The sequence below is a fragment of the Aulonocara stuartgranti genome (assembly GCF_965226115.1).
Source record: "Aulonocara stuartgranti genome assembly, chromosome: 4".
NCBI classification, from domain to species: Eukaryota; Metazoa; Chordata; class Actinopteri; order Cichliformes; family Cichlidae; genus Aulonocara; species Aulonocara stuartgranti.
In genome coordinates this window covers 2525196-2665617 of record NC_138942.1, presented here as the reverse complement: position 1 = coordinate 2665617, position 140422 = coordinate 2525196, and the positions used below count along the sequence as shown (strand labels likewise).

At 42.8% G+C, this 140422-nt stretch overlaps 10 protein-coding genes across 16 annotated transcripts in view; 6 read left to right on the top strand and 4 right to left on the bottom strand.

Moving 5' to 3' along the window:
* Positions 1-32474: 32474 nt before the first annotated feature.
* Positions 32475-40125, bottom strand: LOC309705111 (uncharacterized protein). Of its 2 annotated transcripts, none has more exons than XM_082530697.1 (4): positions 40001-40125; positions 35407-35538; positions 34963-35092; positions 32475-33834 (listed from the first exon to the last, which is right to left on the bottom strand). In XM_082530697.1, exons 2-4 carry the CDS (start codon positions 35522-35524, stop codon positions 33570-33572), a joined length of 513 nt encoding a protein of 170 aa, XP_082386823.1. In that variant the 5' UTR covers positions 35525-35538; positions 40001-40125; the 3' UTR covers positions 32475-33569. The 2 variants fall into 2 exon arrangements, with proteins under 2 accessions (XP_082386823.1, XP_082386822.1); XM_082530696.1 differs by having other exon boundaries at positions 39981-40108.
* A 1019-nt stretch (positions 40126-41144) lies between these two features.
* ift70 (intraflagellar transport 70) lies at positions 41145-59993 on the top strand. 2 transcript variants are annotated; one of them, XM_082530688.1, is made up of 20 exons: positions 41145-41338; positions 41702-41767; positions 42760-42969; positions 45561-45617; positions 45747-45882; positions 46440-46544; positions 46643-46771; positions 49354-49403; positions 50772-50924; positions 53114-53179; positions 53310-53363; positions 54409-54474; positions 54724-54800; positions 54912-55119; positions 55224-55271; positions 55956-56027; positions 56760-56863; positions 57091-57169; positions 58663-58792; positions 59447-59993. In XM_082530688.1, the coding sequence occupies exons 1-20, from the start codon at positions 41291-41293 to the stop codon at positions 59581-59583; spliced, it is 1995 nt and encodes a 664-aa protein (XP_082386814.1). In that variant the 5' UTR covers positions 41145-41290; the 3' UTR covers positions 59584-59993. The 2 variants fall into 2 exon arrangements, with proteins under 2 accessions (XP_082386814.1, XP_082386815.1); XM_082530689.1 differs by lacking the exon at positions 55224-55271.
* Positions 59994-60100: 107 nt separating this feature from the next.
* cUnh16orf89 (chromosome Un C16orf89 homolog) lies at positions 60101-69822 on the bottom strand. Its single transcript, XM_082530693.1, has 9 exons — positions 69681-69822; positions 69273-69526; positions 67289-67441; positions 66598-66748; positions 66190-66307; positions 65429-65588; positions 64723-64827; positions 62552-62641; positions 60101-61364 (listed from the first exon to the last, which is right to left on the bottom strand). Exons 1-9 carry the CDS (start codon positions 69716-69718, stop codon positions 61261-61263), a joined length of 1173 nt encoding a protein of 390 aa, XP_082386819.1. The 5' UTR covers positions 69719-69822; the 3' UTR covers positions 60101-61260.
* Positions 69802-77160, top strand: alg1 (ALG1 chitobiosyldiphosphodolichol beta-mannosyltransferase). Of its 3 annotated transcripts, none has more exons than XM_082530691.1 (13): positions 69802-69945; positions 72695-72772; positions 72858-72961; positions 73189-73337; positions 73482-73571; positions 74064-74177; positions 74363-74469; positions 75114-75152; positions 75236-75295; positions 75383-75493; positions 75600-75714; positions 75922-75997; positions 76584-77160. In XM_082530691.1, exons 1-13 carry the CDS (start codon positions 69891-69893, stop codon positions 76716-76718), a joined length of 1233 nt encoding a protein of 410 aa, XP_082386817.1. In that variant the 5' UTR covers positions 69802-69890; the 3' UTR covers positions 76719-77160. The 3 variants fall into 3 exon arrangements, with proteins under 3 accessions (XP_082386817.1, XP_082386816.1, XP_082386818.1); XM_082530690.1 differs by lacking the exon at positions 69802-69945 and adding an exon at positions 70938-71284; XM_082530692.1 differs by lacking the exon at positions 69802-69945 and adding an exon at positions 71363-71385.
* On the bottom strand, positions 77159-81044 carry eef2kmt (eukaryotic elongation factor 2 lysine methyltransferase). 2 transcript variants are annotated; one of them, XM_082530695.1, is made up of 8 exons: positions 80892-81044; positions 79101-79163; positions 78946-78999; positions 78721-78822; positions 78414-78547; positions 78092-78336; positions 77811-77960; positions 77159-77269 (listed from the first exon to the last, which is right to left on the bottom strand). In XM_082530695.1, exons 1-8 carry the CDS (start codon positions 80997-80999, stop codon positions 77169-77171), a joined length of 957 nt encoding a protein of 318 aa, XP_082386821.1. In that variant the 5' UTR covers positions 81000-81044; the 3' UTR covers positions 77159-77168. The 2 variants fall into 2 exon arrangements, with proteins under 2 accessions (XP_082386821.1, XP_082386820.1); XM_082530694.1 differs by having other exon boundaries at positions 78946-79026; positions 80892-81043.
* Positions 81045-83144: 2100 nt separating this feature from the next.
* Positions 83145-95273, top strand: pigq (phosphatidylinositol glycan anchor biosynthesis, class Q). The gene is made up of 14 exons (XM_082529989.1): positions 83145-83251; positions 84287-84477; positions 84668-84854; positions 85231-85400; positions 85536-85732; positions 86680-86811; positions 86918-87038; positions 87825-87951; positions 88075-88228; positions 91292-91403; positions 92349-92429; positions 92687-92801; positions 92896-92957; positions 93924-95273. Exons 2-14 carry the CDS (start codon positions 84325-84327, stop codon positions 94074-94076), a joined length of 1764 nt encoding a protein of 587 aa, XP_082386115.1. The 5' UTR covers positions 83145-83251; positions 84287-84324; the 3' UTR covers positions 94077-95273.
* Positions 95274-97684: 2411 nt separating this feature from the next.
* Positions 97685-119351, top strand: LOC309704626 (ras-related protein Rab-40C). The gene is made up of 7 exons (XM_082529912.1): positions 97685-98031; positions 98764-98945; positions 105304-105364; positions 109034-109094; positions 109168-109245; positions 112513-112735; positions 113240-119351. Exons 2-7 carry the CDS (start codon positions 98804-98806, stop codon positions 113512-113514), a joined length of 840 nt encoding a protein of 279 aa, XP_082386038.1. The 5' UTR covers positions 97685-98031; positions 98764-98803; the 3' UTR covers positions 113515-119351.
* Positions 119352-119983: 632 nt separating this feature from the next.
* On the top strand, positions 119984-124396 carry LOC309704366 (uncharacterized protein). Its single transcript, XM_082529470.1, has 3 exons — positions 119984-120132; positions 120558-120816; positions 122864-124396. Exons 2-3 carry the CDS (start codon positions 120621-120623, stop codon positions 124363-124365), a joined length of 1698 nt encoding a protein of 565 aa, XP_082385596.1. The 5' UTR covers positions 119984-120132; positions 120558-120620; the 3' UTR covers positions 124366-124396.
* Positions 124397-129556: 5160 nt separating this feature from the next.
* Positions 129557-134733, top strand: dnal1 (dynein, axonemal, light chain 1). 2 transcript variants are annotated; one of them, XM_082530880.1, is made up of 8 exons: positions 129557-129609; positions 130042-130080; positions 130695-130804; positions 130992-131047; positions 131135-131190; positions 131752-131878; positions 133307-133447; positions 133527-134733. In XM_082530880.1, exons 1-8 carry the CDS (start codon positions 129607-129609, stop codon positions 133574-133576), a joined length of 582 nt encoding a protein of 193 aa, XP_082387006.1. In that variant the 5' UTR covers positions 129557-129606; the 3' UTR covers positions 133577-134733. The 2 variants fall into 2 exon arrangements, with proteins under 2 accessions (XP_082387006.1, XP_082387007.1); XM_082530881.1 differs by lacking the exon at positions 129557-129609 and adding an exon at positions 129617-129876.
* Positions 134734-136006: 1273 nt separating this feature from the next.
* The window catches only part of LOC309705634 (uncharacterized protein), a 20700-nt gene continuing 16284 nt past the window's right edge, over positions 136007-140422 (bottom strand). The window contains exons 7-8 of the mRNA XM_082531545.1: positions 137755-137837; positions 136007-136649 (exon numbers count right to left, since the gene is read on the bottom strand). Coding sequence (XP_082387671.1) covers positions 136133-136649; positions 137755-137837 — 600 coding nt within the window. The 3' untranslated portion in view covers positions 136007-136132. The remainder of the gene's footprint in view (positions 136650-137754; positions 137838-140422) is intronic.

The following is a 140422-nucleotide window of genomic DNA, read 5'->3' as shown; positions in this document are numbered from 1 at the left end:
CCACGGTAATATCGGGCTGCCTATCGATTACACAGCCGGCCACAGAGAGATGGACTTCTTCAACAACAGGCAGACACAGAGGAGGCAGAGCGACACTGCGGTGTGAAGCTAATGAAGCACAGAAATGATCTGAACACAGTCCTGCCTCCGTCCTGCAGTGTCTTTTAAACATGCAGGATCACCTGGAAGCTTGTTTGCATGTCATCTCTGAGCTCCTGAGGCTTCATCAACCTCAGTGGGTGGGTGAACAAAGACAAATCAATGGAGGCTGTCATCATTTGACTTGCATCACATGACCCAGAAATTAGAACCAGAGACAAGTGATTGCTTTCAGGGTGGAAGCGCATTCACACTTCAGGCGTCCTCCACGTGCCACTTCACCTTGTTTCCATTTGATCCTGCAACACCACAAAGGCAAAATTAATTCAATTAAGCCTGAGATGTCCTGATGGATCAGCGACCTCCGCTTTGTCTTTGTGCACACATAAATATATATACACTCCTCACATTCATTACAAACATACACACCCTCTCTGGAAATTAAATCAAGCTCCACTCTGATCATTAGCCTAACCAGCTGAAACCGGAGTGAAGGGAATAGCAACAGGCTGTCTTTTACGAACTGTCGAACTCGCTAGCTGCTTGTTAGCCTTCAGCTGTATTTACTCTGAGCTGTGTGAGGTCTGCTGCTGCTGGCAGGAAAATGAGACGGGGGGGGGGGGAACAATCTTTCCATCACGCCGTGACTTTTGATCAAAAGTCGTGGAACATGAAAAAGGATGCTGCAATAACCGGCGTCCTACATCGAGAGGAGTGCGTGATGAATTTAAAGTTTAGGCCTCTAAACGGCTCAAGAAGCATAACAGAAAAGTTAAACATTTGTAAAAGCACATAAAAATAAAGATACAATAACAATTTGTGTCGATATTTTGGTGTTTCAGTCTAATGACGTCCTGCTTCACTTACATCGAAATCTATTTGGACCTTGGACTCAGAGCTCCAGGAAAGATGCAAATAAGCCTCAACTCCTCATCTTTAATGTGCTTAATCTGTCAGAGAATAATGAGGGAACAGGCCTCACCCGACCATTAGACAGTCTGCTGTCTGTGAACAGAACCACCGTGCATGAAAATGGCTGTACATCCTAAACAGACAGTCTAATGCTTTTGTTAAATCTCTTAAATTGAAGCTGAAAATCTGCACTTCAGTCACATCTTGAGTCTTTGATCTAAAGTCTCCTGTGGTGGTGTACAGAGACAAAGTTAGAAAAATATATATATCACCATCCAAACTCTGTAAATAACTCTGCAATAACTTCTGTGTTGATTTGGGTCCAATGCAATAAACGCAGCTCATTTCCTCGTCCTGCAGAAACATCATTAATTTGCAGGCTTGTTTGGTTCCACGTAAAGAATTAGTGTCATTTTCACCCTTTCTCTGTTTTTGAATTCTGCCCAAACTCCTGAGGGAAATATTCAGCTCTTTAGCTGTTAAATGATCTCCCATGTTCACCTGCTCATTTCTCTGTCTTCAGTTTGCTGCTAAGCAGGGAGTGAACAGCAGCCCTTTAGAAGCTTTTCTTTGAAAACAGCTGCCTGCTGCCAGAGTGAGACTTTTAAATTAACCCCATAAGGCCTTTTCTTTTCTTTTCTTTTGAGTTTCCACCTGAAAAACATCCTTAACTCTGGTCAGAAACACCTCCGTGGCTGTTGGGCTGAATTTGATAACCTTGGGCTCTATATGGATAAAAGACTTTTGGTGTAAAGTAACTGATGTAACAACAGAGGAACATTTAGTGTAAGTTAGCACGTTAAGGAATCATATCTAGTGATTTAAAGCTCACACATTATTCTAATGCTTCCTTACTTCCTGTCATGTTTCTCCTGTTTCTGCAGTGGATGGTCGTAATAAACATGACCATCGATTCAAATATTGAGGTCAGTGTAAAGCTCACACTTCAGACTGCTCTGAAGACTCAGTTTCACTAAGTTATTTCTACTATGGGTTGCTTATGATTAGAATAGAATTTCCCTATAATGGTTATTTTAGGCACAGAAGCCCCTCCCACCTTATGCTTAGTTGGCTAAAGTGGGAGGAGCTAAAAGGCAGACAGTATGAACTGAGGGGTTCTACCAATGCCCTGTACAAGACAAAGATGGATTATGTTGAGCTGTAAAGCATGTAAAGCTACTTTAATGGAGTCCAAGAATAAAATTATGGAGCTGGAAACGATCAGAATCAGAAACTTTCCTGGAAATCACGACTGAATTACGAGCAGGGCTGCTAACAGGAGAACCAAGCTGATTTCAGCAAGTCAACAAGTGATGAACAAAGACAGATTTGCACATAGAGGAACCAAGGAGAGGCCGACAGGATTCAGAGAGTAAAGAAGGAAAGTCATTCAAAAGGATCTGAGGTAGTGATTGTGTGTTTGTGCCTTTTCTTACATCCAAACATTTGTGCACCGTAAGCTGTTGAGCTGTAAGCTTTACAACCTCCAACACACATTACTGGAGTATCTGAAAAACAAAAGATTACAGCTGACAGCAGTGAAAGTGTCCCAGAGATGCTGCTTTTACACCAGTCACTACAATTAAATAAACACACAAAAGAGCATAAATGCTGACAGTTTAACACTTCTTAGCGCTTTAAAAGAAACAGAAGAAGACGGGCGAAGGCTGTAAATGTGAGACCATCATCACAGGTTCATCCTCTCAGGAGCAGGAAGGTGATCAGGAGATTCACCTGTCCCTTAAAAGCTGGTAGAAGAAGAAACGAGAGAATTAAACTGAATTTCTAACACATGCACACTATTTTACAAAGGAAATTAAAACAATCATGTCATTATATATCATTAAAGTCTGTAACTACATTAAATATCTACCAGACCGTTTATAACAGAAAATATTAAAATGGTAATGTGAGATCAGACAGTCCGACTGCCATCCAGTCAACCTCTCACTGAACATCTACAGCCCCGCCTCCTGTTAGTATCCCCACAGAAACCCTTATGATCTGGCCATCAGGTGCCCACTCCCAGGACTGTCCCCGGGTGGGGCCACATTAACCTGGGTATAGGTCTTTTGATTGGTCCTCACTAACATGCCTTTGGAGACCCTACCAAGGGAAGATTGACAAATGCCTACAGCAAAAAAAGATGAAGGTGATCAGTCTATGTTCCTGCCCTGCACTAAGGCCACAAGCTGTGGACAGAGACCAAAGGAATAAAACCATTAATGCAGGTTGTGGAAATGATCTTCCTCTGCAGGGTTTCCGGGCTCAGCATTATTTACGCTCACCTTTCTCTGCACTTCAGAGTTTTTCAGCTCATCATGCACTTTTCTGTTTTCATAACCTGACTCAGGGCTTTGCTGTCATTTCAATGATATATCATACAAAGATACAGACATACAAGAGTAGAAAACTTTGAACAAATAAAAAGAAAACTTTCTGTTTCTTTGCTTCCTGATTTGACTTTGTTATAACCTCAGGATAACGATGCTCAGAAACTAAGAGCCTTAATCAGGACGTTTAATGACTACTTCATGAGACGTCAACAGTTAACCACAACATGTACAGGAGCCTGTTTTCCACATAACACCCCCAAACACACATGAACACCAGCACTCTCTACAACAGACTTCACATTCCAAAACTGATGAAGTCATTTTTTCTAGTTAGCTATGACACCTGTTGTTTAGAGTCCTCAACCTCAGGTGTCAGTGTACAGTGGTGTGAAAAAGTGCTTCCCTCGTCCTTATTTTATGTAATTTTCTATGTTTGTCACACTTAAACATTTCAAATCATCAAACAAATTTAAATATTAGACAAAAAATAAGACAAGTAAATACCATTTCTAAATGAAGGTGTTTATTATTAAGAGGGAAAAATCCAAACCTACATGACCCTGTGTGAATTTAGAGCTTTAGAGATGGGGGGGGGGGACTCAGTCATCTGGGGGGATCTCAGAGGAAAGCAGCTGACCGTCCACATCAAACGGATTCAAATGAGCTGGTTCAGCATCTGACCAAAATGCCTCGTGGATGGCTCCTAGGTGAGGTGTCTCCCATTACTGTACGATCACTTTAGTCTAGTTTAATATAGATAATGTTCATGTTTTTTCAAATCCAGCTAAAAAATAAGCCCATCAACCCTCAAAAATGGTAAATGGCCTGTATTTATATAACGCTTTTCTAGTCCCTAAGGACCCCAAAGCGCTTTACACATCCAGTCATTCACACACTGGTGATGGCAGCTACATTGTAGCCACAGCCACCCTGGGGCGCACTGACAGAGGCGAGGCTGCCGGACACTGGCGCCACCGGGCCCTCTGACCACCACCAGTAGGCAACGGGTGAAGTGTCTTTGCCCAAGGACACAACGACCGAGACTGTCCAAGCCGGGGCTCGAACCAGCAACCTTCCGATTACAAGGCGAACTTCCAACTCTTGAACCACGATCGCCCCGAACGGCATTTGACTGTTATAATCTAACTCTCTACCAACATTTCCAGCTTATTTTTTGGTTAACTTCACAGATTGAAGATGAACAGTTACTCCTGTTTTATTTTTCTGGCACATCTAAGTGTTGATTTGATAAATGCATTATCCTGGAGCTTGTATGAGACGTACTAATATAAATTTGTGTATCATCGGCATATTTTAGGGAATCAGAAATGCTGAACATATGTTCATGTACATAAATGTACTTTCCTGACCTGATTCAGATTCACAGAACAGTAAAAGTGATCTGTGGGGAATGAAGCAGCAGGAGATGAGATTTCACTGGAGCAGAACAGGAGGGTGTCGTGACCCAGCGAGGGGTCACAGCAGGGAAAGGTCAACAACCTCCATCAAAGCCTTCATGACTGACACGAATCCCAGCATCTCTGACGTCCACGTGGGAACCCCTCACCACGGTGTGACTCAAACAGACACCGTAACCACCTGCTGGGTGTCTGATTTCCATAAGGTGACAGTCCACACGCTGCTCCTGTGACACCTGAGGAGATTAAAGAAGTGTGTGTAACCATGACAAATATTCTCATTTTTAAGAAGTTTATCTTACAGTGTGTAACAAGGATGTGAAATATGTGATGCTGCAGCAGTCACGTTTTACAGTTGACTTCTTTATGCACCATGACGAGGAGGAACGATCTTCGGTATCTGTGTTTTCATGCTGCAACCCTCATAATATCCGACTTTACAAGCTGCTGTCATTAATTAAGTAGCTAAAATAGTATCAACCTCTAACGAGAGATAATATATTGTTGTGACAGCTCAGACTCATGAGTGATTTAGACTTCTGTAGTGAATCCTTGAAGGCCTGCTTACGTGCCTCCATATGTGAATCCTTGAAAAAAGGATTTTGCTTTTGAAATGGACCTGTACAGAGTCAGGGACTCCAACTAGCTGAGGTGAAGCCGAGCAGACAGCTAGCAGCTTTAGCCGCCTGTGTCACCATCAGTGTTGGTCAAGTTACTTGAAAAAAGTAATCAGTAACTAATTACTGATTACTTCCCCAAAAAAGTAATCCCGTTACTTTACTGATTACTTATTTTCAAAAGTAATTAATTACTTAGTTACTTAGTTACTTTTTAAAAACACGATTTACAACCTGAAGAGGTGATAAAGCGATAGATCTTTCAGCCCAATTCTACTTTTTCTACATAAGCCATCATACAAAATGTAATCAAATGGAAAAGTCTCTTTTTAAAACTTGTTTTATTAGTTTTAATCTTTTAATTTTATGCATCAAGCAAAAATGTAATTATATGCAACATTCTCTGACTGGAAGAAATTATTTTAACATTTAAACCTATTTTCTGCACATTCCAGCACATAAAATAAAATATTTTTTGTGTTTACACTCAGTCTTTCAAATAGATGCAAGTAAAACACAGCAGAAAATAAATAAAGTCAAAGACTCAGCGGTCCTGTTGCTCTATTTTCACCTGTAAAGCAGGACTGGGGTAGGCGGAGGTTTACCCTGGTGCAGGTGTACAGCGGTCAGTGGAAGAATCCGCGAGTGTCTCTGTGAGTTTCCCATTACGTCGTAGCTACTCGGTGCTTGTTGGAAGTTTAGGGTTTTTTCGCTGTAAAAAGAAGTTTTCTTCCCACGCACAGCGGACACTAATGTTTTTGTCACTTTTTATGGAATCAAACTCAAAGTAAGGTCAGTACTTCCACGCTTTAAACGCTGCACGCTCATACTCTCTCTGCACTCGATATATGATCCATTGTTGATCTGCACACAGCTGTTGTCACGAACGGCGCACTCGCTTACGTCACTGTCATGAGACATTCTCGCAAAAAATCACAGTTTTAGTAACGCAGTAACGCAGCGTTCCTACGGGAAAGTAACGGTAATCCAATTACCGTTTTTGCAATAGTAATCCCTTACTTTACTCGTTACTTGAAAAAAGTAATCGGATTACAGTAACGCGTTACTGCCCATCTCTGGTCACCATCCACCTGTCAGTCAAAGAGGCCACGCCTACACAGATATATAATATCACATCAGATGATTGATGACAAATAACAAGACACAGCTGGAGCCTCAAGTGGATTTTAGAGGAACTGCAGGTTCATTCACCTTGGCTTCATTTTTTACCCATGGAGGTTTCTACTTGGCCTTCACTTCAAGAACCTGAGAGCTATAGCATGAAATCAACATTTTTTCATTGTTGTCCTCTGAATACATGTGATAGTGGAAGCTTTAAGCTGAATTCTTCACCGCAAAGTAAAGAGAAGGGCAGATTAAGCGGGTCTGCCTATAAAGATTCAAAGAACCTGTCTTTTGCATTGGAAGTGTTCTGTGTACAGTTTATGCTCTTGTTCTGCTTTTTAGAGGCAACCAGAAAATGTATTCTTCACATCCCAGCTGCACCACGTTCACCATGGCTCAGCTCCATGTTGTGCCACAGCAAGCCAGTGTGCACAGCCCAAAGACCCTGGAACAGCTCACCTAAAGAGTGCCGCATGGATGATTTGATTTGTGTGTGTGTGTGTGTGCGCGTGTGTGTGTGTGTGTGTGTGTGTGTGTGTGTGTGTGTGTGTGTGTGTGTGTGTGTGTGTGGCATCACCCTGTTTACCTCAACAAAAACCCAACTGGACAAATAAAAGTTTATTTGCTTTCTTCTGCTAGATCGTCTGCACAGTTCACCACAACTACACAACATCCATCCAACAAGTTATAAATAAAGTAGAAAAAACAATGGTTCAAAAAACAGAAGACGTTGGTTCATTTAAAGAAATCAGTGGGTGGCTCCGCATGTTGGATTTGGTGTTTGACATGAGTGACCTTTGACTGGAGGCACAGCTCCAACAGAGCAGACGGACACTTTGTCGTACCAAAGAAATAACAAAATAAATAAATAGAAATAAAAATCAACAACCACAGAATTATAATCAGATGGCATAAAAGTGGCTGCAGTAGCCCGTTTTATCAGAAATGCCCAGCATGTGATCTGCTTTCAGTGCTGATCTGGGATCCAGAGTCTTAACTTTTTTGCACTTCTCGTTTCTTATTACATGTTTTCTTTGATTTATGGTTTGTTTAGTTTCATTTTCATTTTCTTATTTTGTATCTTGACCTTTGGCTCTGTGTTTCCTGCATTTCCTACTTTAATTTGGTGGTCCTTATCTGCTGTGTTTGATTTTAGTTTTACTCCCATTATCCTGGATTATTTCACCTGTTATTTGTTACCCAGCTGTTTCCACTCCCCTCATCAGCCCTCAGTGTGTCCGTGTATAAACAGCCATGTTTTCATTGTTGTGTTATGTTGCTATGCAACGCCTTTTTGAAATTTTGGTACTTTTTTTGGGACCTACAGCAAAATAAACTGCTCAGTGAAGCTCGCCTGCATTTGTGTCCTACCTGTTACACTCCAGAACACGGCATCGATCTCCTACACAGGATAAACTGGTCCTTTGGTTTTACAGTCATGGCTCTTCATCTGACCTCTCACCCAGGACCTTGTTGACCTCTGCCACAAAGTGTTGGTGATTCCCCACCGTCACTCCTCACAGAATCATTCGTCTAACAACTTTTTTGGGGGGTGACTTTGAGATGAGAGAAAAGGCGTAAAACTAACTTCTGTTTTTAAGGACTTATTTGTGCTGCATGCTTTATTTTACCAGCAGGAGGATTGCTGTGATCTGCCATCACCGATAATGCAGCGCCGTTTTAAATGTTTTATGACACAACAGGGACTTCCTGAACACACCATTAATTTTACTTCTTGTTTGAATTTCTGCTGACCTGCACGTCCTTGAGCTGTTCGGTAAGAAATTCAGACACTGAAAGGAGACCGGCGACATTCTCGTTACAGTTGTCGGGTTTCTGTGGCTCGGCGCGGCGTTTCAGCTGATCCTCTGTAATGAAACACCTCCTACTGTCTGGAGATGACGGGCACACACATACTTCCAGACCTCACGGGGAGGGTAATAAAAGGAGATGATTTCTAGGTGAGTAGAGCTCAGGCTGTCCCACACACACACACACACACACACACACACACACACACATACACACACACACACACACACACACACACATACACACACACACACACACACACACACACACACACACACACGCACTTGCAGCAGGGAAGCATCTGGTCTCAGTGATGATACAGGTGGTGGAGTGTGTCACTGGCCACCTGTCTCTCTTTAAGTATCCTTTTACAGGTGAAATGAATGACATTATGTCTCCGTGTGTATGTGTTGGTGTGTTGGTGTGATTTCATCAAAGTCTCATCCTGTGGAGCTTCTTTATTAAAACACCTGTGTGGTTTTGTAAGGAGGATCACGCTTGTCCATCAGTGAAGACACTGATCAAAGCTGCCCGGCTGCAACTGTGGATTCCTCATGGATCTGGTGTGCGTGCGCGTGTGTACTAAAACTGCATTTATGTTACTTTTTATGAGCACTATGTATTGAGCGATAAGCAGTATATGTGCATTTAGTGATCACCACCTTATGGAACCCATCATTTCCTCAGTTTGTTCAGTAAATCTCTTTGTGGTTTGAAATTTATGCATAAAATGGACAAAAACAACAGAACACAATTGAAAAACATCAAAAGTTACTCTAGTTACTCTAGTTACTCTAGTTACACTATGATGTTGTTTTATTTAAAAACTGGAAATCGGCCCGGAGGCAGAGAGCATGTCCAGATTTTGCAAATTGGATCAGATGAAGACACTGAGGGACAGTGCATTATTCTAAACTTTGTGATTTAGCATTAGTCATCAGGAAGCCCTGGCCTGAAGCATACCCGATTTAAACTTTAATACATTCCCAAATAAACATCATGCTGTGTTCACTGAGGCATTTTTCACCCTGGTCATTGTGGGTCGCTGTTTTACACACGACCAAGAAAGGAAAAGGTCAAATAAATATGTGAGCTAGCAACATGACAGCAATATAGCAACAGGAACTGAAAATATACTGCATAGAGTATATGAACAATAAGAAGCTGATACATAATGAATGCTGGAGCGTCCTCTTTGGCTGTACCGGCCAAGAAAAAGACAAACAAAGCTGCTGCTGGTGTTTATTCCCAGTTAAACCAACATATTTTTTATTATTTCCATAAGCTAATGTTCAAATGAAAGTCAGTTAGCTAAGCCTTGGCTTTGCTGGCCTGTCCATTTTTAAAAGTATGACCAGCTGTGTGATGTTGTGTTGGTCCCACGTTGATGATAAAACAGCCCTGACCCGTCGCGGTGTGGACTCCACCCAAAGCTGCACTGTGGTATCTGCACCAAGATGCTGAACACCTCTCACAGATGCTCAGATTGGCTGCTTCACACAGATTTGAATAGCAGGATCAGCATGGCCGACCGTTTTAGCGATAACATTTATCTGTGACATCACACAGAGCTAAGAGTAGAAATCAGTGTGAGGAGAAGAGTCGAAGCTGAACAGGAGCTATTACTGCTAACACTTCCCTCTGTGAGTGTCTGCTGAAGCACTGATGGAGACAGTTGCAAACTGCTGGACTGCTGCCACGACTGTCACTCATGCATCGTGTGCATTTTTAAACCATATGTCTCGGCTCTGGTGGGGCTCTGTGTCAGCGTGCTGTGGCTCACGGGGCACCCAGGGGTGCTGCTCGTCAACAGGATAAATGGGTTGTTTTTTTGGAGAGCTGGAGGGTCCAGATGGAGCTCAGAAATGTGGAGAGAAGCCACAAAGTTTTGGTTGTGATGATGATGAGGGCTGTGGACCAAAGACGAACACCTGCACGAGTAAACAGCCCAACACAGCTAATCAGATTTAATGAACTCCCAGTTAAAAGGTAAATATTTATCAGTTTAGCAGGAAGTTGCACACATAGGAAGCAAAATGTGTTATGAGGTCGTTTTTTTTTTCATTGAACACAGGCTGGCCATACAAATGGTTACTTTTATTGATAAAATATGTTTCAATAGGAGTCAAGAGTCTTTAGTAAGGATGTGTCTCCATGGGAACGATGGAAAATTTGTCTTTTACCCAAACCACAAAACTTTTCTAAACTTGAGCATTTCTTAATGATAATTAATATAAAAATGTAACTAATGCTAACCCTCCAACATCCAAATGTTCATTTTGTGCACAAAGACACCAATCGGCACATGTGAGACCGGTCTGATGGAAAAAAGTGTTCAGGACCATGAAACAGAGGATCCTGAGCTGCTGTAAACCAGTACAGTCATTTAGGCTGAGGTGTGTGTGTGTGTGTGTGTGTGTGTGTGTGTTGTTTCACTGATTTCGGTTCATTGTGTGATGTTGGTGAAACACATTTACAAAATCTTACAGATCCAGACATGAAGACAGGCCTGTGGATGGGCTGCAGTCCCACCGTCTGTGGGTCCCACATGGCCTTCAGGCCAGGGCCAAACACAAAACTCAACAACACTGCCAACCTCCACCGTCTGCTACGTGTCCGTGACCAGCTTATGAATGTGTGTGTGTGTGTGTGTGTGTGTGTGTGTATGGTTGGCATCATTGACAGTGGAGGCTCCTCTGTGTCTCGTGGGGAGGGAAGAGTTCATCTCTGAAGTCTCAAATAAAACCAAACACATTGATGTCTGAGGAAAATCTAACTTTAACAAAATCTTTGGACACATTCGTTTGAAATGAATCGATTTAGTTTCTGATTTTCTGAAGCCGTTCCTGCACAGTGGTGAGGATGCTCAGCTACAAATACTTTGGTCAGCACTGAGGTGATAATTATTTAATGAACCCGGCTTTTTTCCTTATTAAACCTTTGTACCAGAAGAAACCTCTTTTTAACTGAGAGGAGTTACTTGAACAATTCAAATAGAACAAAAAGACAAATCAGCATGCACTGAACTAAACCTGACGCGAGTGGCCTTGAATCATTGTTTAAATTTTACAGTGTCGGGATATTACCAAGATAATTGGGGGGGGAGCCATCTTTATTAGCTGATAAAGTCCCAAATCAGGAGAAAACAACCAAGAGTAACTCAGGGCAGGACACAAGGGAACGTCCACAGGAGCATCGCAACGTGATAAAGAGGAAGGCCAGACTATCTAAGGACTGCAGGAAGCAAAGGAGGCACAGGTGGAAGAAATTACCAGAGGTGAGAGCAATCAGGTAATCATTTAGCTAGCACAGGCTATAGACGGAAACTGAACCTTCAAAGTAAAACAGGAAGTGCCTGAAAGACAAATAATAAAATAGAAGAGGGATACTATAGAAAGATGAGAGAGAAACACTGAGGGAACTTATCTATAGCTTTTTATAATAAAATAATAAAATCAAGAGTTGAAGAAAAATTGATAAAATAAAAACAGGAATTATGACCACAAATAAAATAAAATCTACTAGATTAGCAAAGAAATCAGACCAGCAGAAAATCCTATAAAGCAAAGAACCCGAAAACAACATGACACCTTAAGACGATGACAAAGAGACAAAACTGAGCCAACGGGACGAAGGGTGAAAATGGACAAATGGAACGTCACATGGGGTCACCAAAGATTAAGAAAATGCAAGAGTCGGTATTTAGAACAAAGACCGTGACGGGCGTAAGTCCTTACCGCGGTGTTAGCATGTTTCCATCACTCAGGTTAGCGTGAAATATTTTCAATTGGATCCATTTTTGCACAAAAATCACTTTTTACTGGAAATTAGTGCCTCCTCCTTCCAGCTCAAAGAAAACACAGTTTGTAAGAATCTTTTAAAATGAAACAGCCATCACCCACTGAGACTTTATTCAAATTTGTGTCCTTGATTTACTGAAAGGAGCTTTATGGACCTCAGACTGGGATTTCGACTGTTCCCAGTCCACCCAATTTGACGCTGGAAGGGCTCAGCGGCTTCCGTTTGGACTGATTGGACTGGGATAAACCAGAAAAGCTCCAAACAAAGCTAACAGGATCACAGGCAGACACATGTCCCTGGAGATGCCGCGCTCTTTAAACTCTCCCACACTCAGACTTCACTGGCAGAGTCAGACGGCTCTGAGTGGAGGGCTGCAGAATCAGTCACAATGGCACACGAGTCACAGTCAATCATCCTCATGGCGGCCTCTCTATATCAACTACAGCATTTTCTTATTAACAAATCATCCTGTAGCTGCTGGAGTTGTGGCGTCTGAGCCTGTGGACCCACACAGACACTGGAAACATGCTTTCAGGTATTTTTTATAAAGACTGGAAAGAAGCCGGAGAGTGACCGGACCCACAGCTGGGGGAGAATTCACGATGAGGTGAAGAGAAGCAGGTGAGTGCTTCCCAGAGGCGAGTTTTGGTGGTGAGAGGGGTGACAGTGAGTGTGCACGCTGGCGAGTCCTCCTCCTTCTTTCCAGAAATGATTTGCAAAGATTTTTGCATTTAAAGAAGATGCAGAGGAGCTGAAATGAAGGATGAGACGCCTGACTGGTCACTGCCACTCGGTCTGCATCAGTGTGATGACTGAGCTGGCACTTCAACACAGGTGATCCAGCAGGAAGTGGTAGGAGGACATGATGGCAGTAAATCTGCCACTCAGAGGGAAAAGAGCCTCTGGAGAGAGAATAAAGCTTGATGTAAGACCTGTGAGGGAAATCTACGTCCTGATTTACGATGTAACCGGAAATCCCTCTTAATCCCACACCACAACCTTCCACTGCGGGCTGCACCGACCCGACGTGTAGTTGTGTCTCTCAGGAGGTCCACGGAGGAGTTTCCGGTTACGTCATAAGATTTGATGTCGATTTTCTAAATTGCACATGACACACCAGCACATACCATATAACCATATTAACCTTTTATAGGGGACTCATCGAAATACATGATGTCGGAGGTATAAGCCCAGTCCGGTCCAGCTGCAGGTGACTGCTTCACGATTGATAATCTCCAGTGTGGCTACACATTTATACTTTTCTTTAAAGATTGAAGTTCATTAAGTTTGTTTTTACTGAGCTGGTACTTGATGGGCTGTGTGATGGACCAAGCAGTGAAGGAAACTCAGGCACAGGTTAAAGTCCAAAAGAAGGGTTTTTTATTTAACCCCAAAACAAATTTGGTTAAATTATACAAAAAAAATCTTGGGCCCATGAAAGACGTCAAAGTAAAAGAACTCTACTCAAAAGTTACCAGCAAGCAATACTGGTAACTCAACAAACTGACCTATCCAAACGAGACAAAGAGAGGAAACTTTACATGTCGCTCCTCCTACATCACCCCCACAAAGAGGGGGTGAAGCTAACATAATAAATTCCAAAAAGAAGATACAGAGGAGATGAAGGATGAGATCCAGAGTTATGGTGTGAGCCAATTTGCAGTTCTCCATCTAGGCTTGCTCCGCCCCTTTCCCCACCTCTTAGCCCATCAACCAGGGACCGGAGCAGCTGCAACTGCGGTAACTCAGGAAACAAAGAGATTAAATCATACCTAACAGTGACAACCAAAATGTGCACACTTGTTTTAAAATGCAGTATGTAAATTAATTCTAACCCAAAACCAGTTATTTATTATCCTGTAAATTAAATCCTATATTTAAAGAAAGAAAATTGTGAGTGTAGTGTTATGTGTAGGCCTCTAAACTAATATTAGGTGGATGTTACCACTGTGTGGCTGCAACTGCAGCCGTCACAGGCTGCATCCATACGAGAGACGTGCAGACAGCTGCAGAAGAAATGAGATCACACTTTTAGTCAATATTGAGCCCACTTTAAAGGAAACGGCAACAACAGTGTAAAAGTGTATTTGTACTCAAAATAAACATAGAAATGATAAATACATAGCAAGAAGTATATGTAACTATTGGTGGTACCTTTCTTAAATATGATTCAACCAAAATTAAATAAATGACAAATATTGGAATACTAAATCAATTTTATCAGTAATAAGAAAGATAAACTGGAATATATGCAGCGTAACCTTCTGAGGTCAAAGCCGTCATGTTGCTAAGCTAACACTAGCCTGAACACTCTCTACAATCCTACAAATCTAATATTTAAGATGTTTGCATCCATGTTACTGTGCTGTGTTTAAAATGATAAATGATGTGAGGTATTTTTGCAGATCTTTGTTTGCCTTTATTGGGGAATTTGGGTCCTCGTTGTTGTCGTCGATGTTTTATGTTTCCATCGTCGGGGGTTTCATCCCCGCAGCAGCAGCAGTGTTATTTACTTTCTCCTCTGTATCCCGGCGCAGGGATACGTGCTGCATATCAGGACTGTCTTAAATCAAAGACAGCGAATCCCTGGCAGGTCAATTACTGTCTGACCTTGTGAGTTCAAATTTAACACAGAGTGAATCACAACACAAAGTCTGCGCTCACAGCTGACACTATGGGCTCACTGCCACTGCTTTAATTTATTAAGCCTGACATTATGCTGTGGCCCCAGCAGCACCATTCAAATACATTTAGCCTGTGCAGTGTATTTTCCACTGTTTAAGCTCTCGATTCAAAGGTTCAGCTAAATGACATTTAAAAATGAGACTTTCATTAGACACAGAGTGTTTGTGGCTTGCTTCTGTCAGCCGCTGAGAAACTAAAGATTATTTTACTGCCTCCGTTCTGCTGTCTGTCAGTGGCCGAGAGATGCCAGGCTTCCCTTGTTTGTTCAGACTTCCGTTATCATTTCAATAAAAACTATTTGTTTAACGGTTTCTGTGCTGTTATCTCTTTCATGAAAAGTTGCAGAAGTACACTGACAAATTCATGATTAAAACTATAATGACAACACATGTAAAAACAGAGCCATGGGCATAATTGACTCCATTTGCTCGCTTGAACTTCAAAGCTTCTTAAACTTAATTTCGATTTGTCAGCATCAGATCTGGTTTGGGGCTGTTTTTAGGCTGCCAAAGAGCCTTCTGTCTCCTGATTTAATCTCAAACTGACTGCACAACGTTGGCATTCAGCTCAGTTCCATTTAGGATGTTTTCACACCTTAAATCCTTAAAAATCTTAAGTCGAACTCTGATTCATTTTTGCCCTTGGTGCAGTTCACTTCAGTTTTATTTATATAATGTGAAATCATATCAACAGTCGCCTCAAGGCACTTAGATGGGAGCACTAATCGTACTTGGTCCGGTTTCAAACACAGAGCCATTTGTTAATGTTGTGAACGAGAACCAAACCAACTATCAGGAGTATGTGAGTTTAAGCTAAGCGCCTTCCTGTAGCCGATACGCAGTGCAAGGCAGCAACTAGCCGTAAAATGAACGTAAAGTCTCCTTGGTACCCACAACACAGCTTCCTATATTTATTTTTGCATCTGACCAATAAACAGACTAAATGTTCTCACATGGTTTGTAGAGACGCGTTTTGGTTCACCTGAAGGCCCAAACAGCAGCACATATCCCTGTACTCGGATATCAAAAACCAATTTTGGACTTTTCCCTGTATTTTACAGATTTGCCTGCTGATAAAGACCTCCCACACACCATTCATACTACAAAGTAATTGATAGATAAATACTGGAATGACACGTTGCTGTTTTTACACCACTTACTGTGATTATTCCTGGATTCTTTTTGTTACAACAGGACTGCAGTTCACAAAAGGATTCTTTTACAAAGTAACAAAAACTTTGGGTTCTATGGTTACAGGACAGTCTGGACAACGAGCTACCAGAATTTTGTCATTTCTTATTGCTGATTATTTCTTAGCAGCTTTTCTGTATTGAATATAAAACCAACACACTTTCTCATTTAAGTTATGACTGCTCTTCTTAAGATATCTCTGGGATTAAAGCTTCTGTGCACTGACAGAGAGGAGAGTTTCACTCATTCAGCCAGCATGAGATTAAAATGGGCTGTATGACTTCCCTGCTCTGGAGCTTCCTCACATTTCAGTGCTCTCCTTGGACATATCATCTGTTCTTTATGTGTAGGATGGTTTTTAAGAGAAAGCACCCCAACAATCACACAATCCCCTATGAACAAGATCTGGTGACACTGGGAAGGAAGAACGCCCTTTTAACAGGAAAGAACCTCCAGCAGAACAGGATCAGGGAGGGGCAGTGGTCTCTCTGACCAGTTGGTGGGTAAGGAGAAAGAGAGCATGGAGAGGCAGGACTAAACACAGACAGAATGTACACTTATATTAAAATAACAATATGACAGCAGTTTGTCTTTACAGGCTCTTCGGGTACATTAAACACTAAACCTTTGACTGTGGCATTCCAGAGAGAATCCCAGCAAATGATGATCCCCGTGTGCAAGCATTTGGCAACTGTGGGACAGAAAAACTCCCTTTTTTCAGCAGGAAGATGGCTAGTGATGCACCAGCAGGGAAGCAATCTGCTGCTGGTGGTCTCATTAGCTTGAAAAGAAGGCGACTCCTTAGCCATAAAAGGCAGGCAGTGTGAATGACTCGAACAAGAGGATGTAGAGGTTTGAAAATGATACCATAGGTGTCTCCCATCAGCTGAAGGAAGCTTCCTGGATTCAGGTATTCAGAAAAACTTAAAGAAGTCGAGTCGCCTTCAAAGACTACGATGACCTGATTAACTGAGAACCTGCACAGACATCTGCTGCTGGTGGTTGGCTCATAAAGATGGCAGGGGGAGTGAACACAAACAGGACAAAACAGAGGCTGCACGGGCTGGTTTAATGTGATGCGTGACATTTTTGTAATGGAAAATTTGACATTTGCTTTGAGACTAAAGACTAACGTATTTGATAAATGTTGGAGAGGATGGGTCGAGTTTATCAAACTTTAAAGAGCAGATTTTTGGGTTAAAATGTTACGAGTTTCACTGCAACGACCCCGGTTCTCTGATACAGTCAGATATATTGTGTCTTTTTATGTTTTCTATTCCTAAACAATAAAACATATAAAAAATAAGCTTTGAAGATTTCTATCAGGTCATATTTTCTGGATTAAAAAGGGGTTTGAAGAGAGATTTCATGGAGTTTATCTCCAGCCTCACCACAGATGGTCTGTGGCAGGCAGGTAAAGGTGGATGAGGTTATTATGGTGCGGTCACGGCACAGTGCCTTCTATCAGGAGCACAGTTAAGGCATTATTAGAAGGAGATGACAAGCCTGCGTGTGTGTGTGAGGCTGCTTTAGATGAGAGAATCAAATTGACAAGGGAAATTTTCCGCTTCAGGTGTCTCCTACTTGTTTATCAAAGTGTCTGTAATCAAACTGCCTCCTCGAGAAAATGGAGCCGCCACCGTCTCTGGCTCCTAATCAACCTAACCAGCCTGTCTCTGTGGCCAATTTGGCTTCTGAAGGGTCTCCGCATCCTGCGCATTGTTGTCCTCCAGATTTCCTGCGACAGATATGACACCCTGCTGAAAGACAGCCTGCGACCTGCTGTCACCGAGGCCACTGTAAATGTCAGCACAGCCGTCAAGGGCCAAAGATCCCAGTGGGAAACACATGACATACGCCTTTTCTATCCCCCCTCCTCTCTCTTGTATTTTTTTGGCTAGCATTTTAAGGTGTCTGCCGTTGAAAAGAGCCTCCTCGGTGCTCTTGGCCTTTACCGCTCTCATCTGACATTTCTCCTGAGTGTCCTGTGAAAGGCGTCCTGTGTGTTTAGCATTTAGAGACCGGCCTGTCAATTCATAAAACGCTTTGAGGGGAAATTAAAACTGTGTGAAGTGTTGTTTCAACTCTGAAATCTATGTTTACAATCCCAGATTCATCCAGGGTAAATTTTTCTCAGAGCACTCAGAGAGCCCCAGAAGGCAAAGGCCATACTAACCTTAAAGCATTACATAGTGAAATGGTGTGTTATATCTTTGCCTGTGTGATTGGAGCACAACTGGCTGAAATCTTTGGCTTCTATAAGCTGCAAAACTTTACATTTTAAGATGTAGATGAATGGTGTTCATGAATGTTGTGTAATTTTGTGACGACGTATTGAAAAGATAACGTGTGCTGTACAGCTCCCTCCATGATAAGTTTGTTGATGTGGTTTCTTTTTTCTAGGTCAACTTTGACCTTGGGCGCTAAAAATGACAGTAAAGGTCAAACGCTTAGCCAACCTAGCACTCATGTCCCTGAAGGCCTGGCATGTTGTTGTGAGGTTTTAAGAAGAAAATCAATAAAATATTGCCGGTAATAGTGTGACCTTTAGTGTCACCGTGACCTGATTCCCACCAAAATTAAACCTGTTATCAACCTGTGGATGCTCAACTTTGCTTCTTTCAAACCTGTAGCTTCAATAATCTGACCTTTTAGTTTTTTCAGCTTCAATTTCCAATAAAAATTAATCTTTTAATGAGCATTTCTTTTTAAAAAGTCTTTATACGCTCCACCTTCTTAGGATCAGCTATCTATTGGTTGTAAAGACATAATGATTTAAGGACTGAAGAAGAATGTTCCATGGAGACCAAACTGGTTTTGCATCAGGATGTAAAATGTTTATTTCTGCTGTAAAGTTTGACATTTTAACTTGAGAGTCTATGAAGACTCCCAAGTTAAAGTGAAGCTCACTTTAGGAGCCAGCATCGAGTGGACGTGGAACAAAACTTTTGGTCATTTTTGGCACTGGCTTTGTTTGTCAGCAGCTTGAGGAACACAAACAATACGACTGTTTAGTTGGAGGACAACAGCAACAGTTTTCCAGCAAAGATACTTAAAACTGTAAGATAAACAAAAACATCTGAATATGGATAATAAGGCACAAGTAAACTCAATCAAGACAAAAACGAAGTGTCTGAAAAGGAAACTGGGATGAAAGTGAGGACCGAATGCTACATCAGGACCTAACCTGTTTGTTTTGATCCCTTTTAGTTTACTTCCTCTTTTATTTACGTTAGTTTTCTTATATATAGACTGAATGCACATGAGGAATAATAAGGTAGGTGAAGTCAGTCATGACACGGGAGAGCTGAAGGGTGATTAAAACAAAAAGACTGAGGGGGAACACAAAGTTGCAGTAAAGCAGTAATGTGGCCAACAGGACCCAGGTAAGGTAAAAAACACAGATTGCTACATGAAATAAACTATAAATATTGAACACAGACAGGAAAACATGACTGGCTCCTTCCATATTACCCAGTTGGAGTCATTTAATCAGGTGGAAAAGGTTGACTAAGGATGAACCGAGCCGACGTGTACAGCATCTCTCACACTCTGGTTTGTCTGCTTGTTTTCCACCACTACGATTTATTTGGCCTGGTGGTGAGCCAGCTCCTTTACCAGTTTAAAATTGAAAGTGAGCCATTAGGAAGTCTGATGTGCTGCAACACCTTCTGCTGTTTGTGACTCACATCAGAAAAGTCTGCAGAGTCTCCAAACAAATTAACAAGATGCTGCCTGATTCCAGCTGTTTCCTGCTTTGTTTCCAAACAAAATCCGTCTTTGTGTTTGTGTGAACTGAGTGCAGCGACCTAACGCACGCACGCACGCACGCACGCACGCACGCACGCACACACACACACACACACACACACACACACACACACACACTAGTTGGCTGAGGAGCCCGGGGCATCTGGGACTTGGATTAGAAGCCATGACAGGGAGATGGAGGAGGGATTACGCTGCCTGCCTCATTTCAGCTTTCCTGCCTCAGTTTGTTTGCGTTAGCGTGAAGAAGAAGAAGAAAAAAGATGTAATGAGTCTGAGAGTGCTGGTCTGAGTGGCTGCTCTGCTATTAGAAGAAGACAAGCAAAAAAAGGCAGAAGTGTATACGATCAGCCAGGGAAACAGCACAGTCTCTGAATCTCCTGACAGCTGTTGGAAAGTGTTCACAAACCAGAAAGTTTGGATATTGTGTTTTAATTATTCCCTTTATTAGGCACACCTTGGAAGTCCCAAGTCAGACCCTCTTTTGAGTCGCCTTAATTATCCGTGGCTCAGATTCAATAAGGTGCTGGAAATGTTCCTCAGAGATTTCGTCCATATTGACATCACAGCATCACTCAGATGGTACAGATTTGTCAGCTGCATGTTCACAAGTACGACCAATAAAATCACGATCATCACAACCTGACAGGATGGTATCCAATGTTTGGCAAAGCAAGATTATTAAGACCAGTAAACCTAATGATGACATTTATGCAAAGAGGCAGACACAAGACCAATTACCAATGGATGGATGGATGGATGGATGGATGGATGGATGAATGGATGGATGGACGAATGGACGGATGGATGGATGGATGAATGGATGGATGGACGGATGGATGGATGGATGGATGGATGGATGGATGAATGGATGGATGGATGGATGGATGGATGGATGGATGGATGGATGGATGGATGGATGAATGGATGGATGGACGAATGGACGGATGGATGGATGGATGAATGGATGGATGGATGGATGGATGGATGGATGGACATGATCTCATCCGTCCTTCAGTCAAATGAGCGGATAAAAAGAAGAGAAATTGAAAGTTACAGTTTTTTGGCCTTGTACTTGGAAATAAAAAGTGAGTTAAGGGATCGCCGTTTTGACACGCTGGTTGAGATTTTGTGATTTTACAAGTACAACAGGATACAACAGGTCCATAGACATCTTAAATTGGAGATAACTCAAATTTAAATAAAGTAAGATATTAGATTTGTTTTCTTCCTGTGGACCTGTTCTCTCAACTTTTTGATCAGACCTTGTATGATACTCTGTGCACATTCAGACAGTTCACTGTAATCCTGAGCTTAACCATCTTACTTCAGTGTGGCAGGAAACTGATTGGGTCTTAATAAGTGAGAAGACTGAAAACTGGCAGATTTCAGATTTCTGACTCCGATGAAACTAAAGTTGTTTTCACTGGACTTTTTCCAGACAGTCAGCTTGGGGTCTGGACACCTTGACTCTCTAGATTTTCTGCTGAGCTCAGGATCTTTGTCCTGTTGATGAATCGGTTTGGTTTAAGCTTAAGCTGTAGGACAGACGCCTGACTGTAGAGCAGTTTGGTATAAAGACAAGTTCAGTGACTGCAAGGTGCCCAAATCATTATCCCTCCACCACCGTGCCCACGGTCTGAGGTGTTTGTGCTGACATGCTGTATTCAGTTTTGTGCATTATGAACAAACATCTGCACTTTGGTCTCGTCTGTCCAAAGAACAATGTTCAACAAGTCTTGTGCTTTGTTCAGCTTTTTAAACCTGGGTCATGGGGCCATGTTCTTTTTAAATGGAAGAGACTTTCTCCTGCAACTCTTCCAAAAAAAAACAACCTGCATGAACTTTAACCTTTAACCTGCTAACTGAGGCCTGTAGAGTCTGGGACGGAGCGCTCGGCTTTTCTGCCGTTTTTGCACGCTCTGACCTTGGGCTGAATTTGCTGGGACTCCCGCTCCTGGGAAGACTGTGGGATTGAGTTAACACTTGAATACTCCAGACCATCAAACTGACAAAATGCCTGCTTTTATAGAGGTGCTCACACTTGTTAAAGGTCACTTGATCATCTGCACAGAGTCGTTCTGTTTTAATTTGACTGTAACAGTTTAGACAAACGCACCTTTGTTTCACCATATTCTCTCATTCCTGCAACTTTCCGACTTTACAAAGTCCTCGACCTGACTCATTCCCTGCATCATTTTTAACACTTCAGCTTAAAATTATTATTTTCAACTATCAGTGGTTCATTCAGAGTCTGATAATCGTTTCTGCTTTGTAGGTTATCTTATTGATCTATTCCATTACTCGGTACGGCATCATCAGGAGGTCAGAAAACATTATAATGTCTGCAGAATCTTTGCACACATTTTTTAAAAATCTCATCTTCAGAAATGCATTTTTCACTTTCAGTCTCCTTTCAGCAAATATTGAATGAATCTCATTTCACTCACTTTGTTAGGTTTAATAAAGCCGGCTGTTATTACTGTGTTTCACTGTTTAATCAAGCAGCAGAGATTTCTCTTTTTTTCTTTACGAAAACATGAAAGTTAATATTTGGAAATGTTTCATTATAACAGCTACAGTCCTTTAGGATACTTCAGTTCTGCAATTATGTGAATAATAAATAAAAAAAAGAGGGTGAGGCTGTTTGAATCAGGCTCCTGTTCATCATTTAATTACTTTCCAGTCTGGTGAATAAATATTTTGCCCGGTGCCTACGGGGCGTGAGCGGCTGGGGATGCGTTTCCTGATCAGAAAAGTAGTCACTGTCTTGGAGAACTTGGATTTAGGTTCTTTCTGCAGTTGCTAACATTTCACTTTTATAAATGTTGCTTCAAATATGCCACTTTATTTCACAGGCAGCACTTCGAGTCCCTCTGAGTTACCTTTCAGACCAAAATAAAATCAATCAGTTCTTTTATTTTTTATTACAAAAACTGAGGTTGTTCATCTTTCACTGTGGGTTTCATTGTTCAGATGTTATTGCTTCTTTTTGGTGAGAGCTTCCCAGCATAGTAATGTAAAGAAAGCCTATGAGGAATCACATCGGACGCTTGTATCTGTGAATTCAGACAGTAAAGATAACTGTAGATCTGCACCTGCTAATTAATGAAATCCGAGCAGGATTTCTGCGTCTGCAGATGAGACTGGGGAGGCTCTACGAGCAGCAGTAGTAATGGATATGCGCTGTCCTTTCATTTGAGACATCCCGTTCAAAATGTTTTACATGACAAGGAACACGAAACTAATGTGTGAACGAGTGAATATTTAAATGAATATCTGATAAAAGAGGGAAAAGAACACCAAAGTGACTTAAACTACAGTGTTTATTAAAAACAGTAATAACTCACCACATTTTTAGGGTTAAATTAAACTAGTGGACAGTAACGCGGTGCTGGCCGGACAGTCGGTAGAGTATTTCATTCGTTTATTGAGCAAAAGCTGTTTCGGTTAGATTCTCACCGAGTGCAGTGAATTTAAATGAACCCTCCTCTGCAGCCTTTGATGCTGTGCAGCGTCTGCTTCTAAAGTGAAAAGACAGCAGAGCGAGAAAGTTCAGGGAAAGAGAAAGACACTCCGGCTCTCAATAGAAGCAGCCTGATTAGAAAAGATCAGAGAAAGGAGTCACTGACATGTAAATGATCAGAGTGGGTGTGGTAGCTCACAAAGTTCAGCTGTTTCAGCAGCGAAGTTTAAAGATCAGCAGAGATGGTTAAGCAGCTATACCACATTCAGTTTCAACCTAGCATGATTAAAAGCAGGAGCGTGGGTAAAAGCTGGGTTTGAGTGTCTCCACTCAACCCCTCTGACATCTGCAGGGCGGCTCTAAAAAGTGCGTTTGCTATCAATGCGATGACAAAATTAAAGTGAGGGACACAGGGTCAGGGCTTTTTGAGGGAAAATCTGTGACGTGTTGGAAGATAAATAATGTTGAATTAAACAACAAAATTCAGTCTAAGCCTTTGTGCTAATTATTACAAGGATTTGATTGGATAGCCATAGTTTGTCTTTATGTGACATCAGAGCTACTGGGACACTCCCACCTGGAGGGCAAAATCAGTACTGTTGTCCTTTCCCCTCCAGTCATCCTTTGAACATCTTTTAACTTATTAAAAGGTAAAACCATCACTGCCTGAACATCCCCTGTTTAAACTAAATATGGTGTCCCTCAGGGGCCCGTTCTAGGTCCTCTTTTATTTTCATTGCACTGTGGCAGCATGGTGGCACTTTTGCCGCACAGCAAGAAGGTCCTGAGTTCAACTCCACCACCCCGTGTTCCCTCCCGTACTCTGGCTTCCTCCCACAGTCCAGACAGAAGTGGTTTGTGGCGATAGGTTAATTGCCCACGTTAGCTCCCCGACAGACTGGCGACCTGTCCAGGGTGTACCCTACCCAATGACAGCTGGGATTGTTACGGTTCAAGCGCAGGACTCCAGAATCAGCTGTACACAAGAATTTATTTACAGAATCCACCAGGTGTATGTACAGGAAGTGCAGGGCAGTGCTATATACAACAACATGCGTGACGGGGCTCCAGGGAAATCCAAAGGGGGTAATCACTCGTTCTTAGAACACTCACGACCGCAGTTCCACTCTCCACACTTGACACAATGATTCACACAGGGAAGGTATCCAACGTTCCCAATAGACTCTTGACTTAACTTGAGCTGTAGCTTTGACTCTCACTGACGCGTGGTAGACAACAATCCAGCGAAGACCAACAGACTCCTCCTAGTCTAAATGCCGATTGCCTTGATGGGCATCAGGTGTGTTCCCCTTCCGTGGGCGTGAACCCACAATGAGTTTCGCCCCGGCGACAGAGAGGAGGCGAGAGAGAGAGAAAGGGAGAAATGGCTGATCAACGTCCTGCTGATCCCCCAGGCCGTGAAAGCAAATGGATGTATTATATACTATATATTATAGTTTCCTTGGTCAGTCTGACTGCTTTTGATGTCTTGTGATGATGTGTTACTGCACATGATTCACATATTTGTGTTTATTTGCCCATACTCTGCTGCTCCCTCTGTGCAGACGACATTCAGCTATTCTAAGTCCCAACACGTGTCTAAATTATAGATATAATGGAAACACACCTGTCAAAGTGGCCACATCCCCAATTTTAAGCCTCAGCATAATCCAAATGTATGTCTTGTAAAGAAATTCAAACCCATACAGCTTTAATGCAGGACAAAAAGTAGCAATAGAGACCAAAAATGTTTTCGCGTCAGGTTGTAAAGGTGTTTATTTCTGATGTAAATCTGGCAATTTAACATGGGAGTCCATGGGAATGACTCACTGCTGGACATTAGAGGAACTGCAGTTTTCTTGCTTACCAGGGGAACAAAAATCTTAATAAAAAAGATGGTTGTGCGTTTTCTTAACTGTTGATTAGTGACTGACGTGAAGCCGGACTCTAGTTATGAACTTGAAGAGCATCTGATGAGCTGATAATTCAAAAGAAAGCAGAATCAGGGTTACCCAGTTTATTAACCTTCTTCCATTCAGATTTTGCATACACACACGAGGGAGTTTGTAAAGTAACTCATACAGATTAATATCTTAAAATTAAGGGGAGGAGGCAGCTCATCACATCCTTCACCCTCAGGGGCCTTGAGAGGTTTACCCTCTAATTAGAATTTTGTCTAAAGCTGCAGACTCTCAGTCTGATACTGCCTCTCGCTGTGGAGGGCGAAGCATCAGAACGGTCACTGCAGAAATAAAGCAAAGTGGCAGCCGCCCTTTTTCCTGACTTTAATTTATTCATGCAACGCTTTGCTTGAATTGAACCTTTCAGAAACTCAGCGCACTTTAGGAAAAATGACATCTGTGTCTAATATTACATCCTGCTGCATGGCGTAGACGGCCCTCGCTGCTGACTAATCGACCTCCAGTGCAATGTTCCCCCACCAGAGTTTATGAGCGTTCATTCTCATCTTTCACTTGCTTTTTTCAGTTAAGTCACACCACAAGCTGTTGAGAAAATTCACCATTGAGCTATATGTAATAAAAGTCTGTTTACTTTATTGGCTAAGGGATCTCTTCTTAAATCCAGAAAATGATGTAAACGGCCCCAGCAGGTCACGTCACCGGGGAAAAATGATGCAATCATCTCCTGCAGGACAGGTAAGACTGAAAGCATGCTGGTGTTTTACAGACAGCCGTTCAAATGCTGCATATATCATCAGTGCACCTCTGAAAAAGCATGTACGACTACACAAACAGGTAGGTTTTTGAAGTGCAGATTTTTAGTTTTAATTTTTTATGAAAGAAGAAATTTTGAGTGCGTCATTGCAACCGATGCAGTTTGAGATACGAGAGACCAACAAGAGCTAACAGGGTATGAAGAGCCAGCACAAGCCAAAAGTAGCTGCGTGGATATGGTGAAAGTTTTATTTGTAGAATTATGAAAATGCTGTTCATATGATCAAAAACAGCTTTGTTGTTATGCTGTAAGGCTACTGGGTTAATGGTAAAGATATGAGAGGACACAGAAAGTCTAACATCACCGTAGTGCACCTCGATGCTGTGAAAGCTACGAGTCCTTTGGAAAACATTTTACTGAGAGAAGCAGCAACATTTACTTGAAAAAACCATCACGCTGAGATTTTTAGGTGGGATTCGTCTTAAAATGCATCTCTATGGATGTTATGATGTTGCAGTGCTCATCACTCTGGGGCAGGTTGTCTCAAAATCCACCTGTCCTGTTACAACGGTAAGATCAGGTAAATCAGGTAATATATATAAATGCCCCTCTCGCCCCTGCAGTCTTTATCCTTCAAGCTCGGGTCCTCTACCAGAGGCCTGGGAGCTTGAGGGTCCTGCGCAGTATCTTAGCTGTTCCCAGGACTGCGCTCTTCTGGACAGAGATCTCCGATGTTGTTCCCGGTATCTGCTGGAGCCACTCGCCTAGCTTGGGAGTCACTGCACCTAGTGCTCCGATTACCACTGGGACACTGTTACCTTCACCCTCCACATCTTCTCCAGCTCTTCTTTGAGCCCTTGGTATTTCTCTTCTCATGTTCCTTCTTCCTGATGTTGCTGTCATTCAGTATGGCTACATCTATAAGCCGGCTTCCTCTGCTTGTCAACCATCAGTATTTTGTCCGTCTGTATCTGGAAGTCCCACAGGATCTTAGCTCAGTCATTCTCCATCACCCTTGGGGGCATCTCCCATTTTGACCTCGGGGCTTCCAGGCCATATTTGGCACAGATGTTTCTGTACACTATGCTGGACACTTCTTATGGCGTTCCATGTATGCTAACATCGTGCACCCTGCTGTTACATGCTGGATTGTCTCAGGGGCATCTTTACCCAACCACTGGTAGGATTTCTGGATGTCAGCCACCTCTGCCCGTGGTACATACCATGCAAGGGACTGTCTTCTCATGATGGTTCCTCCTCATTCTTGGGTTTCTGCTGCCTGAAGTATTCACCGAGCACATGGTCAGTAGTGGCCATCTTCCTGATGCACTCATGTATGTTTGTTGTCTCAACCTGGACCATGGTTGTGACACTGACTACTCCTCTGCCTCCCTCCTGCCTAGTATACACTCTCAGGGTGCTCTGCTGTACTAAATCCTTTAATTTTCTCCTTTTTTAAAAGCTATGGTTTTTACACTGATACAACCTGCTGGTGTGCAATTGCAGCTTAAAAGCACAAAAAAAATCAGAGGGGAGATTTCCCCCGAGCAAAATCCTTCATGTTCCTGAGTCTTGATTGTTGTTTTCTGCCAGTGTTTTGGATTTCTTTGTTGTTGAACATTGTTACTGGTTTTTGTAGTCTCTCCCTTTTCTGAGGATTGTTTTTAATGTTATGTTTCACCGAGTAATTAAAGTACCTTTTTATCCCTTTACCGCCCTGCCAGTCCTTCTGTGTTTTATCTGCACCTGGGTCCACTTTATTTGTTTCATTGCACACGTGACAAAAACACTAGCATGCCAAGTAAAACGACTGTAATATAATGAAAATGACTACAAAGAGAAACAAAAATACCACAAATGGATGCAAAAGACATATTTTGTCAGAATGCAGAGATGACACGCTCTGCTGCTCACGTTCAGCAGCCGACTCCAGGTGATGACTGAAGGCTCGCGGCTGATTTAAGAGGATGCACTCTTCTCAGATGGAGGTGATGCCTCACTCTGACCTCAACATTAAGTCAAGGCTGGCCTGAGAGATGAGCTGTAAAATCAATAGTCACATCTGATTCAGAGAGATTTGTGACGCACAGTAAAATGTGACTGCCTTTCAAATGAGGTGTCAAAGGTCAAAGTGCATTTGCAGCAGCAGAGAGGAAAAGGATAAAGAGGATTTCCTGCTCTGAGCTGGATGAAAATAAGAAGAAGAAAAACAAAAATCACGTTGCAGATGTCTCAGGAGAAAGTTTCAGTGAGAGCGGTGATTTTCCTTCAGCCATACTGACACCAGTGCAGTGTGTCGCTGACACCATAAGGCATGAAATGTGGTATTGATCTGGAGCTTCTTTGACACTGAATTATATGTAGGACAGCTGAAGAGCTGCAGCCAGTCAATCCACTCATGAACTGATCAAGTGAAGCAAAGCAATAACTCTGTGTGACCACGAATTACAGCATGAAAGTGAGTGCCGGGCTGGAGTTTTTCTTTCCAGCACCTGCTCTCATGTTGTATTCATCAGGTGATTCAGCCAGCTGTCAGCGAAGCGAGTGAATCTGGAGTTCATGGCTTTTCTTCGGAGCCGCCTCAAAACAGGAAATCCCAGCGTGTCTGTCTGTTTATATCGAAACAAACATAAAATCATTTCGATTAATGCACAATTACGGTGAGCTTGATTATTTCTACATGTTATTCCTGTGAGATGATTTGCAAATTCTGAACACATTTTAATGACCACCATATAAATCACTGATTTTTGCTTTCCACAATAAGCAGTAAACGCTGCTTTTCATCGATTTTGAATTTGGGGTTTTTAGAGACCTGGAATCTAAATGTGCGTCTCTTAAAAACACTTTGGGTCAGCTTATGTTTCAAATGTGTTAAATGATAAAAGAGAATAATATTCACTGGTGGTTCCAAGTTTACTGTGTGCAGGGTCGTCTGTCTCTCTGTGTTGGCCTCTCGCCCTGTGGCAGCTGTACACCAGTCATGACCAGTGTTGGTTAAGTTACTTAAAAATAGTAATTAGTTACTAATTACTGATTACCTCTGCAAGAAAGTAATCCAGTTACTTTACTGATAACATTTAAACCTAATTCCAGCATATCAAATAAAATAATGTTTTTCAAATAGAGTCAAACACAGCAAAAAATAAATAAAATCAAAGATTCAGCAGCACCGAGTCCTGTCAGTCTTAAGTCTATTGTCACCTGTTTAGCAGGAGGAGGTTTGCCCGGTGCCGCAGCGGTCGTGTCAGTGGGGGGATCCGGGGGTTTCTCTGTGAATGTCAAATGTCACGGGAAAGTAATGGTAATCTAATTACCTTTTTGCAATCTTAATCCCTTACTTTACTCGTTACTTGAAAAAAGTAATTGGATTACATTAACCCATCTGTGGTCATGACTGAAACATTATTGTCATCGGTATATGAACTACCTGGTTATTCTTCACCTCTATGAAAGGACTGTGACCTCCGACCTCTGTGCTGAGTCTGGGGGTTTCCTTCCTCCTGTCTTTGTTTCTTTTGCTGCTCGTTTTTTCTGTTTGGTTTCCTGTCGTTATATAAGTTGGTGATGTTGCCACAGCAGAGCATCTCCTTCCAAAACTCATCACTGCTTGTAGTGTTTTCAACTGCAGATTTGAGCACCTCGATGCTGCCACGTCATGAGCTCATCAGTGCCTTGGCCGGACGAGATAACAAGTACTCGGTTAAATTTAAGCATTTTAATGTTTTCTCACTCTGGGACATCAAACCCTGTGTGTCATAACTGCACACAAAGCTCTGAGCTAAGACTTCAGTGTTTACAGATACACAGTAAACAGAAATACAGAAACTTTAAACGACATTTGGCTTTTTAGCCCGAGTGTCAAAAGGCTTTCTGCAGGTTCTTATTTATCTTCTGCTAGAATGGAGCATTTCAGCTATTTTCATAAGCAGCAAAGAGGACACGGAGTCAAAGGAAGTATTATAAGAGCGCTAAAATAGTCATTTGTAAGTGCTGCAGTTTATATTTTGTGTTTTAAGTGGCTGACAGCCACCACAGTTGTGTCACCCTTTAATGTTCCTTTCACACAGTTTCATCTCCTCTGTTGCCTCCCTGTGTGATCCTTCCCACGTCGTCTCCTGCAGTGAATCAGAATTGAGAGCAACCACAGATTACACACAGTATGTTATAGTACGGGATTACTGAAGCCTCTCTCCGTGGCTCTGATGTAATGCATATGTGGGTCACGGCTCAGAGACCCACTTACAGCCGAGTTTTAGTGTTTTGTTGCAAACACTTTTGAACTGAAGCCTCTGATGGATTACATTTCAAGGTCCCAAATGTTTAAATTTTAAGTTAGGTGCAAGTTTGGAAAGACTAAAACAGCAATGAGAACACAGAAGACTGTCCTGCACTGTTATGCTGCACTGTTGCATGTACTGTGTCATATATGTTACACAGCAGTTTACACACTGTTTACATGAATAGTATAAAATATAAGTATAATGAAGCTGATGCATGGTGTGTAGCTCAGTAACAGCTGGCAGGTTCACTTCTTCTTGCTTTATGTTGTGCTAGAAGACGGTTGTTGGGTGACGTTCGTAATGAGAGGATTTTCTATTTTTAATTCTATTTTTAAGCTAAGCTTGTGTTGCTCAATAAAAGAGACATTTCTCAGGAACTCTGTCAAAGGTAAAATCATAAAAACATGTAAATCAAAAGTAAATTATATTATAAGCCGGACAAATCAAAACTTTTCAAAAGCAAAATTAAGATTGCATTCAATTAAAATTGTTACAAAAATTCTGAAGAAACAAACATATTAATAAAATAAAATAGAAGTCTATCAAATTAAAATACCGGACACAATATAAAGCAGATATATAACTACGAAGACTGACCCTGATCAAGACTTCAGTACACATCAGTCTGTTCTGCTTGTTTAATTGCTCCTAAGATTAAATATTTTATGGTTTTACCTTTAACAGGGTGCCTGGTGGAAAAGCCTCAGAGCCTCCACTTTTATCTTTATGGAACCAGCTTCCAGTTTGGATTCAGGAGACAGACACTATCTCTACTTTCAAGATTAGGCTTCAAACTTTCCTTTTTGCTAAAGCATATAGTTAGGGCTGGACCAGGTGACCCTGAATCCTCCCTTAGTTATGCTGCAATAGACGTAGGCTGCCGAGGGATTCCCATGATGCACTGGGTGTTTCTTCTTCACTCACTATGTATTAACAGACCTCTCTGCATTGAATCATATCTGTTATTAACCTCTGTCTCTCTTCCACAGCATGTCTTTATCCTGTCTTCCTTCTCTCACCCCAACCAATCACAGCAGATGGCCCCGCCCCTCCCTGAGCCTGGTTCTGCCGGAGGTTTCTTCCTGTTAAAAGGGAGTTTTTCCTTCCCACTGTCGCCAAAGTGCTGCTCATAGGGGTCATATGAGTGTTGTTTTTTTCTCTGTATGTATTATTGTAGGGTCGACCTCACAATATAAAGCGCCTTGAGGCGACTGTTGTTGTGATTTCACGCTGTATAAATAAAATTGAATTGAATTGAATCTTTTATTTGTTTGCTCATGTTGGATGCTGGGAGTGAGCGCGGTCAAGACATCTTTTAGATTTTAGCAGAAAATGCTCTTTTAGAAATCAGTCTAAAGGCTGTTAGAGGCAACTGAGATTTAAAAAACACTTAAATTCTTTTAAAGTTGTGATAAAGTCCTTTTAAACATCAGACTTGAAAGGTTTGAGATCCACACTCGACACGAAGGTTGGAGTTCTCTGCACCACATGAAGCTGCCATGATGCTGTTCACTCAGAAGCAAGGCAGAGATAGACGCCAACAGGTAATAAGGGAGAAAACACACTGAAAACAGCCGGTCGCAAAACAACCCAAAAGATCACACTGTCACGTTCTGAAAGCTGCTCTTTGAAAACAAAAGCATGAAGATTTTCTTTGGCTGCTGTGTGGCGACAGCTAAGATAACAGCCTTATCTGAGGTAACGTGTAAAAATATTTTAAATTACCAGCAAGAACCCATCTTACTGGCAGTTCTTTGTTTCGCATGTTTGTGCTGTTATAGGGTAAACATGCACATATTAACATACGTATGCTACGATCAGTATTATAAGATAAATTAGCAGTGCCTGCATATTTCCTGAAATGTTGCTGAAGTTCATGGTTTTCTGTCTTCCAGCTGCTGTCTTCGGCTCTGTGACCTCAGCTCCTTGTTGCTCCTCCCACTGCAGAAAACTCAAAGAACTTTCTCCGTCCTCGTCATTTGTACCATTGTGTCATTTTACAACAAAACAGCTTTCTAATGTCTACATGGAACGTTTAAACCCCCAAAAGACTGTCTCTGTACAGTCCATGCATACATCTCAGGCTTGCGTGCAGAACCGTCCCATAATGCATTGCGTTAGTGACGTCACAATTAGCGGTTCTATTCAAACTTCACTGATTCTTTGCTTTAAGACTATTACAGGAAATCTACTGTCACGCAGTTAAGACCAAAGCTTTATTCTGAGCTTTGCTCCTCAGATCAAACGAACCTCGTTTCTGAAGAAGTCCACAGCAGAACTCTCAGCTGAATGCAATAAGTGAGTTTATTTGCAGGTTATACAATGCAGCAATAGGTACAAACCAGTAAACATGTTTGTACAATAAGCAAGCAGAGTGCAGACACAGGAAGGCTTGAATAAGGCAGCATTATCTTGATGATTTTGGTGGGTTAGACTTTTGTGTCCAATTGTTGATGATATTTTAGTAAAATGCCAGAATCCCTGAGTATTCAGTTTATTCACCAAACTGTGTCTTCAAACCTGATCTTAACCTGTGCAGAACAGGTTAGGCACAGACGTGGGCTGATACTTGGAGTTGCTCCGGATCTGGAACCAGGAAGTTTCGGAGGATTCTTTGATTCTTTATCATTGCAAGAAAGGACAGTCGTCATCAATACAAAGTAAAAAGTGGAAGGTGTTGTTGTGATGTTCTCAAAGACAAAAACTGATCTAGATCCAGGTATCCTTCTGGATCTCCAGATTCTGCTTTCAGGTGAGCTTTGCTTTTTCTTTCATTTTAAAAATAATCTACACAAAGAAAACCTCAACCAGGTCAGGGGTCAGGGTCATCAGGTCAGGCCATTGTGTTCTTTTATAATGTGTTTAAAAACAGCCCATTTTTGTTCTTTAGGCACCAGAATAACACGTGAAGAAGCAGCTAGCTGGTCATTTATTAGAGTTTTGTTTTAATTTGACATGTGAGCTCTGCTTGGCTTTGAGGAAATTAGAAAACTGACAGGTATAATGGAGGTGAGCAGAAAGCTCCAGGCCGAGGGCTGCGGGGACTCTAAAGAGGTTAATACACCCATGCAGGTGAGATCTCACCTGATGATAAAGATGATGAAGAGGTTCTGAATAAAATAAAATGTAAAACTCAGTGCATAGAGCACATTTGTTTAGTTTCTCTGTCGACTAATTGCATATATTTGCGAATAATGGCTGATTTGGCATTTTTCTGAATTTTCAAATGAGAGTGAGAGATGTTAGATCTCCCTATAAAAAGCTGAGCTATGCAGAAGCTCATAATATAGTAAAGCCTGCTAAAAAGAATAGATTAGCTTCAGACACAAACAGCCTGAGAAGCAAACGTCAGAGAGGAAAAGCCTCGTCGTAGCCGTCCGGTTAGGACGAGGCAGGGGCCTTTTTCCTCATCACCCGCCTCTGCCTGACGACTGGAGCCACAGCAGTGCCAGTGTTGGGGTTGGTGCTGGCGCTGGTGTTGGGGTTCGGGTTGGTGTTGGCGTTGGAGCTGGTTGCGCGGCTGGTTTTGACCTCATCGATAAAAGTTTCTATGGCGGTGAACTTATCGGTCAGATCGCCCAGACGAGTCTTGAGGGCGTTGAACTCTTTGAAAAGGTCGTCTAAGGCCTCAGACAGCGGCTGGATCCTGAACACGGGGCGAGTGAAGACAATATAAATCAAACACACACGCAACGCTTTAGTTTCCTCTTCATCCTGTGCTAGTAGAGATTGCTGCCTGCTCGCCACACACATAACTTTCACTAAAAGTCTCTTTGGTAGCACACGTGTGATCCTCGCTGCAGTTAGTGCTCCCTGTTCTAGTTTAAAAGTCTTTTTCTTGCAGGTTTTACATGACATCTGTAATTTATGTTCATGTCTAGTTACCCAGAAATATAGGCTACAAAGTCTTCTTTCTTTATACTCCTGTTGCAAACTGCACACTCTCTTCTCTCATTGTGAGTGGGTGTGTTCCTTAATGTAGACATTTATAAAGCAAACCATGTATGAAAGCGACCAACAGTCCAGGATCAATCACAACATCAAACTGTGGGTTAAAGTAAGATGACAAACACAGACTGATCAGTGGATCAGCAGAAAAACTGAACTAAAAGACTTTATGTAAGAAAATTAAATTTGAGGGAGAAACATGTCTGCAGCTGTGCTTATGTAACTTCTGGACCACAGCGATGTCTCGTCTGCTGACCTGCGGTGAGCGGCAGGAAGCTGCAGAGTCCCCCTCTGGAAAACTGGAGCTCCTTTCGGTCAGTTTCTATTTTGACGTTTAAATTGCCGTTTCAGCTGCAGCTTCCTCTGACGGCATCGGCCGCAGAGCGTACCCAGTAAACCCCCGACTTCATTTTCAGCCCCACGGCTAAACCGCATTCCTGTGGTGCCTCTCAGAGACTGTTTCGCTTCACTCACGGGGAACAGTTTGCTCGTTCGTTTACACTCTTCTGTTACTGTCATGGATTTATGTAGTGAGAAAAGACCCAAATATATGCTTTCTATTTCAGCCTCTGTTTGTCTTGATGACAGCTTTGCACACAGTTGTCAGTGTACCGGCCAGCTTCATGAGCTCGTGCTGGATTTCTGGACTTCTTTGTGCACCTATCAGCTGTGCAAATGGCAAAATTCAGCTACTGCATTAGTCGCATTATGGCAGGAACACTCAGCTAAAAGGAACAGTAGATCTGAACTGTAAGGCACATCAGAGGTTTGTGTGCCGTGGGATTTTGTGGCGTCATAAACGAATAAATGAGACCCTCTCTCGTACCTGGCGTAGTTCGGCAGGAGAGACTGGTGGTCATTCTGCAGGAGCCCTTTCATCTGGTTGATGATGTCGAACCGCCAGTTGTCCAGAACCTCGGTCAGGTTGGCCACATTGCGCATGTTCACCCTGTCAGCTGGGACAGAAAGTCACAGCACTGTTAATTTTCAGCCATCTTCACTTTGTAACGATTAGTGAGAACACACCATAATAAGCCCCAGAGGTCCTGTTTACTTCAAAATAAATTCAGATTCAAGGAAGCTCCTGTGTGAGCCTCTTAAAGGAGTATTTCATATTTTAAGACACCAGCTTGGAACCTGCATGTACAGGTTTAACAGGCAGGCTTTCTCTGAGCAGTGTGATCTTTCACCTCTACCTTTGACCTCATCATGATGGACCCTGAACTTGACCCTTGACCCAGAGTAAACAGAGAGTAATCTGGGTGCTCACAGCCTTCCTTGAAGTTCCATTCGTCGGTGGCTTTGGACGCCGGGCGTCGCCTCTGGGCCAGCACCGTCAAGGTGGAGCCAGTCAGTACCAGCAGCAGCACGCTCAGCTTGGAGGCCATGATCGCACTCGCACCTGCAGGCAGAAGCAGCAGATGATCTGATGATGAGGAAGAGTGATTTCAATCCATCTGAGCCCCACTTTGAGCCCTCAGTTTTAACATTACCACCCTGTTAAATCGATGAATAACTGTTGTCCAGCCCAGCACAGAGGTTGAAACATATTTAACCCAAAACATGATGGTTACATAAATCCAACCAAGTTAAAATGGAAATACTGAACAGATCTCAACCCTCTGTAGTCTCATCAGTGTTGGCATCTTTAGAAGCATCCTGTGTCAGAGACCAGCACACTGATCTGTTACTGCGAGTGTGGTCTCTTTACAATCACGCCATGAAAAGCCTTCAGTTTTACGGTATTAGCTTCTCTCTCAATAAGTGAATTTAAAGTCCTTCTCCAACACAGCGTCTCGAATAATCAGGCCCCGTGTGGTCTTAAACACCTCGTTGTCTTATCCTAACAGAGCACTTGGAGCTGAACTGCAGCCAGAGCCTCCAGCTGGGTGAAATTTCTGATCAGACAGTTCTGATAAACACGCTGGTTGTCTTGTGCGAACTTGTTTTTATCATCTGTTGAACACCTCAGTTATTCATGAGTCCTCTGCCTGAGCACATCCTCTCTTATAAACAGTGTAGGAAGCGACTGCGAGGCTTCTCACAGGTCCTCTCAGAGCTCCCGCCGTGACACTGTCCTCTTTACACCGGCTCTACAAAAGGTTTAGGGTTCAATTTAAAAATCTGGTGATCACACACAGAGTTATTGATGACCAGAACTTCAGCCATAAATAAGTACTGGATCTCTGAGGTGAGCTGATCAGTGCTGGTTAAGGACAAAAGGAGACGTGCGTTTGAGGTTGTGGAACTTTTATTACACTTCCAGAAAAACACTTTTAGTTTTTTAACCTTTTTTTATCTCATAAAACATTTTGTGACTTTTGCTCTTGTAAAACAGTTTATTTACATATAAACTTTAAACGTTTGGGTCCAGCAGACAGACACACGCTCTACTTTTAAGATTGGACTTTTTTGATAAAGCATACAGTTAGAGCTGGATCACGCAACCCTGACTTTGCCCTAATTATGTTTTTCTTGTCCCTCTAGCACGGTTGGTTTTTTCTACAGATATGTAGACATATGAAAAGTTACTGTTTATCATTAACTGACTGGAGCCTTTCTCTGTGGTGTTGTTGTTGCCTGCACGCTTTCAGAATCAGAATACTTTATTGATCCCAGAGGATATTATGCTTTTTATGGGTTCCTGGGACACTGGTTCCTGCCCAGTCCAAAGACATCCTTGTTAGGGTTAACTGGTGATTCTAAGCTAGCTGTTAGTGTGAATAAGAGTGTGTCTCTCTGAGTTGGCCCTGTGATAGATTGGCGACTTGTCCCAGCTGCTCTCTGTTTCTATAAAGCTTTAAATGCCACTCTGTTCCTCTAGAATAAACTGTTGCATTACTTTTCATTAGTTCCTAACATATAAATACACTGCTCAAATAGAGGAGAGAGTTACCACCTACTTTGACCCCTGTCTATTGCCTTAGAGTTTTTTTGGTTTTTTGGAGGTTTTTTTGTTTGTTTGTTTGTTTGTTTGTTTGTTTGTTTGTTTTTACACCTATAGTTCGTTTACTCTGGTCTGAATCAGTTGACAAGTTTGTAAACTTGTAGTTTTCCGTGATTTGATTTCTTTTCACACAGAAAAATCCAAGCGAACTCCAAACGAGCCAAAAGGAATCAGTGCAAACCACGTAAGAATCTTCAGTCTGCTGATTGGCCAGATGCGTTTGAGGCGGGAGCAACAAAAGTAAATACAGGAAGAAGATGCTGCACTCTCAAATGTTGGAGAACACAGAGAATTAACATTCATTTCACGGATAGTTGCTAGCCCATACAGACCTTTCACCTCGCTGTATACCAGAACACAAAGCATACACTGCCATTTATTTCTTTATTTATTTCTTTATTTTGCTCAAAATTGCAACGTACTCCTGCTAGGAGTCAGAAGTCAGATCACTTCCACATGGTAAATGAACCTTCTCCTCCAAAGCATTTCGGTGCAGTTGCTTTGCTCCGCACCCAACTGCGATTACTGCGATTACAACTGTACAAATGAAAAGGATAAACACCGCAGGTCTACCTCAGAACAGAAGCCCCGCCCACATTCTGTTGATGAGGGGCAGCTAATCAGAAGAAAGCGGTGGAGGAGCCCCAGTATGAGATAAAGAAGGATTATTTTGAACTGTGACTCATGCAAAGCTGTTCTAAAAATTGAAAATGAGAAGAACTGGTCCTTTCAAATCTTCCCCTTGTGTTTCTTTGTCTTATTTCAATCATTTAAATGTGACATGTGTCCCACTTGTCTCTTTTAATCCTTGTTTATTCTGCTCTGCTTTGCTTATTTGCTGGCTTTACATGCAGACGCAGCTTTTCTTTTGACACCTCGTTTTTTATTGAGCACTTTAAATAATTTTGCTGTGTGAATATTGATTCTTTGACTGGGTGATTGATTGCTTTAGAAATAATTGGCAACAATGGTTTAACGAAGGCACTCTAGCAATTTAATTGAATCACCAGCAAACCACCAACGGCTCAGCATCACACCCAAACGACTCAGACATGTCGATAAGTTTGGTTGTTTGCATGGCATTAAAATAATTGAATCGTATATTCAAGCTGCTTCTTTGTGCTCAGCCTTATGAAATGCAGATTGCCTCCTGCTGAACTGCACAATATCTGTCTGGAAACATTGCTCTGTACGGCCGAAGCGAGTTTGCTCTAGAGATTTGATTATTCCTCAGCACTGTGTAAGGCCTTGTGTGGCTTTACTACCACCGTGGCTATCAATCCTAATAAAGCAGAGAAAGGAAATCTAACTACTGAGTGTACAAACTTCTAAGTCTTCCAGGCTTGTCAGGAGTGGAACACAGGAAGAAGCGATAAACTCTCAGCTCCTGCAGTCAGCTCGCATTAAAGAGCGAGTCCGAGCCCGAGTCAGAGCGCCGATGCACAAACCAGACCTGACAGAGCGACTTAGAGGAGAGCTGCAGAGGCACGCCGAGTACAGTCTACCTCAGCAGCTTTGTGTTTGTTCCGCACATGCCTGCAAAAATACACAGAGGCAGCAGCAGACTATACAGCCGGCCTTCCTGCACACGTGTGTTTAAACAGAAATAAACCTGCCGTTAAGCTCAAAGTGAAGCGGACGGGGTTTGAAGCCATTTCAGGGATAATTCTGGTTCATTTCAACCAGTGATGTTTTCCATTGGCTCTCTCTGAGAAGACTTGTTGGATAACAAAGTTTTTTGTTTTACAGCTGTAGTCGTCTTTTTAGAATACGTGTCTGTACTTATCATTTGAGTCTCTTTTGAATCATTCATAAACATAGCATCCTGGGGAGTATCTATCTAACTATCCAGCCAGTTTAAAATCACTCGTTTTTGGACTGTCGAAGGAAAACAGAGGCCCTGGAGTGACTCCACACAAACTCCAAATAAAGGCAGCATACTGTGCACATATTATACATAATCATAAAAATCACCAGCAGCACTCATAATTAGTGGCCTGGTGTTGAGCGATGCCAAAATATGCTTTCCAAAACCTGTATTGATTTTTGTATTTGCACATTGGTGCATCATCCAGCGATCAGAAGAGGAACTGCCCCTTTAAATAAACTCTGTCATCAGGGGGGAAAAAACACTTATGTAACCAGTGTTTTTATTAACTATGACCCAGTCTTTCTTCATCTTTGAGCTGCCTAATCATAGCCACACAGACTGAGTGCCTTCAGTACAACAGTTCCTTAAGTTACCTTGATTTTCTCTGAAGGTCTACCAGATTATTTTCATGCAAACCCATCACTTACTTAGGACTCAAACATATCCTTAAACCAATGGAACACACTTGACCACCCGTAGTGCAAGTATACACACTCCCACAGGATCCAAAGAAGATAACCACACACACAAACAAACACATCTTTTTGCCTTCGTCTCTGCTGCAGTTTTTCTCCTCAACATCATTTTAAGCCACCAAAATCTCATCAGCTCCAACCAGTCTCAATCTGGGAACCATGAAATAAGTTTGGCCTCGCAGTGAAGAAAGTCACATGGAAACATTCCCAAGAGTTTTTCAATATTACAACGGCAGATGCCAGATTCATGTACATGCTCTGCATTAATAAAGAACCTCATTCAGGTGCATCTCAAGTATGCATTAGACTTATGGAGCTCGAGCTTTCATGCAGCACGAATACAATAAGTGTTTTCTTGCAAAGCAAAGTAGCAATGCAACAGTTTTTAACAAAATAACGCAAAACAAGAAAACAAGAAGAAAATATAAAGAAAATGTAAAAATAATACAGTTTAAAAAAAAACAGAGCCCTCTGATAGTGCTTCTCTTCCTTTTCTGAACCAGCCAGCTATAAAATAAATGTGAGTAAATGATGGATATTTCTGCACATACCTGCTAATGTTAATATGTACCTGTTGTTTTGCAGCTCCTCTGCTGCAGATCTTTTCACTCGTCCCAACAGAAGTGAGTGACAGGCATGCAAGAAGTGCAGAAAGTACCAGAAGGAGAGAACGCAAGCATAAAACACACCCCTCCTACACACAAGCATGCATGCACATGCATATAAACACTAAAAAAAACACTTCACGTTCTGAAACTCTCTCACACACACTCGGCATCAAACCTTTCCTCCGTCATTATGGAGGCCCGGTGGTCAGCACACTGTGGTTTGGGTTTGAGGCGACACTCCAGGTTTCATCTGTTTTAGCCACTGTTTGGTGAGTATATTTCCTTCTCCTGAATCCTTCAGATATGAGATCATCTGTGGATTTTACCAGCCTGTGCTTGTGCTTTGCTGAAGGATAAGAAGGAAAGAGAAAAACAGAGAGACTTTAAGAGAGACAAAACTAGAGACATTAAGTTGTAAACGTGTAGAAGAACAGCCCTACAAAGCACAGGCCCAGGAGCACAAAGGAACAGCGATCCCTGGTCAGTGATGATTGTCAGTATTTCTTGCTGATAAGTAAATCAAACAATCACAAAGAGACACAAAACACCAACAGATAGACAGAAAATTTAAAAGAGAAGCAAAAAATTTTTTTTAAAAAGTTATAAAACAAAAGTTACAAAACCAAGTTAAACAAAGAACAAAGACACTCAAAATTCTTTAAAAGAGATTTAAAGAAATTCATAAAGAGAAGAAAGTAAATAAAGAAAAACAAACAAAAAACACATGCAAAACCAATGCAAGCGGGAAGACAATGACTGCAAATTCACACACGCAGGCTCAAAACTACTAACGATTTGTAAAACTGCCAAAAGGCGACGCAATATATGAGACAAGCTAAAACAAAACCAGTACAACTAGAAACTAGAAGGACACTTAATATAAGACATTCTTTGTCAAACCAAAGGGGGAGAAGCTGCAAATGAATTTAAACACTATAAAAATGCCACAGAAAGAAAGAAAGAAAGAAACTTAAAGACAGCAGGAAAGTTTTATATTTTCTACGGGACGGTGATTGTCTTTGTCCAACAAGTAAATAAAGGTTCTAGAAAAAAAATACGTTCAAACTGTAAGGTGATTGGCTGTTACATACGCCAGGCAAATGTCCCTTTCCGCTCTCCTCCGTTGCTAAGTAACAGCTCCTATGCTCTCCGTGCTTCGCCAAGCAGAAGCTAGCTAAATGCTACGACCCAGATTATGGGAAAACCCGAAGCCACAAGTAGTGTCTGTTTGATGAGAGTGCAGATTTGAAGCAATGACTGCTATAAAAGACGGAGAGTACACGGCTACGATCTACAAACTGGTGAGAATACGCCAATTAGTTAGGGTTCTTAGCTTGTTGAGCTAACAGCTACACAGCGTGAACCAAACTCCATTCACAAATCGTTTATTTTAGTGTTTCATTCTTAATGAAGTACTTATCCAAGACGAATTATATTTTTCTGGAATTGAGATGCACTTTCCGTAAATTCGGCTTAAGTTTAAACTTATAATAAACAGAGAAAATGTAAACTGCAGTGTTTGTAGGTTTGTACCGGTGGTTAATCTTTGAAGTTCTTATCGCTCCCGTCCTTGTAGTTTACTACAAGTGATTGGATAAAGAGAGCGAGTGTTAATCAGTCTACATACTCAAGCTTTTCCCAATAAATATGTGTCTGCGTTGTAGATTAAAGATGGTCAGTATGTGGATGCCATTCACATCCTGAACGGCCAGCTCCAAAAACACACCAAGGTAAGTCTGCCAATCTTCAAGGGGGGAAAGGAGATATGCAACCCGCGATATAAGACTTAAAGAAACAGTAATCCTCTCTCTCTTCCTGTCTCTACTCAACAGTGCACACAGAGAGCTCTGAAACATTACAACTTGATTTTCTTGTTTGTTTGTTACATGGGCTTTTTTTGGTGTGGAAAGCTATTACATACATGTTTGTCCAAATACAGCAATTAATGGGGCTCATTTTCAAGACTTCATCATTGGATCCATAAGATTAATTTTATTATAGTGTCTTGTCATTGATCTGAATTGCTTCACTGTTACTGTGATGAAACTATATTACTTTGGGTAGTAAATTATTCGCTCCCTCATCTGAGTCACTCATTTTTTCCCTTCTAATTTGCTCTGCTCTCAGTACGTTTCTTTCATTATGACTGAAATAAACTGGCTACATCTTTCTTTTTAAATTAGCACATTGTAAGTGCATTTTTGCATATTGCACCTCAGTAAATCTGGCACACTTTCAGTTGTAGGGATTACTGCACTGCTGCAAGACATTGTTTTCAGCTTTGTAAAGTGTAAAGTAAAGTGTGCGTGTTAGTCCCCATGGGGAAATAGTTCCTCTGCATTTAACCCATTCACCCAGTGAAGCAGTGGGCAGCCACCAATGCAGCGCCCGGGGAGCAGTGTGTAGGGACGGTACCTTGCTCAGGGGTACCTCAGGGTAGCCGTTCAGTGGAGTCGAACCCCCGACCTTCCGATCATGGGGCCACTACTCTACCTACTGAACTATCCCTGCAGTTTTGTTCTTTCTTAATTTTTATTTATTGAGATCTTAAAAAGGAAACGGTTTTTAAAATACAGAAAAGAACATCTTAAAATGCAGCAGGAACCCTGGTGGGCTGAAGATGTCTGCATTTTGTGCTCAGACATCCTCAGGTGAGCTGTGTGTTTTTCTCTACAGATGTGCCTCAGCTGGTCACTCTCTCCTCCTTTCACCTGTGTCTCAGTCCAGGGCGGCGCTGTCTCTGCTTGGTTTCTGCTACTATCACATCCAGGACTTCACCAACGCCGCCGAGTGCTACGAGCAGCTCACGCAGCTGCACCCGGAGGTGGAGGAGTACAAAGTGTACTACGCCCAGTCCCTGTACAAAGCTGGTGCTTATCCCGAGGCCACCAAGGCTTCATTTGCACTCGACAACCCCAGCAGCCAAACCAAGGTACAACACACACACACACTGAGCCCAGCTGTGTGTGCATGTGTGTGTCATTTAAATAAATAAACGAAGAGCTGGAAGTGTTGTGGTCCAGGTGTTTCATCATTGCATCAAATTTGTCAGTTTATGAACAATTCCACTTTATTTGTACAGAATTGTTTTAACACCATCTGTTAGATGATCTCCATCACGAGGAACATTTGTTCACCAGACGTGTTCTAGCGAATGCATATGGCCCATAAATGCACAATAAATGAACAAAGGCAAACAAAAATGTTTGTAATTCAGCAACAAGGGCCACACTTTTTATCAAAGTTACAAGAAGGCAGCCTGTGCATCAGAGTCAACCCTCTGAACCCCCAAACCAGAAAAAGTGTCTGGTTTTACAAAAAAAATCACAAAAATAACACCATCCATCAAAACCAGAAGGTGTAAAAACAGATGCAACAAGAAGCACTCAGAGCACACAAACCTGCGTCAAGGCAGCTCACTCTCTGGGTGATATTTACTCTGAAGATACATTTTGTATTCTTTGTTCTTTTAAATCTACTTTAAGAACTTAAAGACTTTAGGAAGTTTGTAGTGCAGTAAAAACTAGATACAGGTATCATGAAAGACGTTTATTTTGATTACACTAAAGGACTCGGCAATGAATTATAGGTACAGATTTGTAAGTACCTGAAATTAATTACTTGATCTTATTGTGTAATATTACTACAGTAATATAACTCTGTGTTCCTAACAGCTCATTCTCTTTCTCCTGACAATACTTTATTTAAAGATATATCGCATTTGGGGTCAATTTGAAAGAAACGCAGATGTGAAATGTAAAAGTGAGGTCAGAGTAGCTGTGTCATGATATTTGGATGCAAACTCTAATGTGATATTTAGAATCCCCGTACACCAGAATCACTTCCTAACTGTTACCAATACAAACAAAGGAAGTAGAATTTTAAGCATAATTCTGCACATAAAAGAGATTTGACAAGTTTGACCATGAAAATGAGGTCAGAGGTCCAAAGTAACGTGATATTTAGAATCCTCACAAATGTCTTGCTGTTGTCAGTATGAACAATGGCAATGAGAAACATGGAAGAACTTTGACTTTCGGATCAAACTTTTAACCTTGAAGAAAAGGTCAGAGGTCAGATGTGATATTATGTTTATAATGATATTAGACCAATAAATCATGAAGTTGACCTTGACAACCTCAGTGGGTGTAAGCCAAATTTTAATGGATTGTTAACATGACTCCACTTTACACCCCTACAAAGTTTTATTAGAATTTATTCAAAAGCTGTCGTGTTTACAGACGCATGCAAATGCTACCAAAAACATTACCTCCTTGGCTATTCCGTCATCGATTTTTAGCTTTCCAAAGGTCTAATTCAGGGAAAATTGAGTATAATGACATCTAATTAAATCAAATTCAAAGTTTGGTCTAAAGAGATAGTTAGCATGCTCCCTCCATCTTCCTCCAGGAGATATTTGAAGCGTCAGTGATAAAGCAGGTTCTGAAAATCACCAAAGATATAAATCACAAGAGTCGATGCCCTGATTGTACCTTCAGTGGCTCTAATACGCTGTTGAAAAGGTGCAGGGTAACAACTTGTAAGTTAATCAGTGCAAATTTTCTTTAGCACCATTATAAATCATTGAATGATAATAAGTCAAGCTACGAGTGTGTGTTTGTGTGTATGAATTTAAAACAGCATCATAAACGCTGTTTTATGTGGCGCGTCTCTCTGACTTGTCCAAGACAAACTTCTGCCAAGGCAGAGAATGAAGGCTAATCTATAATCTATGCCTAATAATGTGGCATTTTATGAAAATTAATTTAATCAGCGTGTCACTTTTAAAGCAAAAATACATCGTTTTCGCTAAACAGTCCCGAGAAGCTAAGACTGAGTCGGCTAGGAGCCATAGTCACGTAACGACAATTTAGCCATTTGCTGGGGCTGAATCTATATTTTTATTCGCACACATACTCCCAAATATATTTTACAGACACAGAAATTTCAAGTTTAAATTTGTAAATTTGCAAGAAAAAATCTCCTGATCTCCTATTTATAAAAAACTAAAACCTACAAGAAAAAAATGGAAACATTGATGATGAAAGCTGGTGACAAATTTTCATACATTTAACTGTAACTGGGTTAGATTTCTCTTATAAATTTACAAATTTACAACAAAACCTTTTGCCGTCCTGTTATGTGAATTATTTTTATTCTGATGACCCACTCTATCCTCCCTTCCTTTGCCCGTGGACGGTTTGTGACATACCTTCAGTGGAGCTATTGCGCTGTTGTAAAAATTAGACCAGAGTAAAAGTATCATCTAGAAGCTTTCTGGGGTTCAGAGGGTTAAGCTTGTTTTGTCCTTGTGATAATATCAAGAAGAAAAGTTCAGAGGTTTTGGAGAAAAGGTCCAAATGTGGGAAAAGAAGCTCATAAAAATGGTTATGGATGACAGTTTGCATTACAGATTACACTTTGTACTGGCTCTTTTTTTTTGGCCCCATATTAAAATTAGCACTTGGCTGCTGTTGCCGTGTCCCTGTTTTACCTTCGGTTTATTGTCTCTCTCTGGCACAGATGGTCAAGCTGCAGGCCTGCATTAAATATTGTGAGGAAGATTATTCCGCTGCCAAGGTGAGGAGCTTTAACACGTCATCTGTTAACACACAATACCATTTCTGCTCAGTATAGCATCAGATTAATCCTTATTATGCACAGCCAGACACACCTTCATTAGCGTCACTTTCTGTTGTGTTTTTGTAGTCGCTGTTGGAGCAGCTGCCGCCGGACGACCCGGACTACGTCTACAATATGGGCTGTTTGCTTTACCAGGACGGCAAGTATGAGGAGGCCTGCAGGAAGTTCATGTCTGCCATGCAAGTGCTGGGATACGTGCCAGGTGATCAGTTAAAAACACACATTCAGTAAGCTGTTCTCTATGCACTGACCTGAAATCAAAAGACAATTTATTTACTGTCACTGGAGTGTTTCTGGAAACCCAAAAATATTCACCCGTAACAGCCAATAAGACGACGCTGTCTAACCGCTGGAAGGACGGTCCAGTAACATATCTTCATCTGCTCCATCTCTATAAAAAAGCAATGTTGACCCAAACAGCTCCTCCTGCAGAAATAATCTTGTCCTTCATTTCTTATAGTTGGTGGCGTTGGGAGAATCCACAGTCTGTGGGAGAATCCACAGTCTGTGGGAGAATATCAGCTGTCTCTGGGTTTTTTGTAATCAACTCCGCACTACTTTTTACAGTGGAAAGGGTTTATTTTTCAGGTTAACCGAAAATATTTGCAGATGAGATGAGTTTCTATTTCTGTTAAACAAAAAGAACCAGAACAAAAACTGGACATGACTTGAATTCATCATACATTTAAATAAAATTGATTAAGATAAAATGATTGTACACCTCTGGGTTTTTGTGTCATTTTTGTCTCTTATTTTCAGCGTTGTCCTACAACATCGCCCTGACTTATTACAGCCTGAAGAACCACAATCAGGCCCTCAAGTATATCGGAGAGATCATAGACCGTGGAATCAAGGAACATCCAGGTAAAAATAGCTGTGATTTTCTCCTCTTTTAGATATTTATTATTTTTAGATCATGTTTTTGTCATCAGCATGAGGGTTGTTTTTTTTCTGCGTACCAGAGCTGAGTGTCGGGATGACGACCGAAGGCATCGACATCCACAGCGTGGGAAACACGCTGGTCCTGCATCAGTCGGCCCTGATCGAAGCTTTTAACCTCAAAGCTGCAATCAATTACGAGCTGAAGAACTGTAAGAACCTCCATCTGTTTCCAACACGTCACTTAGAGAGGTAGTGAGGTGGCAGACGAGCCCGCGTAAAAAAACAGTATTGATGACAACTGTGGCTGTAAAGTGAACCACAGTCAGTATTCAGACACCAACCACACAAGAGCTGAGGAACATCACAAACCTATCCATGCTGTGGCCAATCATAGCTATCTAAATCCTCTGTGAAGACGCATGGGTGTGCTGAGAGCTGGTCTTTAGTTTGACTAACCTGACGTTAGCGGCTGTTTCTCACTGTTTACATTATAAAGGATGGATGTGGGTCCTGGGTCTGATAAGAAAAGCCATCGTAAAAGCTCCTTAAACCTTCCCCTCAACCACAGTAAACACTTTCCTGGTGGATTAATCGCTGGTTTTAGGTCACAGTGAGGAGAACAACAAGCCGACGTTAGCTAGCTATCACAAAGTTTTGCTCAGTCACATAGATATCAGTCCGCAGGCGGTTAAAGTTAATAATAACTGTAGTAAATAATGAATAAATGATTAAAGTCTTGAACCATCCCTCATTACTTTATATTTTGATTCAAATGAGCCAGACTTGTATTTTTTAAGTCCTCTTGAACAATAGTTCTCCAGCTTTCTGAAGGTCTTTCAAAGTTCTTATTTGGACAAGAAACAAGAAATGCAGCAAAGATAAGTGTCTGATTGCCAATAGTTTGATTTACTGCCAATGCAGTAAAAGCATAAATGGATAGAAACCATCAGTCCTGGATTGGCCTCCCCAGAGCCCGAAACTCAACATTATTGATGCAGAGAATGAAACAAAGACGAGCTTTGAATGTCCTTCAAAAGCCCCGGAGAACCCTTCCTGAACACCAAGAGAAGAAAGAAACTAAAAATAAAAAAAAATTTGATATTTACCCTGTAGCCTAAAAATATTTTTGCATAGGCCGCAATTATCAAGAAGAAGCCTGTAAAACTGTTTACGCTCGTTGTGGTTTCACATGTGTAAAACCTCACCAGTGCAGAAAAAACAGCGTCTGCGACAAGAAACAAATCCAGAAGTTTCCACTGAGGTGAGTCTGGTGGCCAGGGCTCCTTAATGTTTTAGACCTTAAGAAATTTTGTGAAAGACGCAACATGCCATGGTCATTTATTCATCAAAAAATACTCTGCAAAGCAATGAATAAATGACCATGGACACAACAACTGCACACCAGATTCTCCTATTCAGAGCATCTGTAATAACATTAACAAAGTGCAGTTTCAGTCTGTCTGTTAAGCATCAGGTACTACTTTAAGCAAGCTAAAGCAAAACGTATGCATGTGATTAAACACACTGAAAAAGCCTTTGAAGGAGCTTGTACACTTTTACATTCAATGCAAAAAGTGAGCGTTTAACTTTGTTTGCCAAAAAGGTTAGAACCAAGGGACTCGAACCTTGAACCTGTCAGTGTTGATGACCTGGGTCTTTTTCAGTCCTTTGAATTTTTAACTGATGTATGTGTTGGGACTGTGTTTTCTTACTTGACTGCAGGCTCAGTGCTTGTGTCCTAAACCAGGTCACAGCCGTAAACTTTTCCCTGTTCATAAGAGGAACAGAAACCGATAGAAAGAGATGAAAATCGGCTGCAAGAGAACTTGCAAAGCTTCCTTTAATCTTCAAAAGCAGGGTTGTAGTCCTTTCTTTCTCCACCCTCTGACACATTATCAGACCAAAGCTTTAAAGAACAGTGATCAGAGGACGACATGCAGGAAGGAAGCCCACATCAAACGGCCGGCTCTGTCAGACGGACGGAGAGTCGCGTCACCTGCTGCATGAAACGGATGGAAAGATGTGCTGAACCCAGCCTGCAGGGATGAGCTCAGAAACGTTTTTAGGGGACATCCCGAGCACGTTTTGGCTATATTGGACATTTCTTATTAACCTCATCAACACCACTGGTGCTGATTTGATCTCAGGCTTCTGCTGTCTGCGTGTTGAAGTGTGTTTCAGGAAGATATGAACCCCAAATAAGAGCCACCAGGTCACCGGAAAACCACTGTGAGAGAGGGTTAGGGTTAGTCTAAACACTCCTAGTTTCAGAAACTAGACGTTACTTGTCAGCCTTACAGGTTTTTGTTAAAAGATTTCCAGCTGGGAGTGCCAAACAGGAGAAAATCCTTTTAAAGGGGTAGGTAGAACCTAACAATAAGCCCAGAGGACCAGTGGGATACTTTTAGTCCAATAAGAAGTGATCAGAACTTTGTTTTCCAGAAAAACCTTTTGTAGAAAAACTGTAAATGCTTTGTGGCATGTGTTACAGTTTTGATTTTATTAGATATTGAGCGTTAAATGACAGGTAGGTAGGGAGAGAGAGTGAGGATGAAAATCAGCTTTGCTCATGTTTGAGGAATTGACTCAGTACATCTGAAAACAGTTCCACGGGGCGCCTGCAGATGATGATTATCGATTTTCCTTATGAGGTTTTCAAGACTCTGCGCTGTTTAAGTTTCCCAGGTTCATAAAGTTCATCTCTCAAAGAGAAATTTCTCAGAAAAAAACCTCTATGTGCACTGAAACGACCTGATTTCTTCTCTGTTGTGTTCCATGTGGATTCCTGCAGTGAAAACAGCTCAGGAGGCTCTGACAGACATGCCCCCGAGATCAGATGAGGTAAGGACATGAAACTGTTTGCACAATCACGTTTGGAGGCCCCCATGAACACAAAATCATTACTGTTAGGGTGAAGACTTCAATCGAAAGGAAGGAAACGAATGACTCTGTGTTGTTATTCAGTAGTTGTCTGAATTAAGGCTGCCTGGGCTCGCTGAGCCTGACAGCCTGTAGATAACAGAGATTAATTCAAGATTAGAATGGAGACGTAGGTGTGAAGGCTTACATGGAGGTAATGATGGTATTTTTATCATCCTAACATGACTTATTTAAAATTAATGTACAGATGGGACACTGTCCTTGGTCCAGCCTGTCACTGCCTCTGAGTCATGGCTTATGAACAACTAGTGCCCCCTAGTGGAAATCCATGCAAAGTGCACTGAGTCAGAAATACTAGGAAGTGAAGTTTTACCTAAATTTTTTACAGGCTGAAATTAATGGGACCACAGCAGCAACACTCAAATGAAATGGATCCAGAGTGTAAAAAATACACTCTTATTCTAGTCATTTATATGATTTAAAGTGTTTGTTTTTTGTGAATTAAATAATCGGTAGAACAGAACGTAAACACCATCATTTTACTGTTTATCACTATAGACAACCACTCATTGGGCGGGGGGCTTTTTTCTCTAACCTGTGGCTCCTTGTCTCTTCTGTCCTCCTGACTGTGACCTGCAGCTCAGTCTCAGTGTGCCAGTTTAAAGGATGTCTCTGTTCCTAATATGACAAAGGGAGGATCAGGGTGCTCACCCTCCTTCGTCCCTCCCACGTGAGATGTGAGCAGAGGAGGTGAGGAGGAGATACGAAGAGAGAGGAGACGAGACAAACACCGTCTAACAGAATGAGCCATCCTCGACTCTGAGCATCATTTTAAATGATGTCAATTAAATATGATGTTTGACATCATCATAAACTGTTCTGTTGTAGCCACAGCAGTTTTTCATGATCTCAGGTGTAACGGTGCTCGTGACATTTTTATAGTCTCGGACACTTTTAATTAAATTCACCACGAGGAGCAAAGTGACCGTTTCCAGACCTGGTGTTTTTGCTCATACACAGAAACAGTGAAGGAGAAAAAGCTTCTTCATCTTTAGAAACTGAAACAAGAATTTAAACAGGCTGTTCAAAGAGTCCTTCTCCCTCCAGCTGTGCCTCTTTTATACACTAACAATAAAAAAGAACAAAATGAGCAACTGAAAACTCACAAACGATGAAAGTTTGTATTTCTGTTGAAGTCTGTACAACTAGTTTTATGTGGTTCATTATAAAAGCAATCAGCCCCGCTTCAATTCGAAAAAGTGCAGTTATTCTTGTACACTCAGTGCAGTATTATGTACTTCATCTCCTATATTATGTCTACTTTTACAGGAACTGGACCCAGTGACACTCCACAACCAGGCTCTGTTGAACATGGACACGAAGCCGTCGGAGGGCTTCGAGAAGCTGGCCTTCCTCCTGCAGCAGCCCTCCTTCCCCCCCGTCACCTTTGGAAACCTGCTGCTGCTCTACTGCAAACACGAGGTAAGCAGCAGTATTTTATCTGAAGGAGACCAACTACAGCAGCAAAGACTCCCACTGACCTGCTAAACGTCAGGTCAAAGATGCTTTTCTTGATTTTCTGTCATGTATCTCATGTTCCAGCGGTGGATGTTCATATTAAACATAAGCAAAGTGTCTGATAAAGTCAGTGTAGCGTATGTACAAGTACTCCCTGTGGGCCAGAAGCTCAGGCTGCTTCAAACACTCTAGTCTTGGCCCTGCGTGATGCCTGTGACGGTATATTTCCTTACTGTGATCATCACATGCAGCTGCTTTTATAACCCGGTGTTTCTGAGGGTCAGTCAGCAGGTTGTCTTAAACGGCACTAAAAACAGCTTGTGTTTCAGACAGATGATGAGCTAAGAGGCTCAGTAAAAAGTACATTTGAATAAAAGCAAAAATATGTGCATAGAAATTAGAACAATGGGATCCTGGTAATTGTTCCTGTTGCTGTAGCAAACCTGCTGAAGACTTTTATTCTGCTATAGAAACACATATGCAGACGACATAGTCATTGTAAGCCTCCTTCATGGTGAAGAGGATTCCCATGGGCCTGTTGTGGATGAGTTTGTTTCGTGGTGTGATCAGTCCTTCTTAATGATCAACACCTTGAAAACCAAGGACATGGTTATTGACTTCAGGAAGACATCCCCCCATCCTGCACTAACAGTGGTAAATGGTGCAGCCATTGAACTGGTGGACAGTTATTTGGGGGTTGTTCTTGATAAGGCTCTGTCCTTTGAGTCACATGTTGCTGCTACAGTGAAAAAGGTTCAACAAAGACTTTTTAAGGAGGTTGAGAGGTTTCAATGTTTCATCTGAAATGATTTTTTATAAAAGTTTTATTGAATCTGTTTTAACTTTCTGTATCATTGCTTGGTACGGTAATATGTCCCTGAATAATAAGACCAGACTTAACAGATCATCCTCTCTTTAATGATTTTCAACTGCTTCCATCAGGTCGTCGTTATAGAGTGCCTGCAGTGAAGACAGAGACATAGATTGTCTTTTGTACCTGCTGCTATTATCATAGTTAATAACACTAAACCATAAGTGTTGTTGCCATTGCACACTGCACTTTTTTGATGAAAAATCTAGGTTGTTTTCTCAGGCTTATATTATATTATATTATATTATATTATATTATATTATATTGGAGTGTGTATGTGATGTGTTGGTTGTCTGTTTGTTTGTACGGACATACTGCAAATCAATTTCCCGTTAGGGACAATAAAGTTACCAATAACCAATAACATCAATATGAAACGTGCTGTATTCAGCGCTATTTGGACTATCAGACAGGCTTTTGCTGTGATCCAGCAAACACTGTGGGAAATAATTTGTCCCACTCCACCGTGGCTTTAAAGGCTCGTAACAGCTCAGATTAGTTCAGGTAATTAGGTAACTGAAACAAGCAGTTTTAGCTCACAAAGGTTCAGAAAAAAAACATTTTAAAAAACATCCACGTGGCCAAACAACGCAGGAATCTCAGAAACACAAAGGAGCACGAGGAGGGAAGCCAGGTGGAATAACCAAAAACTGAGAAGAAGAAGACACAGCTGAAATTTATCAGGGTGTGGCAGAAAATTACAGAGGCGACAGGAAGTAGCTGCTGCAGATTACCAAAATAAGACAGAAGAAAAAACAAAGATAAAGAAAAGTAGACACTGAACCATAAAAGACACAAAAATAAATCTCACAAGAAATTAATCAAGAAAACATCTTTCACAAAAGCATCTGCCACCGTGCCAGTTTAAATAAGACAGATAAAGAATTTCTGACTTTAAGCATCAATATTCAGATCTACTGCTCCAAAAACACAGTTTTACAATTAATTTCTATGTTTTTTCTTTATTTTTCCTCAGTAAATTAAAAATTTCCATACAGTTAGTTTTAATTGGCAGCCCTATAAACGCTGAACAGCTCCTCTCCCTGACAGCGCTCACGCTGACCTCATTATTCAGAGATTTATCGCCGTTCTCCATAAACACCACGACGCCTCTCTGTAGCATGTCAGCAGTTTCCACCAGTGAGCATCCACGCAGGGAGTAACACTGTTTGCAAAGGGATTTGGACTCATGTGGTGTGAGTTCCAGTGGAAAGAGCTGAAAACAAAGAGCTGCAAGTCTTTCATTAAGATGGCATTAACTTCTCTGCTGGACTTCTCACAGTACTTTGACCTGGCAGCTGATGTCCTGGCAGAAAACGCACATCTCACCTACAAGTTCCTCTCCCCGGTGAGTAACGAGCATCCTCAAGAGACCAGCCAGTTGATTTTATTCTAATTAGCACATCTGGTGTAGTGTCGTCTGCACAAATATGACTAGTAATAACAAAAACAGTCATCTGTTTCTTTTTCTTTTTCAGTACATGTACGAGTTTCTTGATGCTTTGTTGACCTGCCAGACGGCACCAGAGGAGGTACGGTACAAAACACCTGACACCTTATTAACAATAGGAAGCTATTTTTAATGATCTGTATAAAATCAACCAAATGTCCACATGATATGAAAGTTTCACGGCCGAAAAATATATTTAAGCTCTGTTTAAACTGTTCTCATTGAAATGTCGACTTCCAGCTTGGACTTGGATTCATGTGCAAGATTTTTCTGAGTCTCTTTGTAATGACTGTAAATGAAACAGATCATTTTAGTGAAGTGGTTGAAATGAGAATTAGTACCTTTACACCTGAGCTGGAAAACAAAGAGAGTGCAGACTCCAGGACGGGGAAGGAGTTTCAGTTATGTGAGGGTGTTCACAAGTGAGACGAGACTGACAGATGGACCAATGAGGACGTTGTAGCGGTCCGTTGTGGTAAAGAGGAACTCTTTATGGCTCAGTCTACGTTCCCTCACCACGAGCTCTGCGTTTTGACTGAAAGCAGCATTGAAGACACATCCGCTTCCTCTGAGGGGTTTCTCGACTCAGCCATAGATTGGATGAGGATCTCAGTCATTCAGTTGAGCTGCTGCTCCACATCGAAAGGAGTCAGTCAAGGTGATTCAGGCCTCTGAATAGGATGACTCCTGGACCCTCTCTAGGTGCTTCAGGGATATCTAACTGGGAGGAGACCCCAGAGCAGAACCAGGACACTCTAGAGAGGTTTTGTAATTTGGCTTGCTTAGGAACACTTAACCAGCCTCCTAGAAGAACTGGAGGAGATGGCTGGGAGGGGGGGGGTCTTAACACCTATGCTTAGACTGCTGCTGCCACAATCCAGACCTGGACAATCGGCAGAGAGTGTATAGAAGGATGAAATTACAAAATAGTACTCGTTATTGGAGTGCTAGAAACATGAACCATAGTACGTTAACCTGCTGAGCTAACCAGTCAACACTGTGAATGAAACACAACTAATGCTGTGGATGACAGTCGGCTGGAAAAGACCAGTATGATGGTTCAGCATCAGATTTGTTTTTGTGTCTTTAGTATCCGTCATGTTTCATTACCTGCGTTCTTTTTTCAGGCTTTCAGGAAGTTTGAAGAGATGAACGGAAAACTGGCGGAACAGCTACGCAAACTATCAAAGCAGGTTGTTTACCTCACGCTGCTCTTTCTGTCTTACTGCACACAGCATTTTCACACTGCCTGTATTTTATTTTGTGGGGTTATATATCAGACATGCTTTTGTTATAGGAGTGGCGTTGTGGGTTAACTCAGAACTATAAAACGTGGTTTGGAGGCTGGTTGCAAAGGGGCTTGCAGTTGAACTTGCCGATTTCTTGCAGGACAGGATTGAATACAAATAAAATGTCTGTGTGAATCACTCATCTTCTTCAAGCTGCAGGAAACCAGGCTGACTCGAGATGAGGAACTGCTGAAGAAAGCCGTGCAGGACTTCGAACTGATGCAGGAAAAGTGAGGACACGCAAACATAAACACACTAAGCCGTGTTTTCATTTCCTCAATGGAAACAAAGCAAATTCAGTAACAGAGGATTACTTTCTGATTGGCCGCATCTCTTCACAGGTACATCGTTGTCCTCATGGCTCAGGCTAAGATCTACTGGAACCGCGAGAACTTCCAGATGGTGGAGAAGATTTTTCGCAAGTCGGTGGAGTACTGCAACGATAACGACACCTGGAAGCTGAACGTGGCTCACGTGCTCTTCATGCAGAACAAGTACAAGGAGGCTATCGGCTTCTACGAGCCCATCGTCAAGAAGCACTACGACAACGTGAGTGCTCAGGGCGGATGATTACCCGCCTGTTCAACTGTGGGCACCAAATGATGACAGTGTGACGTCAGCTGTAAAAGCTGACAGTGTGCCTTTTTGTCCAGGTGGAGCAGTGTAACATACAAGAGTGTCCCTGCAAGTGCAAACCATCGGTAAACAAAAAACAGACCAAACACCTGTTTCTCTGCCTCTGCAGTTTCTATCTGTGCATGAATCCGCTGTTTAGTGTGATGGTTTGCAGTGTTGTTTCTGATGTTGTACAACTTCAGACAGTCACATGGCTGAAGGTCTGGAGTGTTTAACAGAGCGCACTAACACTGGACAACAAAGAGGTGGTTTTTAACCTGTTCAATTCAAACTCTGGTTCGTTTTGGTTTGTGCAGGTGTGAACGCAGTAATTGCACCAGTGTTGAACAAAGAGCATTTTTTTATGGTGTGAATGTGATCCATCCTCGATCTGAGCCAAAGCCAGCTGTACGTTGTAGGTTTTAGCTAAAATATTCTCCATGCTCTGTGCGGTAGTGCAGAACCTTCTTCCTGTATTTACTTTTGTTTCTCTCACCTCAGACACACCTGGCCAATCAGTAGACTGAACATTCTCATGTGGTTTGTAGTGACACAAGAAAAGAAATCAAACCCTGAGAAAAAGCTACAAGTTTACCAACCCAGAGTAAACAGACTATAGCTGTGAAAACACCTGCAGGTTTCTTATATGTTCCAGTTCAGATTTAACCTCACATCAGTGGGATAATTTAAAGGTTCTGCTGCTGACTGAAAAGATTTCCTGTGAAATCATTGGTCAAGCCTCTGATCCATGTTGGTGTTTGCTTCTGTAGATCCTGAACGTGAGCGCAGTGGTCTTAGCCAACCTGTGCGTGTCCTACATCATGACGAGCCAAAACGAAGAGGTAACGTACAGACACGGTCACTGTCAGCCCAAAGGTGTTTCTATATAGTTTGTATCCAGAAGAACATGTTTATAACACACATGAAAGTAATGAAACTCATGCAAAGCACTGCTTTAAAAAACAGAGACACACCAGATGAGACAAAAGAAGTCAACGAAATAAATCAATTATCCTATTCCAGTTTAATATATATCAATGTAGAGAAAAAAGATGAAGCAGCATTTATATCCTGATAGAAGATTGGATTAATGTCCACTGGGATGTCCTCCTAAAGAGACAGGGAGCACAGAGGATATCTGTTCAGACTCATGCACACATATGGTTATTGTACTCATTCTCTGCGATGGCCACTGTCACTGTTGATTCTTTGTTATACAGTAAAGCCACAGCGGGCACTACTTTATCTCCACACTGACGGTGACGGAATTAACAAAAAGCCGGGCATGGAAACATGTTGAAATCCAGCAGTGCTGTTAGACTGCCTGAAAGTTCAGACAGCTAGCTCCAGCCTTTCCCCGCTGGGAGTCTGATCAGGTCCCTGTGTGATACTTTCATCCAAACTCGAGCTCCACTGTCCAGGATGGATGATTTTTTGGGGGGAGCCTTTGTTGTGTCTGAGAGTAGAAAGGAAAGGTGTGAGAGAGCAGCAAAGCCCAGAATCGAGCCTCTGCAATAACAGGACAGCATAACTTCTCTGACTGATGATCTCTGCGTGTCATCCCGGTTTAACAGGCTGAAGAGCTGATGAGGAAGATCGAGAAAGAAGAGGAGCAGATCTCCTACGACGACCCCGACAAAAAGGTCTTTCACCTCTGCATCGTCAACCTGGTCATCGGGTGAGTCCCACACAGGAAGAGCTTTATGGGGACAGTCAGCAGCTATTTACTGTATTCTTCAGTTGTAATGAAAGGGAGTTACTATGCAATCAGAAATCAGTCCTAAGTATTTTATTTTGTATCATTTCTGATGTGAAGGTTAGAGAGGAAGAACAAAAACGTCCTGCTTTCATCAGTAAGATCATCTCTGTGAAACCTTCTTTGCACACTTGTGTTTTGTCTTTCAGGACGCTGTACTGTGCAAAGGGAAACTACGACTTTGGCATCTCCCGTGTCATCAAGAGCCTGGAGCCTTACAACAAGAAGGTCAGCCATTTTTCCACCAATTGTATCAGTCAGATACAAAAGATCACAGAGACCTTCGGGTCACCGAGGCTGACCACAACGTCGTCTCCTACTGCCCAGTTTAATGCCCCTGATGTTTGACTGGCTCCCAGTGCCTACAGCTAAGAAAAGAAAATCAAGCAGGTCACCCTGGAGATCCTCAAACTGTGAACAACACTCAGAAGATTTTGATTCCAGTACTTTTGTAATCACGATGATGATTCAACCGGGCGATCAGCTTTAGTGAGAGAAGAGGTGCCGACTGTGCTTCCACTCAGGAACACTTCAAGTCTCCCTCCGCAGTCCTGCTTCTTGGACTGCAGCTGATTGGCCATCTGTTGGGAGAGTGAGCCTCCAATCAGAGCCTGGTGTTGGTGTAAGTGGTGTAAGGGCCGGGGCTAAATGCTTAGCACCGACTGAACTGAGTAAATCAGTGCTGGATGGCATCGTTCTTACAGATGGATGAAAAAAATGAAAACTCAAATCTTGTTTCTTTAATTTGAAGATTTTTCCTTTTCCCACACAAAAACGAGCAGGGCTCGTACAGACCACACACTTCTGTGTCATTTAACACTGGAAGGACACACAGCATAACAATGCAAGCCTTTAATGGCTGTGATGGAAAAACACAGCCACAGTGAGGATGCTTGGTGGCCCAGGCCCAAACCAGCCCCACCAGCTGCAGGAGCAGCAGGAGGCACAGGAACAAACAAGCTTCATGGAGTGTTCTTTAATATGCTTAACACCCAGACAGTCTTCTTCACTTCCATGTCCACGTTCATGCTTATAGATTAGAGACTCATGCATGTAGTTTTAGATTAAGACTTAAAAAGAGAACCATGCACATGGACAGTTTTATCAAAAGCAGTCTGAACATTTCATCCTTCACGGTTTAGTTTTATTCATAAATCTGCAGTTTCTGTGCAATCTGACTCCACTTACAGCTCGTTGTACAGTCTGATGAAATCTAATCATGCTTTAGCTTAATTTAATATTAAATGCAGGTAATCCCACTTGCAGTGTTCGGACTTTGTGTCCAAGGATTAAAAAATATCTGAACAACAAATACAGTCCTGCAGGAGCACCTTCTCCAAGGCCGAGCTGCTCTTTTTGGGAACCTTTTGATCCCGTTTGGTCACAACATCAGCGGAGTCCAGCTGCAGCTGAGTCCACTAAAATCCAGCTGAGAACACACACCATCATCCTGAGCCTGTCATCCCCTCCAACAATCACCATCCAGTCGCATCCACAGTGAAAGCAGCGAGCACGACAGGAATGTGAAACCTGGCGAGATGCACGCCCATCACACAAGCTTCTCGTCTCTGGTTACTTCAGATCATTTTATACAGGAAACCGTCCTGCGTGGTTAAACTGTCACGACGACAGCTTACAATGTTCACAAAACAAATCCTGCTGGCAGGCGCTGAGGCGTTCAGTCTGGTTATATGTTGTTAATCTGTTCTGTTTGTGTGTAGCTGGGGACGGACACATGGTTCTACGCCAAGCGCTGTTTCCTGTCCCTGCTGGAGAACATGTCCAAACACATGGTCATGCTGAGGGACACCGTGGTACAGGAGTGCATTCAGTTCCTGGAGCACTGCGAGGGTGAGCAGCCGTCACAAACACGCCTGCAGAAATATCTCGAGAACACACCGGTGTGACGACACGATTAATGGGATTACTCTGTTTCTTCAGATTAAAATGTTCGTGTACGGGTCCCAGTTTTTAGTGATTGTTAACGTTTTGGTGATAGTGTAGTATCTTTAGTCTCTTCACACAGTTGGAAACCGCTGTAAGAGACACTGACCACAGCTTCAGTCCCCTTCAGCTCTGAGAAACCAACATGGTGGCAACTTAAACAGCTAATGTTGATGCTTAGAGTTATGATAAGTCCAGAAGTCAGAAACCAGTGAACACTGACGTGTGTTCGATTCAGCCACCTGCTGATATGAGCCTCTGAAGCTCATCCAAACACACTTTTTGAAGTTTTGTCCAGTGAATTATCAGGAAACCTATCAAACATTCAGGGTGTTACTGCCTGTTTCTGGTCCTCTGCGTCACAGATATTTAACTGCACATTATTCAAACTGTGATCGATCCATCACAGTCACGCTGGGACTTTAGGTTGTTTAGCTGGAGTGTAAAATTGTTTGCAGTGTTTCCATTTTAAATGTTCTTGCTGATGCCTCCTGTACTGCGGTAAAAAGTCATTTTGTACTCCGAATGCTCTGACCGACTGTTTTCTTTGCTTTCCTGCAGTTTATGGGAAGGAGGTGCCGGCCATCATCGAGCAGCCTCTGGAGGAGGTCCGCATTCACATCGGCAAGAACACCGTCACCTACGAGGCTCGGCTTCTCAAGGCCCTGTTCTACGAGGTGATTGGCTGGAACAAGTGACATCACAAAGGTGTTACCGGCTGAGTTAGGACAGTTTAATAAGTTCCACAGAAACTCGGTTTAAAGACGGTCAGCACACAGTGACGTGTTTCTGTGGAGCTTTCGTCCGGCTTCTCTGCGCTGGGACACTTCTGGCTGAAGGACGTGATCTCAGTGAGCAGATCTGATATAATCACATTGCTGCATTTATCATCACTATGAACACAACGGTTTGTAGAACAGACTTTAGTTTTATTGGTTATGTTTATTTCACTAACATAAACATACATGATGATAGTAATGTAAGTTTATCTCCATGCATTCGGTTCATGCAGATCCTCTGCAGCCGCTGCTCCCGACTCTGTTTGTCGATTAAATACGTGTGAAAAACAATACGATTTAAAGTAAATAAAGATATTTTTAGAACTTAACTCAAGGTTTTCACCAGGAAAACAACCTGGGTGGATTCTGATGTTTTTTTCAAAGTAAATGTAAATATGTGTTTTAAATAGAGATGCTCCAATCAGCGTCTTTAGCTTCATATAAACTTTAAAAATCATCGAATCGTTAAAAATCAAAGATCGTCGAGTCTCTGACCACATCACGCTGTGTCCTCTGTGTTTTTCTCACTGTGGTGTTCACACAAAGGTGACCCCACCCCCTCCAAGTCCAGCTGATCTCTTGTTCACTCATTGCAACTACAAATTTCTCCTAAAGAGGCTACATCAAAGAAAAAACACTGTTTTGTGGACACAGTGTCGCTGATACACAGGGGTTAGAGTGGGATTGGGCTGGTGGGGGGTGGGTATATTTCCTGGGTCTTTACCGTACAATATAAAGCGCCTCGAGGTGACTCTTGTTGTGATTTGGCCCTATAAATTTATATATATATAAAACTGAATTGAATTAATTTATACTTTTGTATAAAAACTCTTAGCTGTGCATTTTCACTTCTCAAAGCTGAAAACATCGGGACCAGCTCTGCCCTCGTCACCATTACAGCTCAGTGTGGGACTTCAGCACTGTAACTTTCATACAGCACTTTCTGTGGACTCCTGTAGTGATGGCTAAATGCTAAAGTATTAAGATTCCAGTCTTATTGTGAGCATGAACTCTGACACGAATGGAAGGATTGAAGGCTCAGAGTGTGCATGCAGCCGTGTGTCACCGTCTGATTGGTTGAGGTGGGAGCAGCTGGAAACAAAGCCGAGCTGCAATAAAAATGAACTCTTAATATTAAAAGCTGCCGATCAAATGTAATCACTCATTAACTGGAGGTGGGCTTTCAGGATCGCCGTGGCCCACTTTAACCCCTGGAGCCAGAAAAAATCTCGTGATGACCTCGAAAAGTCGAATTAATCCAAGTCTCATCCTCCAAAACGCTCATTTACATTTTACCACGGTCCTACTTATTGGGTACGCCATCCTTTTTTACGGTTGGAGCATCACTACTTTCAAACATCTTGTTTAGGTTTGATAATAATAATGATAAAAAAAATCAGCTTTATTGTTATAGTAACAAAACATGACTGAAAATAAAGCTTTAGCTTCCACATCCCAGCTTTGCATTAGGCGTTTTCATCATGTTAACACTACGTTCTTAAAGCGACATGTGGTGTGGAGAGTCTGCCTCGTTTCGCCGATGACGAAAGTCTCTACCTGATGATCTACAGTGTTTTTTTCTCGTGAGAACGCCCCTCAGGAGAGCGGCCTCTTTGTAATGTCCTGCTCTGTCAGGTAGTAGTTCAGGTATCCTCCCAGAGCACCGACCGCCACCGCCGTCATGTGACTGGAACAGCCGTCTGGCAGATGAAAGCAAACAGAGTTTATCAGACAATAACAAAAACCTCAAATCAGATGAAGTACTTAAGGTGGTAAAGACTGTTCATGCCAGCTTCACACATAACAAGAAATTATCAGCATATGAGCTCCAGCAGCTCTGCATCCAACTGCATTTTTAATGTGACCTCCGCTGGCTTCACAACACCAGCGTTCTTCAGATTTCCTCCAAACCTACAAACGTAACAACAAGCTTCTTTAGCCACAGTGGCTGAAGATCAGCTGATGTGATTGTTACGATCTTGTCATGCTTCTGGGTCATTTGATCCAGCTCTGAGTTTATTGTGTTTTTGTGATTCCTGAGATGTTATGATTGAGTTTTCTATCATTCAGTATTGAGTTCAGTCCTTTCCATGTCACTGAGTTATTGGTCATTTCTGGTCTGTTAGGTCCCTTTTGTGCCTTTGTCGTCGTGTCTCCTGTGAGAATCTGTCTTGTCGTCTGTGTTTGTGTTTCGGTGTCTCGCTCCCTCAACCTCTGTGTATGTCTTAGTCGGGTCATTGTTTTGCGTCTCCCTTCTGTGTCCACACGTTCCCCTCCTTGTGTTTCCACAGCCACTCATGTCTGTCCATGTGTGTTCTCCCCAGCCTGTCTTGTCTCTCTCTCCCTCCATGTCTCGCCTCTGTAACTGTTTGTGTCTCATCCAGTTGTCTCTCCAGTCTGTCTTGGTCCCGTGTGCTTTCCTTCCTCCCGGCTCCTGTATCATGCTGCGTGTTTTAGTCTGTGTCTTAGTGTGTTTCCTGTTTTATTTTGACAGTCTGCCATCCTGTGTTCAGTGTGTTTGCTTCCTCCCTGTCTCGTCACGCCTAATTCGTCCCAGCTGTGTTCCCCGTGTGTTTCTGCTTTTCCTAATCACCCTCGTGTGTGTGTGTGGGTGTGGGTGTGTGCGCATATATGTTGTGTCAGGTTCCTCTTGTCCCTTGTCCAGTTGTCCACGTCCAGGTTCTTAGTTTCATTTTTGTGATTCATGTTTTAGTCTACCTAGTTTAGTTCTATCTCCATTCGCCATTTGCTTCTGTTTTTGTGCAGCCTATGAATAAAGCAGCTCGTTTTTTGTTAAGCCTGCATTTGGGACCGCCTCATCATCACTTCCCACATTCTGCAGCTGCAGACCGTGACAGATCCTCAGCTGAGAAAAATGTAAACGGACCTGGAAGTATCTTCTCCCTCCTCTTCACTCTCCTGTGAGGCTGCAGCTGTTCCAGCAGCTCGTCTCCAATGATCTGTGAGATGATGCTCTCTGAGGAGAACAACAGAGAATGAACTGCCCATCCATCCGTTCACAATCTCTGCCCAGAAATAAGTAATTTAATACAGATAAATACAGATAATTGATTCTTGTGTAATCCACATCAGTAATTAGGAGATTTTTTTTGTTTAAAACTAATTGCTTTCAAAATACATCAAATGGGTTAATACATCAGTACAGTGCATATAAAAAGTCTGTTCCATGGCTGATTTTATTATTTATTGTATTCAAATAGATATTTAAATCTATTTATTATATATCTTACTACAGGATCCAAAACATGAACATTGTAGGAATGCAATAATAATTGTGACGAAAAGCTCCCAAAAACCTCAAATTTTCTGAACAGCCCAAAGATTTTCCATCCCTCTAGTTAAATTGTAACTCGGGTGATTTAGTGTCGACGACATTTGTTGTTGAAATTATGTTCTTCAAGGAAGTTTCAGGCTCGTAACCTGTTTCCATTATACATCCTGCCTTTGGCCAACATAAAGAATTCCCAAAGTTTAAAATGCTACAACTTAACTGAAGAATTTCATGTTGTAAACTACTCTGCATGGCTTTCAATTTTTTTATCCGGTTGTTCAGTCTGACGTCACTAGCCGTGTCTGGGTCTAAACTCCGCTGCAGGTCCATATATCAAACGATCACTATGGCATTACTGAGAGTTGAAAAACTGTCTAAAGTCTTTCATCTTTAATAAAATGATCAGCCTTCTCCTCTACCAGGTGTAACAATTGAGTTTAACATCCAGTCATCCATGAAAACGGAATTTATGACATTTAACGGAGTTAGAAGTTAGCAGGGAGTTAGCTCGCTAGCTTCTATCTAAATACAATATAGCATGTCCTGACTGCGGGGTTTTGGAAACAAATTCAAACGTACAGCTCTGTTATCACTTCCAACATAAATGAAGACAGAAAACTAAACAGCAGTGACGTTTGTAGGGTTACTGAAGTTGGGCTAGCTGGTTTATAATGATGTGCTACGTGACCGCTAGCGACACAGCTATGTTAGCATAATATAAACAAGCTAACTTTTTTTCCACTCGATAAAAGTTAACGTGAGTGTTCTCGGTGGTCAGGAACAAATGTAATCGCATGGCAGGATGCTGTAAAAGGACCAAACTTCAGCCAGGAGAACAACTGAGATAATCCATCCACAATACGAGGTTAGTCATTCATATACTGCTGCATGGGCTGGGCTGTAGTTACATCCTAAGGTTTTAAAAACTGAGCTTAAATAAATGATTAGCGGTAATAAAAGCCGAGGGAGGTCAACAGTGGTCGCTGACTGTTTTAGGAGCTTTTTGAGAATTGTTTTGAGGATGTTTTGAGGATTCGTCGCGTCATCACTGAACAACCGGATTAGCGTGTATGTGCAGATATAGAACTTTGGCAGCGATTTGAGATGGAAGGACTCTTAATCACTACTCTCATTATCATTGTTTCTACTCAAAAGTTAAAAATTGAAGTAAAAAGTGATTTAATGGTTCAGGGCAGCTGATGTTAAATATGGTGTTCCTCAAGGAAGTATTCTAGGTCCTCTTCAGTTTTTATTATCCACACACAGACACCCCTTGGGCAGCATTATTATTCACCAGCATCCCTGACGACTACTTCAAACATTTATTCTTATTAAAAGTTTTCACAATAAATGAGCAGAAAATTCTGTTTGCAGTCTTTGTTTGCTGGTCTGTCCAAAGAAATCAAGAAATAAATCATGAAAAGTTTAGAAACTGTAGGTAAATTATAACAATATTTCTGAAGTGTCTTCTATAACAAATTACTGCACTTCCTCAAAAGTTTTCTCAAGAAATCTGCAGGTAATTCAGATCTCGTGCAGATTTTTCACTGACATAACGTCAGACAGAGATCTGATCGCCACGTTACTTGTACGAATGCTCTTTGTGTTTTATTTGCCTAACACATAAAAACCTGCATATTCTTGCATCAGTGGCCATCTTTGTTTCATTAAGACCTCTAAAATACACTGTTGCTATATTTATGAGGTTTGACATATTTGGTATTTTTGACTAAGAACATATATTTTAGCAGGTTTGTGATACTCACTGTCTCTCCCAAAGCAGCCCACCTCCTCGTCCTGCAGCCTCAGAATGTGCTGCAGCCAGTCGGCTTTGTGGAAGTCGGAGAATCCAGACAATCCACAAATCAGGACTGCCAACATAGAGAGGAAACTCAGAAACTAATTTATTTACAGTTCAGACATTTTTACAGTTGACTGCTCATCCAAATTCCCCCCTGTACACTTTTCATTTTAATCTAAAACAAAAATTAAATTAAAAGTCTTAAAAAGTCCTAAAACAAGAAAAAACTTTCTTTGTTACATGAATTCTCTGAAGGCGAGCCTCAATGTCTCCTGAAAAGTCAGGACTCAACATTAAAATCCCCAAATTCTACAACCAACACTCTGAATTTTGTTGAAATTCAGATTTTGTTGTGATCTCTTTTATTCCATAATTTTCTTTTATATTGAAATGGTGATGTAGTCATCAAAAAAAGTAAACGTTTTTAGTTTATCTCATTCAAAAGGACACATCAGTATTTGACAATATGGTTTTCCCATTCCAGTCAATCATTTTTATGAGTTTATCCTTACGTTTATCATAATTAGTGGTTTATATTTATAAATTAATTCATTTTCAAGCTTTTTTGCATGAAAATATTAAAATATGAGTAAGAAAATTTTTTTTAAATATGGGAATTCATTTTGCATCAAACCGGAATAACACCGGATCAGGAAAATGTTGACACTCACTGTTTTCGATGAAGATGTCGACCATCTGTTCGCTCAGACCGTCTTTGATGTCCTGGTTGGTCTTCATCATGTTGGAGCAGAAGATCCTCTGGTAGTTCTGTTCAGTCATGTTTGCTCTGGATGCTCGTGTGTCACCTTTCAGCAGATTAGTGCAGCCTTTCTGAAATGGAAATACCAACGAGTCAAACTGTGAAGCTCATAAATTCCCCTCGTACTGAAATCATGGTCCTCGCTACTTTAATCAAATATTTCTAACAGTAGTTTTGCCACCTGTGGTGTTCCCCAAGGCTCTGTCTTTGGCTCTGTACTGGTCTCACTTTAAGACAGCTTTTTATTGATTGGCTGCACATTATAAACAGAATGTCTTGGAGAGCGGGTGGGTGGGGCTTCTGTGCTCACAGCTTTTAGAGCAGCCTACAGCCTGAGCTTTTGGCTCAGTATTTTACTGGGAAAAACATACAAATGTAAAGACTCTTAATCAAAATTGTTAATGAAAATGTAATGAGTCTTACCAGGAAGTAAAATATTAAAAATTCAGCTTGGGCAGAGATAGGCAGCATTAATCTGGTATTTTGAGTTAAACCGGAGGTTCTGGGCCGATATGCAAACTCCACACAGGAGGCTCATATCTGGTTTCGAGCCTCTTTCTGTGAGGCTTCCTAAAATGAGGTTGTTTCTTTCTCCAAAATGCTTGTTAGTGTTACACACATCTGTGGGTCTTTGAGTGGTTTTACGTGTTGTTTCCATCTTTGTTTGCTCACCATTTTTCCGATCATGAAGTAGAGAAGCTGGTGGGACAGAGAGTAGTGTGGACACCCAAAACGAGTCATGGTGTCCCGGCAGGGCTTGGTGACGATGCACGGCGTCCCGTTCATCTTCCTGTCCGAACACACACACACACGACTCGGGCAGGTGAGTGTCCTCACCTCAGCTAACAGGTATTGTTACCTTCATACATAATTACACAGTAGTGAAAAACAATCCAAACTACTGACAGTTACAATGAGATAAAGAACTTTCTTTTTAGTGTAAATCAGCATTTTTAAAGTTAAAAAACAGGCTGCGGTCGGTGAATAATTTGCACAGTCCAACAATCCAAATGTAGGGGAACCAGCACAGTAAAGAGCCTCTGAAGCCGGACTCTTTGGGGTGTTGGTGTGGGTTCCTACCAGGTTCCCAGCAGCAGGGTCAGACATTTGTCACTGAGCTGCTCATCGTAACACTCAGTGGTCATGGTGGAGGGATAAACCAGGCTGGGATCTGTGGTGTACCATTCCTGAGGAATCAGCCAGAAACTCCACGACAACAGGGGCTCGAACTCTTGAGAGGAGGATGCAAGAAACGCACAAGTGTTAAAGTCTGCTAGGATCTCAACAAACCTCACCTCCACGTCTGTGCAACACCTGCCTGCTCATTTCTCTCAAGTCAGATATTTAAATTATATAATTAAACCTTAATCAATACGTCGTGATGATTAAAAACATAATTAAATACAAATTTAACTCAAAAACAGCCCCTATAAGTTCAAACAGTCTTTAAATAAGCTCCTCCTTTTTCAGGAAACACCTACAGAAGACGTCACAGCAGTGAAACTGAAATTTGTCTCTCAGCTTTCTGACTGTTGTCTGTTCTTGATGTTGTGTTCACTGACCTGTAGTGTTTCAGTGTCACTGTGAAGAACAGATTTGTAACATCACTGACACTTTTACCTTCATAAATATAAGGTGTGATAATAAAAAATACATATCTGAGACTGCCCTGAGCCTTTTCATAAAAACCATAACAGCTCCAAGAATTAACCACTAAATGGATCAGCACTGTACCTGCAGACTTTTGGGACACGGAGTCTGAAAGTCTCACCTCTGTAGTATTTTGGGTCGTCCTGTTCCAGTGCAGCGTTCGCCTTCTCCACACTTTGGTCGAGACGTCTGACCAGAGCGACGGCGGTGGTTCTCTGAGCCCAGCTGACCGGGTCGGTGTGAGGCCACGTCCGGACCGCCTCCTTCAGCTCAGCTGAGACACAAAAACAGGAAGAAAGAGTTCATTCGTAAAATAAAAGGATGTAAGTAAACTTGCTTTATGGTTTTAATTTCCTCTGCCTGTTTCCTCCTGTGGATGGACCCTCTTTCGGTTTACTTCCTGTTTTATTTTGAAAGGTAGGCCCTTAGTTGGTTTTCTGATCTGTTACTTTCTTCCTTTGTTCTTTTTCGTGCCCTCGCTTTTGTCTTTGTGTTTTCCCTCTTTTGGCTTACTTCCTGTTTTATTTCAAAGGTGAGCTCTTCAGTGTTTTTACTTCAGCCTCAGTCACACAGACCTGCAGACCAGCCAGCAGCCTTCTGGTCTCGATATTACCTGACCGGCTGGCTCTAGGTGAAGTCAGCTGCATATGCAAAGAGGTCAGCTGCACAGAAAGCCTCTGTGTGACTGCTTTGGTTGCCAACAGGTTTGCAGGTGTATCTCCTGAGTGGCATCATGTCTGTCTCTCTAAATCTGGAGCAGGCTGAGTTTGTAAATGCCGACTTACATCCACCGAGGTCTTCAAGGTCAGCTTCATGAATGATTGGTAGAAAATTGACAAAAAGCCTTATAACTTAACTGTGATTCTCACAAGGCTGCTGTGTATTGTCAACATACAGAAAATATAAAGGTTCAAATTACGTCACTTCACGGACACGGTCTGTGTCTAAAATGAGAAAAGCAGGCAGATGGTGAATACTGAGCTGTTACTTTCTGCTGTTTTCTGTTTCATAAACAGCAGAGCAGCTGTTGCACATCTGCATTTATGAGGAAAGATAATAAAGCATGAAGATGATCTCTGCTGGGCAAACAGAGCTCTGTGTGCAAACACGGCCTCACATTAAAGTCAGTTCGTTTTCCTGGTGAGAAAACAAACCACGGCAGAAACTATTTAGCCAAATGTGGCGGCGCAGCTTCAGTCAGTGTTGTGTCATTTAGTGAACTGTAATCTGCATCTTTTTAACAATGTTACACATGGAAGACCCTGACTCGTCTGCAGACACTTGCGGACTGTTCGCCGAGCGGTGGTGAGACCTGAAAACAGTGTGACGCAAAACAAAGACTGTTTGTCTTCAAAGTTGCTGAAACCAACAAGATTTAAATGTTTGTCACTGTGGAGCGGAGTAAAATATCAGAGCCACCACTCAGGCCGTCACACGCTTCCTTTTTATTTGTCCTTAGAGCATCAAACGTTCACATTAAAAACATGTTACGTGACCTGTGAGCGACTTTACAGTTTAATGCTGCACAGATTGCTGCCCCTCAGCAGGCACCTAGAAGCTGGCCAATCAGAATATTAAATGCCGTGCAGAAAATACTGGCCATCATTTTATCCTCTGTGCTCTGAATACACATGATCCCACTTTAGCTCTTTAAGAAGCTACGGCCACAAAATCAACGTTTTTTGGGGGGGGATACACTTTTTATTCTGGAAATGTTCATCATTTGTTTTTGGACAGAAGGGGTTAAAACAATAGATTTACTTTATTTTTAGATTACTTTGGGGTTTTCATTGTCATAAAATCAAATGTCAGAGCAGTAGCTGTACTGGCAGCGCTGTACTTTACTGTATTTTACTATAAAATAAAACAGATCAGTGAAAAGTCTGAGAGTGAAGCAGAAAATGTGTCACTTTCAGGCACTGCGAGACAAAAACCTCTGAGTCGACACTGAGGTTAAAAGCATTTCACTTTAAAAGCTTTCGCATATTTGTATAACCTGTTCGATCTGCACCTGCATCTCAAATCAGTGAGTTTCACCAAAACAAGCAAACCATAAACAGCTGTTATTCTCCAGATGTTTTCCTGCAGCTGGTAAACAGTCCTACCCTGCAGTATGACGAACCCCACCACTCCGTCCAGGTTGATGTGCTCATGCTGCCGCTCCAGGAAGGACACTCCGCGGGAGAGGCTGCTCAGGATGTCATCGATCACCTCCGCCCGAGAGCCGCACACTGCGGCAAACAGAGCCAGCGCTGCGGCCAGCCGGAGCACCGAAACCCGCATCATCCGGTCTGAGGTCCGGGACAGCTTCAGTCTAGCAGGGAGACCGAGAGAGGCGGAGGAGGACAGCCTGTCTCCGCTTTAACACGGGGGGAGGAAAGTCAAGGGCTCAGCATGGGGGAGGAAATATCCATGACGTCAGAGGGGCTCACGAAATGACATTTTATTTTTACTGCGTTTAATTTGAATTAATATTAGAATAAAAATAATACACCAAGAAAAGCTCACCTTACCTCCTAAGAGGATTTAAAGTGATGTGCAGTGAAACCATTTACACGTTTATTTAACCGAAACCAAAAAACAAAATTACATTTTAAAAAAGTCAGTTAGTGGCCTGAAAGCTGCAACGCATGGAAGACAAAAGCTGTTCAAAAAGTGGAAAATGTACACAGAATTAATATCATATTTCCTTGCAGTTTCCCACAGTGAGGTGAGGTTTATGTATGCGGGATTTTCCAGTGGGGCGGCGCAGGGAGCCAGAATATTTGACCACAAAAGGTTAGTATAGAAGATCAGTCTGGTTTTAAAATTATTTACAAGCGGAAGTAACAATAAGTAAATTTCTCAATAATTTGCTTACAATGTAAATGATTTTGTAAATACAACGTACAAAGAAAAATTAGAAATCTGAAGGCAGTTTTCTTATTTCAGTAATGTTTAATTTTTTGGTTCTTTTGTTTCTGTTTGTTTGTTTTTGTTTATGTGTGCAGGGCATTTCCAGGATAATAAGTCAGACTATTTCATCAGAAAAATACAGTGTGGACAGCACGAGTACAATTTTCAGGCTCATTTACAAATTGATGAATATGTATATGTTATTATTTAGATTTTTTAAACAATTTTGTTTATAGTATATTAATGCATACATTTTATGAATATATTTTCTGGAAGGCACTAGAAAACATATATTACATATCAATGTCACGCATTCTTATACGTGTATATGTGTATAATATAATTTCCTCAGGGATTAAGAAAGTATTGCACTTACTGCTCTTGCACTTCTGATTAGATGCAAACTGTATTTCGTTACACTGTATTTATACATGTGTAATGACAGTAAAGTATAATCCTGAATCCTATTTTGATTCTGATGTGTATATATTATATCCGCCTGTTTCTAAATGAAGAATAGAACCGAAAATATCCTAAAGAGAGATTGGTTAATACAAAGTAGATTTTCACATTTGAAAAGCACAAAACTTCAGAACAAATGTTTAATTGTGTAAATATATTCACAAAAATCTGCTCAGTCAAACTTTTTATTCTTTGTTCCAAAATGTTTGTGAAAAGATGTTTCTGAGATTTTTCTTTTTTAAAAAACAAAATGTAAATGTGCTACCAAAGCCCTGCTTTTTAATTTTTTCTTTGTGGGTTTTTTAATATAATCTTTTGATAACAATAGAAGTTAACACACGCTTTGACGGCTGAGACTGAAAGTTCCTGGTTTGCACATGAACGCGTCACGATACGATGCGCGCTTCCTTTAAACATCAAGCCCCGCCCATTTGTGATGAGCCGCGTCATCACAAATCTCAAACAAACATGGCGCCGCGCTGCTCCTGCACGGCTCTGCTGGCAGTTTCCCTGACGGTTTTGGCGCTTTTAGCGGGACTTTTGGCGCCACACTCGGCTGTGAGGTGGCCCGCGGTGTCTCTGGCGGTCGCTGCCGCGCTGCTGCCGCTGTGGGGCCGCAGCCTACGGCGGCGGGACGACGGGACCTCCCGGCGGGTCTGTGTGCTGGTGCTGGGGGACATCGGGCGCAGTCCTCGGATGCAGTATCACGCTTTATCCCTGAGTAAACACGGGTACCATGTGACCTTCGTGGGGTTTTCAGGTGAGACTGAAGCTTCCTGTGACACATTGATTCACCTGTTTCCCACCTGCCGCTGAGATCAAACAGTCAGCTTCTTTCACTTCTCGTACCGACATGTTCAGGTAGGTACCGATACCAGCGTATCCTCGTACCAGTATGAGGACAGAGAGACAGTGGGGAGGTGGGTTTAAGGTGGAGGTGAGACTACATCAGGGATCGACCCTGAGCCCACTCTGGTCAGCAGACAGATGGGGGTAGGCAGGAGTCCCTGTGGCGACACTGTGATTTGTAGTGTGAGTAGTGAGCAGGTGGAGGTATGATCTGGAGAGAAGAAGAATGAAAATTGGTACAATCCAGACAGAATAGACGTGAGTGAGAGAGACATGTTGACAGGTGGACATGTGAGGAGAGAAGCCAGTGCAGGTGGATGAGTTTAAATACCTGGGGTCAATCATCCATACAATGCACAAGAGGAGGTGAAGAAGAACGTGCAGGCAGGGCGGCGTGGGTGGAGACAAGGATTAGAAATGAGTCCATCAGAGGGACATCTCAGAGTCAGAGAGGCTGAGGTGTGCAGAGGAGGGAGCGTACATATACTGGATATACACAGGAGGAGAAGAGGACGACCTCTGAGGATATTTCTGGATGTAGTGAAGGAGGGCTGGAGTGACAGAGGAGGTCCATACCTCCTAATGTTTGGAGGTTTGGGGGAAACAAACACTGAAGCGTCTACATCCTGTTGGAGCTGTATAGTGAGGTGGTTCACTGTGCGAGTTTATTTGTTCCTGAAACATGTGCTGCAACTTCTACACCTCCATCAATACTGCAGCGCTCTGCCTGTAGGATTTATAAGGAGTGGTATTTTAAAGAAGCAGCGTTTACATGTCGTTACTCGTAAAAGTTCCAAATCAAAAATCTAAAGAAAAGAATATTTGATCCAAGTATAAAACTGGTGCTTTCAGCAGGTTGAGATAAATCAAACTTTAGATAAAGAAAAAGACGTGACTGTAAAGTATATGCAGAAAAAAAAGGATGCAAAATGACCACAGACAGAAAACACCTCAAAGCAGGTCGCTGTAAGTGATCCGAGATGGAGCCGATCCTCTTTGTAAGGGTGGTGTTTGAAAGAAGTAATATCACGTACTCTATTAAAATTACTAAAACGTAAACTCGGTGCAGCACATCCAGGTTAACTGAGCCGGGTTCATTTCAGCTGTGCGTTATAAACATGACCTGATAGAAAAGAAATACCTTTTGTTTCTACAGCACTGAAAACCAAAAGAGTTTCAGACAAACAGTCGGTTGTTCTGAGAAACAAAAAACGAAATGTGAGCTTTGGACTAAAAACAATCAGGAAGTCGTTTCATCGTGCCTGAAAAATTCCCGTGTCGGCTGTGAAAGTGAAGAATTTGTGCTGTGATTGTTTTTCAGAAACCAAACCTCATCAAGACGTGCTGAGCGAGGAGAAAATCACCATAGTGCCCATCGCAGAGCTGAAAGGTGTCCGAGGTACATTTACATCTGCGCTTAAACAACAAACAGGATGTGATTCTTTACTGTTTGTTTTTTAATGAACCCGTTTCCTGTTTCGCAGTCGGACCGAAAGTGGTCTCGTATGTGACGAAGGTGACGGTTCAGTCCCTGCAGCTGCTCCGTGTCCTGCTGACGATGGAGCTGCAGGCGCATGTTCTGATGCAGGTGTGTTACCTGTGACTCTCACAGGGGGAACAATAACTCACGTACAGACGTAAACATCACACTGGTTCATCCATTCTTCTTTTTTATTTGTTTAAATTAAGACAAAAATCCTCATTTTGACTCAAAAACATTTATTTTGAGAGTTAAATGAACTCTAGAGGAACGATAAAGAACTCTGCTATAAATACTTCACTCTGTTAACATCAACGACTGCCTTTGTTTCCCAGAATCCTCCTGGGCTGCCCAGCATCGCAGTGACCTGGTTCGTGTGTTTGCTGCGTGGCAGCAGATTCATCATCGACTGGCACAACTACGGCTACACCATCATGGCGCTGAGCCACGGCCCGGCGCATCCCATAGTCCGACTGGCAAAGTGGTGAGTACCGCTGAGAGGCTGAAGGTGGCGCTCTGCGGTGTCCTGATCCTCAGGACTGTGATAAAAATACTTAATGTTAAATCCTGATCCGAGGTGTTTCTGTCTCTGTCGTCTCTGACGGGCGCTTTCGTTCTCGTCTTTCAGGTACGAGCGCTTCTTTGGCCCTCTGGCGTCTCACAACTTGTGCGTCACCAACGCCATGAAGGTCGACTTGCAGAAAAACTGGGGCATCAAGTATGACTTTCTCTTTCTATTATCTGCATGGCTGTTTTTCATTCACTGACGAATGCTCGTGGCAGAAAATCTGAGAGATGTTTGAAATTGAAGATTCTCACAACACACCAATAAAAACATGCAGACGTGTCACTTTACAGTGAAGTTGATGAAGGAAAGAAAGACTGAAACAAAGGTCAGATGTCTCACTAGCGGCCTCTGGAGGCCGTGATGTGTATGACACCTGAGGAGACACTGAAGGAGCGGAGTTAAAAGGAGACGCTGCTCCAGGTCTGCGGACGATGTGTTCACATAACTCGTACCTGCTCGAAGTCTCTGCTCTGCTGTGGACGGTCCCGTGATCCGTCCTCTGTGAGGCTCCTGATGTTCACGTTTGTGTTTCACTGCAGGGCCGAGTTTTTAATGCAGTTAATAAAAACCAGTAAACTAACCGCAGTGACTCTGTTCTCACTCTGGATCGCAGCGCGACATTTTACTGTTTGACGTTTGCAGGGCGACGACTCTGTACGACCGGCCGGCCTCCATCTTCAGAGAGACTCCGCTGAAGCTGCAGCACGAGCTCTTCGTGAGGCTCGCCGCCGTCTATCCTCAGTTCAGACACGCGGGGTGAGTGATGACGCTGTTGGGGGGCAGTTCCTGTGAAACACTGTTGATCGCCCACAAAACAGGAAGTTTGTGTAATGTGTGCAATCGTAGAGCTGCAGAGTTTTACTGTCGGCTTTTCCTCGGTTGTTCAGTTTATTGTTATAGAAAAAAACACATCAGCTCTGTGTGCTCACCTACTCTCTCAGGTCTGAGGCGGAGAGGACCATCTTCTCAGTTCGTGACCCCGCTGACGGCACCGTGACCCTGAGGGCGGAGCGACCAGCGCTGCTGCTCAGCAGCACCAGCTGGACAGGTCTGAGGAAGAGACGCTTCCCCCCATTTAAGAACGAAAACCACGGCGAGCTTTTGGTGTTTTCTGATTGCAAACCGATTTTTTGTTTTGCGTTTGCTGTTCGAACATTTCTGCTGAAGTCGTTCATCTCAGGAGTTCAAAAAGTCTTGTTTTTAATTTCACAAGCTTTTACTTTCCTTCAGCGGCTCACACACAGGCAGCTTCACTGCAGGGTTTTTAATCACATTTCAATGATCAGGAAGAAACAGAAACAAAACAGAAGTTACTGCTTGGAGGTCGTGACCTCCGCTTCAGCGGCGTCCTCGGCCCGTTCAGGATTTACAGGAAAGGATTTTGGGAGCAACGGTTTCGCTTTAAGTCCTGCTGTGAATCTCGGTAAAGAGATCGTGATCTCAGTGCGGAAATAAATAAAGTTTTTTCGTGGAAAAGGGGAATTAAACTCCCGGTGTTCCTCATCATCGACGTAAACACGATGCGGGAATGTCGGGATGCGCGAGGACGCTCACTGAAGGTTTCTGGCTGCAGCTTCTATTGTAAACAGAATGTAAAATTTTCCAAATTCAGCCAGTTTCACTTTATTTTGCACCTTGTGTTTCATCTCTGGAAACACTGAATCACTGATTCAGGACATTTTTTCTCTGCAGAGGACGAAGATTTCTCCATCCTGCTGACGGCCCTCGAAGGTGCGACCTGCTGTTCCAGAAACGAAAGTTTAAATAATCCATGAAACGTGTTTCCTCACCTGTCGCCTGTTTGTTCCCACCAGAGTACGAAGGTTTCATTAGGGGAGGAGCTTCCTTACCACCTTTACTCTGCGTGATCACAGGTAGTCCAGCTCGCTGCTTACAGATTAGAAGATTTTCCTTTATTCAGAACATGTTTCCACTCTGTGTGTTTTTGTGCGTTTGTGCAGGTAAGGGTCCTCAGAAGGAACACTACATGAAGCTCATCGACTCCCTGCACCTGGAGCACGTGGAGATCTGCACCCCCTGGCTGGAGGCAGAAGATTACCCTCTGCTTTTAGGTATTTTAGTATTAATTTTGGTCTGTTCGACCAGTTTAGTCTCACTCGTGTTTGCGCACAAAGGTTCCTGCAGGTCGTTGGAGGAGTTTCCTTCTCTGTCGTCCAGGCTCAGCAGACCTGGGTGTTTGTCTCCACAAGTCGTCCAGCGGTCTGGATCTGCCCATGAAGGTGGTGGACATGTTCGGCTGCTGCCTCCCCGTCTGCGCCGTCCACTTCAACTGGTGAGCCGACCTCTTAACCCTGCATTCTTTCTAGTGGCCAGGAGGGGGCGACTCCGCTGGTTGCAAAGTAAAATGCTCATCAGTGACCTCTGTAAATACTTCCCTCTCTGTGTTGATGTCCACCTATTTAAACTGGAGATGAGAATGTGCTTCCAGTAAGCTCATGAACGTGAATTAAACCTGACTCGGCTTTATTTTTATTCCTAGCTTGGATGAGCTGGTGAAGCACGAGGAGAACGGGCTGATCTTCAAAGACTCTGCAGAGCTCGCCGAGCAGCTGAAGGTGAGAGATGCCTGTAAACCAGTCACATGATCAGGAGAAAGATTCGGGCAGACCCTGATATGGACTCTAATATCTACCAACATTTATTCTTCTCTGAAAATACCGTACAACACGATTTAAGCATAGACTGTATATAAAAGATGGTTTTGTGGGTTCTGAAGCCTGAGTGGGAGTGAAGTGGCCACATCTGTGATGAGAGGGTGACACAGGCGGCTGTAGCAGCTAGATGTCCGTTAGGCTTCACCTCGGCTAACTGAACTGGACCTCTGGACCGTGTTTGTGCTGTTGGAGCTTTTTTTAATAACATCATGTGACCAAAAACATGGCTGCTGTGAGGTGACTGTACTAACAGACTGTCCAAGAAGCTGGAGCCACAGTTTTGGGGGTGAAATTCTAGGATTTTAATTGGATATTACAGATAAATAAGTTAATAGCTAATTATTTATATAGCATGGTAGCTAGCTAGCTAGCGTTAGCTGATACCTTAGCACTCCACCTTCTTTCTTCTATTCTCAAAAAAACAAACAAGGTGATCGACACGCTCTTTTGACTTCTTTCAAATAATGCTGAACGTTTATGATTCCAGACTCTCCTGTCAGACTTTCCCAGTTCAGACGGCAAACTGGGAACCTTCAGGAGGAACCTCCACTCCAGCAGGGGGCAGCGCTGGGATGACAACTGGGACCAGAACGTCCTGCCTCTAATCACTGCTCCGAGATAACCTTGGCTCTATTTAGAGAGCTAGACAGCGCTGCAGTTTTATAACCATTTTTTTTTATTCATGAAAGTCTCGCTTTGTAAGCCCTACTGGGCACGTGCAGTAGACATCACCATGGAAACAAGCCTTTTTTTTCCTTTTGTGCCTGGTGAGCACTTCATGGAATAAAGTAGGCCCAGCTTTTGAGTCCAGTATCCAGTGAATGCCTGGATGAGATGAGCACCAGTTACAGCAGAGTGAGAGCATAAAGGACAAAACTGTTTGTTTGGGGTGTTTTCTGATAAATGTACATTTAAAATTTTAATGGATCAGTGGGTGAAAAGACGAAGTCTTCTGAGGTCTTCTTTTTTTATTCCTGGCGTTTTTCTTTCTTCACTTGAATGTATAAAGGAAGTTGTCATGACGATGAGGATGTACATTTGTAAATAAAATCTTTATCATGCTCCCCTCGTGTCATCTGCGCAGTTTGATGAGCTCTATAGCCGACTGTCTGTTATAAGGAAACACGTGGTTGACGGGTGCTGGGATCACTTCATGGCCGACTCCTTCAGCTTCTGCCAAAACAAACAAACAATGACTTCGTTCAAACCAACGTCCTGCACTGCGAAAATCCTGATCTCTATAAAATCATCTTCATAATTCCCCAAGCACGCCTCAAAAACAACTATTATTATTTATTCCCACTGCAACCAGGAAGTATCCAGGATCAAATCTGGCCAGATTTGCAGTCTCGTTTTGTCGACACTGGAACGTCTGAGTGTTTCCTGTGAGCTGTCTCCAGGTCCTTTTTGCTTCATGAATTTCATGAATTGTGGACACTGTGCACAGCTGGTTAAAGAACTACTTACTACAGCAAACCACAGTATTTTTCCCCTTGTGTTATATGTTTACTGTTCATTTCAGGCAGAAAACGTGTTTTTGTGGGCGAGGCTGATGAAACTCAGACTCGAGCATGAGGTCGATCACGTGAGGTTAGCATGAGCCAAAGAGCCACAGCAGAACGTCAGGTTTAAGTAAACCAGACTGATCAGGTTTAAGTCTGAATTAATCTGACGCATCTTCACCACAGCCTCCTCCTCCTCAGCGCTGTCTTACCAAGCTGCTGTTTAAAGCCGCCGTACGTCTCCAGGTTCCTTATCGTGGAGCAGATGAAGACCTGAGGGAGAACCTCGGCAGACGAACACCTCAGGACGATGGACAGCAGCTTCGCCAGACTTCCTGCGATGTCGGGGTCGTACACCACGTCTGCACCACGACAAACAACAGGAATCTGCTTTAACTCCAAATCTGAGAAAGCAGATTGTCAACAGCTCCACAAAATCCAGAACAGACTGAGGTGTGTGAATGTGTGTCCACACCATCTCCAAAAATCTGACCTGCGGTGATGATGACATCAGCTCCGATCTCCCTCAGCTCTTCCTCTGAGATTGCCGTCCAGTCCAGCTTCTCCACGCTGACCGCTGGGGTCGTCTGCTCGCTCAGCCCATTCAGCCGGACGTTGTCTCTGAGTTTCTGCAGCACTGTGGAGTGACAGTCGCTGAAGATGAATCGCTTCGGGCTGCACGACCGACAGACGGTGATACCTGTCAACCCCGCACCGCTGCCCAGCTCCAGCACCGTCCTGAAGGAGGAGGAGCAAATTTAAAAGCTGCAGAAGCTCCACCTGGAGGGCGACGACCTGCAGATCCTTCCGCTTACCTGCCTGTAAAGACCTGCTGATTCTCCAGAGCCCACTCTGCCAGGTAAAGAGCCGCCTCCCACGTCACCAGCCCGGTGGTCCCCTCTGAGATCAGAGCAATGTTCTCCATCAAGCTCACGGCGCCACCAGCAGGCTGCAGGACACAAACATCGCTGCACTTCAAATTAAGACTCCTGCAAGCAACAGCTGGCAAAAGTAGGGCCGGGCGATTCAGACCGAAAATCAGATCGTGATATTTTTATGGCACAAAACAAATAATTTGATATAAAGGTAACAGTGACACTGGGGGTTTTCTGTGTGCGGTACCAGCAGGTAGCTCTTGTAGCACTCCATGGTCTCCTCAGCGCCCACCACCTCAGCCAGAGCATCGTACAGCTCATCCAGGGGTTCACAGCCTGAAGCTTCCAGCTGTGGAGGAAGAAACCAGGAAGCACACAGCCGGGTTTGACTCTGTGATCGAGTACTTCAACATCTTTCTGCCCAGAGAAAAAAAAAGCTCAACTAATAATCTGAGAGTTAACCTCTCCTTACCCGTCTGATGAGCTGGGAGAGAAACAGCCTCCTGTATCTGACTGAAGGTGGAAACTTCCGGCACAGGGGATGAAGGCACGTCTGTAAAAACATGTGACTGTTCATTACACTGACGAAGCTGTTTTATGATTGCAGCACGATGGAGGAACACTCACCTGTTTCAGCACCTGAGAAATGAGCTCTGATGACCCGCTGCTCTGAAGGTCTTTTTCTACAAACTGTAAGCAGATAAAAAGTTCAACCTCTGTGTAAGTCACGTTTTAAGTTCAATTAAAGTCATCCATCCATCCTCATCCGCTTTGTCCGGGGCCGGGTCGCGGGGGCAGCAGCCTAAGCAAAGAGGCCCAGACCTCCCTCTCCCCAGCCACCTCCTCCAGCTTATCCGGGGGAACACCAAGGCGTTCCCAGGCCAGCCGAGAGATATAATCTCTCCAGCGTGTCCTGGGTCTGCCCCGGGGCCTCCTCCCGGTGGGACATGCCTGGAACACCTCACCCAGGAGGCGCCCAGGGGGCATCCTTGTCAGATGCCCGAACCACCTCAGCTGGCTCCTTTCGATGTGGAGCAGCAGCTGCTCTACTCTGAGCCCCTCCCGGATGGCCGAACCTCTCACCCTATCTCTAAGGGAGAGGCCAGCCACCCTTCCGAGGAAGCTCATTTCTGCCGCTTGTATCCGCGATCTCGTTCTTTCGGTCACTACCCACAGCTCGTGGCCATAGGTGAGGGTAGGGACGTAGATCGACCGGTAAATTGAGAGCTTCGCTTTTACACTCAGCTCCCTCTTCACCACGACGGACCGGTGCAGCGTCCGCATTACTGCAGCTGCAGCCCCAATCCGTCTGTCGATCTCCGGCTCCCTTCTCCCATCACTCGCGAACAAGACCCCGAGATACTTGAACTCCTCCACTTGGGGCAGGAACTCATCCCTGACCCGGAGTGGGCACTCCACCCTTTTCCGGCTGAGAACCATGGCCTCAGATTTGGAGGTGCTGATCCTCATTCCCGCTGCTTCACACTCGGCTGCGAACCGTTCCAGTGCGAGCTGGAGGCCCTCACCCGATGAAGCCAATAGAGCCACATCATCTGCAAAAATCAGAGATGAGATTCTGAGGCCACCAAAGCGAAAGCCCTCCGCCACTTGGCTGCGCCTAGAAATCCCGTCCATAAAAATTATGAACAGAACCGGAGACAAAGGGCAGCCCTGGCGGAGCCTATCACCCACCGGGAACGAGTCCGACTTACTGCCGGCAATGCGAACCAAGCTCTTGCAACGGTTGTATAGGGATCGAATGGCCCGTAGCAATGGGCCAGACACCCCATACTCCCGCAACACCTCCCACAGGACACCCCGAGGGACACGGTCGAATGCCTTCTCCAAGTCCACAAAACACATGTAGACTGGTTGGGCAAACTCCCATGCACCCTCAAGTATCCTGGAGAGGATAAAGAGCTGGTCCAGTGTTCCGCGACCAGGACGGAAACCGCATTGTTCCTCCTGTATCCGAGGTTCGACTAACGGACGAACTCTCCTTTCCAGCACCCTGGCATAGACTTTCCCAGGGAGGCTGAAGGCTAAAGTCATTCACATTGCGCCAAATCACAACACTCGCCTCAAGGCGCTTATATTGTAAGGTAGACCCACCATAACCCCAACAATCAGACGACCCCTACGAGCAAGCACTGGGCGACAGTGGAAAGGAAAACATGTCCTTTAAGAGGAAGAAATCTCCGGCAGAAGCAGGCTCAGAGAGCCCGTGGCCAATTTGAAAACATAAAAACAAATTAAAAGAAAGAATAAAGATTATCTTTATGAACTGAGACCAAAATTATTCAGGGAGGTCCCTTGACTGATTACAAGCATTGCTTTACTCATGTTTCACAGGCAGAGGCTGCTTTGGTGCTAAAATGCGGAGATTTCTGAATGAAGTTCGGCCAGACTCGTACTCACAGTCCAGGGAAACGAAGGGAGCCGAGTCAGAGCGAAAAACGACACCTGGAACTCCCTTAAAACCTCTTTAACTGACCCCTGAACCGAGGACCGCTCTGAAAGCGCCATCTTACACGTGTATTTGTTTACTTCCTATTTACCCATAATCCTGCGCGACCCTCTCTCGCCAGAGCCTCTGGGTAGTGAAGTTTATCTGTAGGTTTGAGCATCGGCTGCCTTTTTTAAAGCTACAGAGAGCTAGTGCATGTGTTTAATACATACATACATACATACAGTCTTCTTTTTATTGTTATATATTTTATTAGTGGACATTTATTATTTAAATGTAAGGTTTTGTATTAATTAGAACTTAACTTCATTTTGAACCAGAGTGTGTTCTGGGGCTTTCCTTAACCTTTTTATACAGTTTCTGTTGCTCTCTGTGTGTTTTTCTTTTCCTTTTAGTTTGGAGGGTCTTCAGACATCAGCTGCTGGAGAGCTCTGATTATGGTCTCGTCATATTTTATCTAAAAGGTTCAGGATTCAAGTCCAGCAAATATCTTTTTCTACTTTTAAGGTCAAAATTAAAAGTTGCCACTCCTGTGGCTCTCCTCTGCATCATGAGATCAAACCTCCAGATGACCCACTTCTCCAGCAGGTAGTCTTATGCTTTAAAGATCTTCTGTGTAAGTTTTCTGAATTAAAATCGTGTATACTTTTGTTTTAAGGAGGTTTTGTCCGTTTCGTTCGTGTGCATGTTTTGTAACCTCAGAGTAAATTTCTGATCCATCAGAGCTGCTGGAGAGCTCGGCTGGTTCTGTCTGTCAGTGGATTTAAACACTGAGGCTCAAGGTTCAAGTCCAGCTGCAGTTCTTATTGAATTTTATACCTGAATCCAGCAGCGTGTTGAAACCTTCCCTTTATGCCAGCTTCAGCAGCTCGGTGACATGAATAAAAGGTTACTGTGGTATAAATCAAAGGGCTGAGCCACACTCATGTTCATTTTGGAACCTGTGATATCTGCTGATATCTGTGAAGCTTCAGTCAGATCTGCTGCTGTGGCCTTGAATTCTGCCCGCTCACTAACGTCGCTTCGTCCAGAAGGTTTCTGATATTTCTTTCTCCTCGCGCTCTTTTCTTGCTGTGTCACTGCAGCCGGAGATAAAATCTCTTCAGTTGGACCAACTGTGCATTCACAGCAGCAGCTCCAGCACACTGAGCATTTACTGGTGAGTATGAGCTGATTATTTTAAAACATCAGTTTGATCATTTCACTTGGTTTTCTTAACAGAAAAGAAGAACCTAAGAGAAACTAACGATTTTGATTATTTGTGGATAATAAAGTTTTAAAGTTTTCGGTCCAGGTAAATTATAAATGTTGTTATAGTATTATAATATCTTCTTATTATTTTAAAAGGACCGCATGAAGACAGTGAATATAGAAAGTTTTTCATAGAGGAAATAACCGTATAAATTAATTAAAAAGGATTAGCAGAAACACAGTCCTTTATAACGCCGACACGAATTACTGTTTTCAAAATCAGAGGAGCGTCTTGTGGCCAATGCTGAAGCCTGTGAACGTGGTAAAATTCAATTTTGAAGCAAACGTAATAAATTCAGTGTAAACTGGAATTATGAGTAAGGAGAACTACATGTTGACTTTAAATGCTTATTTTATTGTTCTGGGATGTTTTGGGTTGAAACGTTTCCCCTTAAGGATCAATACCTTCATTCAGACATTACAATTCAGAAAATCCTGATCAAACTATTAGCATAAAACAACAAGGAATGTAAACTAATATAGTGACTTTTCAAAATAACATTATTAATATTCTCTATTGAAAGAGTTCCCTTTCAAATAAAAAAAAACTTTGGTAAAAAAAAAAAATGTGAGACTTTTAATTCTTTCAAAAACTGAAATCTATCTCTATCTACACTATCTCTTACCGTATACTTACCGTATACTACTAAATCTCCATTTGCACTATTTGCCTATTTTGCACCACTATGCCTCCTTACTTGAATATTGTATATTGTATATTGCATAGCTTTTTTTTTTGTTACACGTAAAATTGTATTGTATTTATTTAAATTTTTACTTTTTAATTATTTTATTTGCATTTTTCTAATCACTAGGGTTTGAGAGTAACGCAATTTCTATTCTCTGTATGTCCTGTACATGTGGCAGAATTGACAAATAAAGTTGACTTGACTTGACTTGACTTGAAATCTAATCGCAGTAAGAGGAACGCAGCACAGTCATTAACGCGTGTTTCTCTCCGGAGCGTTTTATCGCACGGACTATCAACAACGAAGATGGCGCCGACGGTTTGCACGTAGCTGCAGAGGGAAGGTGAACTCTTGTTGTCGTGTTAAACAAGGTAAAAGTTGCATTTTTAACACTCGTGTCTCGTCTCCGCAGTGATGTTAGACACTTTGATCTTTCCGTTGTTTGTTCGAGCTTCAGTTCATTGATTTTAAAACGCTTTTAACGAAAAATAATGAAAAATGCGAAGAACTTTGAGGTGGTTGTCAGGTGGGGGACATGATAAACCAGCAGGTTGGGGTGTCACTCTTCTCTTTGACGTGATGGGTAATTTCTTTATGTTCCCGCGGTTACTCTGTAATAACACTGCAGATAAAACTGCAGCTGACCGGCTTCGTGGTCTCGGAAATCAATGTCATCCCTGCCCCAGGCTTCCTGTTGTGCTCCAATCGGGTTTCTGATTGAAGGGCAAAAAATGAGGACCCTGTTCCATTCTGTTGCCGAACTCCATTCAAAAAATGGAAGATTTGGTGGTTTTCCTGTCGTAGCACTTAAATGGAAACGCGGGGATATTTTTCATTAATAAGGACTTCTTTGTCCCCTCGGCGGGTAGTTCGTACTTGGTTACTGTTACTCTTGTGTATATATACACACATACAGTGTGTTGTACACATAGATTAGACCTGTTCCTAAATGAGGAGAAGTATTCCGTGAATGTGTCCCACTGAAAACAGGTCCAGGCTTATTCCATGTCTGGGAAACTGAGCCTTGATGTCATGCTGGGCTTCATGTCAGGAAAGCACCAGTAGAATAGAGGTTAGAGAGAAGAGGCTTTAAAACCTTTTTAAGACACTGGCTGAAACTTTTTTAAAGGCTTTTCCTCAACGCTTTACTTTTACCGCCATCTTTGCTGTTGTAAAATGTTCACATAAATTTTATTTCAGAATTCTTTGATTTCCAAGTTGGACTTTTGTAATATCTGCTGCTGGCAGTGAGTTTTCCAGGGTTAGACGAGTGTCTCCAACCAAGGTGTGGACACCAATGAGGGACCTGCACGCGCTAATCAGCACGCGTATCTGTGATGAAGGATTTCTCCGTCAGGGCGGTAACTGAAGTTAAAGTTTACCTCTGCTTGTTTTATTTCTCTCAGATCATCAGAGCTGCTGGACTCTGAGCCACAGTGCAGTCATGGTGCTGAAGATTTTCTTCCCACAGTGCTGTAACCGGGCGGAGAGCGGGCTGCTGGTGGGCCGCTGGATCTCTGGTCATGACTCAGCCGTGGTGCTGGCGGTCATTCACTACCCCTTCATCCCCGGGCAGGTCAAACAGTACATCCAGCAGGTTGGTGATTATAAAGAGGGAGCTGAGTCTTTGTAGGGCACAAGTTGTCCAATAGGTGTCACCTTTGACTTTTGAATTAAACACAATGCAGAGGAAAACTTTTAGTCAGGTTGCAGATGATCAGATGAATCCATTCAGCAACGTGAGCCAGACGTCAGTCCCTCAGCCGTCCTCTGTGTTCGTCTCTAAGATGCAGGCCCAGAGCGGGGTGGAGCTGACGGTACTCGGCTCCTGGAGTTTGCCTAAAGAGGGTCAGGAGAGCATGGAGAGCTTCCTCAGGGACCTCAGCACCATTTTCCCCCAGCAGTGCTGGCTCCAGGTCAGTCGCCAAATGGGAAAGATGGGCTTCATCTGTGAGGTCGTCAACCGGAACCAAAGTAAGATCCTCAGACTGGAATCTGCTTCCTCCTTGGCTTTTCTTTTCCATACTTTTTTTTTTATTCTGGACTGTGCTAGAGTAGCTTTGCATGATTCTCAGCTCAAAATAATCCTCATTTATCTTAAACAGGTGCAGGCATTGGCGCAGCCTAGCAGTTCATCCTGTCTGAACTAAGCTGCTTTAGCTCCTCCCACTCTTTTAAGCCTGCTGACCCTGGAATGATAGTTCTCCTTTTTCACAGCTGTCTTTCATTTTTTTATCTGACAGTTTGTTTCTGTTTTTAAGATTATTTTTCTTTTCTGTTTTTAAATGTCCAATAAAATGTCCTTCATTTAATTTGAAAGTTTCTGTGCTCTGATTTGAATAACTTTCAGATGGGCAAGAAACTCAGCAGGAAGCAAAAAAGCAAAATGATGAGGAGGAGGAGGAGGAGAAGGTGATCTTTGTCCACTATGAGCAGAGGAAGGTGATGCTGTCGCAGCTCCACCCCACTGAGAGTGGAGATCCTGACCTCGACACCGAGCCGCCGTCTGAGCTGAAACAGGTAGAGAGGAGAAAAAAACTGTGATGTCTCCGTGCTGGTGCAAAGCTCTCAAATCAGCTCCTCCACCAACATGCGTCCAATCCCTGATGTGGGCAGCTGGTGATCTCTCACATGCTCCTCCTCTTCCTGTTGCAGGTGTTCCAGACGGTAGCGCGCAGCCAGCCTCTGTTCTTCCTGGATCGCTACGATGACGGGCCGCTGAAGTCGACGCACTGGCAGTCTGAAGGCCGGGAGGCCAGCATCATCGTGGAGCTGCTTAAACAGGCCTCAGTGCCGCTGTGTGTGCTCATCAGCTGGCTGCTCGCCTTGTGGACGTGGCTCTGCAGCATCCGGTAAGAGGAAGAGAGCTACAGCTGAGAGATAATTTTATATACTGATCAATGTGCTGATTGTTTTATCGCTGGTTGTCCTCCCCCGGCTGGAAACTGCACAAAACATCCTGTTAATTCATGATGAATAAACCACAAACTATAATCCTGCCGTGCCTTCTTTCACCGTTTCAGTTTCTGCACGAGAAGATTCTTGTTCAGTGTTTTTCACTTTGCGTGTTTTAATTTCAGTGAGTTTATTCATTTTAAAAAATGAAATAAAAAACACTCATTTCAAGCAATCTGCTCAAGTCCTGTTTGTGCAAAAGACTAAAATCCTCTAAAAAAATCAAAGCACGGATTAAGTTCGAGGTAGTTACACTTTATTACATCTCAGCGTTTGGGTGTGTTTAATCTGTTAATAAAGACTGATAGAAAAGCTGTATAGTAGATCGATGCACAGGCCTCCCTCTCCACCTCCTCCAACACTTCTGTGAGGAGCTTTAAGATCCTTCCAAGCTAGCAGAGAAGGAGCAGCTATCGAGCAGCTTCTGGCTCTGCTGCAGGACCTCACCCACTCTGATATGCCCGAAATGCCTCAGCTTTGAGGCAGCCAGGAGGCATCGAGTCAGATGCTGCACAACCCCAGCTGGCTCCTTTTAATGTGGAGGTGCAGCATCATTACGCTCATTTCTGCTGCTTGTATCCTCAGACTCACTCTGTTGGTCTCATGGTCAGAACGTAGCTCAGCCGGTGAATCGACAGCTTTGCTTTCAAACTCGGCTCTCTGTTCACCTCCACAGACTTTGAGTAATGCAAAGCTGGATAAAAACTATTTTTTGAATTGAAGAAGCGACGTACTTTTCCTGCTTCCTTCTTTGTTTTGCTCTTATTTATTAGTCCAGCATTTATTGTAAGAAAGTCCCGACTGCGGCTGTAAAGCTCTAAGCTGCCTCTTCTGTTTCATGCAGGATCTTCAGTCTTTACCCGCTGCGCTTCCTGTCCAGTAAACTGTCCACATGTGTCCAGATCAGCTACAGGACCGAACACATGAGGACGCTGAGCTCGCCCAAACCAGCCATCGAGCATAAGCAGTTCATGAGGTGGGCGTCTGGTGAAGAAATGGAGCTTCACCTGGTTTGTACTGAAACTGTTGCTGAAACCGAGCCGACTGTAACGCCGCGTCTCCGCTTTGATGTCTGTCGGCAGGAAAGGCAACATCCTGGTGTCGTTCCTGGTGGACGTGGGGCTCGGCGTCCTGCTCATGTCGTGGCTCTACAGAGACGACCACATCGCCACGCTGGCTAACATGCTGATGCCTGCAGCTGATGTAAGTTATTGCTCTGTGGAGATTTTTGCTGTGTGCAAGTGTGAGGGACCAGCTGAGTAATGCTGGAGCTGAATGAATGTCCTCGATTCGCAGACTGGTCTTTGTTTTACAGGTTCATGGTCGTGTCTTTGATGTAGAATCGCCATCATGACATATGAGCTTGGTTTTGTTTTTGCAGTTCACTGTTGGAAAAAGCAGCTCTGCATGATTCATTGTTTAAAAAAAGGATCCATGTGTACCTCATGCTGGCCTTCATGCAGCCCTCCTGTCTCACACAAGCTGTTTTAGTTCGTGTCTCTTTAAAACACCAACTTTATTTTGATTGGCCAACTTCCAGAAGCCTGCTGAGGGGCACAGCCCAATGACCTGTGCTGCCTGCACTTCATGAGCATCTTTTGCCAGCAAGAGACGGATCGAAGGAGCATAATCAGACATTACTGCTGCTTCATCCAGGAGACAAAAAGCAGTTTAGAGGATGCTGCGCGCCGGATCGGAAAAACGTGAAAAAGTTTAGCTTTAATAATTTCAGCTTGTTGCTTTATAGAAACTCCAGGTTTGAAAACAAAAACAGTCTCTTGATAAGTGAACTAATGATGCTCAGACATGTGTTTGGATCATGTTGTGGAAACAGCCTGAAGGCACAAAAACTCTTCATGTTATAAATGTAGAGACTTCAGCGCCCTGCGCAGCGCCGACAGGCCTCATTAAGTCGCTAATAACCGGCTGGATTTGGTGTAATTTCAGCTTCTGTTCTTCTGTCATTAAACTCCTGCGCTTCCTCCTCAGCATGTGGCTAAAGAGCTGGAGGAGCTGCTGCAGTGGCTGATGGGAGCTCCAGCCGGGCTGAAGATGAACCGGGCCTTGGACCAGGTTCTGGGCCGCTTCTTCCTGTACCACATACACCTCTGGATCAGTGAGTATCAGGAGGTTTTCTGCAGTGTTGAGATTTCCTTTAATTTGTTTAAATCTTTTTCACGCTAAAGTGACACAAAAGCTTGTGCTGACTCTCACTGTGCTGCTTGGTCTCTCCATCCAGGCTACATCCACCTGATGTCTCCATTCATCGAGGGGATCCTGTGGTACGGAGGTCTGTCGGCCTGCCTTGGCCTGACCTTTGCCCTCTCGCTGCTGTCAGACATGGTGGCCCTGCTCACCTTCCACATCTACTGCTTCTACGTCTACGGAGCCAGGTATGTCTTAGAAACGGCCAGCTTTTACTCCGCTATGAAGCAAAGCTCATTCTGATCGGTGAAGGCAACAAGGCCTGGAGCATGAGGCCGACAGATGTGCACAGTGTCTGTGTGAAGGTGAAGCTGCTGATTTCTTCAAGCTGTGAGGAGAGAATGAGATTGTGGGTGTCAGGGTTAGAGAGCGAGGATGGTGAGGAAGTGAAACTGATGCTCCTCCACCTCAACAGGAGCCATTTGAGGTGTTAATGGGAGGAAGCCCTGGGACAGACCCAGGACTCTCCGCAGAGATTAGTCTTCTCTGCTGGGTTTGAGGACGAGTCTGCCTCTGGACCTGGATGAGTGGACTGTTTAGGACTTCTTTTAGTTTTCATCTCACCACCTTATTGAATAAGCACGCGGTAAAGCTTTGTGAGAGGAGGTACTTCTGATAACCTGCAGGGGGCAGTGCTTTCAAATCTTTTCCTTCCTCTGTGCATCTAGAAAAAACTTCTTGGTAGAAAATGGCCCGAGAATGGTCTAGAAATGAGAATTTATTAATAATGAAATAATCGACCGGACTGAGGTGATGGAGGCCAAATTGGTGGGTTTGAAGATCATATTTGGGACGTTTGCTAAAAGCAGTTCATTCAAAAAGAAACTATTTAAAATCTTACACATAAAAACTTTTACACAGCCGGTAAATTTACTATAAAATACCTTTTGGACAATAGTGAAAACTGAAAGATGAAGATGAGAGCATCATAATTCATTTCTGCAGCCGCTCACAAAAGAACCAAATCTGACTTGCAGGATGTTTTGTTTGACGTCACGGTTACATAACAGGGTTGGACATTTGGAAGAGCCTCGCCTAAGCTGGTGCACGCTCTGCTCTGCAGGCCTGTTTGCTTTAGATGTTCACACTCGCACTGTGCTGCTGAACAGAGTCATTGTTGACTGTGAGAAGATGGTGAAGATTCAGAGGAGGGTCCAAACCATGAGAGAGAGATGAAGGTGAAACGTGACCCTTCAGTATGAACGTGCCATCAGTAATGGTCTCAGTGGAAGGGCGGCCGTCAAGAAGCCATTGCCAAGGAAAACTGTGAGGAAAGGCTGAGGTATGGAAATTACACAAGAACTGGACTGAAAATCTGTGACGGGGCATCAGTGATGGACATGTGGGCTGCAGTTTAACCAGCGGTGTTGACGATTATGAACTGACAGTGATGCCAACACACCTGTGGGACACCACCAGTCGTGGATCAGCCTCCTCAGAGCCGGACCTCAGACTTACTGAAGCAGCGTGAGATCGTCCTGACAGAGAACAGAACAAGAGGCAGAAACATCCAAAGAGCTTTGAACGTCCTCCACGAAGGCTGGAGAACTGAGGATACTTAAACTAATGACAGAGAGTTTCCTCAGACTTCAGGCTGTGATGAAGATTAAAGGTGGTCATAATAATAAATATTAACTTATTCTGTTTAATTTTCTAATGTATTTCTTTGTGTTTGCACACGTTTCAGTTAATCCCTGCAACTGTTCCACATTTCACTAACAAATATAAAGAAATGAGGGTGCCTTAAGATTTTTGCACAACACTTTGTTGCAAAATATTCTAACATAATCAATTAATTGGTTTTCAGATGAATTTATTGTCTTTGAACAAAGTACAATGAAAGGAAGCGAGAATAAGGAATACAAATGTATTAAAATATCCTCAGAAAATATACAAGCACATGAATATATAAATATATTAGTATTAGTATTATCAGGGGCGAGTTCGTGGTTCTGTTGGTGCTTCTTATCAGGCAGCGGTGGCTCCAAATGTCCTCCAGGAAGGGTGGTGGGAACCTGGTGATGGTTTCGGTGGTGCTGATGGAGCAGCAGTGGGAGGACGGGCTGTTTTTGTTTGAGAACCCTGAAGAAGTCGAGCCTCTGCTGGGCCTTCTTCATGTCTGGGTGCTGAGGGCCCCTTCCATGCAGCATCATGCATGGATCAGATTTGGGGCATTCTTACTTTCATGATGAGTTTTTTGGTTCTGGAAGATTTTAGGGTCAAGTTAAATTCTGGTACCACCCTGGCAGCCTTTATTTAGCGCTTCTTACCATTTAAAAGTGACAGCATGCTTGCATCCCTGTAACACCACACTGCAGATGAACCGATGACTCTGTCATACGTCCTCTCAGGCTGCTGCTGTCAAACTCAAACTAAGCAAACATCTGGTTTGGAGATGACACTCTTTACAATATTTTGTGCACAAGCGTGTGAAACTGAAACTTCTGCAGCAGGAAATGTTGCTGCCTTCAGTAGGTCAGCCAGTAACTGCAGAGCATCACAGGACTAATGAGTATTTCTTCTTAATCTTTAACCTGAAGACGTGTTCAGCTGCAGAAACAGCACGTCATCGCTGCTGAATCCCGTTTGAGGATTAAAAGATGAGCTCGATGACATTTAAATCTTCATTTTCTTAAATCTTGGTTCTGTTCTGTCAGCTCTCAGGTACACTCACCTGCTTTGGCTTTAACAGGAGAAATGAGGTCTGTTAGTCTGCCGTGTGGTGTGACGGGAGTCTGAGTGCTGTCGTGAAGGATTGACTAAATTATGTATTTGCTCTAAAGATAGCAGTGCCTCGCCCCGTGGTGCACAGTGAAATATTACCCATTTTCCTCCTCACATATTTATGCTCCGCCGGCTCTTCGCTTTGAGAGCTTTTTGTCTGAGTTTTTTTTATTATTATTAAATCTGCGCGCCCGGGTCTAAAAATATCTCCTGCCGTGAACACAGCTCGGCTCTGCAGAGGATGAAAGTCGAAGAAGCTTCGCTGTGCTTCAAACGGAAAGCTTCTCTGTCTCTCTTAGTCTTTGTCAAACAGACTGAGTGTGTCATTAATGACTGCTCCTATTACAGCCGTGGTGCTTTTTCTGTGACTACACTTGAAATGATTTGTCAGTGCTGCTGCGCATAAAGCTGGTGGTTTACCAGCTGAACAGGCCTCTGCAGAGCTCTTCTATGAAACCTGTCTTTGTGTCAGATATCTACCTGTTCCTTTTAAGCAGTCACTCATCACCTGTTTGTGTCTCTGTCAGGCTGTACTGTCTGAAGATCTATGGGCTCTCGTCGCTCTGGAGGCTCTTCAGAGGGAAGAAGTGGAACGTCCTGCGGCAGAGAGTGGACTCCTGCTCCTATGACGTGGACCAGGTAACCCACAAACACCTGTGAGAATAAACAGGTAGAGATCCATGAATTCAACATCTACATTTGTAGAGACAAAGAGTCTCTACAAATGTAGATGAGAGTCAAATTTTATTTAAAAACTGCTAAAAAAAAATGGTACATTTATCCCAAAATGAGGATTCGGAAGCTGTTTTCCTCAATATATGTATATCTGAGCACCACTGATGTCAGTTTGATTCATACAGCTCCATTTCACAACAACACTTTATAAGATAAAGAACCTTAAATATTGGTGAGAAGACGCCGTCAATCAGACGATCCCCTGTGAGAGGCTCTTGGCGAGGGTGGGGAGGAAAAACTCCCTTTTAACAGGAAGAACCTCCAGCAGAACCAGGATCAGGGAGGCAAAGAAATCAAAGAAAGATGTTTGTTACCGCGTCGAGAACGGTGAATGCATCGTCCTCCACTCAGCTTTAGGAGCTGTGAATGAGCTCTGCAGCATGATTGGCTCATGGTTCCAGGCTCAGCTGCTGATTGGCTCTTTAAAGGCATTCATAGATTTCTACTGAGCAGTCTTTAAATGGGAGCATCACATCTGGGTTTCTTGCACTTATTCCTGATTTTGCTTGTTCTGTGCTCGACTCTGGTGTAAAATGTTCTGAATAAACAAACGTAATTTGATTTATTTGGTTGCACATTAATTTCCTACTGTGAAGAGGAGACACGCCCCCTCTTAGAGGGACGTTTGTCAGCGATTGGATGCTGAGACTGATCTGAAACCTCATCACAGGAGCTTCAAACCCAAACTAACTCAAGAGCTTTAATACCAAGATTTTTACATTTATTTAAAAAATGAATTATCATGAGGAAGAGGAGGCATCGAGAGCCTCAGACTCAACATAATCTTCATCAGTTCTTAGAGATGCAGAGAATTTTCTCTGAGTGTTGTTGTGTTTGTGCTTCTTCCAGCTCTTCATCGGGACGCTGCTCTTCACCATCCTGCTGTTCCTGCTGCCCACCACCGCCCTCTACTACCTGGTCTTCACTCTGGTACGCCTTCACTTCACCTGCCGCCTACTGGTGATGGTCAGAGGGGCCGATGGCGCGATATGGCAGCCTCGCCTCTGTCAGTCTGCCCCAGAGCAGCTGTGGCTACAACCGTAGCTGCCTCCACCAGTGTGTGAATGTGACAGTGAATGAATAGTGGCATTGTAAAGCGCTTTGGGTGTCTCGAAAAGCGCTATATAAATCCAATCCATTATTTTGTTTGTTTCTTTTTGACTCCCGGGTCTCGTTGTGTTGTGCAGCTCCGGCTCGTGGTGGTGCTGTTCCAGGGCGTCCTCCACCTCAGCGTGGACTTCATCAACTCCTTCCCGCTGTTTGCCATGGGCCTCCGCCTCTTCAGACCCTACAGACTGGCAGGTACGCTTTACTGAACCGTCTTTATAAAGCCTTTAAATAACTGCGTGGGGGAGGTGTGCAGGTTTTCATCGTGAGGCTTTGTGCACGTTTTCAGAAGGTGTAAAGTTCCAGGTGTTGTGTGAGGAGCCGGGCACCGCCCTTCACCTGCTGATGGAGGTAAGAGGTCACACAGGTCTTCGTTGTCTTACCACGCAGATTTAAACATGGAGGCACCTCATTGGCTGCTACAAGGAAGCCTCTTTGTGTTCAAATCATCACAGCTGGATGAAATTTCCATGATCATCCAGCTGTTTGCTTGTTTTAAATGCTAAATACTTAGTTTGTTACATTTGAGGCCAAATTATTTTTCTTGACTGCACAGCAACTTTATTATTGGTCACATTAAAAATTCACCCAAAGGCTCCAGCAGGACACAATCTACTACAACTTCAGGTAAACTACTGACTTCCTCTAAAAACAGGAAGAGGAAGACGGGGCTATAAACACACATGACAGGTGAGAACAATCTGGGCGAGGCGGACGATCAAAAAAAAAAAAAAAGGAAGTAAAATTAACACAAGACACTGAAAGAAAAATGGAAAACAGGAAATAAACATAAGCCAGCCAACGCTGGAGAAAACTAACATGATGGAGCTGCAGAGAGAAACAGAAAAGGGTGGAGGCCGGACCTCGCTGGAGGGCGAGCAGCAGCAGAGCCTGACGGCTGGTCCTGAGGAGACGTCTGACAGGTTTGGTGCAGGAACAGATGCTGAGGTCACATCTGGTGGTTGAGGAACAGGAAAACTCAGACTTGGCACGCCGCTGTGATCCAGGAACTCAGGAGGGGAAATATCAGATGAAGCTCAATAAAAAACAAAAGAACCAAAAACTTACAGACTACAACACTTAAGTAAATAAAACTGACACTTAATGAGACGGTTAACGTGTTTATATCTGCTGTAAAGTTTAACGTGGGAGCCCACGGGGACCGACTCACTGCTGGCGCCTCTAGTGGACTTTATAAGAACTGCAGGTGCATTTGTTTTGTTTGTACCTTACTTCCTACCTCAGCGTGCTAATAATGTGTCATCAGTGTGTGCTCCTCCTGACAGTAAGCCATTATTTTGATGCTTTCTTCCTCAGATAAACCCTCTGAAGTGCAGCACTGTGGTGCAGCTGTACCGCACCCCGACATACAGCTGCTACCCCAGAGACTCATGGGCCGCTCTGGTCAAGAAGCTGTTTGTCGGGGAGCTGATTTATCCCTGGAGACACAAAAGCACCAAGGTTGACTGAGAGAGAGCCAGAAATGCGATGGAGGAAGAGGAGAGACGAGGGAGCGGGGGAAAGGGAAGAGACTGAATAAATAAAGAGATGGAAACGGACAGGAAAAAGACAGACGACCTTCGGGAGATGCTTTTATATTTGATGGGAAGAGCGTCACAGAGAACATCGCCTGAAGCTGCCGACTCATCGCGTCTACAGCTTTCTGCTCAGCCTGAAGGTGGATGATGAATATTTGAGCTCACGCGGATACCAGAAACAGGACAACCAGCAAATAGTCACGTCCTGCTGGTGTTGGTTTAAGAGCTGTGGGTATAAAAACACTCGAGGAAGCTCTTTCACTCTTTCAGAGTAAAATTCAACTAACCTGATCGTTCCTTTGACTTTACAGATTTACATTTTTATTTGTCATTATAAAAGACTTTATGTTTAAGGAAGAACAACAAAACTGGACCAAAACAACTCCTGTACGAGCTGTGATCAGCCATAAAAAGTAACAAACACACGTCTAATTCTCTGTTTGGTTTTTGTACAGTCACTTAAAATAAAGTTCCCCCTCCAAACTGTAGAACCACTTTAGCAGCAACTAAACTTGAGGAAACTTAAATTAAAGGTGTTCTTTCATCAGTCTCACATCACTGTGGAGGACTTTTGGACAGACGTGTGCCACAGCTGCCCTGGTTAATCCACCAGCATGCACCAAGGCTTCAATCAAAGTCATGTTTTTAATGAGAAAATCTAAATATTGTTCTCTTGTGTTTATGGCGAGTGGTACATTTGTAAAGCACCTTAAAGGAGCTTTTTAAGAATGACCTGATCTTGTTGTTTTGTGTTAACGTGAGTAAAACTGTGGAGCCGTAAACTGTTCGCCTTCAGTGCAGACACACAAACTCGATCAAATGACTCTTTATATTAACCAACTGCACTGAATATGTTAATAGCTGGAATCTTTAATCCTTAAATAATTGTAACCAGAAAAAATGTTTTTTTTATTTTGATGTCTTTTACGTGTCTGTTTTTAACCTGAGAGCGATTTAGTCTAAATGAAATAATGAATGTTCTTCTTCCACTCACTGACTCTGCACGTCTGTTACAGCCGTGAAGTCTGATTTTTGTCGTTCATTTTAAATGTAATGTGCCTGTTTTGTTATGTCTGATCAAACCTTTTGACTAAATTCAGCTTTTCATTAAACGTTGGGGAAAATCCAGGATTCTGAGCACGTCCTTCCTCCTCTGGTGTTCATGCTGAGTCAGCTGGAACATCACAACATATTTTTATTGTTTTCAAACAATAAACAATGGAAAGTTTAGAAAAATAAGGTGAAAAATTATTATATCATTACATACAGTGTATATGAGTGGCAACCAAACAGCAGAAAGACTTTATACTAATGAATGTTAACTCAGCTGACATCGTTAATGTGGCACGTACTGATGATGTCATCACTGCTGCTGTCTTTGTGCTTAAATAATAATAAAGATGCTAATGATGATAAGCATAATAATAATAACATTCAAAAAGAAGTAAGAAGAAGCGTTAGCTTAATTAATCATGTCCCTTTTCACTTTTTCTTCCTGTGTATTCCCCATCATATCATAAATACTAGCTTACAATTTGCATTTGGTTTTAGAACCCCACTAACATGCCGATAGTTATACATATATACAGACTTATACACACATCCTTGTGCTTTACAAAAATCATATTTTTCAACCACTTTTTAAGCAGAGTGATTCTGGGACGTTGCTTCGGTGCATCACTCAGCGTGTTTCACAGCTTCAGTTCACACACAGAGGCAAAAACCTCTCTGCTGTTGCACAGATACAGGGATGTCTCAAAAGTAGAATATTGGGTTTGTACGACCTCCGTATCCAGTATTATGCATTATCATTATGATGTTCATTTTGTAAACTTTGGCCCCATTAGAGTAAACAAGCATGATAAAGCAGGGTATCCTGTAGCATTTATGGGGGGAAACACCCTGTAAATGACCGTAAGCTTTTCAGAATAAAAGCACAGCTGTTGAAGACGCATAGAAGACTGTTCAGTCAGTGTTTATTTCCACTGCATGAAAAGTATAAATATGATCCATCCCAGATGTAAATACACTTTAATCTCTATTTTATCTTAGATTGCCTCATTCAAGCTGTTGCTGCCAGAACACTTCATTAATTATGCGTGTAGGTGTTCTTCCTCAGGAGGCTGAGGCGAGAGATGAGTCATGGTGCTATAAAAACAGGCCTGACACACATAATCAAACACACTCTCAGCCCACTACTGTACATCACATTTCATAATATTATTCCTACCGTGGTTACACAACATGAATTATATTCTGGGAAATGGTCCAAATGTATTTTGCTCCCCTACGACAGTGAAAACTGAAAAATGATCAGTAACAGGGCAGATTATGACACTCTCCACAAACATTTCCCTTTCAGTTGTTATTGTTTTAAATACTCTTTGTTTATAGGAAATGTAAAAAACTGCGTGTTTTATGAACAGTCCAGCATTTCAGGGAGTTTTGTCTGATGAGTCACATGAAAGATTTGATGCAGTTTTTCATGTCTTTTAATCTGAGTTTAGCCTGTTTTGTCCGAAAATAATCAGAGATTAAACTGAGCCGATTGTCTTTTTTCATACAGACTGCAAGAAGGCAAACGGGATTTCCCCAAATCCCCCCATAAAAATGATCTTACACAAACATACGGAGGCCCTAAAGTGCCAATCAAATACCTAATGAATAAAAAAACAGAAAAGGATGTGAATTTTGGTGCATAAACCCAGCAACACATGATGGTGGCAGAATTACAACACATGTTATTAAATGCAGCAAGATGAACATTAACTATAAGTTACTGGATTAATTTTCCTATTTATTTACTTTGGTGTTTTTCTATTTGACCCCATTCATTTATTTGATTTTCTATTCTAAGTAACAAAACACAATAAATACACAATAAATAATATAATACTTTAAATATCTAGTGGTAGTGTCTGTTCTTATCAGACACATTTCACTGTGTGTTGTGCTTGTATGACTATGCATGTGAGAAATAAAGAATCTTGAATCTATATAATATTCCACCTTCCACTTTGTAAAAAAAATCACTTTCTGTTAAAAATATCTTATATATCTTCTCTTTATAGTTTTGCTGAACTGAATAAACAAAGAAATAAGTGGTGGAATGAAGAGAAAATATTAATACATAAATAAGTAAGTGGTACGGTGTTATTTATGCATTCATATATTTGTTTATATATTGTTTTACTCTTTAACCTAATTTCGTCCATATTCATTTTCCTATCGATTTCTTTTTCATACTGCAGTCTGCACGCACTGAAAAGAATACAGAAGTATACCGTTTATGCATGTATTTATTTCTCGTCCTTCTGCTTGTTTCCTCGGTTATTTTCTGTTTTTCTCACTGACGGGGCGCAGCTTTGATTTGATCCAGTTTATCCCACGTGATGAGAATTTTGTGCCTTTGTTCTGTTTACACTCACAGAGAAATGAATCATCTTTGTTGTGCACATTCTCTCAGCGCCATCTGCGCGGCGTTGACAGCACGCGTTGATGGGTATTTCCATTGTCCAATGGAAGCCGCGGCTCGTGTCGGCGCGGACCCAATGGGCGGGGCGATGTTGTAGGTGGGCGGGGACAGCAGAGAGCACGGATCTGTCAGCGCTGAACTCGGTCAGTCGTCGCTGTATCCGTGAGCAGCACTGAGGGGCTTTATGTGTGGTTATGACTGAGGATAATGGAGAAAAATGGAAACAGCACGGACTGAGATCACTCACAGAGATTTGGACTGGACGTAGATGCTCCGCGGCCTTTTGATTCCGCCACAGATGTGGGAATTTTCTGGATTACAGTGAAGTTACTGGAATCTTTGTCATCTCGGTCTGAAGAAAGCCATCCAGGCGGCCTGAAATCACTCGGACTCCAGCTGAAGCCCAGCCGCGGTTAGCTGCCTGTTACAAAGCAACATCGTTGTTTTATTCTGTAGAAAGTTATTCAATAAGCTAAACCTGTGCATGGCTAAAATTAGCGCTTTGGTGTCGTTATATGATTACTGTTTTAGCAGTCTGGGATAGCAGCAGCAGGGATAATAGCTAAGCTAGCTAGCGGGGCTGGGGCTAGTCTGTTGTTAGCCCGAAAGCTGCGCTGAAATGACAACAAAAAGACACCCTCCAGGTTTGAGAGTTTGATGTGTCACAAAAAAGATCTGCTTTAAAAATAAGCAACAGCTGCTAGACTTAGTTTAAAGTAAGAGCAGACAGTAATCATATTTTCTTGCAACTACAACAATCATTCCACAGCTCCAGTTACACTTTAAATATGTGCTTTAATCTTTAATCTCGCAAAGAAAAGTCTTTTGTTCTTTTTTTTAACATAATTTTAAGTTGTCAGTGCCAGTTTTTCTTCCCTCCCAAAACTATTATTGCTCTTATCTTTAAACAATGTTTTACTTTCCACAACCACATTTTTGGCAGCCAAACAGGACATTCCTCTGAGACTGTGACCCCCTTTTTCCTATTTTTTTTCTTTGCCTGAAATTAAACTACCTACAGTTTTGAAGACTGTTAGCAGGCAAAACAAAGACTCCCAGACCCGCATGCGGGACATTCATGGCATAACAGACTGTGTATCAGGGAATAGCAACGCGTAAGGGTGCTGTTTGGTTTCCCCTTCAGCTTCTTGGAGACTACTCCCTCGACCTCCATGTGAGACAGGATGGGCAGCCAGGGCAGCCCAGTGAAAAGCTACGACTACCTGCTGAAGTTCCTCCTGGTAGGAGACAGCGACGTGGGCAAAGGCGAGATCCTGGACAGCCTGCAGGATGGATCTGCAGAGTCCCCTTACGCTTACAGTAGTGGTGAGTCACTCCCACCTCAGCTGATCGGGCTCCTGCTGGCTCATCACTGAAGTCCTGAACATACAAGCTGCGCACGCCACCACCGCTGCTGCTGTGGAGAGCGTACAATGACACATTCACATACACTGAACTTCACAACACAGCAGTGAGTCAGGCGGTCATGGATGTGTGTGCGCATTGTTGTTGCACATAGTGGATAAACAATGCTTTCTCTGATGTCAGTGTAAAAACAGGTTATTATTCAGTGAGCGTAGTTCCTCTTCTTATTCCTAAACACCTTCAGCGGCGGCCAACTGTGGGGGAAAAAACAGAGCCGGCCGTGTTTTAGTTTAACAACATCAGCTGTTTTTGAGCTGCTATGGAGGTCAGAAGGTCTCACCTTCAGTGTAGGAGTTCAGTGAGGTGTAACTGAAATAAATGTCTCTCTAATAGATCTCTGATCAACTAACTGCAGCTCCAGAAGTGTGAAACAGACTAAACATGAAAACATTTTTATGACTCATTCATCACCAACAGCATACATGCAAATTCCCGACACAGTGGGAAGCATTTTCAGCTGGAACTTTGCTGCACAGCTTCATCTGATGGCATTAATAAAATATAACTGAACAGGTTTCATGTATAAAATGTATTCCTAACTCTCTGTTGCACTTAGAGCATACTGTCAGACGAGTCAGTGGAAACCAGGAGTCTTTAAACAGAAACTCACAGAACGTAACCTGGGATGAAGCTAAGGTCATGACAGTGGCGCCTGTTATACTCACCTTTTTCATCCTTGTCACTGCCACAAGGCGCACTTTGGTGTCATTTTGGCCACTCGTGCCACCACAAAATACAACTTCACAACTTTACTAGTGCAAAAAAACCATCCATTTATTTTCACTTAAACAAGCTGCTGTTTTTTATGTGCATTAAAGTTATATAAACATTTAACAGTGCAAATGCAAATTCCTTGATGAAAGTTTAACCAAAAGGCATCTCCAGTAGAAATGTGCTGACATATCCTGAGTTAACCATGTATAATATCCACTGAAGTTAAAAAGAGGTGCTTTGCAACATTAAACTGCAGTGTGCCAAATAAAAAAGTCAAATACGTATTTTTCGGACCATAAGGTGCACGGGATTATAAGGCACATTAAGCAAAACAAAGCAGTCAGATAAATCAAACTTTATTCAGCTCATTCTTCTTGCTTCCTCCACTTCTGTACCATTGATTCATTAATGCTGTATTCTATCACAGCGGCTCTGTTCCCATGTTGTTGCAGTATATTAATGACTAACCTCGTATTGTGGATGGATTATCTCAGTTGTTCTGACTGAAGTTTGGTCCGTTTACAGCATCCTGCCATGCGATTGCATTTGTCCCTAACCATCAGGAACCTTCACGTTAACTTTTATCGAGGGGAAAAAAGTTTCACTGTTTATATTATGCTAACATAGCTGTGTAGCTAGCGATCACGTAGCACATCGTTATATAGCAGCTAGCCCAACTTCAGTAACCCTACAAACGTCACTGCTGTTTAGTTTTCTGTCTTCATTTATGTTGGAAGTGATAACAGAGCTGTATGTTTATTTTTTTCAGAAATCTCTCAGTCAGAACATGCTATATCATGTTTAGGTAACTAGCGAAACTAGCGAGCTAACTTCCGCTAGCTTCCTGCTAACTTCTAACTCCGTTAGAAGTATAGCGGGAAGGAGCGCTCAGCCGTCGGGTCTCCAGCTGTCCGTCTGTAATCAAGGTATTATACTTTTTGTGGACATGGTCAGCTGAGGGATGAGCAGTCATTCCTGTTATCCTTCTTTGAAGAGTGCCACCTGGGGCGTATACATAGTTGGTGCACTGATCCAATTTATTCTGTTTCCGATACAATGCCAGCGGCTTTGCTTCAGTATCTGCAGACACCAATTCAATACCAGGGTACATTCAATAAGCTGGTATTTCAGTCAGAAGAAGAAGAAAATGGGAGTCACGTTTTTGTCATTAGAGTCAACTTGATGTTTATTAATGAAATAAATGATAACAAGTAAAGTGAAAAATGCACTCATCTCATTGTGAGAGTATCCCTGTTGCTATTTTTGGCCTCATTAGTTTCACGGCTCTCAGTCTCACTGTGAGTGCACCTCCTCGCACACAGAGTGGAGCAGATGGAGACTGGAGGAGTAAACTAGTATGAATCCAGCTGACGACAGCCTGTTCTGTTAATATAGGTGCTATAAAAGCTTTAAACCACCTTTAAAAACAGACAAAGTGACAAACTTTTACATTTAAAAAATCACGACCATCAAAATGCTTTAAAGCTTCAGATGGAAACGAGCATTAATTATGACTAATTACCCGGTGAGAGTGCGTCTCCGGCACTGTGTCAGTCTGTTAGTCCAGCTTCAACTTTTCATTTACCTTCCAGTTCTTTGTTCCTCGCGCTAAACCCGCCGTCACTTTAGAAGATAAGGAGGAAGAGAATGAGCCGGCCTGCAAGCAGCAGCAGTGATGCTGTCAAGTGAACCAGTCCATCATAATAATAACACAATGGAGGGCTGAGCTTGGTCGAGTCCTTGGGGGATATTTCATTGTTGTGCACTGAAATAAGAAAGGTTTAAGAGCCTCATTTGTCTAACTGATGCGCTGAGATGTCTTTTCAGCTTTTTTTAATTGTCTTCTCTGCTAAAGCCTGCTGTTATCAGCCATGAAGCATATCTCAGATCAGGGGAAATTATTTGAAATCCTCTTAGAAATTATTAATGCACAGCAGCTGTGCCGCTAACTAGAACTAACGTCAGCCATGTTTTGCTTCTCTTTATTGCCTCAAAGTGAAATCATTTTAAAATGTCGTTAATTACCCGACACGGCTCGAGCTTGCAAAGCAGCCTTTCTGAGACCGTGTTCCAGCAGTCTGATCATCAGGTTAACTCGTCTAGCTGCTTTTGAGGCTCCTAAACGCTGGAACAGCCTCCTCCTTCTGGCTGGTCGGCTTAAACGCAGTTCTTCCAGCATCACTGGGATATAGTTCAAAGAAATTAGACTAATGACATCCAGCAAGGATGGAAGTCATTTTGATGAATAAAAAGATTTACTTCATTTATCCCCAGATGTTTGGAAATTCCCAGATCTGGTTTTAATGTGCTCGTCACTGTTGTGACCTTCTGTCTTCTGCTTTGTTTGAACTAGAATAAGTTAAAAAAAAAAGGTTAAACCCTAATTCCTTATTATTCCGTGTTATCATTCAGTTCATAAGGATTGTTTGTAGAGACCCTCAGCATGAACACATGCATAGATTTGTGAACTCCAGTTATCCTCACCAGAGAAGAAGGTTGCGGTATGGATGAAACGGTGGGTTTGTGAACTGTTCGATTTATAATCGGTTTGATAATGAAAACAGTCGCCGTCTTCTCGTGCATCGCAGACATGTCTTTGTATCTTCTGTGCCGTTGATGGACGTCTGATTTGTGATCGATAAAGCACACAAACTCTAATGACAGAGCAGGAAATGTGACAGACCGGTCTATCCAGCTGGCACCCCCAAACCCGACAGCCAGCTAATCACAGCCTGAGGACAGCGTTATCCAATCAAAATCTGTCCTGATTTTCCCTTCTGAAATATTCAGGGTCCTCGCAGGCACTCTAGCCTGCCTTTGCCAGAGGGATGGAAATCAATAGCAGCGCTTCCGTCGGCACAAACATCCCCATCGAAGCTGCGATCCACTCTGCACTCCATATTTAATGAAGCTCTTTGAATTCTTTTGATCTTCCTCTCATCAAATGGGGCTGCTTCCTCTTTTACAGACTGTTTAGGAGCTGGCCTGACAGCAGGGCAGCAACAAACATTTCATCTGTCATCTGATCAGCTAGCAACAGTCCTGAGTGGATTTTTTTTGTTGTTTTTTAATGCAAAAACTGCTTCCTTCTCTAAGAAGTTGGTCCAAAACCTCACAGCTGTTTCCTCTCTGATGGTAGAAACAGTTATGATATATACCAGGGTAGGCGTCTGTTCTTCAGTCCGTGGTCCTCCGTGTTAATTAGTTCCCAGTCCTGCAATAGGACGGGCATCGACTGCAGCTGGCGAGGGCAGTTCTGATCTGTAAGATGGAGAGAATCTCCAACTAGCAGGTGGAGAACTGGTTTATGTGCTGCTACACCGAGCTCACACTGAGCCAGCAGAGCAGACTCCACCAGCTTCAGTCCACAGTGGGACTTGGAGTTTGTCTGATTTATTTATTCTATGCTCACTGTTGTTGTTTCTGGGAAACGTCTGTTTTTCAAACTGGCTGGAAGTGAAGGGATCAAGTGGAGGAGAGGACCCCCGTCACAGCCAGGGTTTTATCACCTGCAGCTGTTGCAGTGAAACATTTAATCTGGCTTAGAGAGGCTGAAGTGTACCCATCTCCAAACACACACACGAACTGAGGGAGGGTCTCCGTGATGCTGCTGAGTGGCAACAGGCAGCTTCGTCCTGTGGCACGATTCCTGAGATGCTGGGAGATGCAGTATTTATGATCACTCTCTGATGGTGTAAAACGGAAGAAGGTTCAGGTGAAAGCAGCTGATGAACTGCGCAGCTGGTCCATCAGTGTTTTCCTGCAGTATGGTCAGGGCTGGTAATGTGATATGTCTGCAGGTTTTATAAATGACAGATGGAAGTGCGCATTAAACTGAAATATGATGCATCAAGCTGCATTTTCATTGTGTTGGACTTGTGAATGAGACAGGAGCAGTCTGCAGCATGTCGGCTTGTGTTTAGTTTCTGGTGGAAAGAGTTTAACTGCGCAGCGCTTTTAGATGAGGCGCTCTCATTTGCGACCATGTCAAAGCCTCTTCGACGCGGTCTGAGCAAAAGCTGAAAGCCTGAAGCTTCACACGTCTCTCCCACAAAGTGAGTCCGTTCCCAGAATAGAAGCAGTTTTCAGCTGAGACATTAGAGAAGCTATTGATTATCTGGGATGTCCTAAGTGCACCCTGGATATGAGGGGGAAGGAAGCGCTCGCTACGAAGCCCTGCACTCGCTCCGATTCAATTAGGCCAGCCTGAGCTCAGCACTTTAGCCCGGCAGCAGCTTGATGTTGCCGGGAAAATTGGAAGATCTTAGTAATGTGGTCCTGCTAACCGCCGGAGGCTGACACAGTAACATTTGATAGAGCTATTGTCTCTTTCATTAGTGTTAATAATGGCTGTGGATTGAAGATTCGCTGAGCTTTGCCTTAAAGGGCAGCGAGGAAAAGTGAAACTGTGGGAATGTAACGCAGGACTTGTCTGTGTGAATACTTTTACATGTTTCTGTGGTACAGTGAAGAACATTCATGAGAATTTCATGAGTTTCAAAGAGTTTTACTGAGAAACAAAGAGTCCTTATTTACAGTGTTCGCCCTTCTTATCAGAGCTCCAGGCTGACCCGTTTGTGTGCTTCTGCTCTTTAAAGGCTGAACATACCAAACACAAATAACTTCTTCCAGGAGAGGTTTGGTGGCGGTGTCTGAAGTGAGAACTTTCATTATCAAATAAACCTTATAGATCCACAGTCAGGAAACATCCCTGATCATAATCCAGTCTGTGGTCAGCCTTTAGGATTATTTTAAACTGTGAATCATGCAAAGCTAATTAGACTCCAGGATAAAAACACAAAAACCATTTAGTGACACGAGAACCTGTTGAGCGAAAAGATAAACATCTTATCAGAGGTGAGAATCGGAGTATTCAGTGGCTCACCTGTGAGGCCTCAGGTGGAAGCAGGCTCAGTGCAAACCTCAGGAACATGTCCAGACGTGGCGCGGTGGGGTGGCAGGTGTAGCGGTCTGACAGGTTTGTCAGAGCAGAGCTGAACAACAAGGACAGAACAGAACGAGCTGTTAGCTGTGTGTGGCGCCGCGCCACAGTCCGCCTCCATCACAATGGCTAAACGGTAAACGTGGTGTGTAAAGGCTCGTTACAGGTCACACGCAAAAGTTTGTCACGGCATTTTGTGATGGACGGATGAAGGTGTAATGGCTAAAACGTAAACTCAGCTGAAGGATCAGGTGAAGCTTTCAGTCCCAACGTTATGGCAGCACAGCAAAGCGTTAAACTGCCACCTGATTATTTAGGAGTTGATATTTTCTGTTATGCAACTGAAGCCATATGAAATACACTGTTTAGATATAGAATCAGAGCCATGAAAGAGCGGCGTTGTGTTTGTTATCATTCCTAAACACGTGGTTGGGACATTTTTAAAGAACGTCACGGTCGTCTGCGTCGTGTTTCAAGTGTTCATGGTGATGATGAGTCACTTCCTCCAGCCTCTCTCTGACTGAGTATTGTATTTGATTGATTTTTATCGTTTTCTGTGCTTCTATCTCCCTAATGTCCATCTCTCGCTCTCCTCTTGTCCAGGTATCGACTACAAAACCACCACTATTCTCCTGGACGGCAGGAGAGTGAAGCTGGAGCTGTGGTAAGGACACGGTTTTATTTTTGTATTTTTTCTTGCATCCACTCTAAAATCCTGCAGTATGTGTCTGTGGCCTGAAGCCAGAGTTTGGTCACATTAAAGCAGAAATGGAGCATGCCTTTGGTTTAGTGAGGAATGGGAAAAGTTTTTATTGATAGCAGTTTTTTTTTTCTTTCTGTTTTCTGTGTTTGGAAAAACAGTTTTATTGTCTCTAAGTCTGAACACAGAGTTGGAGGGAATGAAGAGAAGAAGTGAGGCATGTGACTCAGTTACTGTTTATGTAGCTCGTTTAAAAGCAACAGGAGATGAGCCGAAGTGAGGGGAGCAAAGGCAGATTAACATTTAAGGGAATGTTTTTAAATTTGTAAAAATGAACAAATAGAAGAAGATTATATTAAACAGATTAAGTTTAAACTGGAGTAAAAACAGACTTTAACGATGGGTCTGAAAGTAAAGACTCTAAACTTACAACAGCAGGGACGAGGCCAAACATCACCTGTACAAACTGTGAGTCGTCTGTGGCGCTCCACACCATGCAAAGCATCACACGCTGTGTGGCTAGCATCATCACGCCTGTACAGAGAGTGGGTCAGTAATAAGTGGACTGGATTACAGCCTCTGTGTCAAAGTACTGCAGAACCGTCTTCCACCTCGCTTTGTTTACAACAGCACAGAAACTAGCAGACCACAGAGAACGGGCGCTAACGTGAAGCTGCACAATCAAACCAAAGCCAATGAATAGCTAGCAGCCTCCAGGAGAGAGGCAGTTCAGGAGGAAACCAGCTCGCATCAACTCCCATACAGGTGAAGTCATTTCCTTAGGAGGAAGTAAACAGCACCTCCACCTGCCAGTAGATGGTCCAGTAGATGTTTCTGAAGATAAAGAGGAATCTCACTGCAATGAAGACAGCTTTACTGGCACTACAGTCAGATCTGTTTCCCACGCTGAGTTTTTTCTTATCATCTTCCGTGTCTCAGCCCTTCTGTCACGTGCCCGTACTTTCAGCTCACAGCTTTCATAACTGCCATGATTTTAAAGCTGCGAGGTGCACGTGCACGGTCTCTTTGCACGCTGTCATGCCGGTGACGTAATCCTGTATCTGTGGAGTCGCAGCAGATTCACGTATTTGTCTGCAGTGCTAGGCGAGGCCTGTTTGGTGGAAGTAGGGCAAGGAATTCGACTCCTGAGGGGGGAACCGACGCCTCGTCTTCTGTGTGAAGAAAGAAGTTTGAAGGCAGCTGCGTGATGCAGGATCTTTATTTTGCTGCCTCAGTCTCGCCTCCTCTCCTCGCTGTTTTACAGTGTCAATATCCCGCTCTTCCTCTTCCTCTTTTTTTTTTCCTTCATCCTCAGCGTCCTTTTTTTTCCTGTGTGGTGACTCGGGCTCCTCTGAGTCTCTGGGTTGGAAAACAGCAGATGCTGAAAACTTCTGGGATTATTATTACCATCAAATCCACGATAAGACCAAAAGCACAACATGAAATTGTTTCACCTAACAAGAATCCGTTTGTTATTCTGAGCCACGAGGCTCCATGTTGTCCATTGTTTACATGTCCCCTCATTAGTTTACTGTGACTCAAGCCCACATACGCCGTCCTGGTGCCACGAATGCTCACCGGAGCACCAGACGTGGATTAATCTGCTGCTGAAAATAGTCCCCAACAAGCACAGGGACTATTTTCCTTGGGAAAACCATCAGCATGCAGCTGTTTTATGAACATTTGGGATTTTTTTAGAAGCACTTCAGTAAGGATGCAGTTCGTGAAGTTGGAGGTGTGCAGGCGTAAAGAAGCCAGAAAATGTTTGTTTTCTGGTACGCTGCACAACAGATGATCCTCTCAGACGGCAGCGCGTAGATGGACTGATGCTGCTTGGAAAAGCAGAGCAGCTGTTTTTTAAACCTGAAAAAAGAGATTTTATTCTCATTCCATGTGTCAATCCGGTTTGCATAAATCTGAGAATCATGAGTTCTCTGGTGTGTACAGCTCTGTGTGAGACTCACGTCTGACCTGCAGAGTATCTGAATAAATAAGTTACTGTGTTGGAGAATAAACCAGTCAGAACTATAAAGTGATTCTGAGTTTGAGCCAAACCCACAGCCTGCACTGATTATATGTCATTTAAACTGCCTTGAGTCTATTGTTATCTTGTGCCCACGGCTCAGACGTCCTTAGATTTACCATATTTTAAGTCTGTGTGCATGCAGTTGTAGGAATGTGCAGTCCTGCTGCCGCTCGCTGTAGTAGGAACTTCCTCACAGACACTTCACACAGTGGTGGGTTGGAAATGCAGTGTGTGAGATACAGCGAACGTCACAGGTTTCGATGCAAACAAAGACCCAGTCTGACCACAGACTGGGTCTAAACACTGAAGCCCCCACCACCATCGTCGTTACCGTCTGGCTGTCTTTTATTTATATATTGAACCCATGTTTGGATGACAGGGAGCCGTAAATGCACTGATAGTTTTATTATGCTTTTCTACTTTTACTGCTTCTGCACTACAAGCCACGTTCAAGAGCTCACACACACCTTAATGCAGCACTTTCTTCCCTGCTTTTAAGAGCCTGTTCTGTGTCACTCACACTTCAAATCGGCGCATCAGGAGCAATTTAGGATTGATCGTCTTGCCCGGGGACGCGTCTGTATGAGGACTGAGAGAGCTGGAGGTCGGATCTGACCTTCCTGCCGGCATCGGCTCGTTGAGCAGTCTGTTAGCACAGTACAGCCGTGTTATTTGTTAGATAATGAGTATAGTTAACCAGGTGGATTCATCCCCAGTGTAGTTGTTATTGAAGCATTAAATTTGCTTCTGATTTCCAGCTGAAGTTTGGGAGCTGTTTTATAATGCGTCCCTGTGGAAGTCTTGTTGGGCACGCACTCCATTCTGGGGTTTGTGTCATAACAGTAACTCCTTTCTAACATCAGGTGAAAGAGGAGAAAAATGCCGGCGCGTCGATGTAGAACTCGTGCTTGTGGAGGGGAAGGGTCCGGGCGTGAAACAATGGGAAAGACATTTTTTCCCCCAGAGTAATCTCCAGGCAGAGAACTTGGAGTGGATGTCATCACCCTGGAATGCAGAGTGAAGGGAAAACTCGAATCTTCTCAAAACTTAAAGTGCAATTGTGAAAAAGCCTGAGAGAGATCCAAACAGCCGTTCCCTCAGAGCTCCGTGACCCATTTAAACTTTGGTGCGCTCAGAAGTATTTTACCAGGAAACCATCAAAGTAGGCGGGACCTTTCACTCTTTAAGATGGTTTCAAAATCACTTCAGTGGTGGAAAAAAGTGCAGTCGTTTACTCATTTTATAAAAAATACTTAAAGCGACTCACAACCAAAGACCAAAGCACTCTTATCTTTGATCAAGTTGCACGTTTTGATATAAATTTGTGGCATTTGCGGCAGATCATGGAGGGTTTGGGTCAGAGCGCGAGCAGGCTGAAAGTGTTGTAGATAGAGGGATGAAGGGGATTGAGTTGCATGTTTTTGCCTCAGTTTGGAGGACCATCGCTGGCTCTGCTGAATCTGAAACCCCCAAAAAGAAGTCGGCTCAGATTTCCGTCCTGTTGGCTGAAGCCTGCTGCTTTGTGCTGTTTACCCCGAAAGCAGAAGAAGGATTTATCTGCTTGCAGCTGCACAGACCTGAGTGTTTAATGTGCTGCCTTTCCTCAGGGACACCTCGGGACAGGGCAGGTTCTGCACCATCTTTCGCTCGTACTCCCGCGGAGCTCAGGTGAGGAGCAAACAGCTGCATTCATTTAAATGCTGCTGGAGTTTGCACGCTGACATCGTTTGTCTCTCTTCAGGGGATCCTGCTGGTGTATGACATCACCAACAGGTGGTCCTTCGACGGCATCGACAGGTGGATCAGAGAGATCGATGAGGTGAGCGTTTGAGAGTTTGGCTTTGTTTCTAATGAATCCAGTCTGACCATGTGACCTACACCTGAGTTATTCTCTGCATTAGCATAAAGAGTTTGCACACACTTTGAGCCTGGTTTCTTTTCTACATCATGTCCTGCTGTGTTTAAAATGATTATTTAGTTTTAATTGATGCTCTTACTTTGATTTCAGATGTAAACAGGTGAGTTATAAAAACATTCTCCTCCTGTACTGTTGTTATGAAGGAGAAATTATCTGTAGAGACAAAACCGTTTCTGTGTCAGGCTGTAAACATGTTTATTTCTGTCGGGAGTCTCTGGGGAGTGACTAACTGCTGGAGCCTCTGCTGGACGTTAGAGGAACTGCAGCCTTTCTTGGCCGAGTCCTTTATAGAGATTCCTATAAACAAGCCGTAACACAAACCAGTGAACATCAGAGGAAAAAGGATAAAAAATAATATATGAACATCTAAACATATATTCAGGCAAATCTGGTGCAACATTTGTTGCAGAAAATTGGTGATCAAATATTTGAATGTAATCAGTTTACAGCCAGCAAACTGTCATCAGTTGTCATCTGTTTATGTTTCACCTTCCAGAGATTCTTGAGTCGACTATCTCGTTTTTATTTCTGTCCTTAAAAGTGTTTAATTCTGTGGAGGTGGAGCAGGAAAGGCCAAACGGGAACGCACATTCCAAAGGCCAAAATTACCAACACACACACACACAGACAAAGAGGACATCCTCTTTGTTTCCAAATCAGCAGGAAGGACACACACATACAAAGTAACTCACTGCTTACTCATATATGTTTTCTCAGCATCGAAGTTAAAGTGTAAGATCAAACTAATCTAAGATAATCCCTGCAAGATGAAAGATAAAATCTAATGCTGCAGGAACAGAAGAGGAAAGAAAAAACTGTAACACAGCAAAGTGTGCAGGGATGATGATGCAGCAGGTCCCTAATGACGGACGTTCAGCTTTAAAAAGTTTGAAATATTCAGATTTCCTGAAAGTCTGCAGTGCGTCTAATGCAAGTCCTGAAACCCCCAAATCTGTGATGCCTACAGCTACCAGAGTAGTTATGATAACGTTGTAGACCAATCAGCTCCTGTGCTGTGTGGATTTGCAACTTCTGGGTATGAAAAACAAAAACAAGCTTCTGTTCTGGCTCAGTCAGTCAGCATTTCCTGTTTGAAGCTTTAAATGTTTATATACATAAATCAGTACATATTAAAGACAGGAAATACTTTTAACAGTTCATCTGAGTGCTGTTTGAGTCTCATTTGCACCAAAAAGCACCGGGTCTAATGAAAAGTCACAGCCTTTAACTTTTGGCCGTGACCACATTCTTAAGAACTGCACAACAGATGCTGACACATAATTTTTCTGAATCCTCTGCTGTGCTTCTGTCTCCTTACAACAGTATTGTCATTTCATCTCATTTTCCCTTTTTTAAAAACTGATCTCAGATTAGAGGTGATAATGACTCACATTTCTGTCCTTCTTCTCCTGTTGATTAATAAGAACCGTTCTGGTCAAATAACCTCATCAATGAAATTTAAATCCGGCTGCTGTGAGGATACTAATACTATTACTAAATTGCACACATCATGATTTGCACAGCCAGCAGAAAATCTGTGAATTCAGCCGCAAGACGAGACACGATCAGCCTGCGAGGATGAATCCGATGCATCTGCCACTAAATGTGGTTAAAGAGCGGAGAAAAGTCCCAGAAGGTTTCAATGTGATTGTATTTGCAACGATAGGGCAAAATGAGATAATCTCACAATGGTAAAGAGTCCTTCTAAGATGGTTATCACTCCTGAGTCAGTTTGATTTTAAAATTTTCAAGCATAATGTTTTGAGCTGTCCAGCTAACAAACAGAGAAACTGAACCAATCACCTTCTTCTTCTTTTTCTCTGTAGTAGTAGTGTTCTTTATTTTAACAGGTCAGTTTTGAGATCTAATTTTAAGGGACACCGACACTTAAGAAAAGGATGTGCAAAAGGGGAAAGACAAATACATGTTCCAGTGTTTTTGTTGCTCACTTATAGGTTTGCAAAGTATTTAAATCCAGTTTTCAGTGTGAGTAAAACGTCCAACTAATGTTAGAAGTGTCCTGTGACCAGACAGTGTTATTATATTTAAACGCAACAGCAGGGGCTCAGATGTAAGATGAAGTAGTCTTATAAATAAACATCATGCAGTGCTGCTAAGCAGGACCATCTGGCTTCTTCATATACAGTACAGTAATAATATCACCATCACAGAGAAATTTGTAGGTTGCAAATTTATCGTGCGGGATCATTGGAAGAGCCAGTGGCATATGAGATGGTGTTTCTAATAGTGGAAAACACCTAAAGACGATGGCGACAGGATGTGCCAAACATGAATACAAACCTCATCGCCACAATCAAGTCCAGATAAATTTTAGATTGTGGAATGATCTTACAACCTCGGAAAAGGGGAAAAAGATGTATTTCTTTAGCAAAATCCAACTTAATCTTCAGTTTTCTTGGTAGGTGTTCCACATGAGTCAGTGTGGTATCGACTCTGAGTCCGAGGTCTTTACACCAATCAAATTTTTACATTTTAATACCATGAAGGGTTTGAGTATAGACCAAATTATGGTTTTTAGTGACCTCACCAATAACGTGATTAGTTTTATCGTAGTTTAGAACACATTTACATTTGCTGAAATATTTCTTTAATGTATCAGCAGGCTGTAGTTTTGCAGTCATCAGGATAAGGGAAGATCCAGTGGTATATAACGCAGTGTCATCTGCGTAAAAATGTGCATTCGTTTTTGAGTCAAAGATGTAATAGAGTAAATAAAAGAGGTCCAAGAATACTTCCCTGTGGAACACCTGTACTAATGACATCCATCCAGAGTCTGAAATAGTTACAGAAGTTTTATATACGTGAATAGCTGAGTACTTTTAAATAATATGATAAATAAAAGAGGACCAAGAATAGGTCCCTGTGGAACACCTGTACCAATGGCAAAGGTAGATGACGTCATTGGAGGTGGTCTGAGTGTGAAAAGTGAGCAGAAACTCTGAGAAGAAACAGATTAGTGGTGACGGTCACTGCAGTCATGTTTCATTCAGTTTGCAGAACAGACTGGGATGAATTAGAGAGAGGTACGCGCTGCATGCTGACGTCCTGTGCTTAACTTGCAAAACCCCTTTTTACTTTCAGGGACTTAAAGTTGCAAAAAGCACCAATAATCCAATTCAAACATCATCTCACTTTTTTTTCTCCCAGCATGCCCCAGGCGTGCCTCGGATCCTCGTGGGTAACCGTTTACATCTGGCTTTCAAGCGGCAAGTTCCCACCGAGCAGGCGAGGGCGTACGCCGAGAAGAATGGCATGACCTTCTTTGAAGTGAGCCCGCTGTGCAACTTCAACGTCATCGAGTCGTTCACGGAGCTGTCGCGCATCGTCCTCATGAGGCATGGCATGGAGAAGTTCTGGAGGCCCAACAGAGGTGGGTGGATGTGGAGCTGGGGTCATCAAAGTGAGGAAAGATGGGTTGTTAAACTGCACTTAAACTGGATTTTCACTACCGCCGAGAGCAAGAGAAAATGAGTCTGTGAAGCACTGTGGAGCCCATCAGCAGATGGATGTCATATCACCACACAAGCTCTCTCAAACTAATTAATTTGAGCTCATTCCTGTCATCGCTCTGTCTCCTTCGTGTGTAATTACAGTATAAAGCAGTGGGAAGTGATGTCCTGCACGTCCTTTGAGACTTTATAGAGAACAGAGTCGGGCTCAGTGTGCTGAAACTCGCCTCTTTCAGTCTGAGCTTCCTCCTGTGTGTCAGTCCTCAGTTTATTCGAGGCAATAAGAGTCGAAAGAGGTCTGATTTCTCTAGTTTTGTTACAATCTGTTCATAAATCGGTAATAAAAAGCATTTATCTAAAACCTGACATTTTCCCTTAACGGATGTTTGACGGTAACCTCGTCTCTGTGCCCTCCCTCTCTGCAGTCTTCAGCCTGCAGGACCTCTGCTGCAGAGCCATCGTGTCCTGCACGCCGGTCCACCTCATCGATAAGCTCCCGCTGCCCGTCGCAATCAAGTCCCACCTCAAGTCCTTCTCCATGGCCAACGGAATGAATGCCGTCATGATGCACGGACGCTCCTACTCGCTGGCCAACCCAGCCGGCGGCTCCAAAGGCAACAGCCTGAAGCGCTCCAAGTCTATCCGTCCGCCGCAGAGCCCGCCGCAGAACTGCACCCGCAGCAACTGTAAGATCTCCTAACAAGCGCCGCTCCCCGGATCGCAGCTTGGAGCGGGCGTGGGATCAGGAGACAGATGTGCAGGGTGTCGTTAGCTGGAGGAAATCCCTGAACCCGAAGAGCAGGAATGATGGATAAAGGGATGCATGAGCGCTACCTCCCACCTACACGAGGTCATGTTTCAAGTGTTTAATGTTCTTTGCAGGTGAAGGGGGAGGGGTTCGAATGGTGCCTCAGGAAATTTAGAGAGTAACTACAAATGTTTTGATCTTATTTACACTAAAACAAGAGGAAAAGACTCCAGAAACTCCTCCCTGCTGGAGAGGCTACTACATGAACAGAGATCCCTCACCAACGCATATTTCGTTACTCTACATGATGCACGCCGCTCAGTGTCTGTGCATCACCGCAGCCTTCACTCTCACACCTTTCCTGTTTCCTTTTTCTGTCCACACCTCCGTTATTTTTTGTTCTATGACTGATAAGCTAACCATCAAAACACTAGAAAGGATCAGTCGCTTTTTGTCAGCACACGTGTTTTAAAGTGATTTTATATTATAAATCCACAGAGGTTTAGAGGCCCCACCCCCCCAACAAACCCCTGGAGGACCCGGCCCGAGCCGAGTCCAGACTTGTTAGTGTGCCTTGAGCCCAAGTGAACGAGCATGCAGCAGATAGATCGCTAAAAGCACAACAGTAACCATGAATTAGAAAGAGTTTCCTATTTTTAGTTTGCAGTCCCTTCAGCTTCTGATCTTCTGATGGACTCCATTTGTCGCTTAAATGCAGCCAAATGTGATGAATTATACTTTTAAACACGCTTTTTATATACATTTTTTTTAAGGAAAATGTGTTTGTTGTTCAATATTTCACATGTGACAGTCAGCCAATCAAATGTACAAACCCAAACTGAAGTTTTCAGACAGGTGGAAATGTGCTTGGGACTATTTTCAGTGGAGGAGTGATCCACATTTGGTGTTCTAGTGTGGAGTGTGGTTATGTGTCAGTGGTGCATCTGTTTTCTTTTTCATCCGAGAGCTTCAGCGACTTGATTTTCCCCCCACTCCTTCCTGACATCGTGCTTTTCAGATTTCACGCCTCACCTGTCGTGTCGCACCTTTCTAACTCAGCAGAGTCTCGTCTGCGCTCACCTGCTGCTTCTCTGACAACGTGCCGCCGATCCAGACTCGCCTCGAAGCGATGCTCCACCCAAACGTGTTGGTAACGGAGCAGATAGTGACACTGCTGCAGTCCATTAATCCATGTGTTGGTTTCACTGAAAACAGCAACGTACGATAAGTTCAGCACGTTTAATCAAGCCTTCACATTCTGAATGTTTTCAGAGTTATCGCATCTTGAAGTACATCAGGGTGGATTAAGAACATTATACATGCGTCTCCTCACACTCGTGCACAAACTGTGACGCTGGGAGTGGGTTTAAAACCGATTCGTTTGCATTTTTTAACAGAGCTTCAACATCTTTTTAAGCCCTGGAAGTTTCACATGGATATGTCAGCTGTGACGGATCAAAAAATGCAGAATAACTGCAAATTTGGACCCTTTCCCATGTAATTAGAGGGCCTGTAACTCTGAAGATATTCATGTGTGATGGTAAAATTTTGCTTGGCTTCATTAAATAAACTAAAGTTATTGAACATAAAAAATTCAGCTGATTCTGAGAGACCCAGAGACGAGGGACCGAGTGATTTTTCATTAAATAATGCTGCTTTTCTGGGGTTTTATTGCATTTTAAACAGATTATTTGTGGTTTTTCGCTCTTTTATGACTCAATCGTCAGCTGAACCTCTAAATTGAGCACAAAGAAGTGAAGCAAATATATGGTGTCACCCTAATGGCTGCAGTGTCACAGTTGATCACTGATTAATAAAACCCAAATCACACTAACTTTGCTGAAAGATGTTGCAGCTGTCATTGAATTTCTCAGATTTTCACTGCAAAAAGTTCAAATTGAATGAACTTAAAGTCATAGAAGACAAAGAAAACCGGCCGATCGTGCAGATTTGAAAACTGCAAACTGTTAATTAGGAGCCAGAAGTAGCACAGAGGAAATCTCCACAGTGTTTTTGTGCTCAGATCTGAACGCGTGGGCAGAGAGCCTCAGCACGCAGCTTTTCGTTGGCCTAAAATGCAGTTTGAAGTTTCCCAACACGGCGCTGAAGCATCGGGGTGCTGTTTCCGATTAAAATGATCATATTTACTGTGATGAAGCTTGGCTCTGTCTGAAACGGTCCTGAAGCTCTGCTGCGACATGATTGGCTCACGTGTTTCTGTTTTGGTTGCTGATTGGTGATTTTGGTGGATCGGCGATCACTCGGGCTTCGCTGAGTGTCGCGCCCGCTCTTTGTGTAACAACATGTTTGGTTTTATTTTCACGAGTTTAACCCGAGCACAGCTGCTGCTCTTCATTGGGTGGCGAGTCATTGTAACCATCCGGTCACATCTTTAACCCACACAGTCCCCTCAGCTGTTAGCTTACTGCGCTCCTGTGACTGCTGTAGCTGCGGGCGTCCCGCACGTCTGTCTGCGGAGGTGTTTCCATACGCTTCAGTCTGCCTGAGCTCTCGTGGGGAGAGGCAGCGACGCCCGAGACTTTCTGAAGCTGTTGATGATGTGACAGTTGAAGTTCTGATGAGGGCAAACAGGAAACCAGTCACAGCGGCTGGTCAGGCTCGTGTTGCAGTGGAAACTTTCCAGTATTGATAGTAAACAGTGACCCGTGTTTATCGGAGCGCTCTGAATGTCACTCGCTGTCTTTCATAACCAACTCTCAGAGCAAAGTGTCAGCCGACAGGAACATTTTCATTTTAATCGACTCGTTTCACTTTTTGAGACGTCGCACAGAGCAGAACATTAATCGGGAGATGTTAAAAATCTAAAAAGCCTTTCTCTCAGTGGAAGCATAAACAGTTTCATTTCATTTCAGGATGCTTAACTTCCTTTTTTATGCTGTTTGCAATTTTTTATTCTGTGGTTTGCGTCACATTTCAGAGAAAATCAATAATGTGTTTTTGATAAACTGCGACCAAATCAGTTTCCGCCCACTCAGAGTCTCAATCTGAAGATAAAATCTCGCCTTCATTTCCGTCACAACCATCAGCTCCTTTCACGAGTGACAAAAACTGCAGTAGTTAATAATTTAGACCCAGAAGGAGTCGGAGTTAGAAGACGACCGCGGTGTCAAATGTAGAAAAAAGCAGACGTGTGGCCGCGTATCGCACACGTCTGCTGGGATAACTTTTTAACTTTGCACGGCGTCATTAAATAAACCACTCAGCAGAAATCAGCTGACTCTGAGGGGGTCAGAGGTCAGGTGGGAGCGAGCTGCAGGTCCTTTCAGAGGACTGAAGCACAGACGTGTGTTCAGGATGTCTGCTGCTGGTTTTCCTGATGTTTGAAATACAAAACACAGCAGACTGCGTTTAAACGTGAGCTCTTGATAATTGAATTAAGCTGCGACCACGAGGGTGGAATTAAATGACCGTCCGCCTCGTGTTTGCCGTCCGTGTTCCCGCCCTGCTCGTCCTCCTGTCAGCGCAGCGTCGGCCTCCGTGCGCGAGCGGCCGCTCGTGTAGAAACGAGCCGGAACACGTGAAGTCTTCCGAGTCGCTGCGTTTTAAACTCCTCCGACTGGATCTCCCACGGGAACCAAAGCAGCAGGTCTTCTTCTCTCTCTGCCTCTGATCTGCACCGCCGCCTCCGCACGCTGTCCCATGATTCATAGCTGCTGAATAATAGATGCTCCTTTCATAGATCTCTGAAGAGCTTCATCTCTGTCTCTTTCTTCCTCTCTGCTCGCTGCGTGGTTTGTTTCCTCCTCAGTTTCTGCTTCTGCCTTCTTTTCCTTCGTTTTTTCTCTGCGCTTCGTTCCAGGTTTTGTGGCGTCTCTTCAGGCGGTCGGTGGGAGCGCCCTCTCCATCCGCTCGGTTTTGTTTTGTCTCCTTTCTAACCTTTAATGATGCCCGCCACTGATCCAGAGTCAGATTATTCCTCCACCACACACATTAACTGTAGTTCCAGCAGCACCCTCAGGACCAGCCTAATGTTCTCTAAGAATAGCCAAACCATGAGATGAGTCTTGTTTATGGTGGTTTAATGTTCACTGATCTCAGCCCAGTAAACAGCATCTGTGCTCGGCCTCTCACTGAAAGTGTTTTAGTGCAAAGCTTCTAAAAATAGAAGCTCGATCGGGCTGAATGCTGTTCATCTAAAATAACGCACAAGTCACCTGAAAGGTCAAATAAAGAAGAGTCAGAGTTTAAGTTCTCGATAAACTGCAGAGATATGAGTCGCTGATTAAAGGAGAAACATGACGTAGATTTACAGCTGACCTGTTCAGCTCGTTTCCAGCTCCCTCAGAGCAGCTTTGCATGATTCACAGTTCAGAATAACCCTTCTTTATCTGAAACCGAGCCTCTGTGCAGCCCCTCAGCTCATCCTCTGCCTGAAACAGAGTAATTTAGCTCCTCCCTGTTTAAACCAGCTTTCTTCTGATTGGCTACCACGTGCAATTGGATGGTCTGAGATACAATATTAGGCATGTCCACTCTCTGTGACATCATTTTACTAACTTTAATGTGAATTAAGACGATTCATTTTAAATGTTTTTGTGTTTTCAGTCCTAAAAATTTCGACATACCCCTCATTTCATGCAGGATTGTAAACTACACTTAAAGCACTCTGCATGTTTCTGTTATAATGCCAGACTTCTATATTAAACATGTCTATTGGTTCTAATAATGAGGCAACAATATGTAAATGTAACCCTGTTAAGCCAAAGTTCAGCCTCTTTTTGCTCTGATTAAGGTTTAGAGAAGCAGATTTCTTCATCCCGTCCTTTCTGCAGACAGCACAGCTCACAAATACTTAAAACGGCCCCTCAGCAGTCGTCCAGACTTTAGCCAGTCAGAAGAAGGTTCAGGAAGGTGGGTGCCTTTAAGCAACGGGAGGAAAGTCAGCTTGTTTGACAGAAAGGCCGGGCGGCGATAAATAAGGTCATTCTGCAAGTCATGTGGCGCTGCTCTGATGGAGTCCCAGGATAAGATAAGATACCTTTATTAGTACCACGAGTGGGAAATTTCATGTTAAGGCTGCCGACCTATTGCACACTATGGAAGATACATGTAAATAATTGGAGGAACTTTTACGTTTGACGCACAGCTGAATAAAAGGAAATCAGCAGTGATGATCACATGGTTTTTAGTAAACGTGCAGAAACTCTCGTAGTCACAACAACAGGAAGTGAAGAAACTGTCCTCCTGATGAGGAGCCTGTGAGCGTGGTTCAGCAGTTTTCTTCTCCTGCAGTTTTCACACGTATTTTAAACGTTTGTTAAGGAAGTTCATGAATGGAAAAACACTCTCACCATCAGGTTTCATCTCTTTGCCAACATTTTTAGGTTTTTAGCTTCTCCCACTCTGAGGCTTTTATTTTCTCGACATCAGCACAACAAACCTCGTGTGTTGTTGTGTTTGTTCATCCAGCCACAGTTTTTTATTTGAATAACCACAAAAACGTTCAGAGGATTGTGGGAATGTTTGTAACAGCAAGAAGAAAAATGACCAGTAAAACACTACTCCTGTCGTTTTGGCTGAAGCTGCTGAGCGCGTGTGTGTGTGTGTGTGTGTGTGTGTGTGTGAGAGAGTGTGAGTGTGTGTGTGTGTGTGTGTGTGTGTGAGAGAGAGTGTGAGTGAGAGAGTGAGAGTGAGTGTGAGAGAGAGGTAATGATCTTTAAACATCAAGCTGAACATTTTTCTTTCTTGTTTTTAAATTATTGATTGTACAGTTTAAGGCGATGTGTATGAAGATTTTTCACAATAAAAGTATTGAATGTTGACGTCAACCTGTCTCAGGATTTTGTTTATTTTACAGCCCAAAAGATAAACACCTCAAAAAAATAAATAATTATAAATCATTTCATGCACATAAAACATGAGCACAGTCCATGAATCAGTGTTTTATTAGAGAAGGCTGCCATCTAGTGGATGGTTGTGTTGCTTTAGTTTGAAAAGAAGTCCAACCGGAAGTATTTAGACTGCAGTTGGAAGTGTTTTACAAGAATAAAATCATTTAGATTACATTTATCTGTATGGTAAGATTGATTGATTAAAAACCAAATTATGTTCAGAGGTGATTCAGAATTATTTCAGAATAAAGTAGATAAAACGTCTCAGTTTAGTATATAAAAGTCTGTGGTCTAAAAAGCAAGTACAATCTTCCAAAATCTAGTATTTACTTTTTGGGTTAATTAAAATGTGTTTTTAGCATTAGAGCAGGGGTGGGCAACTCCAGGCCTTGAGGGCCGGTGTCCTGCGGGTTTTAGATCTAACCCTGGGTCAACACACCTGAATCAAATGATTAGTTCATTACCAGGCCTCTGGAGAACTTCAAGACATGTTGAGGAGCTAATTTAGCCATTTAAATCAGCTGTGTTGGATCAAGGACACATCTAAACCCTGCAGGACACCGGCTCTCGAGGCCTGGAGTTGCCCACCCCTGCATTAGAGAGAGAGAGAGAGAGAGAGAGAGAGCGTCCAGCGCCGATTTGATCCCATTCCAGTCCTGTGAGACTAAAAACGAATAAAGAGAAGCACGCAATTGAAAACCCCTCGAATCACCTCCTGGTAAAACACTGCCACCTGGTTTCACTTGCAGCTAAAACATGTAGAGGGTAATTACAAAAAGTACCTGTAAGGGAGAAAGATTACCTTTTAAAATAGGTTATATAACCTGATTTAAAGGGTAATCTTGGTCCCTACCTGCTGATGTTCATGTTAGGAATGCTTTGGAGTTTGTAAAGCTCTGATGTGCGTCAGAAAGAAGTGAGCTCCCTGTTCTGTCATTTTGGTGTTTATCATAAAAACAAACTTAATTTACCTGTGCAAAATCCAACTAAAACCTGCTTTTATGCAATAATCTCAACAGCTATCAACTTGAAGCTCTTATTTTGAAAAGAAGCCCAGCTAACCGTAATTCTTCCTGTCAGACGAACATAGGCGCCATCTTGACAGTAGTCCTTTAGCACATTGTGCTGCTGTTTTCTCTTCAGAAATCAGCGTCTGAAAACAGAAAGCTCTTGTTTCCACGTCTCTGGCTCATCGGGCTCTCGGTCATGTCCAGCATCCAGCTGCTCAGAGTGCTCGTTAACGAGCGGCTGGCCGCGGCCGCCGACGACATCTTGGAGGCGGTGAAGAAGACCATCGCGGGCTATGAGGAGGAGATCCTGCTGTCCAAACGGGAGATCCGCCGCCAGCGACGGATGCTGCAGAGAGAGTCCAGATCAGAGACGTACGCCGGCAAACACTCAGGTCTGTGAGCTGCCGGCGTGTCTTCAGCCCTTCAGGTTGTCCGCTAACAGGCCGCACTGGAAACAGGCCCATCTGGGGCAGCATGTCTGCCCAGTGGTACCCCATTCAAAAAATCTGCAGATTTAACGTTTCCCATTTAAAAGCAAAGGTCCCAACCTCAATAAAAACACATTCCTTAATTTCAAAGTATGCTTTTGAATTCGGCATAAAAGTTATTGACAAAGCTGCCTCACACTCTGAGCAATAGAAACTTTAAATGACTGATTGAAAGGTGACCGTCAGGGCGCCGAACTTTTCGAAATAAATCGTTTCCGCCTCTGAATTCAAAGATGTTCACCTGACAAAGTCTGGAAGCCTATTTCTGACTAGCGTGACTTGCTTTGTTATTCAATTAACGGCTTTAAGTTTAGATTGACAAACTTTCTTTGGCCTCATTTCAACAGTTCAAAAGACAGTGTTTGCTCATTAAATTCTCTCAAACTATATATATATATATATATATATATATATATATATATATATTATTCGTTTGTTTGTTACCCAAGCATGACATTTAAGTCTGACAAGTGATTCACCGAGCTGCTCTACAGTCTTAGAAAAATGAACTTTTACGGGCTGGTTTTCATGAAGAGACTGCTGCTGGGACACCAAACTCCACAGACACATTTAGTAAGACAATTTTATTTCTCCACATGCAAATATTACAGTGATCTGCACAAGTCTTGAGCAACACCAATGCTCTTTGTATTGAAACATTTCCAAGCAGAGTCTGTGTAGGTTCTCAGTCAGGGAGTGAAGGTCTCACAGTGGTTTTACCTGAAACCTCTGCTAAAAATGACCCACGCTTCTGTCCACACCTTGACTCATATGATGAGGCACGTGATTAATAAAGAACACACTTAAGGGACAACTCCCACTAGGCCTTAAATACCTGGGCCTCTCCACCATTTGGTTTTAGAACTGAAGAAACTTCTTGCATGAGCGGTGAAATGTCTTCAACACACTTAAACAAGTCCAGTCGCTTTCTATCCAAGCTCCTTAGAATGTGCAAGTGGTGTTCAGGAATAGCTCTGCAGGGTTCTTGAAGGACATTCAAAGATCTTCCTTGGATATTTCTGACTTTCGTTCTGTTTTCTGTCGGGATGATCCCATACTGTGTCAGTTATGTTGAGGTCCGGGCTCTGGGGAGGCCGATCCGTGACTGATCATAACTGTAGAGCTTCTCGAGGCAACTGTTGTTGTGATTTGGCGCCATATAAATAAAAGTGAATTAAGCTAAACTTAAAACTACCAAGTGTAACTTAACTTTAAGTTAGGGCTTAAAAGCTGAATATTGATACAAAGAGAGGGAACCTCAACAGTCAGACAATCCCCTGTGAGGTGATCGTGGCAAGGATGGGAAGGAAGAAATCCATTTTAACAGGAAGCGACCTCCAGCATTACCAGGATAAGGGGGGGGGAGACAGCATAGAGAGGTGAAACACACTCTATAAGAGAGATCTAAAACCTAAGCACTCATGTGCCCTGAGGTCTAGTGTATTATTGTGAAGTTTGAAGACGATCCATAGAAAACTGGGTAATATGAAGTTTTTATTGATTTTCACATTTGGTGCGACTTTGACCAAATATGCAGCAAAACTAAATCAGCTTGAGCCGTTATTGGTATCAACAATCACACAAAGTTAGAAAATGATATGTTGAAACTCTAGATGCTAGATTACTAAGAGACAGACAAACAGACCTGATTACAGACTCCTCCCCTCCAGGGGGCGGGGACTATGCATAACAAATATTAGGGGAAATCTCTTCATTCTTCCTGTCTGGAAGACAAAATATCAGTTGTCTGATTTTTATTTGTTTGTTTTAAATGTCAGTCTTGAACCATTGATGAACACTTTTGTTTATCTGTCAAATTTGCAGATCAGAATAAAATGTAGCCCTCAGTCAGTTATTTGTGGTGGTATCTGGAGTATAGTTTGTATCATGGCTCTTGATGACATCACTGTTTCCTGAAAGTTTGAACTTTTTTTTTTCTCTCTCTCTGCAGACCAGCCGCAGCTCGCGCTGACTGTCTGGGACGAGGACTTCCCTGAGGATCAGCAGCAGGCAGAGGAGCAGTGTGAGCTGGAGTGGAGCCCCGGTCAAGACTTGGAGAATGAAGAATCTCTACAGACGGACAAGAACCAGGAGGAGGACGAGGAGCAGCCACAGCACCCGCTTCAGGAGCTGAGGGAGGAGGAAGAGCAGGCGCTGCAAGAGGTTGAAGGGGAGGAGGATAGCGCCATCGGGTTCATCTTCAAGCATCAGCCCAGCTCTCCGAGCACTAAAGGAGGCGGTGGCGATCCTCTACCCAGCACGTCCACAGAACAGGAGCAGGCGCAGGAAGAAGTGACTGTGGAAGACAATGACGAGGCCTCCTCCAGCTCCTCGACTGTCAACAGCGATGACGAGTGGAGGGCCAGTGTGGATTCTCAGAGCGACGACAGCGACAGAAGCCACGAGTGGAAGCCGAAGAAGAAGAAGGGGCCTCGTGTACCGATGGCGCCGACACTGCACCTGGCCAAAAAACTCAAATCCAGAATCTGCTGTAAAGTGTGCGGGAAAGGCTTCCACGCCAACATCTCTTTGGTGAACCACATGGAGATTCACCCCAAGGATGTCTGTGGCGTGTGCGGGGAACGTTTCGACAGCGAGGAGAGCTTTCACAGTCACGTGAAAACTCACGTGAAAGCGGAGATCTGCAGCGTCTGCGGGAAGTGTTTCGGGACCTCGAGCAACCTGGAGACGCACATGAGGATCCACACGGGGGAGAAACCGTTCCTGTGCAGCGAGTGCGGGAAATCCTTCAACTGCCGTCACAACATGGTGCGACACATCAGGATACACACGGGGGAAAAACCGTACACCTGCACCATCTGTGGGAAATGCTTCAATGACTACTCGACTCTGAAGCGCCACCTGCTGGTTCATATCCGCAAGAAAACCCGCAATCCAGAAAACTCATCGGTTAACGATGACGGCGACAAGGGGCTCAAGACATCGCAGTCAAAAAAGTCCCGGGCTATATGCGAAGTATGCGGGAAAATGTTCCACTCGGTGGTTTCTCTGGTAAATCACGCCAAAAGTCACGCCACAGATGTCTGCGGCGTGTGCGGGATGAATTTTGATTCTGAGGAAAACTTGAAAAGTCACCTGAAGACTCACAAAAGCGGGAAGGTCTGCGAAGTGTGCGGTAAGTGTTTCGACGGGCACGGAAACCTGGAGATGCACATGAGGATTCACACCGGGGAGAAACCGTTTCTGTGCAATGAGTGCGGGAAATCCTTCAACTGCAGACACAACATGTTGCGGCACATCAGGACGCACACGGGGGAGAAACCGTTTCTGTGCAACGTCTGCGGCCGAGGCTTCAGCGACCAAACGAGCCTGAAGCAGCACAGCAGCACGCACACGGGAGTCAAACCGTACCGCTGCGAGGTCTGCGGGAAAGGCTTCCACCGAAAGACGTACGTGAGGCTGCACATGAAGAGCCACACGTCTGGGAAGTGACTGCTGTGTAAATAAAGATTTTGAAAATGAAGATGTTTTTGAATTTTATTGTGAAAAACTGACAGAATTTATATCGTCTTCATGCATCATTGGTCCTGAATATAATGTTGGAAGGAAAATATCCAAAGGTGGCTTATTGTTCCAAAAATAAGGCGGCTGTGACTCCAAACGTTCCAGTAATATTGAGCTCGGCGTGACTCACGGTGAAGGTAAAGACTAAAGGACGACCCACATTGCACCAAAGAAAGGCAGAGAACACATTTCTGACTCGTCCGATGTTTCTAAGGGACAATTTGAATTATTAGACTTTTTTAAATCTCCAACACAGTTTTGTTTTCTTTTTAATCACTTAAAACCCAAAATGTAAAATAATATTAAGTGCCAGAAAATTAAGAGTTTTTGAAAACGGGCAGTCTTTGAACCATTTGACAAATTTCTTTATAAAAATAATTACATTTTATTTTCATATATGACTTTTAATTTGTATCATATTTGTTACATCTGGGGGGAAAAATCACACTGATGATGTAGAAGTCTCAAAAACATCAAATATAATGCACTAGGCATTGAGGGGTTAAAGCCATATTTGGTTATAGCAGCCATAATAGATTCATCAGCTTCATATTTCTAATGACTCCACTAGAGTAGCTCCTGGAGTCTAAGAGAAATAAGGTTTCTCTAAGAGAAACCCAAAATTCTGCATGACGCACCTGAAACTTCCCTGAAAGCTGATTTTCTTCTGGGCGAAGTGTTTTCATTGTGAGAACCGAGCTCACTGTCAGCTGAGACTGAAGAAGTCACTTGGATGAAATGCTTCTTCCCAATGCTCCTTACCTGGATGATTTAGCGTGCATCAAAACGCGTCTCACACGTCTGAGAAAATAACTTGAAATTTTGAATTAGGTGTAAATGTCAAAGAAGTTAATGTTTTTGTTTGTTTTTCAGGGAGGAAACAAAGTTTAAAAATCAAATCCAGCTTTTTAGTTTACACACCAAAGGAGAAATTCTGGTAGTTACGTTGAAAAGCCCCCATAACCCATAACGTGTTTAACGCTTTGTTTCGTTAAATGCTTTTCTGTCATTATTCCAACTTCACCCACGTATAGGTCGAGCATCAAACGCTAACATCCTGCTATAACGCTATCGCAGAATATAACAAGTTTGCTCTCAGACGTTTTATCCTATTACACGGGCGGCCTCGTGGTCTAACTTTGTACTTCAAGCCCCAAACAAACGACAACAATGTAACGTTTTATTGTTTAGTACACATGCAGGCGGTTACATGATGTAAATCTGTGTGCTTCACATCGTGCCTCTGACGGACTGATAATGTGCAGCAGTTTGGAGTCACGACTTCAGATATTCAGTTAATGTCGAGCTGCTAACTCGAGTTGGTCAAAGCTGTTTGCTGAGAGATGCCTTCTGTATTTTGATGGAGACTAATTTTTAGATTTTGTTGGGGGTTTTTTTTTTAAATCTTTTGCTCAAATTTTCTTAATAAACTCTGAGTCAACTTTGGTTGTTTCCTTGCTTATTTCTCCACAGTGCACAGATGACCAAAGAACTACAGCGAGTTTAAGAAAATGTGATTAAAACCAGTATTTTTCTTTTTTTTTTTAAATTGGGCTTTATAGAATTACGCTGGCATGTGGTTCGCACTTTTGCCTCACAGCAAGAAGACCCTGGGTGGAGCAGGAGGTGGGGTGCATCTTGACCCTGGACTGGATAAGTGGAAGAGGATGGATGGATAATTACAGGGGTCTTCTTTATTCTGCTCAGCTTGGCTGGTTAGCTTTTAGCAGTGCTGAATAAATAACTTATAACACATATATAACATATAAATAAACATTAATACACTTAGCTAAAATCTCTTGTATATGTTTTTTTTAAATTATTTTATTTAATCCTAATTATTCTTTATTTTTATGAACTGGTAAAGCCCCAAAAGCTTACAAACAAACAAACTCTTACTGGTAGCTTTCGTGTTCATGTTAATTGTGTAAATGCTGTGAGCTACTCACAATGTTGAGTTCCTGTTTCTCTTTATTCTTTATTATTCTAGTTTGATTTTAATTCAATTAGATTTTATATGTAATTACTTAAATGGCACATTGTAAGTGAACAAAAATAGCAATTACTGCTACTTCATTAAGCTAGCCTGATTAACCTTTAAGCATTTACAGTGGGGCAAAAAAGTATTTAGTCAGCCACCGATTGTGCAAGTTCCCCCACCTAAAATGATGACAGAGGTCAGTAATTTGCACCAGAGGTACACTTCAACTGTGAGAGACAGAATGTGAAAAAAAAAATCCATGAATCCACATGGTAGGATTTGTAAAGAATTTATTGGTAAATCAGGGTGGAAAATAAGTATTTGGTCAATAACAAAAATACAACTCAATACTTTGTAACATAACCTTTGTTGGCAATAACAGAGGTCAAACGTTTACTATAGGTCTTTACCAGGTTTGCACACACAGTAGCTGGTATTTTGGCCCATTCCTCCATGCAGATCTTCTCGAGAGCAGTGATGTTTTGGGGCTGTCGCCGAGCAACACGGACTTTCAACTCCCGCCACAGATTTTCTATGGGGTTGAGGTCTGGAGACTGGCTAGGCCACTCCAGGACTTTCAAATGCTTCTTACGGAGCCACTCCTTTGTTGCCCGGGCGGTGTGTTTTGGATCATTGTCATGTTGGAAGACCCAGCCTCGTTTCATCTTCAAAGTTCTCACTGATGGAAGGAGGTTTTGGCTCAAAATCTCACGATACATGGCCCCATTCATTCTGTCCTTAACACGGATCAGTCGTCCTGTCCCCTTGGCAGAAAAACAGCCCCATAGCATGATGTTTCCACCCCCATGCTTCACAGTAGGTATGGTGTTCTTGGGATGCAACTCAGTATTCTTCTTCCTCCAAACACGACGAGTTGAGTTTATACCAAAAAGTTCTACTTTGGTTTCATCTGACCACATGACATTCTCCCAATCCTCTGCTGTATCATCCATGTGCTCTCTGGCAAACTTCAGACGGGCCTGGACATGCACTGGCTTCAGCAGCGGAACACGTCTGGCACTGCGGGATTTGATTCCCTGCCGTTGTAGTGTGTTACTGATGGTGACCTTTGTTACTTTGGTCCCAGCTCTCTGCAGGTCATTCACCAGGTCCCCCCGTGTGGTTCTGGGATCTTTGCTCACCGTTCTCATGATCATTTTGACCCCACGGGATGAGATCTTGCGTGGAGCCCCAGATCGAGGGAGATTATCAGTGGTCTTGTATGTCTTCCATTTTCTGATGATTGCTCCCACAGTTGATTTTTTCACACCAAGCTGCTTGCCTATTGTAGATTCACTCTTCCCAGTCTGGTGCAGGTCTACAATACTTTTCCTGGTGTCCTTCGAAAGCTCTTTGGTCTTGGCCATGGCGACGTTTGGAGTCTGACTGTTTGAGGCTGTGGACAGGTGTCTTTTATACAGATGATGAGTTCAAACAGGTGCCATTCATACAGGTAACGAGTGGGGGACAGAAACGCTTCTTACAGAAGACATTACAGGTCTGTGAGAGCCAGAGATTTTCCATGTTTGAGGTGACCAAATACTTATTTTCCACCTCTGTCATCATTTTAAGTGGGGGAACTTGCACAATCGGTGGCTGACTAAATACTTTTTTGCCCCACTGTATACACAGTATAAAGCATCGTGTCAGTGCAATTTCAATAAAGGAGTTTCATTCTAACCAATGCCCGCTGGTGGCTACATTTTTTTTATGAACCAGGCAAACTGTTTTATTTTGATCTGGATGGACAGATTTTGCAAATTAAATTTGACAAAAAAAAATCCTACGTACGTGCAGATGTAACTCTAGTGTTTTTTTAGAGAACTGCTCAATTTTTCAGATTTCTGCCTGTTAGATGAGACGATGATGACACAGAGTCCAAACAATGGGAACAACAATAGAAATCAAAGCAGTGAAGCAAAAGTGCACAAACTTCATCACTGATGACTCATGTGTCACATTTGACTCGTTGTTCTGGTAGATTTGAGAAGCCGAGGTTTAAAAACAAGGTTTATGTGTCATCAGTTAATTCAGCTGCTTCCTTTTTAACTTCATGCATCTTTAGTTGATTTGCCATCTCCACTTCCAATGCTCGTCTCATCAGGCTGAAACATGATTCTTTGTTTTCTACAGTCAGGACTGCAGGTCCTGTGAAGGAGGTAAAAACACAAACCTTATAAGTGCCTTTTAATCCTGCAAGAAGTCAGAGTTTGATTCAAATAAGACTGATTACAGGGAACGTGGGTCTCTTTAATCGATATCCTTGTTGTCTTGTCAGCTGTTTATTTTTTAAAAAGCATTTCAGAAATCCACGATTGAAGGTTTTCTAGTGTGTTTTATATTTTATATGATTTTACTGCAGTGCATTGGTGTCATTGTCTGAAAAATGAAGCTGTTAGCAATCAGATGCTTCCCAGATGACACTGCATGGTTGATCAAAATGAACTTTTCTGTGTTCAGAATTCCATCAGTTTTGGAAAGATCTCCAACACCACCCACTAGAATTTAGCTCTAAACCACGACAGACACTCCACTGTGTTGGATGGATGTAGACCCTCACTTATACCTCTCTCCTCCTCCGTATATACTGACAAATTGAACCAAACATTTCCCTCTTTCCCTTCCTTCATGGATCAGCTGAAGGTCCAGATGCAATTCTCATGTGGATTGTCAGGATCTGGATTTTTTTTTCCTGTTTTTTTAAGGGCATGACTTTCATATGCTGTTCTTCTGTTGTAGATAGTTTGTTATAGGACTGACACTATCTTTTTCCTTTACTTGTCTAGCTTACCCAATTTTTTTAAGAACATACTGCACACCAACTGAGATAACCCACGTTTTTGTCTCTGGGATTTACCTTTTTGAAGCAAAAATACTATTTACACCTGTAAAACTGTTGTCTTTGGCATTTTTTATAAGTTCAACTAAAGAAATGGAAACAAATAGAAGTGTCCTTTTATGCTAGAGTGATTTATATTATCACTATTAGTACTATTACTACTACAGTCTTGAATAGTATAATCTTGAATAACAATACTTTGCTTTTATCAGGTCAACAACGACTTGTAGCAGATTACTTTTATTTCTTTCTAGTTAAATTTTACCTCTAATACGGGTCAAGTACAGTGCGCATGTGCAGCCGGTCCCCGACAGTACCATAGCAACAGCAGTGGACATCAGACGCGAACATGGTGAGTGTTTGTGTTTTCGGTTGGTTTTGGAGCTTTTTGCCGTTTTTGAGCTGCTGCTTGAGTGATGGTACCTCTAAAAACTGACAGAAGCTCGGAGTCACCTCATGTCTGAGCGTTTTACCGGCCGGAAACACGAAGCAGCGCCACATCCGCCGGCTAACACGGGCTAACTTTAATTAGCTCCTTAGCTCGTTAAGTAGCCGGAAAACAGCAGCAGAGTCCTGAAGGAGAAGCTGGATTAATCTCTTCTTCGGCTGTGTGTGAAGAGTCAGCATCGAGCCCAACATTAAAAATCTATAGTGAACTATTATTATCATTGATATTAAGATGGTTCTTATTGTTATGTTAGCCCAAACCAGAGTGTTTGTTTGTGTTATCATCACACTTTAAATCGGACATGTTTCTGATTGGTCTAAATGTTGATGTTTCCAGGCAAAAGCAATGACTGTGAAAGACGCGCTGGCCAAATGGGTGCGACACACACACACACACACACACACACACACACACACACACTCAATCAATCAATCAATCAATCAATCAATCAATCATAATACAGTGGACTCGGATGTAAACCAAACAAAACATCACATAAAACACATGGAAAAATAATTTCCTTTAGAAAGACAGCAGTGGGCTGTACTCTGAAACAGGCTTTGAGACTCATTCAGAAAACTTTGGCTTTATATCACCATGGTTACCAGTGCTGCAGACCTTAACCTGCTTCCCAGCAGCTCTAGTCCAAGATCAAGCATGAAATCACTGCCTATCAGACCAACCAGAGCTCTGAAAAATAATGTCAACATTCTGAGCTCAGAAGGCAGATAGTCCAAAGATTTAAAGGTCTTTATGAGCATTATTCTTTTCTGTCCACCTGAAGCTCATCACTGATTCACGTGCCAAGATATTTACACTGCTACACAAAATAGTTTACCACCACAGGAGAGACAGTCATAGGATTCATCTTGAATTCCACAATCAGCTCTGCAGATTCAGACACCTTAATGTCCAAGAACGACACCACCCAGACTCACACATTGGCTGCCACAGTGTGTACATGTATGTGACTGTGTGTGTGTGTGCAGGAGGAGAAGTCAGGCGAGAAACGAAGCGAGGCAAAAGCCGTCAAGCTGTACGGTCAGATTCCTCCTATAGAGAAGATGGACGCATCGCTCTCCACGCTAACAAACTGCGAGTGAGTCGTGCAGACGGGACGCCGTCTCATAAAGTCAGAAGTACTTCACTTGTTCATGTTAAACTGTGCGGGTCAGCAGAACAGGAGGACACCCAGAAACAGCCTTAAAAACAGCAGCAGTGGCAGGTTTGGGCCAAACACTCATCCTTCAAATCCATCACGTGTTGTTGTGTCGCTTTCTTCACAGGAAACTGTCTCTGTCCACAAACTGCATCGAGAAGATAACAAACCTCAACGGCCTGAGTGAGTGCTGACTACACACACACACCCACACACACTCTGACCACAGATGGAAACGTGTTGTTGTAATGGGATGTTTGGTCCTTCCAGAGAACCTGAAGATTTTGTCTTTAGGAAGGAACAACATCAAGTCGTTCGCAGGGCTGGTGAGTCACACGGGACACTGAGGCGTCCTGGGGACGTGGGTGAGACAAATAATGCACGGCCACAAGTTAAGACGCATGATGACTGAGTTGTTGCCGGGTCTAAAGTTTCCAAGCACTTTAGATTTGACAAATCACGAGCACCCATGCAAAATGTTCTCCTTTATCTTTTCATACCTGTGTCATAAAAAGAATATTACCACCAGAAACTCTGTGTTTATCCCGACATTATTAACATGATAGCATGTTGACCTGAAACCTACGACACAGGTTCAACAGATCCAGGATGTCTGTCTGTGATCTGGCTTCACTTAACCCAACATCATCATCAACAACCTGGCAAGAGGTCACATGAATAATAAGATAACGAGATGATTCTTCATCACATATTTGGAAAATGCTTTTGTTACATTCATAATCATAACAGTAAAACTAAAAGTAATAATAATAACCAAGGTTTTTTTTTAAATTCCAGGATCCATTTTTTGTGTGAATTATTTTACATTGATTCTGTGTGTGTGTGTGTGTGTGTGTGTGTGTGTGTGTGTGTGTGTGTGTGAGCAGGAGGCTGTAGGTGACATACTGGAGGAGTTGTGGATCTCTTATAACCAGATAGAGAAGCTGAAGGGAATCCAGTGCCTGAAGAACCTGAAAGTCCTCTACATGTCCAACAACCTGGTCAAAGACTGGGGTAAGCGGGGGTTAGAGCAGGTGTGGTGATGCTCGCTCAGTAATAAGAACACAAAAACATCCCGCAGTCCTTTTTCCTTCATCGCTGTGACGGGTTCATGGTGCCGATGTAAAGTTGCCGTTGCTGCGCCTTTAGCCAGCTACAAAAGACTAGCGAGCATGAATAGAGTAATATTTATATAAATGTCAGGTGATTTCAAACAGCTCGACAATGATCACACACAAACACTTTGTCTGCAGTTTGTCTGAGAGATAAATGAACAGTTGCTTTGTTTTCCAGGGAGAGAAAAAATGTCAATGTGTGAGATGGATGGAGGAAGATGAAAGAGGACAGGAGGGGCAGATAAGAGACTATTTTTACACTAAGGACTGCGAGATCTTACATGTATTGGCCTCATTCATTTTAGTTTAGTTTATAAATCAAACGAGAAACATTATGTTTCTCTGAATTGTGTTTTTGTTACATTTCTTGCAAAACAAACTAGTTTTACTGATTTTCTGGATGAACATACCAGCCAGTTTAGTGCAGACCGAACTGGTTAGTTTGCAGTGATGTGATGAAGTTTACAGGAATCAGAATCAGCTTACTTTATTAATCGATAGGGAAATTATGTGGGTTACAGTTGCTTAGGCACGGTAACATGAACAAAAACAGGCTAGACTATTTAACAATACAACATGTTATGTGTATCAGATGGAGGAGTTGTACAGGGAGATGGTCACAGGCAGGAATGATTTTGATTTTGGTGATCTCAGTCTTGCACTGTGGTGAGTTATTGTTACATCAGTTTATATTTAAGGTGGTGCTGATTAGGTTCACTGACTGAAATCTGCCTTTCGTATAACCTGTGTAGTGTTTATAGCGTCCAGAGGCTTCACAGCAGCAAAACAAATCAAAATACTCATTTCATAGTATTCGAGCATTACTCATGAAGTAAAACTTCTATCATTTTCCCTCTGTGAAACACCCGGAGCATGGCACATTGCTGTGCAATTGCATTAAAGCTCTATCGTATTATTAATAACACAGTGTTTGGTAACCATCGAGCTCCAGGCCTTCCTGTTTGCTCACCGGCAGGCTGATCTGATTCTGGACGCTAAAATCAGACGGATTCAGACAGCCTCCTCCTCCATGCTGGACTGCAGCTGGTGATGACAGTCGTGGTCCTCTAAAGTGGGATTTATAATCGAGCAGAGCGCAATCAGCTGTAGGACAACATGGAGGACGGTCGGCTGATATTTACTCAAGTCCGTGTTTTAAGATTTACTAAGGTATCTATAGAGCGCCGGTGCGCCTGCTGTCTGTTCTACTGTGAAAGTTTTCTTTAGGTGAAATAAGTTTTTATTTTTCTTGAATCCAGCGTTGTTTTTTTAACTCGTTGATTTGTGAAGTTGCTGTGGTGAATGTTGTGTTTTGCGTGCGTTGCAGGAGAGTTTGTGAGGCTGGCGGAGCTGCCGTGCCTCGTTGACCTCGTGTTTGTCGGAAATCCTCTGGAGGAGAAACACTCGGCCGAGGGGACGTGGATGGACGAGGCCACGAAGAGACTCCCTAATCTGAAGAAACTGGACGGTACGAGTGTTTCAGAGCAGGAACGGATCATAGTGCCGAGCTGCAGCCTGCAACTGATCTCTTCTTCTGCATTATTCAGGAACTCCGGTCATCAAGCAGGAAGTGGATGAAGGAGAAGGAGAGAGCTGAGAGGCGTGAGCCCTGCGTTCCCTCAGAGTCTTCCTCTTTTTTTGAGTTTTCTGTGGTTTGTTACGGTGCTTTCTTTTATATGAACCATTTTTTAATGACAGCACAGACTTTGTTGTAGATCAACAAGCACAAGAATGTTTGTTTTAGAGTTTTTAAAGCTAATTTCCTAAAAGCTGTTTACAGCCTTTTACTGACCGACTGGGAAGGATTTTAAAGCTAATTGTTGTTAACTGTGATGGTGCAAGAGCATCAAATCCTCCGTGTTCTCAGACTGTTAGCATCACACCAGGTGTTTCTGGCTGTAAATACTGAACTCTGTGTTCCCTCCGTTCACATCACACTGGACTAAAACCAACTTTATAAAGTAGACACTACATCAGACAAGGAAAACTGCTCAGCAGTGGTGTCAGCAGCTGTTTGAGTAATAATAGAAGAAGACTAAACACTGGAAGAGTCACTAATGGTTAAATAGTTAACGCCACTTTTTAACGAGTGCTGCTCCCTACAGAGCCTACCTCCCACCTCCCTGGACTCCAGCCTTTGAGGCTGAAAAATGGAGCTGTAGTTCCTCTAATGTCCACCAGAGGCTGTCTCCAAACGTGCCGCCTGCCTTTCATTGGTTACTGTGTGCGACCTGTAAATGACCCCTTTAGTGCCTGAGCTTAACCACTTCTGAAACTGCCACCCCTACAACCCACTAACGTTGAGGTCGTAGGTCTAAAAACGACTCACGGGGTTGATCGTGCATCAGAGGATGTCGATGTGGGAGTGTGAGGCTGGGCCAGGTGAGGCTCCGCCCACTGGCTCTGGAGTGAGCAACCTCTCAAATGTGTCAGTCACAATCCAGCCAATAGTGGCGTCCTGCTGTGCACTGATATCAGCTGACCTCTCAGAAGTTGAGCTTCTGATGGGAAACAAAGGGAATATCTCTGTTTACGCTCTGCTGCTGCCTCAGATCAGCCTCCTCTGCTCGGTGTGTGTCACTCGGTGTGTGTCCACCGCAGAGGCTGCAAAGCTTCACCAGACAAATCTGAAGAAGAAGGTGTTTCCTGCTCGTTTATCCACCACTGTCTCTGTAACCTCATGTGTTTTAAGTTATTTCATGTTTGTACATTATTATGGTCTTTGGAATGATTTAATAAATATTGTTGATGTAACATGTCTTTACTCACAGCAGACAACAAACCTACGCCCAGAACATACCCAGTGCCCTGCACCACCGATCAGCCTGTTAGTGGTGCTGTTTTGTTTCTGACTGCATCGTGAGCTCCTCTTCTCTTCAGCCGTGATCAAAGTTGCACAGACCGTTCACTGGCAAACTGACAGCTTTAGCTTTAATGTCTGATTTAACTCATTTGGACTTCAACTTCAGCTCCAACGTGCAGAAATGCTCAGGCTGCGGTTCATCTGTGGAAGGTGTTTTATATGAATCCAATCAAATCACGAGAGGCTGTCACAGAAGCAAAAACACACAGAAATACTAATTTCATAGTATTCGAGCATTACTCAAAGCATACAGGCACTGAGGCAAATAATGCAACGATTATGAAGTGCAAAGCTGGATTTATGAAGTCAGCACAGAGACTTTGGGCTGTGAAACCACCTCACAGATGCTGATCGCTGACTACCTCTTCATTTCGCGCTCTTATGAGCAGCTGTGTCTTTCGGGGTGAGTCACAGCCTGCAAAACTGGCATCAAAAGGCATCTAACTGTTAATAACACTGGCAGCTACACCCGCTTTATAAACAAGGTTGCATGAGGTGAAAGTTTATCCACCACAGATCAAACTGCAGGTGCTGCCAGCGTCCACATGCAACTGAAGTCAGGGATGCATTTAAACTGGGAGGTGTGGTCCATGTTCAAAAGCAGACAGATATTTAAACAGCCGCACGTGCAGGATGGACGAACAGCCTCCCATCACAAGTCTCATGAACACTGCTCAGCTTTGAAGTCACCGATGAAGTCCTGTGTGCTACATAAAGCTGCTTCTTTGTCTTTGGAAGATTATTATTGTTACTCAACACAGACACTAAAGTGTGAGCACAGTGTGACCTGATGTAACGTGACGTCCTTGAAAAGCCACAGTGTAAGACTGTCTTGGATGGTATCAGTGAAAAGCAGTGTTTCATTTGTTTCTGTAGCTCAAGGACGAAGCTGCAAAAGAATGTGTCATACAAAGTTAACATATGTCCACTAAGACGAGAGAAAGTGTCTTTCTCAGCCTGAAAATCAGCTGTAATTCATTGTGCTGACACCGTGTGTCTGATTTTTAGAGCCAAATGTTTTAAAGACGTCTTAATTTAAAAGTAGAAAATTACAGGTCGCCCAGGCCTTCATGTCTTTAAGACATACCTGTAGTTTCACCTGGCTTCATATATGACTGGTTCTACTGTATATAAAAATCGTGTTGAACACACACAGAGAGCAGCTCAGTTTAATGACACGTTTATTCTTCGGTTACAGTCACACGGTTACAGAAGAACACGTCATTTATTTTATCCAAATATATAAAAATACATTTGAACGTACAAAATAATCAGAACCTGCTCCTGAGTTTACCTATAGCCCCATGCGCTGCCTCCAGCGCCCTGGACAGGTTTTGGTTTGATGGTGCCGATGATCGAGATTCGATTCGGGTCCCAGACACAATTCTCCTCCAGGCCGCTCTTCACCATCCCACAGTTGGGCGGCACCCAGGCGGTGTCGTAGCCACTGTATTGCCAGGTCTTCTGAAGTGGGTGGTTCTGATAGTTGATGACGATCACCCGTCCCACGTTGACCTTAACTTTAATGACAACTCTGTCATACTCAGGGTGACCAATGGGATAGCGACTTGCTTTCTCCAGGTCTCTGCTGAGGTAGACCCCCGGACCGAGCATCCCATCATAAGACTGGCCAAAACCCGTCATCAGGATTCTTTTAGCATTCGCACTGGTGGTACCGTGGTACATGACGTAGGTTCTACCGTCTCTTGGCCCTTCACAATCCAGTCGGATTACCCCTGGAGGCAGGAAGTCATCTTCAGCCCACTGGAAGTACATTTTTCTGATTCGGATGTTAGTGTGATTGTCTCTGCAGGAAATCATGAGAACATCACAGCGTTAAGAACAAGAAGCCTGAACTTTAAAATAGAGAGTTAGTTATATTAAATGGGGAGTTATTATAAGAAATCAGGTGTTTTAAATGATTTTTACAGTATTTATAACTCATAAAATAACAGTGGTTAATCCTAAATACTTTCCAGTCCAGGCAGGTGTTGTGTTTCATTGTGTTGCGTCAGATCTGACGTTATGAGATACATTTAATCTTTTTTTTGTTATCTCTCAAATTGGGAATTATCACTTCATTATCAAAGTGGGCATGGACGCTCTGCTGGGTGCTGGGCTCCTGTTTCTGGCTCATGCCGCTCTCTCTCTCTCACACACTCACAAGAAGATTGTTGATTTATGTATCTGTGCATTTTCATGCTTTTGTGTTTCAGGTGCTGTATGTTTGTTTTTTCTCACAGGTGCAGCAGCTGGTGATACATCGTGCATTTCTATCTGTGCTCTGTCATGTTCTTATTTTCTCCCCTCTTCCCCCCTTTTTATTTCCTCAGATCTTTAAAAAGCAAACCGTATTTGGCACAACAGTGTGTTCAGATTATAGTTCTGACTGCAAAAGTAAAAACAAACAAAAGATAAACTTGCTGTGCCAAAGATGAGTGTCTGGCCTCAGAGGTCAGCGGCTCTTCCTGACTTAATTTGACTGTTATTAATGGAAAAATGAATATTTGTAGAAAAATAAACATGTAATAGAATAAGTTTGAATTGGCTCACTGTCCATGTAGCTGTGAAAGCCTGATGACGATGTTCTGTTTAATGTTCACGTTTATTTCACAAATCATCACCTCACTGAAAAGTTGTTTCACAATAAGTAGAATTTCAAACTCAGGTTTTCTGAATCACATTTCCTGCACGGAAATGTGATTCAGAAAACCTCTCGCTGGACTTTCACACAGTTGAAAAGTTCATCATTAAGTCCTGATAAAACTGACATAAATCTGCTTTTATCAGTCGGAAAGTTCGCAGCTGAGTGTAAATATGTCCTCATTCACACAGTACTGACAACGTTTACTGCAAACATTCAGACTTTTTAAGGAAAAAAGAAGAAAAGTGTGTTTGCTGAGTCCACGTACCTCTCTGCAGGCTGGTCCAAAAATGGAGTCTGTGCCTCACTCTGCTTCTTTTTCAGGAGGAAATACCACAAACAGACCTCCTCCTTTCAGTTTCGTTTCACGTGCTGTTAAGTCCTTCACTTTAGGTTATAGGCAGTATGTGCTGGAGTACTTAGTGTGAGTTAGGTTTCACTCCTGCCATCCAGCAGCTCATAGATCAGGGACTTTTTGGCAGAACAGGAATTTTGGTTCTTTCCAGTTTTTCTCCATGATCGATTTAAGGTTTTAAAGGAAATTAGTCTCTTTGATATTTCTAAATATATGCTCTTGCTCAGATGCAGATGAGCTCTACAGCAGGTTATCAAAAGACTCAAAAGGAAACAGGAAATTCCCGTCCACTCATTTTCCTGCTGTATTTGCAAAAGTTTCCATTGTCCTGCTGCAGACTGACTTACGTTTGCACAACATAAACCAGCTTACAGGGATACAGCTGACATATTTCCCATTATCAGTGTGACTCTAAGGATCAACATCATCACATTGATGTCCTTCTGTAGTGATGAGGGCTTGTGTGCAGAGACATCGACGCTATTAGATTATTCTGTTATTATATGTTACCTTATATATGTAATCAAAGTAGTTGAATTAGAATACTGCTGTAGATCACATTATACCCTTTAATATAGAGTGTGTGAGCTGTATGTAGTTTAGTTCTCATTATACTTTTGAGTTAACAGAACATATTCACATATTAGTTCATTAGATAAATGTGCATCACTCTGTATCCTTGATCTGCTGGGAATGTGTTACACTGTTTTCTTGACATGTTTTATTGTTGAATCATGAAGAGAAGGTTGTAAGCAGGAGACTCTGTGTCTAAAGACAGGGGAGATAGATAGACCACATTCCACACCCCCACCTTACAGAAAGCAGAGAAACAACTGCCGAGGTCATAACTTAGGCGCTGTAACAGAGAAAAAATGTGATGTTTTGGCTTTTACGACTAGCTGGGGGCCACTAGAGACTATAAAAAGCTGAGCAACCCGTCACCATTTTGAGACATGTGCCTGACCCTCTGGTAGCATCTCTCCCGTCCGGACGTTGTAATGCTCTTATTGTTGAATTGTATGGAAATAAATGATTGTTGATTGAGCATTTATACACCGAGTATTGTCCTTCCTTCAGCCCAAAGATTCAAAGAATTGGGAGATTTCAACAACGCTGATCTCTTTGTGTTGTTTCATACGTCTCTTTTATCTTCCTGCAGTTAATTTGTTCCTCGTTGTGTTGCTTTGTAGCTTCTTGTGGTCACTGAGCATCTTTTTAAAACTATATTTTTTAATTGTTTTGTGTGCACAGACATGTAAAAGGTGACCCAACACAGTCTATGAGCACAGTTTGTGTTTGTGTCATTCTTCTGTCTGTTTGATACCATTGTGTATTTCCTGACAGTCATTTTTCTCTCTTTGCTTTTTTAGTGTCGATACTTTTACATCTTTGCGTGTTTTTAAAATTTTGTACCTTTGCGGTTGTGATATTTTCTTTCTTTTTGTACATCTTTGGTCCTTTTGAATCTAACTGGTGTCACTTTATTGCTTTATTGTAATAACTGGAAACCCTGGTCAGTGGTCATTTTATTGTCCCCAATGGGAAATTGATTTGCAGCATGTCTACTCATCAAACAACTCAGACATTTAAGAAAAACAAACAGAACAGCCCAAGTTTTATCAAGAGCTGCAAGAAAGTGCCGTGTGTGACAGTGTTGGCAACAACAGTTATGGTTTAGTGTTGTTAAGCACGATAATAGCAGCAGGTATAAAGAACTATGCCTCGTGGTTTTCTCTGCAGGCACTTCACACCGATGACCTAAAGAGACGGTTTGTTTGAAACTTAACATGACAGAGGTCGCCTTCCTCAGCACCTGCCTGTTATAAAAGTCCAAAAGCTGGACCTGAGACCTCCCTGAAGTCTGACCAGCCACTTTAACCAGGTTACCCAGTCCGGTCTTATTGGTCAGTGTCATGGTCCTTGTGTCTCTCCAGCTCGCTCACTCTTGGCCACATGTTTTGATATTGCTTTTCTCTCTCTGGCTGTGTCCCAATTAAGAGACTGCACGCTTGAAGTACGCATTTTAAATGCGATTACGTCACCGCCACGCGACGACGGCTGTCCCAATTCGAAGTGTACTTCAAATGCATACTCCAAATGCGCCGTCGATTTCCCCAAATATCAAGCGTGGTCCGGTGCACGCTTCGTGGTACCATATATCCCACAATTCATAGCGCGGCGGTGGGTGTGGATAATTTTGCCGCAAAATACGGCAGAAGGGAGCGGCTGAAGAGGGTTTTTTTTTTCCTCCAAACTTTATTGAACTTATAAAGCGAACAGTCAGTCATTCCAGTTCAGTTTGTACAGTAGACATACAAGGCAAATAAGAGTAACAATATACAGTACAATGAAAAAAGAAGGATAAATAAATAAAGGAGAAAAAAGGAAAAAAGGGGGAATGTGACAGACTTCATAAAACTTTGTACTTGAAAGTTGTGACAGCTCATTCGTTAAACATTTCTGAATGAATTTCAATCAATGATAAACCTTTTTTATTGGAAGTTAATTTAAGAGAGTTTAAGTAATATTCAATTTCAATCAAAAACAAATTAAATGAAGGGGTTGAGTTTTGAAATTTACA

Excerpts from the sequence above, each read along its gene's own strand:
- LOC309705111 (XM_082530697.1), bottom strand. The coding sequence starts at position 35,524 with ATGGCCTCCAAGCTGAGCGTGCTGCTGCTGGTACTGACTGGCTCCACC. Across the intron at positions 35,093-35,406 it reads ATGGAACTTCAAGGAAGGCT|CTGACAGGGTGAACATGCGC; the intron begins GTGAGCACCCAG and ends TTTCTGTCCCAG. Across the intron at positions 33,835-34,962 it reads CTCCTGCCGAACTACGCCAG|GATCCAGCCGCTGTCTGAGG; the intron begins GTACGAGAGAGG and ends CCCCGTGTTCAG.
- ift70 (XM_082530688.1), top strand. The coding sequence starts at position 41,291 with ATGACTGCTATAAAAGACGGAGAGTACACGGCTACGATCTACAAACTG. Across the intron at positions 41,339-41,701 it reads CGGCTACGATCTACAAACTG|ATTAAAGATGGTCAGTATGT; the intron begins GTGAGAATACGC and ends TCTGCGTTGTAG. Across the intron at positions 46,772-49,353 it reads CAATTACGAGCTGAAGAACT|TGAAAACAGCTCAGGAGGCT; the intron begins GTAAGAACCTCC and ends GGATTCCTGCAG.
- cUnh16orf89 (XM_082530693.1), bottom strand. The coding sequence starts at position 69,718 with ATGGTTTCACTGCACATCACTTTAAATCCTCTTAGGAG. Across the intron at positions 69,527-69,680 it reads ACTTTAAATCCTCTTAGGAG|CGGAGACAGGCTGTCCTCCT; the intron begins GTAAGGTGAGCT and ends CCCGTGTTAAAG. Across the intron at positions 65,589-66,189 it reads ACTTCATGATCGGAAAAATG|AAAGGCTGCACTAATCTGCT; the intron begins GTGAGCAAACAA and ends TTTCCATTTCAG.
- alg1 (XM_082530690.1), top strand. The coding sequence starts at position 70,993 with ATGGCGCCGCGCTGCTCCTGCACGGCTCTGCTGGCAGTTTCCCTGACG. Across the intron at positions 74,178-74,362 it reads CCTCAGTTCAGACACGCGGG|GTCTGAGGCGGAGAGGACCA; the intron begins GTGAGTGATGAC and ends CTACTCTCTCAG. Across the intron at positions 75,998-76,583 it reads AGCTCGCCGAGCAGCTGAAG|ACTCTCCTGTCAGACTTTCC; the intron begins GTGAGAGATGCC and ends TTATGATTCCAG.
- eef2kmt (XM_082530694.1), bottom strand. The coding sequence starts at position 80,999 with ATGGCGCTTTCAGAGCGGTCCTCGGTTCAGGGGTCAGTTAAAGAGGTT. Across the intron at positions 78,337-78,413 it reads CAGCAGGTCTTTACAGGCAG|GACGGTGCTGGAGCTGGGCA; the intron begins GTAAGCGGAAGG and ends CTCCTCCTTCAG. Across the intron at positions 77,961-78,091 it reads TGATGTCATCATCACCGCAG|ACGTGGTGTACGACCCCGAC; the intron begins GTCAGATTTTTG and ends GTCGTGGTGCAG.
- pigq (XM_082529989.1), top strand. The coding sequence starts at position 84,325 with ATGGTGCTGAAGATTTTCTTCCCACAGTGCTGTAACCGGGCGGAGAGC. Across the intron at positions 85,733-86,679 it reads ACGTGGCTCTGCAGCATCCG|GATCTTCAGTCTTTACCCGC; the intron begins GTAAGAGGAAGA and ends TGTTTCATGCAG. Across the intron at positions 87,039-87,824 it reads TGCTGATGCCTGCAGCTGAT|CATGTGGCTAAAGAGCTGGA; the intron begins GTAAGTTATTGC and ends CTTCCTCCTCAG.
- LOC309704626 (XM_082529912.1), top strand. The coding sequence starts at position 98,804 with ATGGGCAGCCAGGGCAGCCCAGTGAAAAGCTACGACTACCTGCTGAAG. Across the intron at positions 109,095-109,167 it reads CGTACTCCCGCGGAGCTCAG|GGGATCCTGCTGGTGTATGA; the intron begins GTGAGGAGCAAA and ends GTCTCTCTTCAG. Across the intron at positions 112,736-113,239 it reads GTTCTGGAGGCCCAACAGAG|TCTTCAGCCTGCAGGACCTC; the intron begins GTGGGTGGATGT and ends CCCTCTCTGCAG.
- LOC309704366 (XM_082529470.1), top strand. The coding sequence starts at position 120,621 with ATGTCCAGCATCCAGCTGCTCAGAGTGCTCGTTAACGAGCGGCTGGCC. Across the intron at positions 120,817-122,863 it reads GTACGCCGGCAAACACTCAG|ACCAGCCGCAGCTCGCGCTG; the intron begins GTCTGTGAGCTG and ends CTCTCTCTGCAG.
- dnal1 (XM_082530880.1), top strand. Across the intron at positions 130,805-130,991 it reads TCCACGCTAACAAACTGCGA|GAAACTGTCTCTGTCCACAA; the intron begins GTGAGTCGTGCA and ends CTTTCTTCACAG. Across the intron at positions 131,191-131,751 it reads TCAAGTCGTTCGCAGGGCTG|GAGGCTGTAGGTGACATACT; the intron begins GTGAGTCACACG and ends GTGTGTGAGCAG.